Below are 140053 nucleotides of genomic sequence, written 5' to 3'. Positions count from 1 at the left end.
TAGGATACAATGTTACTATCGGTAAATTGTGTTTAGGGCACAAACGAGATGAAAACAATTACAAATTTGTTGGCACGAGTGTGCATTTTTTCTAATTTAAAATAAACACACGAATACTTGTGATCACAAAATAAAAGTGCAAAAGTGAAATTCACTAATTGAATGGAGGTCAAACCCCCTCCCCCCCCCTAAACGAATGAATTTCGCTTTTTGAACTTCTGCGACAATCTGAGACGGTTCCACATTTGTAGAAAATATTTCATTATTATCATATGCCAGAATTCAACAATCCCTGATAACTGTTAAGCCTGGTCTTCCATATGTTGCTCTCTGGCCTGATCTTGTGTACAATGTTTCGCTGTCAGGCGTGTCATATCACCCACTGAACTCTTCTTCAACTACATCAAAGTCAGAGCTATTTCTGTCCCTGCCGGAATGCGTTGACAATGACACAGCAGTAGCAGGGCTGTCCTAACGTTCATAATTATTTTGACATTATTTTTATTCAGTTTGTACATCTTTGTTCTTGCTCTCCTCCCTATGTACAGCATGTTGTCCAGAATGCAGCTCGCCAACACAGCCTGTGTAAACGTACCGTGCATTTGTATTATTGACAAATGACTTTCAGTCTGGACTCTAATTCAATTATCACCAATAATTATGTATGGGGAGACATCAAGAAACTGTATTGATACATTGCATAGAAACTTTGAAAAAATTATCAACAGTTGCAAGCCTACCTGTTTTTCTCGAAAATTAGAAAGCATTCATACATCTTTTAGATTTTTAGAGATAAAAGTCACTAAATGCTACAAATGGTTCTAGATTTTAATTATTACAAATATTAGAACCATTGGATTGATACAATTCATTTTTCATTGAATTACCTACCAAACCTTGGAATAAGAAAATGTAAAAAACAAGAGAGAACAAAAATATTTTCAGCCCCTTATAGACAGAGAAAAACTTTCAACCCCCTCTACTACCCCTAGCATTTTCAAATCCCCCCTGAATTCCTCCGCCCCCCCCCCCCGGCCCACCAGTGTTTGTGAATGCAGCTTCAGAGCTCCCTATATACATATGTGAAGATTGAGATTTGTACAGAGTATATAGTGTAGACCACAGACCATGGAGCGAGATCTAGGGTCTATATGTAATTTATTTTGAGGGACATTTTTGCACAGTTTAGGGACAACATGGGTCAGTTGTCAATCAATCTTTGTATTATTTTATTATAAATTGGTTTCACAAAACAAAAGTCAAGCTGCCGGGACCGCGTCGCTATGCTTTAAGGGGGCGCTGTGCCCAACATAGCGTATTTTGCTCAAAATCACTTTTTGCAAATATTATTCAATAATTTTAATTGATTTGTTAACCCAAGATTAAAACATTGGTTGGGTTCACCTTTAAGCTTGTTGCGTGAGTTGCGCGATAAGTGTTTATTTTTATACAAATCTATCCAAATCACCCGATTTCCTGGCTTCTCCTTTCTCCCAATTTCAAGATTTCCACAAGAATTTAACTCTACTTGGCTGGGTCAAATTTTCTGAAATATTCACATTATGTTCTTTAAATGTTATACAACAAATTAGACTGTAAAATGATAGGGTATGGCGTAGTTCTGTACCACGCATCTCAAAAGGCGAGACGGGAACACCACCGACATGTTTCCTGTCCTGTCTACTCACTGCATTATAAAACATACGTAATTATACAGAAAATAATATTTTACTTTTGCGTAGTCACCCACCAAGACTGAAAGATCCGTCGCTTTGGGGCGCTATTAAAGGGGAGGGGAGCATAGAGAGCGTCCTCGAGCAACGGCTCTTTCACTCTATCACCCCACCTTCATTTGATATTTGGAAGAAGCGTGTAGGAAAATGTGTGATGAAGGTGATGTCGGTGCAATATTTCGTTTCAATGCCATAAGTAATCAGATGTTTTCAACTTTTTATTGTCTTCAAAAGATATAACCGAAAACATCTTAAGTCTGTAACTGAAAGGGCCATCGAAAATTACCTTCACTTTTCTTTTCTGTTCCCCAAACAGGGCGAAGGAAACTGCGTGTCTCAGTATAAAGCAAGATATTCTTTTTGTTTGCAGTTTGCTGTCGAAACTTTCTGACTCTTATAATAAGAGTACTTGAACGTGGGCGTAGACGGAAACAAGTTTTGGTAGCTTTTTTGTCGTGGTTGTACGCCTGGTCAGCCCAGTACGAAGCAGATAAGAGGAGAGAAGTATTGGTATTTGCATCATATTACCGTTCGCCATCTACATTTAGCGTGTATCTTTGATAAACCGATTTTTTCTTATGACCATAAAGTGGTAGTCCTAAATCCCCTTTACTCGTATTAGTTCTTGTTAACGTCGTATTAAACGATGATAGGGGCATGCCTTTATTTTCCTTTGAAAGTTTTATCATGTTGATAATTTAAGCTGATACGAAACAAGGCAACCAGTGACCAGACCAAAACCCGAGACACAAAACGTTATGCCAGCCTGTTAAACGAACAAGATTTTGAGATAAACGAACAAGATTTTGAGGTTCATTTTGCAAGACACATAAAAAATTTAAGATACAATTAATTTACTCTCGGTTTAACTTGATTTTGAATACAATACACAGCCTATTGTTCCTTAGGAAGCATTCAGTTATTTTGGTCGGACGGGCTGGCAAAATCAAAGATCGAAATTTGCAGGACTGTCATAATTTTTTCAAAATAGTTTACTTGAATTTGAAAATGATCTTCTGTAAATACGCCCTCTTTAGTGTGCAAAGTGAAAACAGGTGATTCACAATTTTGTTTTCATTTTCTGAAGTCAGTAAACAATGGTATGTATACAAGTAATATATTTCTCTCAGCAACATCATTCTTTTCTTGAGAGTTGAAATAACAGGTTCCAGAATGCTTTGGCAGAAGTTAGACAAACCTTAAGTGCAAGAAAAGTTCTAAACAAAGACGTGACCTTTGATCATAAACTCATTTTATGAACCAACAGATTTGTTTAGCGTAATATTAAAGCTCGGCTCTTATAACGGGACATTAGCTGTAACTGTTGACTAATTTTTCACTACTCTGTTTCAATGTATCAACTACAGAATTTTACTATAATCCGATCATCATGACCAATGCCTGGCGTCTTGCTTGCCAAAACAACCTGTATATGTGAAATGACCATTGTTATTGTTGATAAATGTATTCTAGTCCGGACATGAATACGAAATTTAAACAATAACAATGCAGATTATACTCACATAGGGTATATTTATGAGCTAAATGTTAAGGGTTTCTCCATGGTTCAGGCAAACCAGAAACTGCAGATGATACACAGAAACAAACAAAATAAAAAATGACCAAAGTTACAGCTAATGGATCTTTAAAAAATACCGTCAAGGATACTATGTGCTCACATTCGGTTTGAATTGGTCCATTCGAGAAATATTTGAACCAGAAAAACAACAATGAAAAAAGCAAATAAGGTCTCAAACTTAGGTACTGGAAGTCATCTTTAGGAACATGCATATCAACTTCTATAGCAATGGGACAGGCAGATCCTAAATACAGAAGCAAATATCAACAACAAATAATAGCCAGAGAAGGCTTGATAAAAAAAAGGTTGGAGTGGGGGGGAAATATACGAGGGATCTGGTAAAAAAGTAATGCTACCTCACCAATCTTCTAGACCCTACCCCCTCCTGAATAGCAAATGTTCCACCCTTTGGTATTACATAAGGCCAGATGGCAGGAAATGTATTTACAATCTTGGGAATTTCTTAGTAATTAATGCTATATGAGTGCTATCATTATAATGTAAACAGCACTTTTATAAGTTAGTTACAGATAGTGAAATGTATGGAAAGCCATAGCTGTCTTATAATGTATGATATCATTATGTGATGCGGACATGCCATTATGAGATGATGTTATGCCATTATGTGATGAAGACACGTCATTATGTGATGAGGTTATAGCATTATGTGATGAGGATATACCATTATGTGATGAGGTTATAGTATTATGTGATGAGATTATGCCATTATGTGATGAGGACAAGCCATTATGAGATGATGTAATGCCATTATGTGATGAGTGTATGCCCTTATGTGATGAGGACATGTCATATTATGTGATGAGGACATGTCATTATGTGATGAGGTTAAAGCATTATGTGAGAAGGGTATAGCATTATATTACACTAAATGTGCTAATTTGTTATATATGCAAATTAGCTTTTAATTAAGATGGAACTGCTAAATATCTTACAATATGAGCTTTTCTGTATGATCAAATTCTGTGCCACATTTTATCATCTCTGGTACAATAATGTAAGTTCTATATCACTTTAGAACAGTTCATTAAATATGCAAATTAACTATTTGTCAATTAAAAATGTGAAGTCTGTTGATAGTTTAATATGTGGACAACAATATATCCAGTACGTTCAATGAAGTTTAGAGCAGGGCTTCTTGATTTACAGTGCTATATTGCTTAAAGGAACAAAGTCGCTCTTTTTCTACCATTTCTTTCATTAATTTTGTACGATACAAGACACTATTTATGTTGTTGTTATTTCATTATGTATGCCAGACAAGCCATTACGCTTTGGTGTTGCATCTTTATGATGCTGACACCAGCCATTACGTCATGGTGACTCTTCGTTATGATGTGATGTTACTTCTTTATGATATGAGGAGGGCGCTATTTTCTTGTAGTTGAGGGCGCTCAATTTCTATTGAAGTACAAAGTAAAATGGAGGACATACTGAGAAGAGCGAATCTGTCAAGTTTGCTCCCCAGATTTCAGGAGCAAAAAATCGAAAGTACAACTATATTGTCCCTGACCGATGGAGAGCTGACTCGATTAGGAGTCACCACCATAGGCGATCGTGTGAGACTTAGAGAATTATGTAGCCCGGAAGCATCAAGTGAGTATTCTCCCAATGACACAACTGGCTCTGGTACCAGTACTACTACTAGTGGTAGTGCCAGTCTTACTGCAAGTACAAGCCGCATCCGCAGGGAGCGATCATTTTTGTTTTCGCCTCATCAGAATCCAGCCGAACACAGGCGAAATCGAGGAAATCGTGCAAAGAAATGTAAAAGGACATGGACTGGACAGTTTGTCTGTCTTGCTGACCGTAACGCCAGTAGCGTCCCATCTTCTGAGATCAAACAGATACTAACTCGAGCTGGGTTGGACTGAAACGACTAACTTTTGACAGCGAGTGTAAAAGTAGAGACTTGATGGACACCTTGATGTCCGATGCCGGATTTCCACAACTACGTGATTGTGGGGGTGTAGAATTGCTTCACTGTGCATATGCTAAGCAATTAAAAGTGATCACATGCAATTGGTCAGTTCCTGATTTGAAAACTAATTTAGGCTCTCAGAGTAAGATATATATTAGACCCATCCAGAAAAACCTGTCTACGAAACCTATCAGTTCAGAGACTGACGAGACTTTGATTACTCAGACATGTATGGGCTGCAACAAAGAATTTAATATTCGTGAATTACGTGATCATCTGTGGACCTGTACAGCACGCTCTGATGAAGATGAAGATGATGTATCCTATGACAGGAATGAAGAACAGGAAGATCTGAACATTATTGATACAGTGGATAACACAAGGTAAGTAAAATGCTATAAAAGATTTGCAATGTACACTTATCAACTTTGTGTTGTTTATATCCTTTATGCAACAAGTATCTAATTGTATAATATTTGTGATTTTGTAGACAAATTCCACTCTCACAAGCTCAATGGGTTGCCCTTTGTGAACTATATAAATTATGTAAATTGTTGCGTTGTAAACATTTTGAACGATGAAATAATTTCCATTTTTATGAAAACTTCTATCTGTATATGTACATATATTTGCGTAACACACTATAGCTTAATGGCAAATAACAATAGTGTCCAGCAATTTCACCAATTTATACAAACTAATCAGCAATGAGTGAATAATGGCCTCATTACCTGATGATGACAGTTTTTGTGAGCAATGAGTATGGTTTACCCGCCAAATATTCAGACAACAATCTTACATGTCCATACCATTTATGTTTTGCAGCAGTGTCAATGAATCACATGTACATTGACTTGACATGAGATTTGCACATTGTATGACAGTTTGCAGTTGAGCTGCAAAGAAAGATGCAAAGATATTTCAAGGTTATGTAAACAAATGAGATTAACTGTCTTGAACAAAAACATCCCATTGTTTTTTTCATTTTCATTCAATGTTTTTATGCCTTAACCAATCTTGAATGAGCTTTTTATACTTTTGGCTTATAATCTTAATAACATTGTTGGCCTGTCCATTTAATAATCTCATATGATATAAACAATTCTAACAGATCAAGTAGTGATGTAAATGAGATTTTATTTTGTGTACATACCAATGATTGTATTGTCTGTGGACAGGTCAACATTTAGGTATCAGTTACCATACTTTATTATGCTAATGAAAGTATTTTAGGAAGATGATCTAGCTGACGTGAGTCTGTATTCATGTATCAGTATGTCATTCTGTCTGTCCATTCAGTTTTCTCAGAAATTACAATTAGTCAATGTATAATTCAGTGTGCTGATTTATCATGGTTGTAGGGTGGAATTTCTTGGAATTCTTTAGTTCTATGTTTTTCTTTCTCCAGTGATACTGCCAATGGTACCACAAATATGATATCAAACATGGATGTCCAACAGTCTGCTGCTGCTTCAAATCCTGATAACACTGTAAGTAATTATTGGTGTACACAGCAAGACAACCAAGGCAGATTACAGTACATGCCTGTAACAGCATCTAATGCAGAATGAGGCAAAGTTGCATTTATTTATGCAAAGTATGTTAATGAGCATTGTTTATTTATTTACATTTAATGATAATGACTCATTATGAATGGTGAATATTCATTTCCCTCAAGCCTGCACTGTACATTATGTGCAACGGCTGACTAGTACCTGTATCAGGTCCTGAAAAATAACCTCTGTTACAGAATCTGTATAAATTCAGATTTGAGGGCTGTATGCACAGTCCTGAATTAGGCCTGGTGGTGAAGGACTGTACACAGTGCTGTAATTTCTGACTGTATCCATGCAGACCTGTACACCGGCGTATGTACCATTGAATTTACAAACTAGGGCCTGATGCAGGGTCTGAAGATTTGCAGGATTTCACGTGTGAAAATATCAGACCCTGTCACAGGTCTGTGTTCACAGTACATATACGGTCCTGTAATACAGGTGCTGTACATATACGGTCCTGTAATACAGGTGCTGTAAGAGGCAGAGATTTCATACCTTGTCACAGCACTGTGTGCACAGCATTGTATACAGCCATACATACAGCTCACAGCTAGTACTGGATACAGACATGTTCTGTAGCCCCTGGTAAAACCCTGTGGTGTCTTTGCTAACACAGACCTATACCGCGGGCTATATCATGGCCTGTGTAGGGCCTGTCATAGGGGAGAATTTTTTTTTTGCTGTGAAAATGTTTCACTGTGTGTGAAATCCTGATTTTATAAACATATTCCTTGTTTCACTTTCTTCACTTTAGATCTCATACTTTTGCAAGGAAGCAGTTACATTTTGAGTAATAAACAAGATTGGATCTGTATTATAAAAAGAAGATAATAAAGGACATTAAGGAACAAGTCACTCTTTTTGACATTATTTCTATTGCTTCGGTTTCTTTTTGAATATATAAATTTTAGTAATTATGTTTTTTCACAGAAATGGGCTCAGTCTATGTTAGACACAGCTCATCTCACACCCTGTTCATGGACACAAAATGCATGATTCCTGACGTAGATGAATTTTTGGTGTGAACCAAAATGGTATTTTATTATAATTCATGTGTTGTGGCCATGTACTGGATAAGAGTTGAGTTGTAACAACTTGTCATTGAGAATATTTCTGTTAGTGGGACAAAATGAATAATATTTCATAGGAAATTCAAATTACTGAAATAAGGGAAAACAATGAGTGAGTTTGTCCCTTCATAAAAGATGTGTAAAGTTCCTGTAGCAGGTTGAAGCAATCTATCCTGTAAATTAGATTTTTGAAAGTAAATAGTTTGGAAATAAGTTGTTAAACTTAACCATTAAACACACAAGGTATTACAGACAAAAGTAGGCTTTATATACCACCACTGTAAGGGAGTTTGTCAATGCATGGCTGTCATGTGCAATATAAGACTTCAAATTTATTTTGCCAACCTCTTTTGATGCAGAAACAGTAAGGCAGGTTGATTGATAGATTGATTGATTAAGATGTGTGTGGGAGAACATTTTTCGGTGTCACAGTGTACACATTCCAATAGTTTTTTCTAAGTCTGCATCTGTTAAAGGCCCACCAGCTGCAACTCTGCAAGATTTGTCTAACCTCAAGATATACTGTTCATTGGTATCTATAAATTGAATGATTTAGTCATTAACTGAGACTCAACAACTTGCACTTGTGGCAGATTAGGTAAGAAGTTTAACAGACTGATTTTTTTTTAGTCCCCACGGACATTGACTTTTAGGTTTGGTCATGTCTGTGCGTCCGTGCGTGCATCCGTGTGTCGGTCGTCCGTTCCCACAGATATCTCAGAGATGCCCGGAGCAATTTCATTCAAACTTGGTACAAGGAGTATTTCTTATGTCATACATACGAACATTGATTTTTTTTGTGATCTGATTAAATATGGCCATGTGACAGACATTTATTAATAAAGCGGGGACTATGTCATTGAAATGGCTTCTTGAAAAAGACCTCTATTTCTAAAGCAACCACTAAATATGATGAAACTCCGTAAAGATATTTGTCACACACAGCTCTGATTGAACACAGTCAGTATTGCACCAATTAATGACTAATTTGCATATTTGATGAATTTTTGTATTAGGGTGATAAGTCTAGAAATACAGCAGTAAATTTGATGAAACTTGGTTCAGATCTTTAGCACACAGTCTCATATTAGTGTACAAAGACACTAAGCATTGTTATGGGGATTAATTGCCAATTTGCTTATTTAATGTACTTTGCTAATTAGTGGGCTATCTCCAGAACCACTGCATCAAATTTGATGAAGCATGGTACAGATGTTGATTTCTCTGTACCGTAATACTGAATGTCAATTAATTGCTTATTTGCATATTTGATGAACTTTCATAATCAGTGTGCTATGTCTAGAAATGCTGCATCAAATTTGATGAAATTTGGCACAGCTGCTGTTGATTTTTTGGGGTGTAATGGTGAGCATAGATATGTAGTAGTATCATGTTAATTAATTGCCAATTTGCATATTTAATGAATACTCATAATTAGGCTGATACGTCAAGAAATACTTCATCAAATGTCATGAAACTTGGTACAGATGTTGAGCTTACATTGCTTTAACATTTGAATGAAGACATTTATTAGTGTCATTCAAATTAATTGCTAATTTACATATTTAATGAACTTTCCTAATTAGGGGCTATGTCCAGAAATACTGCATCAAATTTGATGAAACTTGGTAGAGATGTTGATCTTCCAGTATCGTAATGGCATGCAAAGATAAGTTGTATTATCATGTCAGTTAACTGCTGATTTGCATATTTAATAAATTTTCGTAATTTGGCTGATATGGCGAGAAATGATTCATCTGGCAGCCCACCTTGGTTTTACGATGTCACCACCATGCAACTCATCTTTAATCACAGACCCAATTAATGAACCGGACTCCATCCTCTCCAAGGACTTGTAATCAAAGTACCGCTTAACAAGTGGGGACTGTGTCATTGATGGTGACTTGTTCATTTTAAATTCCCGCTATTTTCAAAATCTTGCCATACAATTATTTGTGAAAGTGGAATGAATCTCTTTCCTTCCTTACAGTGGGTTGTGTACACGCACCCTTTACACAGTTGATCATGCTGTGAAGAGGCTGTCATATTTAGGTGTGACACCCATTTATCATTTGTCTCACTGAAATCTCCCAATGCTGTCGTACTTTGTGGATAATCAATCACACTTGAGTAAACATCTGCGAGTAAGAATATGTATATGAACTTATTTTTATCTGAATATAAAATCATAAAATGATGTCAAAAGTTGCAGCTCATGGGCTTTTAACCTGATGTACATGTATGAAATAAAAAAAGTGTATATCCTGTAAGTAACTAATGCACAACCATATTTATATTTAAAAAATGTCAAGCAGTACAGGAGACTAAAAAGCTCAATAAACACACTTGGTGTCAAACACATAATGTATATACCGGTATACTGACATATAATACATACATATGTTCAATTTGTTAACGTAATGAATGTTATGTTTCCTTTTGTCTAGCCAAATGATGACAGTTTACCAAATGAGGAGACAGTGGATGATGTAGTGACTGCAACTTATGAATACTGTAACACAAACAGTGTATCAGATCCAGTTGAAATTTTGAAAATTTTTCAAAGTAAAATGGTTACTGGCCGGAAATTAGACATAGAAGATTCAGCTGTTCTTGTTGAAGGTGAAACAAATTTCATTATGGTTAACAGATCTAAGATCTTAAGTACAGCATTAGATGAGATTTGTTTGATTGACAACCCAAGACTGACTTTGGAGGTGGAATTCTATGGAGAGGTATGTAATTAGCTTGCATGCTTTCTATGTGAGAGTTGTCAAGAACATTATGTCATTTTTTCATTGATTTTTGCCCTGTTTGTGAACAATACATCTCTGCAACAAAAGAAAAATTCATTCTGTTCATTAGTAAATTATTACTAAATATTGTTATGCATTGAAATTTACGCGGACACCACTAGGTAATGAGACTAATACACATCTACAAAAAATTTCTACCAGTCTGTTCATTTATGGCCACCATGGCGGGAAGTATCAAAGGTGTCCTTTGTTGCCGCAATGTGTGTGCGTGTGTGTGGCTTTCTGTCTGTCTGTCCATCTGTCTCTCCATGGACGGATTTATTCCACTCATAATTTTAGAACCATTGAGTCTAATGTCATCTAATTTTGTATGTAGCATTGTTATGAAAAGCTCTAGATCTGATTAGATTTTGGTGGGTGTGGTTTACTAATTAAATGCTCATTTGCATATTTAATTATATTCCGTAATTAGTCCATATCACAAGAAGTACTCAACGAAATTTAGTTGAACTTTGCACATACTGTAATCATCTAATGGCATCACTATATCACTATAGTATGATAAAAGTTAACATGGCTTGTTAGTCAATTAGTCATTTGCATATATATATATATATATATATAAATATATATATATATATATAATATATATATATATATATATATATATATATATATATATATATATGTTCGACTGTGGTTTTTCAGGTTGTCCCCAGTGTTGTCGGTGGCGTGGTTATGATATATTCGTTTGTAGGATATTACACACGTACCAATCTGCTGGTTCAAATAGTTTATTATATCTGCACAACGCAAAACGTTGTGCAGATATAATAAACTATTTGAACCAGCAGATTGGTACGTATGTAATATCCTACAAACTAATATATATATATATATATATATATATATATATATATATATATATATATATATATATATATATATATATATATATATATATATATATATATATATATATAATATATATATATATATATATACTGGTATATGAGTTTAGCGTGGTCCCTCCGGGCCATGTCTCAATAATTACTCAACAAAATTTATTTGGACTTTGTACATACTTTTGTCGCTTCTAGAATTAATATTAACACTTTTAACACTTTTAACTTTGTGTGAGTGTGAGTGAGTGAGTGAGTGAGTGTTTGAGTGAGTGTTTGAGTGAGTGAGTGATTTTGTGTGTGTGTTTGTGTTTTGGTGCTTTTATGTAAGTTATTTGTTCTTGTTTTATTGTGTTTTCTTTTCATTTTTATCTGTTGGTGTAAATTTTCTCTTAATTGTTGTGGTTTTTGATTTGTACATCTTGCATGACAGGAGATATTGGAAGAACAGTGTTGGACACTTAATATCGGCCTGTATATGAATGACAAATAAATAAATAAATAAATAAATAAATATTATAATAGTTAAGTGGCCATCGCTTATTAATTAGTTGTTCATTTGTAATTTAGTGAATTTGAGTAAGTAGGCCATATTTCAAACATTACTGAATCAAATTCTTTTGGATTTTGCACAAACTTTGATCATCTGAGTGCAATAATATGATAACAATTCAGAGGGTAGTGGTTGTTAATTAATTGTCATTTGCATATGTAATGAAATGTAGTATATAGGCCATATCAAGAGAAATACTCCACATTAGCCTTCACAGCATGTAAAGAACTTGTATTTGGTGATGTGTGACACCGTAAGGGACTATTCATTTTATACCTTCCTTGCAATATAAGACATCATTTATTATCTTCATATCTAATTTTAGGCATTACTACTTGATAACTTGGACCCTGCCAATGCCATGTTGAACTTTAATTTTCTATTGTTTCATCATATATATCTTCAAAGTTTACATGGTGACCCCATAGTTTATTCCATATAAAGTCCAACATATGATAAATAACAAGAATTCATTTCTTTGCCTTTGTACTGTCTTCCTAAGTCATGCCCATTAACCACAGTGTCCACTTAAGTCTCACTGATTGAGTCCTAATTTACATAATTTTGATGCACATGTTGCCCAAAGTGTCATATGATCATTTTCCTTGATATAATGCACATTGCATTACAGAAGTATACCTGTCATAAATTGTTCATGAATAAACATGTCTTTTTTTTTACACTCAGCTTTTTATATGAAGTTACTTACCAATAATTCTGCTACCAATTACAGGAAGCCAGGGACTTAGGTGGCCCAAGGAAAGAATTTTTTACTGTTGTTCTACGGGAAATACATGCCAAGTATTTTGAAAATGGCTTAAAACAACATCTTAAGAAGACTATAAAACTGTTGGCATCATTATGGTAAGTTGTACAATATTTAAGTATTTAATAGGCATGCCTTGTCTTGTTTCTCAAAAGTCCATACACGTACTTGTGCTATACTACTTACTAAGACATATGATTAATCAATGCAAGTAAGTGGGAGTAACCCGTACATCTTGTCTCAGCCTCTCCATTTGAAAATCACAGCTAATCAGGTATGAAATTTAAACATGCAAAATGTGTAATATATGTTGACTTAATAATGTGTACAAACCTACCATGTCTAAATGTCTCATTTTTTAAAGTCAGATACAAGCCGTACCCTAACATGTCAAATTAATAAAATTTACTATTCAAAAGTGACTTCAACTGAAATATCTAATATGTAAACATAAATTCATTTGATTATACATGTTAGACCAACATGTTTGATTTCAACATTTATGGAAAATTCCTCTGATTTGACAATTATTATTAGTTTCATAATAACAAATAATGCCTTTTCACCAACTCCTGGCAATCACTTCAATTTACAGGAAAAAGGGTCCAGTTGCAGTTCTGACTCAAATTAATGGTGAATACTCACAGATACAAGGAGTGTGCTTATGTTTTATTGTGTGTTGGACTTGTCCTAAAAAGTACTAACTAACATTCCTTTTCCATAGAAAACAATTTTCTGCTGGATACAAAGTGTGAAATAGCCTTTTTAGCTACTATGGACTATACAGTCTATAGAAGCTATTGGGATGGGTATCCGTCCAGCAGCCATCATCAGTCTGTATGTATGTACGTTTGTGAGGATGTCTGTCTACTCAATATCTTGATAACTGCAGTACTTACAGACTTGATATTTGTTGTGACCGGTAGAAGCAAAATATGACTATGACAAACTAGTATTTTTTCGTTGTTTGATATTGTTGAAAATATGCAAATTAGGTCAAAACCGTTTTTGGCAAAAAATCATCTTCTTCATAACTGCTGGTCAGACAGCTTTGATATTTGGTATACAGGATGACCTTAGTGAAACAATTTCATATAGTTAGGAAATGCTTAATTTTGTGTTTGGAGGGCGATTTTGCCATTTATATGTGTATGTAGGGTATATAGAGGGTCTGTAAGTATGAATCATACTGAAACAATTCTTCTGCCATAAGAATATTGCCAAAGGACCTCTGCACTTGCTATATCTGGTATTATAGTATGTACATCCTCTCTGCCGTCCATGTCTAGAGTAGCTTCAGGGACATTGGCCCTATGTTTAAAAATGTGATTCTTTGGTTCAAACTTTTCTTTGCAAGACTTTAAATGAGTTTTTGTTACTCAATGTATAGGATTAAGTACACTACAAAATGGAAGAATTCCACAGTTCATGGGTGAAGAAGTTCGTCAAGAGCTATTCCAAAGCCCCTTTCCGTCACCATGTATTGAGCAACTTAGACAAGGATTTGACAAACTTGGCATTTGCAAGGTGTGTCATATACCCCGGTATTTAGCAACCAGGCTTCCGTATTTATAACTGATACACAACAGAACTTGTCTGGTATTTCTCTACTCGCATTGAATATTTCAATATTGCTATTAGCCATCATGGATAACTTCCTTGTTGGTTCTTGTTTTGTGAAATTGTTAAAAAGATGCATGAACAGGCATGATTTTAACCTATGTCTTCAAAGGGGCAGTTATAAAATACTTGAATGTCATTTTGGCCAACCACTAGTTACACGACTTTGCAAAAATCTGGAATTTTTAGTCCCCACGGACACCGTCCGGGGGGACTTATAGGTTTGGTCATGTCCGTGCGTGTGTGCGTGCGTGTGTCCGTGCGTGCGTGCGTGCGTGCGTCTGTGCGTCCGTCCGTTCACGCAGATATCTCTGAGATGCCTGGAGCGATTTCATTCAAACTTGATACAAGGATTACTTCATATGTCATACAGATGCACGTCAATTTGTTTTTTGATACGATCCAATATGGCCGCCAGGCGGCCATTTTATTACGATTTTTAGCTCCCATAGCCATATGTATATATGGCAATGGAAGCCATTCTTATAGGCTAGGAAAATGTCTGTATGTATGTATGTCTGTATGTCTGTATGTCTGTATGTCTGTATGTCTGTATGTCTGTCCGTCAACATCAAAAACTCCAAAACCGCTGCACATTTCATCTTGATATTTGGTGTGTACATGGATGATGGGCTTTAGATGAGATTTTGTTCAAATGAAGTTGTCATTGCCAAAAATATGCAAATTAGTGCCAAAAAAGGCGTTTTTGGTAAAAAATCTCCTTCTTCATAACCGCTGGTCAGACAGCTTTGATATTTGGTATACAGGTCCCTAGGGATAGCCCAACTTGGATTTGTTCAAATTGTGATGAAATAAGCAAATCTGTATTTTTAAGGAATTTTTTTGTCATTTTTGGTCAAAAATTTATTTCATCAAAACCGCTCGTCTGACAGCTTTGATATTTGGTATACAGATCCCTAGGGATAGCCCAACTTGGATTTGTTCAAATTGTAATGAAATAAGCCAATCTGTATTTTTAAGGAATTTTTTGTCATTTTTGGTCAAAAATTTATTTCATCAAAACCGCTCGTCTGACAGCTTTGATATTTGGTATACAGGTCCCTAGGGATAGCCCAACTTGGATTTGTTCAAATTGTGATGAAATAAGCAAATCTGTATTTTTAAGGAATTTTTTTGTCATTTTTGGTCAAAAATTTATTTCATCAAAACCGCTCGTCTGACAGCTTTGATATTTGGTATACAGGTTCCTACAGATAAACTAAATATGATATACAGAATATATGATGAAATCTGCAATTTTGTATTTTTGGTGCAATTTTTGCCATTTTTGGTCAAAAAATGTGTTTCCAAAAACTACTTGTCTGATGCCTTTGATATTTGGTATACAGGTTCCTGGGGGTTCTCTTAGTGTGATATAGTGAAATTTGATGAAATCTTCAATTTTTGTATTTTTGGGTCAGTTTTTGCCGTTTTTGGTCAAAATATTTGTTTCTCAAAAGTTACTCATGTGATAGCTTTGATATTTGGTATACATTTTATACATAATTATGATGAAATCATCAATTTTGTATTTTTGCAGCTAATTTTGCCATTTTAGGTCAGGCCATCCTGAAATGAGCTATCAAAGATCTCAACCTTCTTCATCAATACATATGTCACAAAACGTTGCTCTCTTCATAACACAGCAGAGCTCTGTCGACCATTGGGTCGTTTGTTAGCTCCCATAGCCATATGTATATATGTTTACAAGTTTACATTTTATTGAAAATCTCAATAGCCACTTAGCAGATTAGATGAAAAATTAGCATGTAAGTACTTTGGGCTGACCTGAAATGATTGTGCACATCTTGGGTCAGTATCTTGGACTTGCTATTTTTCATGAATTTTTTTGTAATTTTCTCCCATTTTTGGTCAAAAAATCTTCTTCTCTGAAACCACAAGTCTGATTGATTTGAAACTTGGTATGGAAGTGCATAGGAGTGACCTTTCTCAAATCTGGGCAAATCGTGGTGAAATTTGCATATTTGCATTTTTTGGCTATTTTTTTCATTTTTGATCAAAAATTTTTTTTAACTCTGAAACCACACGTCCGATTGAGTTGAAACTTAGTGTAGAGGTTTTTACGGGTGACGTCAGTAAGATTTGATCAAATTCTGGTGAAATTTGTATAATTTTATTTTATTGGGGGAATTGTTTCTATTTGTGATAAAAAAATCTTTTAGCTTGATTTTAGCTTGTTTTGATAACTATATGGGAGCGACCAGTGACATTGTCACTATTTTTTCATGTACAGAGCCATAACTCAGGCATGTTCCAACCGATTTTATTTAAAGTTGGTACAAGGACATTGACCAATGTCATAGATATGCACGTCAATTTGTTTTGTGATACGATCCAATATGGCTGCCAGGCGGCCATTTTATTACGATTTTTTCACGTACAGAGCCATTACTCAGGCATGTTTCGACCGATTTTATTCAGAGTTGGTACAAGGACATTGACCAATGTCATAGATATGCACGTCAATTTGTTTTGTGATACGATCCAAAATGGCTGCCAGGCGGCCATTTTATTACGATTTTTTCATGTACAGAGCCATTACTCAGGCACGTTTCAACCGATTTTATTCAAAGTTGGTACAAGCTTATTGACAAATGTCATAGCTGTGCACGGCAATTTGTTTTGTGATACGATCCAAAATGGCCGCTGTGCGGCATTTTATTAGGATTTTTTTCATGTACAGAGCCATTACTCAGGCACGTTTCAACCGATTTTATTCAAAGTTGGTACAAGGACATTGACCTATGTCATACATATGCAAGTCAATCTGTTTTGTGATATGATCCATATGGCCGCCAGGCGGCCATTTTATTACGATTTTTTCATGTACAGAGCCATTTCTCAGGCATATTTGCATGTTTCGACCAATTTTATTCAAAGTTGGTACACGGACATCGACCAATGTCATAGCTATGCACATCAATTTGTTTTGTGATGCGATCCTTTATGGCCACTGTGCGACCATTTTGTTACGATTTTTTCATGTCCTGAACCATAACTCAGACATGTATCAAGTGAATTTATTCAAAAGTATTTTTATCACAGACCTAATGAAGAGGACTCTATCCTCTCTGAGGACCTGTAATCAAAATACCCATTAACAAGTGGGGACTGTGTCATCAACGATGACTTGTTCCATAGTGCTTCATATTTTGCATGGGAGAAAAACTCCGAACAAAATGGAGCTTTAATGTACCATGTGATCAAGAGCAAACCATTGTTGTTATGGATACATCCAGTAGATATGCCAACAATATGAAGATATACAGTTGGCCGTTTACGTGTCATTGGGTCAACAGGGCTAGACATATCCATAACAACAATGGTTTGCACTTGATCACGTGATACAAAGCTCCATTTCATTCTGAGTTTTTCCTCTTGACTATCAGTTAACAATACACAGTACTATAAATATCCCGTGATTCGTTCTCATTTGTACCATCAGAGATTAGCCAGTAAAGCCAGTCACATGTGGAGGGAGAATTGTAGACCACTAATAAAAAATTTTACAATGTACTTTTGAGACTGTCATTGTCAATTACCATTTCAAATGATTTTTATCTCATATTTGGTATGTATATAAATACAAATAAGAACTTATATGGTGAGTCAGTGGCGTCTGAATGTATGTATGTATGTATGTATGTATCATTGTATGTATGTATGTGCGGATGTATGTCTGTCACATGCAAAAGCTCCCAAACCGCCATACAATAATATTACCATCACAGTATTTGGTCTACAGGTAGACCCAGGGGTTGAGATGTTACGTTGTTCAAATGAACATGTCAGTGTCATAATATGCAAATGAGGTAAGAAAAAGGGGAAATCCTGCAAATGTGCGGGAGTGGTGGCAATAACTGAAACAGCCCACACATCTGAGTTGGAAATTCTGTAATCTCTAACCTATTTGTATGCAGTGTACCTATTATGTGCAGGAGTGGTGGCAGTGACTGAAACAGGCTACTCCACTGACCTTGAGTCATTTCCTGTCATTGTTCATGAACTGATATGCTGAAACCATGAAGGACTGCGCTGAAACATTCCTCTGCTAAGCCTGTTCCTAAAGTTGACCTCCAGTACCTAAAGTTTCAGACATTATTTACTTTTGTCATTCTTGTTTTTCTGGTTTAAATATTTCTTGATGGACCAATTCAAACCAATATGAGCACACTGTCCTTGATGGTATTTTTAAAATCATGCATTATTGAGAGAGGAGATACAAATGTTATTAAATATTCAAGCAATTGCATAACCACTGTACAGAAAAGTTTAAAGTAAAACAGAGATACTTGAAGCACTAACAAAAGATGCAGATTTTTCTACTGACAAGACAAAGAATATTTACATGTTAACTTTCACAGAGATTGGCCACAGAGTTAGTCATCTGCTTGTTTCCTCCAAAGTGTGACATTTGCAGTACATGCATACTGCGCTTTCTTTAAATTTTCTTTAAATTTTGATTTTGAAACTTAATTCATGGTAAAATTTCCCTACATACTTTTCCTATATAAAAATTAAATAATTTTATCCTTAGGCTTGTCAGTATTTAAAACAGAAAAAGGTATTAAAATGGTAACCTTCGATGGTACAAATCATGGAGAATTGTGGGTAAAATATTGTACTGTGCAATAGACATGCTGGCAATACTACCTTACCAAAAGTTATTTGCATTTTCCAATAGTTTTCGCTTAACTTAAGTACTGGGGTATGTGTCCTTGTGTGTTCTAACAATGCACGTGAAACAATTTTAGTGTTAAATCATATTGCTATGAGAGTTGTCTTACAGGTTACATAATTTGTCTCTTTTTACAGCTTGCAAAGAAATTACCGCTTTTGCTGCATTTATTTGTTCCAAATGCCAACAGTGCTCTAACATTTAGAAAGCTGAAAACTCTTCTGAAGCCAAAGTTTAGTCCTGAAGGATCCAATAATAGAAAACTTGAAAATGATGTGTATGCCATCTTTATCGCTTATATGAGAGAAGCTGCAGGCAAGTGCTTTTACTGAAATAAATAGATTCTATCACAAACAAGTTTCTTGATGTAACATAATATAAATTAAATGAATATTTCGTATTAATCATGGGCTAAGCTTAATGGTCATAATAGAATGTATTAAATAGTCTCAGAAAAGGAAAGAACTGGTCTTGTCATCAAGTGTTTTGTTTACTTGATGGACAAACCAAGCCACTTTAGTGTAGCATTATTATGCTCTATACTGTATTGATGTTAAAAAAGTCATCAAGACATGTAACAAACAATGCTGTCTTCTTGGTTTCTTGTATCATTGTCATGTCTGAGATGGACAACATACAATCCTATTTGAAGAAAGGCAACTGAACTATGGTCAAACTGTTCACATTATGCTAATCATCAAGCTATACTACAGTACTGACTGAACTTTTATGTCTGCCTCATTATCCAAATCATTTTTTGACGACAAAGTTAATTAATTGAGGAGGCTATCTGGTAGGGCATGCATATAAGTGACGTCATTTCCATAAAGACACTTCCGTAACATTTTTTTTCACACTGTTATGTAACAAAAACAGAATTGCAGAGTAGTACTACCACAACTATTGGCTGGGAATTGTGAATGCTTGCTGAAATGGATTTCATGCGAGGAACTGTAGAAATATCTGTAGAAAGAAAAGGAGAGAGTGTGTTGTGAACATGAAATGATAACACAATTTCAATATACTGTAAATGCCCTTTGTGGGAATTGACTTTTACCGTGCATTAAAATGTTCGGTGTGGTAGACCCTCCATATAGTTAGATGAAGTAGTTTGGTCCCAAGTACATGGTGTTATTTCTTTGTATAGCATTAAATAGAGTGACGCAAACAATTTTGATGATATATAGTCTTGTCAGTGTAAATTCCGTGCATGGTGGACTTGTGAAAAATACTCATTTTGCATTTGTGGAGGGAGATACCGTGCAGTTCGACAAGTACCGGTAATAATGCCTAAAATTGATCTCTGAACATGATGACTCTATATATTCCATTTAATGGAAAGTCCACAAGCTTTCTGTTTTTTCTTGTACATTGAATTAATTCACCTCTTTGCCACTTTGTTCTTTTCTCAAGTCATACCCATTAGCCCCCGTGTCCACTTAAGTCTCACTTTGCCTGTGTTTATAAAACATATTCTGTCTTCATTTTAGGTGGTAGGAGATGTGAAGGTGATATAACATTGAACCATATTCTCAAGTTTGTTACTTGTGACTATGATGAGCCTATTCTGGGATACACAGAAGAAGGTCCAGCTATTGATTTTTATGAAGTACCAAACAACGCATCTTTTTTGCCAACAGCAAATACATGTATCAACATGCTGAAGCTGCCAAGAGCTACCCATGATCATCCTCTGCCAGACAAAGACACTCTATTTAAGCTGTATGATTATGCATTTTCTTGTCACTACTTTGGTGCAATATAAATGTATAATCACTTCTTGTTGCCTGAAAAGACTCAATCATTGGTTGTTATAATTTGCCAGTATTTCTTCAACAGACATACCAAATATCAAACACACACCTTTCCAATTGTCCAATTAATAGAGCTTTGCAGAAAAGGGATTTATCATTTTGTACAAAAGTGCATCAGTGCTTTAAGGTATAACACATTGTGCTTTCATGGTGATAGTTTTGTGGTTTGAAGAACACTTAATTTTTACTTTGTAATTCATAAACTATATGTGACTTAATTCATATAATTGTCTTTCCTATATCATGACAATGTAACTTACTTCAATGACATTGGTGTTGATGGTCTTTTCGAAAAGTCCACCAAGAATAACAGTAATTGTTCTGTTTCCTAATTAGTTAGAAAGTTCATTATATACCTTTTAAATCAAAGAGTTTGTTAGTCCCTGCACATGAAGTCAGCCGGAGTTATAGATTAGGTCCTCTTCGTTTATCTGTCTGCAGCCATTTCTGAGATAGCCCTGAACTGATTTCGTTCAAACTTGGGATAAAGATAAACTACTATGGCATACAATACACATGTCAGTTAATGCTTTGATGTGATACAATATGGCTGCGTGATAGCAAATTTGTTGCGATTCTTTTTTCATGTCTTTGAAGTGTAACATTAACTTAAAGTGACAAAGCTGGTCATTTTTCATAAATTTTGTTTGACTTGTTGAAAGATATTGAATGAATGGGTGACCATGCTTATATTCGACCCTGATTTTAGACATGATAAATGAAACCATGGCGAAAATGAATTATTGGTCATGACCATCAATTCATTTTCATGATGGTTTCATTTGTCTAAAATCTTGGTCGAAAATATGCATGGTCACCCATTCATTCAATATATGTCACACAATATAAGTAGTATCTCGTATCAAACAAAATTCATGAAAAATGGCTGACTTTGTCCCTTTAAACATTCCTGAATCAATTTTGTTTTACACTTGGCACAACAAAAACTTATCATGGTGTTCATATGCGAGTCAATTTATTTTGTTATCATCCAATGTGGGCATATGGTACGTTGCACTCAATTTTTTGAAAAAAACAGTTTGTCACATTACTGGCTGGTATCATTTATTGTGCTGTTTGGGTATTTAATTCAAAATTAGGTAGAAAATGTACCATATTTAGGAGGAGGCACAACTAAAATGTTAGGAGTTTGCTTGTAAATGTAAATTTTCAATGGTCAGAGAGCATCACAAGTTTGTTTAGGCCGCAATTGCCAAAAGATGTCAAGTATTACTATTGCCATTGAAAAAACCAATAGCCATAACTTTACTCTCCCAAATGCAAAAACATGGCTGCCACATTACCATTTTGATGTGATTTTTTACATTAAAAATTCACCCCTTGCCCCTGTATTGAGGCTGCAATACATATAATTCAGACACCATAATTCAAAGACCTTAACCAAGCGGGGACTGTGTCATCAGCGATGACTTGTTGAATATAAATTTTATCATTTGTGAGAAGAAAGAAAAAATATGTTTTGACTTGTACAAGGAAAGTACATATTAGGCCGTAGATATGTTTAAAATATCCGTATGTGTTTCTTATGTCACAGCGCATTTGTATGTTGTATAACTTGCTTGAGGTAGGGAGTGGGGTGGGGCTTGGGAGTAGGCACTTGTGAGATTTCTTAAGGCAACACCAGTTTCATGCTAATAAGGTCAATGATATTCTTGGTTTTAAATTGAAAGCAAATTAAGGACAGACAGAATCAAGCTGAAATATAGAACAACAACTGTTTTTAGTGCCTTGTGATGATGTTTTGAATCATTTTGACCACTTGGAAAATCGAGTTGACAATGTGAATTTGAATCCCATCCAAATGTAGAACAGTATTGATTGGGAAGATCTGGTATGAATATTACTTGTATATAGCTGTTATCAGTGCATGTGTTTAAATTGTCATCATCAGTACGGTTAGTGATTTGTAGATATGGCTGGGACAATGGCAAGGAAAAATGTCCAAATTTTTGTACTTGATAGAGGTACTCAAATTTGGAACACAGCTTGCAAGGTCTTTCCATTGATTTTCTCAGATATGCAAAAATGTTGTATAAAAGAGTCAAATACTCAAAGCCCCAATTTCGATTCAGGCAAACGTGTTATTTGCTGTCATTTCAGATTTTTGAGACGAGCTTTTAAAATGAAATTAGTGTATTTTGAAATACATTGAAATTGTTCAGTCTATAAAGGCAAAAATGTTTACTTTTACAGTGTTATGTAAATCAATAGCCAGGTACCTAACCACTCAGTTAAAAGCAATCAGCGTTGTTTTACTTTTTCTTTGATGACTTTTGTTGATGACCTTTGATGAAGGTTGGTTTTGTTTCGGGAATATCATCAGTGAAATACCATTAAGAGTAATGAGAGTAATTGCATTGACAACAGGTGATTAATTCAGAAACTTTCACACTTCAAATTTATTTCCACCATACATAGCTAACTTTTGTTCTAAAATTCCAGACTAAAGTCTACGTCTACTTTGCATGTTTGAAATGAAAGCAATGTTAGTCTGTCTATAGGCTGTTATAGTGGTGAATTCTCTAAGAAAGTGTTTTTGTGGGTCATTTATCAAGAATAGCTCGGTTACATAACCAGCTGGCAAATGTGCTCTCTCTGTAAGTTGCTATGTTCAGTGGAATTCCACCTTTTTACCAAGTTTAATAAACATGTTATACTAACATACTGGTTTTCACTGTGATATGTTTATCATTGGCATTATATAAAGTAAATGTTGTTTGTATTGATGTCTGTGAGTTGAATGCTGCGGTAGTAAGACCACTTATGAACACGGATGTAACTTATAAAATAAAGTCCAGCCAGGTGACATATTATGGCCATACATGTCTACACAAACTTTTAAAAATATGTTGCACAAGACCAAATGATTGCCATACATGCAGTAAACTGTTAAAGTTTCAATGAATGACCTTACTTGGCAACAGTGCTAGTAAGCAGGCAACATAGGACATTAAATCCCACTGGGTGGAAATGTAAATTTAGGCCACTTTACTGTCTTGCTTCTGATCACAAATATCTTTTTGAATTTGTGTACGTTGAATAAAGTATAAATCTTTTCTATAGAAACTTAAAATATATGCCTTTGAATGAATACTGTCACAATTTGTACTGAGATTGTTATTACAAAATTAAGTGGAGATGTTATCTTATGATTTTTACATGATAAAGGATATGTTACTTGATCATCAACAGAACCTTTACAGTTTCAATAATCATGATAATTCAGTACTCTAAGTAACACAAATTTGTGCTTGAATTTCAAGCATTACAAATGTACAAACACTGATTTGGTGCTAAATTTCTATTTGATGGATTCACGGCAAAGGGAAATATCAACATGTAGGAGATAGTATACAAAACCGTCACATAGTCTTAAAGCAGAGGTTCACAAAGGTTGAGTTTTAGCTCACATGGTTACGCCACCTGAGCTGTTGTTGTGGCACTTTCTGTCTGTATGTCTGTCTGTTAACATGATATGTCAAGAAAGGCTGAACAGATTTCAACCAAATTTGGTACAGAGGTTCAAATATTAAACGGCAACATTTGATTATAGTTTGATGGGCGTGGCTTGCATATTTATGAAGTTATCACATAATTTTAGTTTTTCTGTTACATGGTTGTCTGTGTAAAGCATGATGACCATAGGGTCATAAACTAAGATTTACTGCAACAAATTTCATGAAACTTACATATAAGCTATTTTCTCAATAATGAGATAGTGTGATGAGCACCATATCAATTGAATGCTAATTTGCATTTAATGAACTTTTGTAATCAGTAAGCATCACACTTGAAGTAACATTGTACAGATATTGATCTGAAAGATACCTGACTGAAGAGTGATATATTTAGCAGTACCATGTTAATTAACAGCTTATATAACAAATATATATGTAACTTGCATGGGTTTTTAAACAGAAAATGGCCAAAAATAGTGGTTGATGTTCCATTCTAAGGTTTCATCAACTTCATTGGTTTGATCACAGTGTGTCAGGACTGTGGTTTGATTCATGGGAAAAGCCGAGCTTGGCGCTTTCAACACATGATACAGCAGGGACCATTTCCCAATGGGTATTGTATTGTTCGTTGCTCATTGACGTTCATGTCGGATGATGCGTGTATGTGCATGAGTGAACAAACACTGTGATACCCATTGGATATGGTCATATGATAAAAGCACAAGCTTGGCACTTTTTCATACGAATCAAAATCCAAAAGTTGAGGAGAGCCCTAACATGGAACTTCCGCAATTATTTTGGTCAGTTTTGTGAAAAATAGGGTGCATTAAAAATGGCAAAAATTGAGTTTCTTGAATAAGCGATCCCATAGCTAGCACATCTGTAAAAATCAGCCTTGGTAAACTTCTCCTTTCAGAAATGTATAAATGCAGTAATTGTGTTTTAAAAGCTGACTTGCACTAATGTTACTTTAATGGTTTTCCAAAGAGTTTTGAATAATTGATAATGCATTCCTATAAAGGTCAATACCATAATTCTCTGATGACCACGTTGGTGATATTGCCTGTGAAAGGAGTTCCAAGCATTCATCACTTAGTTGCAAGGAAGGACCACTCAACATTGGTCTGGATTGTTCTACAAAGTCATCGACATATCCTTCAACACCATAGTTGGGAATTTCAGTCTCAGATAGGTCTACCCCAATAGGATTTTGCAACTGACCTGCAACCCATAGACGAAGTGGGGACGAACCCACTGTCCTTATTCTGTGACAAATCCAGGCATTTCGCCAGAGTTCCAGTTTGTTATTGATCCTGTCCAGAAACACATAATGAAGGGCTGTAATGTGAACAGGATTTAATGGATCCAGCAGGGAATTGTCCTCCATAAAGTGAAATAACTGGTAGTATAAGGCAAGCACTCCTTCATATATATCACGCCATAATCTTTCAATTCTCTGGTTGTGAACGCTGCTACCTGTTATCATACTGCCACGATTGAGTCCTCGCGCCTGTAGCATGAAATCTGCAATTTCAACATTTTCCATGCCTTGGTCTGAGCGAACCCTGCTTGGAACACCATAGGATCTAACAGCTGACTTAAAGCATGCTAACAGGGTATCTGCTCGATTATTATCACTGCACTTTAGCATTACAGGAAGTCGACTGAACCCATCTATACCACCAATGATGATCATTCTCCATCGTATCAGTTTGTGATTAGTATCAATATGCCAGAGGTGATTTGGACCTTTAACATTGTATATTCGACGCTGTAACCTACCACGTTTCCTTGCTTCAACCCCATCTCCATCTATGCGGCATACACTGTCCCTAAGTCTGACCCGTTGCACTTTTATTCCACTCTTTTCCATGAGCAAGTGCTTCAACATGTTTTGCCCACAATAGGGGAATTCTTTTGTTAGTTCCTCAACATGATCATCAAGTTCTGCATCTGAAATGTCACTAAACATCATTTTACTGAGACCATACTGTCCCATTCGACGGTAAATTGTTCTTTCTGACACCATGAGCATTGAGGCTATTTCTGAGATCTTGAAACCTTGGTCCAAATGAGTTTCCAGTATGTCCCTTGGTATAAGAAATTCAGGAGCACCACATGCACCATGCACTCGGGGAGGATTATGGCAACCAAATGTTAAAACAGGCTGTACGCAAAGCCATTTGATCAGTAGGATTTTTCAAACCTAGCAAATCCATTTCATAGCTTGATAATTTACATACAATATCAGGCGTTATTTTCTCCACTTCGAATGTCCTTGATAGCTGTCCAAGGTTCAGTTGATGCAGCACATCAGAAATACTTGTCAGTGACTCCATATTTGAAGACTGCAAATTCCCATTCAATATGGCAGACTGAACATGAAGCTATGCACTATGGGATACGTATAGGGCCTAATGTCAGTGAGGACCGTTTGTCATCACATTACGACACTTCACAATCTGCTCATCACACTATGACATTTTCTAATCACATAATGCCATAACCTCATCACATAATGGCAAAACCTCGTCACATAATCATGTGAACTCAATAATAGAATGTTATACCCTTCTCACATAATGCTTTACCCACATCAAATAATGACATGTCCTCATCACATAATGGCAAAACATCATCACATAATCATCAGCCCTAATAACATAATGCTATACCCTTTTAACATAATGCTGTAACGTCACCACATAATGATATGTTCTTATCACATAATGCTGTAACCTTATCACATAATGTCATAACCTCATCACAAAATGCTATAACCTCATCACATAATGACATGTCCTCATCACATAATGGTATAACCTAATCGTATGATGGCATGTCCTCCTCACGTAATGCTATAATCTCATCACATAATGACATTTCCTCATCACATAATGTCATAACCTCATCACATAATGCTATTATCTCATCACATAATGACATATCCTCATCACATAATGTCATAACCTCATCATATAATGCTATAACCTCATCACATAATGGTATAACATCATCACATAATGACGTGTCTTCCTCATATAATGGCGTAATCTCATCACATAATGCTATACTCTCATCACATAATGACATATCCTCATCACATAATGCTATAATATCATCACATAATGACATGTCATCATCACATAATGGCATAACCTCATCTCATAATGACATATCTGTATCATGTAATGTTTAATTGGGGTGACATATAGTTATCATACATTATAAGGCAGCTATGGCTTTCCATAGGAGTGAACGCTATACAGCGGAGTTTCACCCGGAATCACAGACTTGGCTTTCTTGCACGATCTGCGTTGCTATAAATTATTCATGAGATGACGTTTTCTTTACTTATATATTATTCATAAGATGACATCACTAAATTTTACACATTGGGAGGAGTTACCAATTGACCCAAACGAGACGTGCATAAAACTCACATGGCGTTGCTGACAAAATGTCGGGTGCGATCACTCCCACAGAAGTCAGCACGACCTCTGTTGTATCACCGAAACCGCGTGAAAATATCTGTGTTGTTTGTGAGGCCCACGTTGCAAAATGCGAAAATCGTCGCCGGTTATTCAAGGATGGAAAAAGACACCGTCCTTACAGTTGTAGCTAGCTGCAATAATTGTAGCCCTTGGTTGGTGGGGATTGGGCTTCTGTCGTGCGGCTCGCGCCTTGCCCCAACCAGGGCTACAATTTCTCCCAATACCTGCTCGTGTAAAAGCTGCAGTGCGGATCTACACTGCATGGTCCAGGCACACACGGGGCCGCATTATCAGAGAATCTCCCCTTACCGTGTGCAAATTTCACCATAATCCTGCTCCCAGATAATGTTAGAGCCCTTGTAACTCCTGTCGATGGTCAACTTTACTCCTTGTGGCTGAAAAATGACAGTTTAATGACTCAGGCGCGAAGTCAATTCGAACCTGACCGCCGTCGTTGAACTCTGTACCCAGCCGACTTGTACCATTACATTTTAGGGGTGGCCGACAGGTGTGAGGGACTAATGAAAACGGTGGCATGAGCAGTAGCGCGCTAGTGGCAGTAGTTGTTATTTTAACGTTATCTTTTCGAAGGATTGTAAAAAGGTCATAGGACCGTTTGCTCCTTTTCAATTACTGCAAGAATACAACTATCGCTGAAAGCAAAGAGAGACCAGTGACCATTGAAGAACTTGCCATCTTTATTTCTGAAGAAGTGAAAGAGATATTCACGCCATGCAAAGTCTGTCGTCTGGTCTTTGTCATTTTATACAGATGCTCTGACAACAAGAGGACACCGCAATATAATTATAAGATATCCAATCGATATTTACGGCTACTATACTATACGATATAGATCTCTAAGGCTATAAAATCTTCGATATATATCGGATATTTACCCGCCTAATTAACAAACTCTAGTATCATCTAGTAGCGAAGTTCGAGCCAGACTAGCGCTTGGCCAGAGCTGTAAAGTGGTGAAATGTCTGACATATATTCGCAACTCTTTTTAATCTTGAAGCTTATAGTGGTACAATTTCCGACTGTTTCAAATGTGCTGAAATAGTTCCGATTCATAAGGGAGGCTCTAAGAGTGATGTCAACAACTATAGGCCTATCTCCCTCCTACCAGTTCTTCTACCTAAAATACTAGAAAAACATGTTTATATTAGTTTTTTACAGTTTTATGCATTTAATCTTTTGTCACAACTCACAATCATCAGACAACGTTAACATCACTCTTGTCACATTGCTTTAGTCAAGTTAACTGACCAGGGTCTATACTTTTACAGAATATGGATGAAGATTTACGTGAAGATTTTTTCATCGTTGATCATAACATTTTGCTGAGCGAACTTTCTGTGTACAGGTTTTCTGATTTGTCACTGAAGTGGTTTCGATCATACCTTACAGGAAGAAGTCAATGTTAGTTTTAGGTGTACACGCTCATGTTTTGTCGATTGGTGTGGTGTATCTCAGGAGTCCATTTTTGGTCCACTTCTGTTTTTGATCATGTTATGTATGTCATTTTCCCTCCACACTCATCATGACATGACTTTATTATGATAATTAGTCTGGAACATTCTCAACTTTGTGTAAAAATGGGAAGCTTAGATACTACCACTACTGTGACTACTACTACTACTACTACTACTAAAACTACTACTACTACTACTACTACTACTACTACTACTAATAATAATAATAATATAATAATAAAGGGACAAGTCTTCGTTGCGGTGCTTCAAATCTTATTAGATTTATTCAAAAACTGTTGAGCTCAATATCAAAGCAGGTATGTAAAACATGCTGATTACAAGGATTTTGTTACAAAGAGAAAGATGTATCCATGAAAAAGCACAGACGTGAAAATGATGTAAAGAAATCCTCATACAACCCGGCCTACTTCATCATTAAGATGTATGTTGACAGACAAGAAAATGCCGAAATTTTAAACTGATAAACACTGCATTATTGAAGTAGTCATGAACAAACGGATGGAGGAATTCCATCTGATTAAAATCAAAGGTAGAGTACGGCGACGTCTTCTTATGCGTACGCGGTATTCTCTCGCTGTCGCCTCTCACTACGCGACAGCGAGAGAATACCGCGTACGCATAAGAAGACGTCGCTGTACTCTACATCTGATTTTAATCAGATTGGAGGAAGTCGTTCCTATATTGACCCTATTTCCATACTGAATTCATCATGCACACTGTAAAGTTCACTATGGTTCGAAGCGAGACTACATAAACGTCCTGTGAGAAAATTAACCTGGAATGTAATCCGCGTTTGTGTAATGAGTTTATTAAGATAAAAAATGTTACGACCGTACAAAAACAGTAAAATACCTACGTGTAGTATACAAATTGCAAAGTATTTGGCAAAGTATAAGTATAGTTAAACTATAAATAAATATCGGCAATTTCACAGACCCGGCGTGCCGTGGCACAAGGCTAGTCATTGTAGTATCATCTAGAGTCCGGAAATCGCCGATAAATATTCAGTATAGTATAGGCGATTTCACAGACGCAGCGTGCTGAGGCACAAGGCAAGTCATTCTCGTCCAGTGTCGATCGGCGATTTCACAGTAATCCCGAAATCGTCGATATGTCAAACTTTGATACTAGATGGTAAATATCCGATTAAAAAAAATTGTGCAAAGTCACGCCGTCATGGACAAGAATGCCGTTTTGGCACCCCACTTCACACATTGTGACCTTTTCAGTCGAACAGATTTTGCTTGGAACCACTCTTTCCACATTGAACAACAGCGGCATCTTGTTCATGTAGTTGTACCATGAAGGTGGATGGTTGAACTTAGTTGTGAAAGTTGAACTAGTTATGGAGTTTAACTTAGGCACGCGCCTCTGAACAATGTGCATGGGCACTAAGCTCTCACTGCTTTAAATGACCCGTTCCCGTGTAGGATTTATTGAACTAGTACGTAACTTTAATATTTGAGAAAGTTGGGAAGATACAGCAGAGGATTTATTGAACTAATTAAAATGCGTAGTTGAACTTCGGCAAAAGTATCTCTCTTTATTCACCAAGAGTTACATATTGTCATGAAATTACCCATCCTTTCACTCCCATAAGCTAGTCCTACGAGTATGGCAGAGTGTCCGGCTTTGGCTCCGGAGGCAGTGTAGGGCTCGTAGGGCTACCCGTAAGCATGCTCATTCAGCTCCCTCACACCTGTCGGCCACCCCTAAAATGTAATGGTACAAGTCGGCTGGGTACAGAGTTCAACGACGGCGGTCAGGTTCGAATTGACTTCGCGCCTGAGTCATTAAACTGTCATTTTTCAGCCGCAAGGAGTAAAGTTGACCATCGATAGGAGTAACAAGGGCTCTAACATTATCTGGGAGCAGGATTATGGTGAAATTTGCACACGGTAAGGGGAGATTCTCTGATAATGCGGCCCCGTGTGTGCCTGGACCATGCAGTGTAGATCCGCACTGCAGCTTTTACCACAGGGTACACGGGCTTGTTGTTTATTTGTGTCTGTTTGTTTGTGTGTATGTTTGTGTTTGTTTATTTGTATTTTTAATAAAATAACAGCGAAAAGCTGTTTTGTTAATATTTGTCAATAAAGAGCAGTTTATTTGTTTATTTGTTTGTTTATTTATTTATTTGTTTGTTTGTTTGTTGATACGTATTTCCGATGGTTAGGGTTAGGGTTAGGGTTAGGGTTAGGCTTAAGTTAGGATTAGGGTTAGGGTTAGGCTTATTCACTCCCTCTATATATTGAGACAAGGGGAGCAACTGGGATTCCAACATCTGTATTTTCATGTCAAGAAAAACACACCAAATAAATGCCAGACAATTGAAATATTGGGTTTGTGGCAGCATCATGTCCTGTACTTATCACACCTATCCTTTAATTCGATGGACAGAGCAAAAATCGGTGATATTTAGCATCTTTCTCCTTTGATTCGTACAGTTTGTACGGCAAAACGTAAGTGTCACACTTTGGCGGGTTAGTACGTCAGTGAAATTCAAATCGGACCAATCAGATAGCTTGTTAGCCCTGCCTTGGCCCGAACCGGAGACGTTACCGTTGTGGGGCTCGAACCAGGATGATTTTACTGTGGCGCATTTTGCCATGTTCATTTTCCCTTTACGAATCGTCGACAACTTTGTATGCCGCACATTCACTTTGGTCTTATGAGAAAAAGGTTCCACTAGAGTACTTAAACTATACATCTGTGCGAAACGCACTCATTTCCAATCAGTTCGTGAGATATACGAGCCTATTAAATGGAAAAAAAAAACATGAGCGTAACCCGGAAGTAAACAAATACAGAGAGACCGTCGCCACGCCACGGTTGAATTTCCGTGGCTGGAAAAGTTGTTCTTGGTATTGGTTCAATTCTAATAGTTTTCTAGCTATCGAAAGTAAACTACGGGCAGTAACCTTCCAACTACGAACAATACTGTACTCGTCCGAGTATACTATAAGCCCCCGATTCGGCAACACTGAACGGTGGTAAAAACTGTGGAGGGGCTCGAGCATCCCATTTTTTTCTGCCACGGTCGCTTAACTTGTGCTAATTTTATGCACGATTTTTTTCAACTCCTCTGGATGTGTCTATCGCTTTCCAAATCAACTTTATCCAAAGGTATTAATTACACAATCTCTGAATACAGAAGCGACATTTTGGTAAAATTTCAGCGTCGAAAAAACCCCAAACTTGAAACAAAGACGTCATGTACATGTTAGCCCTGCGTACGATGCTGTGTGTTCCGCTACAGCTAATAGCCCCGCTCACCACAGCGGGGCTATTAGCTGTAGCGGAACACACAGCATCGTACGCAGGGCTATGTACATGTATGCTGCTGATCTGAGTGTATGTGAACTGGCACGGCATGCATATTGCCTACACGGAAAGGCAACTCAATATTCCTGTATCAAACCGTATACATCTTGTGAAAACAACAACATAGCAGTGATTGTAATAGTCACCAGGAAAAAAAAGCTTCACAAATGAAAGGATAATTGCTTCAAACAAAAGCAACTGCATGTTCACATGAAAACAGACATCGTGGCCGTCAATGAAAATAAACCATGGCAGACGTGTGTGAGACTATTCTATTTAGGCGACGGGGTGAGCAGGGTCAAAGAATCAAGAAAGTACTGGAAAAACGTGTCATTTTCCTTACGTTGCTGTCAAGGGAACTCGAGTTTCCCATTGTTTTTACATCTTTTAATGGTTACTTTATTATTTTAAAGTATGATCCGTTGTCATGAACAGTGAATCAACGACTTTTTTGTTGCATTCTCGATATCTGCGAACACGTATTAGTCACAGGCACGACTGCATCTTGCTGTGGTATAGTCGCTTGAGAACTGGCGTTCGCGTATACTGCTGTGAGTCTAACAAGCTGCCTGATTGGTCCGGTTTGAATTTGTCTGACGTACTAACCCGCCAAAGTGTGACACTTACGTTTTGCCGTACAAACTGTACGAATCAAAGGAGGAAGATGCTAAATATCGCCGATTTTTGCCCTTTCCATCGAATTAAAGGATGGGTGTGGTAAGTACAGGACATGATGCTGCCACAAACCCAATATTTCAATTGTCCGGCATTCATTTGGTGTGTTTTTCTTGACTTGAAAATACAGATGTTGGAATCCCAGTTGCTCCCCTTGTCTCAATATATAGAGGGAGTGAATAAGCCTAACCCTAACCCTAACCCTAACTTAAGCCTAACCCTAACCCGAACTTAAGCCTAACCCTAACCCTAACCCTAACTTAAGCCTAACCCTAACCCTAACCATCGGAAATACGTATCAACAAACAAACAAACAAACAAACAAATAAATAAACAAACAGATAAGTAAACTGCTCTTTATTGACAAATATTAACAAAACAGCTTTTCGCTGTTATTTTATTAAAAATAACAAATAATCAAACACAAACACATACACATAAACAAACAGACACAAATAAACAACAAGCACGAGTCCCCTGTGCTTTTACACGAGCAGGTATTGGGAGAAATTGTAGCCCTGGTTGGGGCAAGGCGCGAGCCGCACGACAGAAGCCCAATCCCCACCAACCAAGGGCTACAATTATTGCAGCTAAGTTGTAGCCTGTTCTATTACGTGCCCAAAGCGACGGAAATCAAAAACAATGTGGGGAGACTTCGTATGTCAGTGATTTTCCGCTGCCGGTTGGTGCGGAGACGAACACATCTTTTCCCTCAATGTAACTCTCAACAAGTTTTCTTTGGTAAGCTCGCATGATTAGCGATGGTCGACCGATCAGTTGTAAAACGCGGTTGATGTACGAACTGGATGCCATTATTCGCCCAGATATAAAACGTACTCGATGTCTAGCTTTGCACGGAGATGACAACAAACTTTTTAATGCATGCAGAGGTTTATTAGCATGCGTTCTTCTTATTGGCCAGAATAAAGGCGGGGGCTGTCAATCACTTTGTATTTGCTCTACGTCACTGTGTACACAGTCCGTCTCACCGCCTGTACTTTTAGTCCAGTCATTTTAGGCCAAAAAAGGGGGTAACCCACCACAAATTGCAACAGAATTTATCTTTTCACCATTCATCTCAGAAAAACCCATAGAAAAACATATCAAAAGTCTTCCAAAATCCGAGGAGTGGAAAACCGCCTAATTTGCATAAATCCAAAATGGCCGCCCCAGTATTATAGTTTCAACGCTTTTGGCCACTTACTGCCCAATATTGGTCCGATTTTAATAATTTTTTTTTAATTTCCATATACCTTGTACATTCCCTTCATATTTTAGACATTTTTACAATAATTCCATTGTTATTATTTACAAAACAGGGACATGAGTCCGAATTTTACTGTAAAACAATAGTATTCTCACACACTATGTCTTGTAATCAGTACTTGATTTATTTTATACGATACAAATGTCTGTAATGTGAAATAAATAAATAAATAAATAGATAAATAGATAGATAGATAAATAGATAGATACATAAATAAATAAATAAGAAAGAAAGAAAGAAAGACAAGAAAGACAAAATTATTCATCAGTTGTTGTTCGTCTTTGCTTGTAAAGGGAAAGCAACTCCACTTCATATTTGGGTTGTTTGAGTTTTGTGTGTGATATTGTGTTTAATATAAGTGTATATCATGTTTGGCTGTTTTGTGTAAAATGTTGCCCAGCCATGGCGAGACGTACCGGTAATCTATGTGTCTTGTGTTTTATCCGCACTGGAGCGGAGAGATTGCTGTGACACTACGATACTTTGGCGCTACGTTTCGAAAACAGAGTTTTCTTGGGTACACACTTGGAGATAGGTTCGGAAGAGAGAGAGAGACAGAATGGCCGGAGAGAGCTTTGTATTGTGTCTTAGTATGACCAAGTTCAAAGATAAACAAGTCATCGTTGATGACACAGTCCCCGCTTGTCCATTTTGTTATAATCTTTGGTGTCTAGGTAGCTGTGGAATGACATTGATGCAACGGGTGCATCAGGCCTGTGACTTGCATAATAAAGTTATCTGAGGAACGTTCAATAAAAGACTCATCTCTGCCGGTGTTGACCACTAAAGGAACTTTTGATTACATCACACATAACGATGCCCTCACTGCCTCTAGTGTCATGACAGCACATACTATACACATGGTTTGGTGGAATTTTCGAAATGGTATGGGATCGGTATGTTGTTGTAATCAGCCATTTTGGATCATATATGAAACAAATTAATGTGCACAAGAATGCAGCCATATCACGTTTAAACAAAATCAGTCCATTGAAGGACAGTGACCTATGTTTATAAAATTGAAATCAAATGGCTGCCTATTGACCATATGGATCGTAGCACAAAATTAGTAGACATGCATAAGTATGCCATAGTACTTTATCTTTGTACCAAGTGTCAACAACATTGGATAAGGAATATTTGCATATGATTAAGCCTAAAAGACATGAAAAATCCAAAATGACAATCTGGCAGCCATATTGGAACATGTCACGAAGTAATTGACATGTATACTGTATGTGTGCCATAGTGCTTGATCTTTGTGCCAAGTTTGGACAAAATGGGTTTAATGACCTTTGAATTATGCTTCAAAGACATGCAAAATTCCAACAAAATGGCTGTTCTGCAGCCATATTGGATCCTATCGCAAGGTTAATTGATACATGCATATGTATGCCAGTGCTTTGCCTTTGTGCCTTAGTTTGAACAAAATCAGTTCAAGGATGTTTGAGTTATGGTTCAGAGACATGAGAAAATCGCAAAAAAATGGACGCCGTCGGCCATATTGGATCATATCATGAAATAAAGTGGCGTTCATATGAAGGGCATAATGTTTTGCTTTTGTGCCAAATTTGAACAGAATCGGTTCAAGGATGTCTGAGTTATGGTCCAAAGACATGAAAAATCGCAACAAAATGGCTGCCTCACGCCCATATTGGATCGTATCGCAAAATAATTTTACATGCACATGAAGGCCATAGTGTTATGCCTTTGTGCCAAGTTTTAACAGAATCTGTTCAAGGATGTCTGAGTTATGATCCAAAAACATGAAAGATCCCAACAAAATGGCCGCCTCACCCCCATATTGGATCGTATCGCAATATAATTTGACAAACATATGTAGGCCATTGTGTTATGCCTTTGTGCAAAGTTTGAACAGAATCGGTTCAAGGATATTTGAGTTATGGTTCAAAGACATGAAAAAATCGCAAACAAAATGGCCGCCTCGCGGCCATGTTGGATCGTATCGCAAAATAATTTGACATGCACATGTAGGCCATAGTGTTATGCCTTTGTGCCAAGGTTGAACAGAATATGTTCAAGGATGTCTGAGTTATGGTCCAAAGACATAAAAAATCGCAACAAAATGACCGCCTCGCGCCCATATTGGATCGTATCGTGATATAATTTAACATGGATATAAAAGCCATAGTGTTATGCCTTTGTGCCAAGTTTGAACAGAATCTGTTCAAGGATGTTTAAGTTATGGTCCAAAGACATGAAAAATCGCAACAAAATGGCCGCCTCGCGGCCATATTGGATCGTATCACAAAATAAATCAACATGCATCTGTAGGTGATAGTGCTATGCCTTTGTGCCGAGTTTGAACAAAATTGGTTCAGCAGTGTCTGAGAAACTGTTGATGACGGACGGACGGACGGACGGACGCACACACGGACGGACGCACAGACGGGACCCAATCTATAAGTCCCCGCCGGACTTCGTCCGCGGGGACTAAAAAGGAAACACATAAACAAGAATCATAGAATGACAAAAATAACGAAAAGTCACAATTGAACAAAACTGAGCACTGCACCAAACAACTCAGATTCATTAAGAACCTTTCAACACACAAACTCACCAATATTGAAATCAACGTACTTAGCAAAGGCTTAAAATTCATTCCCACAACAAATCGTCCTAACAGAATCCACCTGTTAGGGGACATAAAATATACATTCCGAAAATGAGACTTCGATATATCATGAGACACAGACCGTACAACACCCAGTCAAAACGAACTCGAAATGGATCCCACATACAACCGAGAACACAAAACTAGAAAATTATTTGGAAGCAACAAAATTGGGTATTGTTAACACACCTATTCGAAACACAAAAAAAACCCAACATGACACGTGCAGAACAAATAGTGTTCAAAACGGTATCAAAAAACAAGAAGATAACCATCAAACCGTTTGATAAAGGACGGGGGACAGCAATTTTAAACACTGATGATTACATAAGGGAATGTCAACTTAACGATCAACAATACTACACAAAATTGGCAACAGATGACACAAAAAATACAATAGAAGACATATCGGTACACAATCTCATAACAGAAATGTACAATGAAAAACACATTGACCATCACACATATGAATATTTGAATCCAGTCGATAGAAAAATAAGAACGCCACTTTGGTACCTTCTACCGAAAATACACAAAGTGCCACCACCAGGAGCTATGTTCGTAGTACGGCCAAGCATAAGTGGATGCTCCAGTCCAACATTTCACATATCAGAATTCATGGACCATTTTCTCAAACAAATCGTCAGAAAGAACCAACATACATCAAAGACAACATACTTTATACGGAAAATTGAGACAATCAAAGTTCCGGCCAAAGCGACTCTAGTAACACTGGATGTAATTTCCATGTACACGAATACACCACATGATGAGGTAATTGAATCAATCGGCAGAGCATTAAATATGGAAAGATCACCAAACAGTTACATAATCAAGCAACCACCAACGACACACATGATAGCTCTGCTAGAAGTAATCTTAAAAAAAACCAACACATTCAAATTCAACGATGAATTCTACTGGTAAATATGGGGATGCTCGATGGGGTCCCCGTCTTCTCCAGAAATAGCAGATATTACATTTCATGAGACAGAAACGAGAATAATACAGAAACACAAACAACAAATATCGACCTGGCTGAGATTCAGGGACGATGTTTTTTCTGATTTTCATTGGAACACAACAGGAACTCAATGAATTCATATCAAACATCAACAAAATGCATCCTACATTCAATATTTCGTTTGAAAGCTTCTCTCAAGAAATCACATATTTAGACCTATCTACAAAGGTCGTCGATACAACAAAGAGAATATTCTCGACATCAACACACACACAAAGCCAACAGATACATTTCAATTCTTTAAAAGAAACTTATGCCATCCGGCAGCAACATTCAAAGGTCTGATCAAAGGTGAATCATTACGATACATCAGAACATGTAAGAACGAAATCGATTTTACACGAAAAGTCACACAATTTAGTGAAAAATTACAAGACCGACAATACAAATAAATGAAATAGAAAGCATTATCAGAGAGACAGATCATAAAAGCAGAAAAAGACTGCTTGAACAACAAAAGGAAAGAAATAACGCCACCAACAATACCAACATATAGCCCGTACATAGAAACGAAAAAAATCAAGCAAGCCCTGACAGAAAACTGGAGTGAACTTGAAAAAGACGAAACACTAAAAAAGCTGTTCCAAAACCAACCTATAATCGCATATATTTATTAAAAGGAACAGAAATATAGGTGACACACTTATAAGCGCCAGACTTCACAAAAACTACAATAGCTCAAACTCAGGGTCACACGAACCTACACAAACACAACGAGATCAAACTGTAGACATTCTAGCTTCCCTACTTGTGAACAACAAACGTAGGTGGAACAACAATTTAGCAAATTAAAAATCTAACAATCAATCAATTGTGCTCACCAATCAAAAATGAATTTTAAGTGGCTGATGAAGAAAACTCTGTTTTCGACACGTAGCGCCAAAGGATCGTAGTGTCACAGCAATCTCTCCGCGCCAGTGCGGATTAACGCAAGACACGTAGATTACGGGTACGTCTCGCCATGGCTAAGCAACATTTTACATAAAACAGCCAAACATGATATACACTTATATTATACACAATATCATTCTCAAAACGCAAACAACCTAAATATGAACGATGTGTGGAGTTGCTTTCCCTTTACTACCAATACTATTTAATTCCCATGTGATCTGTACACCTTCCAGGAGACTTTAAAGCCCCTCTCCCTTTGCTCGGCTCTCCCGCGCTGGCACACTATGTCAATTCAGGCGCGGCTGTTTATCTACAATTTGGGTAAAATAAACAGCATTTGGGAAACTGGTAATTTTACAATTACCAGCTAGTATTGAACCTCATGTTGAGTTTCACAACTATGGTGACAACCAGTGTACCCTGGTAACACAATATCAACAAACTAGATATAACTAGACTTCAAACCAGGTTGACTGTGTTTGATATGAATAAACCGCCAACTTTTTATAGGACGAATGTTCTAAAAATGTGTAAGTTCAGCCGGTGGCTTTTAATGTGAAATACGGAATAGGTTATTGGCAAATTAACAGCCAAAAACAAAATGGATACATATTCTGTATTAGTTATACTGAGATTGCTTTCAATATATTTCACACCATACATGTATATGTTAGCATCTTGCAAAATTAGACCAGTATTGATTGGAAGGTGAAGTGTGTTTGTGTACCATTGTTTTACCCTGAAATTCAGACTTGTGTGCCTATTTTATTAATAACTACAATTGGAAATGCCCTAAAAATGTTGGAAATTAGAAGAGAATGTACAATTTATAAGAAAATAAAAAAAATATTGTCCAAATCGGACTGATATCGCGTAATATGTGGTCATAAGTGTTGATTCCATAATACCGGGGGCGGCCATTTAGGATTTATGCAAATTAGGCATTGTTCCACTCCGTGTGTATTTATCTATTTACTTATTTAGTTATTTATTTATTTATTTATTTAACATTACAGACATCTGCACCTTATAAAATCATGAAACAAGTATTGATTAGAAGACATTGTGTGTGAGAATACCATTGTTTTACAATTATGTTCCTGGTTTGTAAATAAAAACAATTGAATTTTTGTAAACATGTCTAAAATATGATGAAAATGTACAAGGTAAATGGAAATAAAAAAAAAATTACCAAAATCGGACCAATATTGGGCAGTAAGTGGCCAAAAGCATTGAACCTATAATACCGGGGCGGCCATTTTTGATTTATGCAAATTAGGCACTTTTCCACTCCTTGGATTTTGGAAGACTTTAGATATGTTTTTCTATGGGTTTTTCTGAGGTGAGTAGTGAAAAAATAAATTCTGTTGCAATTTGTGGTGGGTCATTTCATATTTTGACTGGACTATTTGCAAGAAGTCCAAGTCGGTGAATCCGGCAGAAACTAACTCACTACTGCGCAGACTCAAACGTGACGCATTCAATCGCTAGGAAAACCTGGCGTGAGCTGCCAAATTCCGGATAGGTTTATACGAAATAGGAGAGACACAAGAGAAACTATTATAAATGATTTAATTTTTTTAAAATTCACCGACTTGAACCAAGTCTAACACAGTACGTGTGGTTCGCCGCGCGCGTGGTATGCGTCTATGCATACTACGCGGTGGCCGCTATGTATCAACCGCACGTAACTGGGCTAGTCACCTATGCGAATTCTAGTGGAATCAGCAAAAATTGTTTTTCGTTTTTTCACCTAGTCAGTAAAACTCAGCTTTCTCCCACGGGCCATGACCGATCACCGACGCAAGTGGTACTGTGGCGTACAGCAGCGTCAGTGCAGACACGTACTCCATAGCTTAGTCAGTCCGGGTCAGCTCCAAAATTGGAGATCCATTATGATAATGTATTCCGGCATTCAGCCAATCATCGATTAGATTACATCATTAATAAAGTACGGTCACACTGTGTCACAAATTACCCACCAAGTGTGATTGGCAGTTTTGGGCCGCTTATTAAGCCCCTGTCTTGTGAATTTCGACGAATTTCGACAGTCAACATAATCCACGTGTTCTGCAGAAGGTCATGTCCAACAAGGAGTCCGATTAGTGAACAAATATTCGAAATATTGACGATTCATTTCTACCCCAAGTTTATCGATTTCGCTCAAGTACCGAGAATCATTTTGTGGATGTTCGTCATCTCTATTAGAAATACTGTTATAAAGGTTATTTGTGTAGGTACGCGTATAACATTTTGCAAGAAAGAAGAACAATTTCAGAGCTTTAGAACGATACCTGTTTTATAGTTGTCAAACGCAGACTAAAAATGGTACGCGATTTTGAAAATGTGTTGACAGAGTGGCCACACAACTGTTCCCCATACGGTAGAATTTGTATCGCTGCCATCTCGGACACAAATGGTGTATTCTGAACGATTTGTGTAGGTACACGATTTATATTTCGCAGGACTTCAAGCCAGAGTCTAGGAATCACAGCGATATATGGGGTTTGGTTGTCTTAGCCAGAATAAAACTGGTACGCGATTTTGAAATTGTGTTTTGACAGAGTGGCCACACAACTGTTCAACATTATGACAGAATACGGCGCGGGAGTTCGACACAGTATGGCGTACGTAACGAAGGACGCATGTGGAGGTTGCCAGGAAATACAATTTTTACTGATGGCGCGCTGGCCGCTGATTGGCTAATGAGAGGGGGAAAATATTATGGTATAGCGCTCCAATTTTGGAGCTGACCCCGACTGTTAGTTGACAATGGCCCCAGTGCCGAACGTTCGATGTTCGGCAGCTGAATTTAGGTGGGCCACCGGAATTCAAACTTTTACTTTTTTGAAGACATGTTTTTATCGATATCTCGCGATCTCCGCCCAGTCGCTATGTCAAATATCGATCGTTGGCACTAAAAAAATGTGTTTTAAAAATGTTACCAAGTGGGAGTGCCACTTTAAATTAAAATAAACAATAGCAGGGAGAAACCTGTGCTGAGACCAAGACCCCTCCACCCGGCTCCTGGGGACAGACATTTAAAGGTAGGGACTCGATCCAAGGGATCGAGTTTGTTCTAGTCTGTAAGAGGATCGTGAAGGTGCCATAGCCTTTTGTTTTCCATTGAAAATGTAATCTAGTGAGTAAATTTCCTGGCAAGACAATCTGGCGCCTGAACCATGCGCCTTTGACAGTTTGAGCAGACCCTATGGAATGGCGAATTGTACTCCGCGAAATAGCGAAATTGCGAAATGACGAAATGGCGAAATCACGATTTTCGATTTTTCCAAATAGCAAAATAAACAAATATAGAAACTACACACAGAGAAATTACCTGCCACCTAGAGTATGCTTTATAATATAGTACAACATTGCATGTAAAACGCCATGTCTATTTTTTACATCCATGGTTGAACATCGCTGAAATTGGCCTGGGAATCAAATTCAGTTTCGAGTTACTGAACAAACAGCTGGCATATGTGTTTTTCCAAACTGACCAAAGTCATTTTCTGTCACATGAAAAGTTTTTCGACCATAACAAGTTTGTTACTGCCATGTGTTTTGCAGTATAAAGAAAAGGCACTGATTAGCGATGATACCAATGTCGGTTTAGTTTATTTGTTTGGCCACTCTTTTATCGCATACTCCTGCCAAACTACCTGTACGCGTGCACGCTTACACGAAACATTTTTATCTTGGTACAAGAGATCTAAGGGGACAAACCTTTAGATAGTTGGAGGGGGTGGTCAGAAACGGAAAAAAAATTCAGAACAGAAAGTTTGGGGGAAAATATCTTCACACTACATTGCAAAATAAACAAAAATTTAGAACACAATTGGGTAAAATAAATCTGCAAGACTCAGAAAAATAATTTGCACATTTATGCTCATTGGAAAAAAAAAGAAAATTTGAAATTATCAGTTGTACAATTTTTTTTTTTCACAATCCGATCGTGACCACCCCTTCCCAAAATCTAATGGTCTGTCCCCAAGCCTGGAGGTATACGTGGTTTTGTGCGCTGTCAACTTCCGGGTTCGCGATCGATCGATCGTTCGATTTCGCCAAATTCATCCTACTTTCGGTGTTAAACTTCGATGTTGAGAATTAAAACATGTGCAGATTCACTGAATTTGACTTTGTTCAGGTGAAACTCAGCAGATTTTCTTATCAATTTCCAACCTGCACGGCATACACATGGGTTTTGGAATCCACCATGCAGATTGCAGTGTGCACCCGGGTATTTCGGCTTAACATCGATTATACAGCATACTCTAGGTGGCAGGTAATTTCTCTATGTGTAGTATCTTTATTTCTTCATTGTGCAATTTGAAAAAAATCGTCATTTCGTCATTTCGCCATTTTGCTATTTCGCTGCAATTAGCCCTATGGAATCATGTTGTATCACGTATTCCCAATGATAACAAACGCATAAATATCTACTGTTTATTATTCATTATCTTGTCTCATTATATTGAAAATTTGATCTTGTTGCAATAAACTTCCATTCGTACATAATGCGGTGTAAATCTTTCTTACGAGCAAGTTTAGCAATTAAATATTGACATTGACATTGAATATTTCATAATTTTAGGGCCTAAACGGAGAGCGAATGGGGTTATTTTTCCCTCAAAGATTGTTTGCATCTCGCTTGCGTGTGCGACAAAAAGTTGGCCTGATCAGAGAGGTGTTACCAGGGGCTATGGCTGTTCAAACAGAGTATCAAAATGTGACGCTCACACAGAATCTCTCCACCTGTCACTCACATAACTTCGTTTCACGGTCTACAGGTAAAATGAGGTCAACGGTACGCTGTACCATGGATGTAAAAAATAGATTTTTTACATCCATGGCTGTACATACGGGGAACAGCCTGAACAGCCACGTTCCGAACTCTTTACTCGATCACAAAAAGATCAGACTTTCTTTTTTGTTACTGGAGAAGTTTTCCCTTTGGATGAAATAACTGTACATTTGCAAAACGCAAAATAACTTCTTAAATTGGAGTAGTACTTTTAAGTATGAAATTATCGCCAGCGCGCGTAGACAAAAGTTTAGAGAGAGGATGTACCCAGGAGTACTTGCGTCGACAATGTTTGTCTGCCGTAAAGGGAAGTTCACTTCTCGCATGATATTTCCGCATTGGAGTCTTCAACTTCTCATACTTATAGTTTGTTTTGAAGGATACGGTGTCATCAGTAATTCTCAGTAACACTGTGACACTGAGTGTTTTTCTCCTGATTGAAAATACAGTTGTCGGTGGCGACAGTAAAACTTTAGAGTGTTGCACGTACACCCTGTTCAAAGTCCAGCATCTCGACGCTCACTATGCAGTTCTACAGAATTTACACATACACTAACAGGTATGTTAATAAGCTGACGTTTGATTGTAAATACTCAACTAAACTTGCTAGCTATAAGAGAGGCAACTCATCGTTATATTGCACTGTCCCATCACCAGCCGAATTGTAGGTCTACAGGCTATAGCGCAAGAAAACCTTGCGTCTGTCAACCGTCTTATATGAAAGCATTAGGCTTTTCTTGAAGGTAGCACACATCACAGGTCCGTGGACGGCGGAGTTGCCGTGTAGTATACTAGAGAGAAGGGCCTTCTCTCTATGTATACTACACGGCAACTCGACGGACCTGTGGCACACAGATTCACTTTTTGAACATAAAATTTAGTTTAACGAAAACCAGGGCTAGATGATATCGAACAATGAGCATGTAAACATAAATCACTTTGAGGCCAAAAACTTTTTATGAGATTGTAAAGTAGGGATACTAGTTCCGAGAACAAAGTGTTGGTAGATGTGCACAGCATTGAAGCACACAATAATTAATGTGAAAGATTTTTACTAAGGGTATAGATTTCCTATAGTGTTCTGTTAGGAATATTGTCAACGTTCATCGAATTCGCGAAGCAAATTACATCAGTGCAGTATGCATGAGTCAGAGAATTTTCAGAAAAGATTTGCATTAACCCTTTTCCACCAAATCGGTGAAAATCCGCTCGGAATTCGGTGTAGCCAGAATCTAAGCACTGGTGACCGTTTTTCTACCAACTCGGTGGAAATCAGGCCCTTTTTTGGTACTCCCTTTCCTGCCAAGTCAACGGCACTACGTTTTGCTATCCCCTGTGCGTTTAGGGGTCATCTGAGGACAGGTTTTCTGATGAGGAACGCCTTTTCCCCTCGAAAGGTTCGCAGGGAGTTGATAGACAGGGAAAGGTGCAGAAACCTGTCAGTCAGTCCCCCACACCCGAGGGGGGGGCTGGTTTTTTTTACTGCTTTTTAGCGGACTTGGCAGGATAGCATGGTGACGTTTTCTGGTGGAGTTGGACTTTCTTGGCTGCTTGGCACTATAGAGATTGCTGCCGAACTTGACCAACTCGCCAATGCTAATCTAGAAAACTACCTCTTGCCACGGTCCCTCCACAAAATTGTGGAGGGACCGTGCTCTTGCAAATGACTTGGCAGATGGTGCCGATGGTGCGTTGTTGTGCGTGACTGAAAATGAGAACGTATTTTTGACGGGACGGCTCAACTTGTTCCTCCCATGGAGGTAGGTTCCTACCTCCATGTTCCTCCGACGGAACGGATATGAACGACTCTGAAATACTATTACAAGCTGGTGTCTGACGTATTACGCTGGGCTTCAGCTCTCCAAGTTCAAGCCAGGCAATGTGTTTCACCGCCTTGGCCGTGCCATTCAATGGACGTGGCTTTGGATTTTTTATTTATTCTATCGTCCGAAGTATTGGCTCTGGTTTGCCGGCAAACGTATCCTCTTGCCGACGACTGTGGTTGCTACGTACGCTACTTGCGTACCGAGAATTCAGGGGACATAAGGTCAATGCTACGGGGATACCCCTGTACTGAGCAGGGACTGCTTTTGTTATGCAAACCAGCTATCCACAATGGCTGCAAGGCTTGTGGAGACATCGATGTCTAGACCAATGGAAGCATATTGCGTTGTACCCTTGCATCGCAAAAGTGAGACTGTAGTGACTGGTTATCACTGGTTAGCTGCAGCCCAAGCCATGACGGTACGAACCCGTACCTGACTGAGGACCGCTCGATTAAGTCGGTAATGAACCGTAACACTCGTAAGCCAACTCCCAAACGAGCTGGTGAAACTACGTGGAAGCTGTGCCTCAATGGCTCAGCCATGTCGTTTGTACCACAGGCTCTAGAGTCAATGCAGGCGAACCGCTAGCCGCCACTGATACAATAAAAATCAAACTCTGAAAGGTTTGACAAACACTCGATACTGCTGAAAACTATCGACACGATCAGTTATTGATACCATAAAATCTTAAAAGACGTAATTTTTTGCGACATTTAGGCCTACAGTCAAGGATGACGGTGAATTTTGCCTGCCTGTTGTAAAACGGTATACATCGAAACAATTTGAAGCCCTATACTCACGGCCTCTGTGAGTATACACGACGGATCGTGCAACTCGACAAAACTGTAAATGATTAAAGGCCGCTCTGTTTTACACTCATTATCATGTCGATATATCGTGGTAACTGCAGTCGGCCTTGTGAACTTTTTTAAAGACCAACGAGCAAGCAACAGAAGCAAGATGTTCTACAACAAAGGCAGCGAAACGTGAACTTGACTGTCGACTGCAGGTAGCACAATTGGGATGTCGTGTAACATCTAGTCCTCATATCAGTTATATCGGGCATAGTTCAAAATCATAGAGGTGAAAAAATACCTCCCTGTTTAAAACCAAATATGTTTAGTCAACAGCACCGTACTCGTAGTATGTTTTTGTCTTAAACTCTTCTATGAACCGTTTAAGTTTTGAACGCTTCAATGGAAAATCAAAGCAAAGAAAACAGAGTCAGTTTGATAAAATGAACGGCTGTATTATGTACTTGATGTGTACATGTAAATTCAAAACAGTTAAAGTGTGGAACTAGTGAAGTGATACTGGATGTTGTTATCATATGACACAGATATGCTAAAATTACCAGGGTTACACTCACTAGACGAGTATTATTATAACATTGTGTCACATTGTTGCACCAAAATCAATCCATTCCATTGCTAGAATCTGCATGCACGGACATAATTCATACTGATCTGAATGTAACTAGCTGCACCGTGCTATGCACGTCGATCGGAGGGATTAGACTCTTCGTAAATGTAAAACGTCGAAAGACAAAAAATTACTATGCTCAGAGTTAATTCTAGGACGCGCCATTGCGCAATAGCCTTGTTCACAGTTACAGGTTTGTTACTAAATATAGCTGTACGCGCGCGACATCGGACACGCAGCTTGAAATGCTGACAAATTTTATCAATGTTGCATGCGTGGCTGTTTTTGCAGCTTGTACTCTGAGTCGTTTTTTAGTATTCACTGTTACACTAGCAGTCGCCCTCTGAGATGTATTTTCGTCGTTCTTGCATGCGTAATTTTCAAAAGCGTAATCTAAAAATGCGGACAAATATTTATTTATGCATATTAATGAGAGAACGGTGACGTAAACTGTGAACGGCCCTATTAGCGCAATAAAATCTCGAATGGCCCTCATTTCTTTGTTTGATGCGCCACTAAGGGCGCAACATTATATGAATAGGTCGATCACGCAGAGTTCACGTAGTTCATAGTACATTCGTATAGCTCCCCGAAGTTCATTACCTCAGTCATAGTGTGACATGTAAAACGATTCAGTTATCCATGCATCAACCTTTGCAATTAAATACCCACTACAGCATATATGGTGGTACATAGGAAGCTGGGTAGAAAGGACTGATGTAGGGGCAACAGTGTATTGGAGCCGTAAGCATGTGGCATGGCCGATGATATGAATGAATAACAACGGCACTGGCTGCTGCGTAATGGTGGAAAGCTAGTCGCCACTCAGATTTTTGACGCTGGTATAGTTGATGAACCCAGGATGATCGGGCAGCTTTTGAGAAAAACGCTTGAAACATTTGGCTTGAAACGTTTGATTGAAGCGTTTGCAACGTCTACCGTCTATACTTGTAAACGAAACGTTGAACACTGCAAGGAAAACATCCATGATCGTTTTGAAGAGCAACACATTTTAGGTTGGACACATCTCGTTTTCCAGAGTAGCCAGGTCTTTGCATAGAACAACACCGCTGTGTAAAACCCTTTGGCCAGAACCAATGATCGTAAATTTGCTAATACATCGAGCTATGTTTAAAAGTTGATGTATCGATCACTTTATATAGGTCGTACGGGTTACACTCTCGTGCTATATCAGTGTATTAGTTATTGTCGATGTGTGCAAGTCGAGGGCCACTATTGGAGAAATCCTACCGGTGCGCTAAGCTTTGATCATGATCGTTTCCACAGTCAAAATCACAGTCTTTAGCAATTTGTACAGTTGTTCAAGTCCGACATATCAATAATGCATCACATAAGTTACGTAAACAATTGAATCAAACCAAACGGTTTGCTGTTGCCATTGTTGGGCCTGTTGCGTACGTACAAGGGACAACTTTGCAGTAGGCTTGGTTAGTTACGGGGCACCCGATCTCCAGTATTCTCCTTTTCTTCACTTGAAAGACTATACTATTTTCTGCAGAAAATTCAAGGTTTTTACATGTGTGATGATGATGGCCCCCGATTTTCTAAAATGGCCCCGTTGGGACAGGAGTTTGGGCCCACAGTGGCCCCTTGTTTTTAGTACTTTGTGCCCTGTGGGCACAAGGTACTAATGTGATGGCGCGGCCCAATACGGCCAACATAGTGGGCCGTATGCTGTGGACGCAGGTATCTCAGAAACGCTTCAGTAACTTTTTCTGAAATTTGGTCTGGTGGTCACTTGGGCATGTATCTCAAACGGTCTTTTTTCTTTTTTTGATTGAATCATTTTAAAGTCACTTTTTTAGCTTTTTTCTGAAAACCACTTTTTTCACTTTTTCCTCAAAACCACTGATTTGATTATTGTGATGTTTGGCATGGGTGTTCGTATAGTTGAAATACCGTCAGAAATGTTCAAAATTTGGTGATACATGCCTTACATTATTTTTAAACATATTTTTATCCATTTTATTTTATATTTACTTGATTTTGCCTCACTTTCGCTAAAGCTACCGTCTGCGCATGCGCACAACTGTAGGACAAAATCTGAGTTGAAAAATCGAAACGGACGCCATCTTGTTTCTCGTATGGGCACATTTTTTACATTGTGAACGTTTCATGGGTATTTCAATATGTTCTATAGTTATGAAGTTGACAGTGATGCACTTTTGCAGCTGTCGTGTATTTTTTGGTACGAAAGGCGCCTTTGATCGACTGAAGAATGATGGCCTCCGTAGGCGATAAACACCGGTACTGGCAGGCATATCAGTTCTACTGAGGAAGTAATCCACTGGCCCGTATAGGTCACTGGGCTCACTTAGGGGAGAACCACTTGATTTCTGGGGGGGGGTATGGAGGATTTCGAGGAAAAAAATTGTCACCAGGTAAAATAAAAGACAAAAATTAAGCCTGTAATGGCTTGAGAAAAAAATATTCTCATAACAGACAGAAATAAAAAAGGAATTGTCACAATGCTGTTGAAATGAGCAAAATTTTGGAAACTTCATTCTCATGTATTCTTTGCTGGCATGCTGCCAAAGGCATGCAAATGTTTTTACCACAAGTAATTCTTATGTGTTGTTTTTCCAGCACTTATGATATAAGCATTCACTACTGTACACCTCGGTGCACTTGATGTTTTCCTTCCCTTTTCTGACCCAAGAAATCATGTTTCAGGATTTCTGTTGCAATATCTCAATGGTATAGGCAATATCTAGATGGGACTATTTGACTTCTCTAAATCGTGAAAATTTAAAACACAAGATAGGAGTCAATAAACTAGTGTTAAAACCAATACATTATTCTCTCAATATAAATATGTTAGAAAGATTACAAGTTGACAATGAAAATTGAGGAACAACAAATATAATTAAATACAATGTGTGAGCCTTGTTTCTCTGACCACAAAAGATAACATCTCCCCTGAGAACTTAAAAGGAATTGACTGTTTTAAAGAAAAGCAGGTATAGTACTGATCACAGTTGATTTGCCAAAAAAGTGTTCTATAATTTAAAGTTGTATATATAATAGACTTTCCATTTTGTTTGTCATTTGTTGGAATGTAAAATGAATAAATAAAAACATCCTGTGATATGTGAAACACTGGCTTAAATTTGAAAAATTGCACTGCTACTCCATTTGAAAAAAAAATTGATGCAGGTCTGACTGTAGAAATAAAAAAATGCTGTCTCTCTAACAAAAAAAAGTTCCCATACCCACTTCCTGCATACCCCCCCCCCCCCCGAAATCAAATGGGTCTCCCCTTAATATGGGCATGCGCACATAACAAGTTATGTTTCTCGGTCAGTTGCGAATTTTGACGTTTTAGGTTGGTTTTAGCGTATATTCGATTGCTGTCATGTATTTTTTGGCACGAACCGCTCCTTCGATAGACTGAAGAATGATGGCCTCCGTACTCCCCAGTACCGGCGAATCCATTGCTTTTAATAGCGAGGCAATCCCACCGGCGGTCCGTACTAATAGCATGTCATAACAAACTAGCGTCTTTTTATGTTGATATACTGTCCTTTCGACACAGCGATAACTTTTAGTTTTCTGTTCCTTATTTTGGGTAATTTTGACAGTTGTGCATTGATTTTGACATCATCTTTTACTTAATAACCGTCGATGTCGGCAACTCTCTCGCTAGCCCTGCGTACGATGCTGTGTGTTAGGAACGCACACAGGGAATGCACTGCGTACACTGCGTACGTACGCAGGGCTAGCGAGAGAGTTGCCGACATCGACGGTTATTTACGAAAAGTGAATAAAAGACTGGCATTTTTGGAAGCGATCGAGTAGCTGAGGCGGGCAGGGATACGACTTGGGCCCAAGAACGCTGAATTTCGGCAGTAATTTGGCTTTTTACGTCAAGTCCCAAAATGGATTTGAAGTCACCGACCCTACGTACGGGTCTTTGCAGGGCTGTGGTGAGCGGGGCGAATAGCTGTAGCGGAACACACAGCATCGTACGCAGGGCTAAATCCGACATGGTAGTTTGGCATGATCATCAGATCATACATGATCCGAGATTGCAGTTTAGCAAGGTCACGATAACTAATGTTGTTTGTTTCACTGTTGTTATGTAGGTCATTCCCCCCACACTCATCATGACTTGAGTTCAATTAGTCTAGAACATTCTCAAGGTCACTGCCCTTGATGACCTCACAACCTTGAATTCAATTAGTCATGTTTGGAATGTTCTGGAAAGTTGATTAGTTGTGTAAGGGAGATAATTTTAGAACAGTAATTAGCATGTCAATAAAAGTTCTAGATTGTTCTTATATGCCTTTATAAAAGGGACGTGCTCAGCTTCCAGTCAGACTTTTGGGATCGTGTCTCTTGTGTGTTACATAAACTCCAGCAGTAGTCATTCTCAAGACTTTTCAAGACCTTCACTGTCAACGCTGGATTTATACTGTGGACTTTGTGAGCTTCAAGCCTGCAAACCAAAGGACTGTTCATTCATCCGACTGACTGTTACAACTCTGAGACTGGAGCTTTGCCGTCCCAGCTGAGATAAGTACTGTACACTTTAAAGCTTGTATTCTATCCCTAACTTAGCAATTAGTTTTATTTTCGTAATAAATTTTGTTTAAACGTTAACTGCTGAGTTCACCCTTTTGTTCGTTTTCTCTGCACGTAACAAAATTGGGGGCTCGTCCGGGAAACGAATATTTTGAGCCGTTTGACAACATTTTGACAGCTTTTCAAACTACTATATACTGTGAACTCAGCGAAATTTAATCATGGCGGAATTTAAACCAGAGGAAATGGATGACCTTGATCAGGACACATTTGATTCCCTCAGAAAAGACGATCTCATAACACTGGCCAATTTCCTTAAGGTAGAAGTTAAACGATCTATGCGCAAGCGAGAAATACAGTTCAAGATTGCAAAACATTTAGTTAAATCAGGCCATTTTGAGGAGTCTGCCTTAAAAGATTATGAGCCCGAGTCTACCTCTGAACTCAGAAAATTAGAATTAGAAATGCAGACAATTTGGAGATCAAGAAACTAGAATTACAAATGAGAGAGAAAGAATTACAAATGGAAGAAAGACAGAGAGAGAAAGATAGGCAGGAAAGATTAGAAATGGAAGAAAGACAGAAAGAGAGGGAATTGGAATGAAAGAAAAGAATTGCAAATGGAAGAAAGACAAAGGGAGAAAGAAAGAGAGAAAAAGAAAAGGAAAGAGAATTAGCAGAACACCGACTGCAGTTAGAAATGAGACGTTTAGAGCTTAGAAAGTCAGGAAATTCTTCCCTTCAGACAATTTTGACATCACTAAGCATTTCAGGTTAGTTCCCCCTTTCCAAGAAAAGGATGTTGATAAATATTTCCTTCATTTTGAGAAAATTGCTCAGAGTCTGGATTGGCCTAAGGAGTCCTGGTCTATGCTTTTGCAGAGTGCTTTGGTGGGTAAAGCCAGAGAAATTTACATTCAGTTGTCAGTAGACAGGCTTCAAATTATGATTCTGTGAAGGAATTAATTCTCAAGGGCTATGAGTTGGTGCCTGAAGCTTACCGTCAGAAATTTAGGGATTGTGAGAAAGCAAAGGATCAAACTTATTTTGAATTTGCTCGAACAAAAGAACAACTGTTTGATCGTTGGTGTTCTTCTGAAAAGGTCAGTCAGAATTATGACAAATTACGACAGCTTGTTTTGATTGAGGAATTTAAAAGGTGCATCCGGAGTGACATCAAGACATTTATCAATGAACAAAAGGCAGATACATTGGAGGTTGCTGCACGTTTGGCCGATGATTATTCATTGACCCACAAATCTTCATTTCTCAGCAAACCATCCCAGTCCTTTTCATACAGAACAATGCAGGTAAATTTAACTCCTCCTTTTCATCCAAGAATTTTTCAAAGGAGAGTAGGAAATCAAATGACAACAGTTCACAGAGTTCAAGTAACACTCCCACATCATCAGATCCCAAGTCTCAATCTCCTTCTGACAAACAGTTGGTACACTTTCTTGTAATTATTGTAAGAAAGACGGCCATTTAATGTCAGAGTGTTTCAAATTGAAAAGAAAACGTGAAGGTCAAAGTGGTCAAAGTGGATCTAAGCCAACCGGCTTTATTTCTTCATCAACTCAATTAGAGTCTAATAATGTGTGCAACCACATTTTCTGAGGTTAAACCCCTCTTATCCCCAATTAATGAGGTCAAGGTCAATTCTTCTCAAGATAGCATTATGGGTATTTTCGAGCCATTTATTCATAATGGTTTTATATCACTTTCTAGTGATTTCTCTTCCGCTACCCCTGTCAAAATTTTAAGAGATACCGGGGCTTCCCAGTCTCTTTTGTTGGCAGATACCCTGCCGTTTTCTGAAAAGTCATTTTCAGGTTCTAAAGTTCTTATTAAGGGGGTAGATTGCAATGACTTTATTCCTGTTCCTCTCCATAATGTCTATTTGTCTTCGGACTTTGTTTCTGGACCTGTGACTTTAGGTATTAGGCCTTTTTTGCCTTTTGAAGGGATTCACCTTCTTCTTGGAAACGACCTTGCTGGGGACAAGGTCATTACTAATCCACTTGTGACTGATAATCCTAGTTTAGATCAGAATCCAGAGCCAATAGAGGAAGAAATTCCCGGCCTTTTCCCATTCATGTGCCATTACTCGAGCCATGTCAAAGAAAACTTCGAGAATCAAAATACTCTCAAAAATAATGTCACAGATGTTGACTTAAATGACACCTTTCTCAGTCAGGTGTTTGACACGGATCATTCCGTTATCCCTCGTGGATTTGAAACTTCCAGTAAAACTTCTGCTGACCAAAGTCAGACATTTTCTAGATCAAATCTCATTGCAGAACAACACAAAGACCCAGATATTTTTGTCTTTGTTTGACAGGGTAGATGATGAAGGTAAAACTTCAGATAGCTCTGTTTCCTATTATACAAAATCTGGTATTCTCATGCGTAAATGGAGACCTCCAGATGTTTTGGTTGATGACGATTGGGCTATAAAACATCAAATTGTGGTTCCAAAGCCCTACCATGCTGAAATATTGCGCCTGGCCCATGAACCCCCCTGGGCTGGTCACTTAGGAGTCAGGAAAACTTATCATAAAATTCTCAGTCACTTTTATTGGCCTAATCTCAGGCAGGATGTAGCACATTTCTGTAAAACTTGTCACACATGTCAAGTGGTAGGAAAGCCGAATCAGACTATTCCAAAGGCCCCTTTACAGCCAATTCCTGCATTTCAAGAACCATTTAGTAGGATACTAATAGACTGTGTTGGGCCCCTACCAAAAACAAGATCAGGAAATGAGTACATGCTGACAATTATGTGTACATCAACTCGGTTCCCAGAAGCCATACCACTGAGAAATATAAGACAAAGACTATAGTGAGAGCTTTAGTCAAATTTTTCACTTTATTTGGCCTCCCTAAATGTGTCCAGTCCGATCAAGGCTCCAACTTTATGTCTGGTATTTTTCAACAAGTAATGGATCAGCTAGGCATTAAACAGTATAGGTCATCCGCCTATCATCCAGAAAGTCAGGGTGCTCTTGAGCGATTTCATCAAACTTTGAAAAACATGATTAGGACCTACTGTTTTGACACAGAGAAGCAGTGGGATGAAGGAATTCATTTTCTGCTCTTTGCTGTTAGAGAGTCAATTCAAGAGTCTCTTGGTTTTAGCCCATTTGAGCTTGTATTTGGACATACAGTCCGTGGCCCACTTAAGCTCGTTAAAGAGAAATTCCTATCAGACGATGATGATTGTCTGAATATTTTGCAATATGTGTCAGATTTTCGTACAAAACTCTCTAAAGCATGTGAATTAGCCAGAGAAAATCTTGAGTCATCTCAGCAGTCAATGAAAACCAAATATGATAAAAGCACCTCAAAACGGAAGTTTGAACCAGGTCAAAAGGTTCTTGTTCTACTTCCAATTCCTGGCAAACCACTCCATGCTCGTTACTTTGGGCCATACCTAATTGATAAGAAATTGAGTGATTTAAATTACATCATAATAACACCTGACAGGCGAAAACAAAAACAGCTATGTCACATAAATATGCTTAAGCCATATTTGGATAGGGATAATCCTACTATAACTCAGCCTGTCAGTACAGTCAGTTCTAACCATTATGAAGATAGTGATACTGAAACTGACTTGAGTGAAAATACTCTAAACTCAAAGCTGGGCTCGGTCAAGCTTCAGAACTCAGAAATCCTGGAGAAGCTGGAGTCTACAAAGTTGGCACACCTCCAGCCAGAACAACAACAACAGGTGAAAGAACTGCTCCATGAATATAAACACCTGTTTCAAGATGTTCCAACGAGGACAACGTCATCTATCACGACGTTGATGTTGGGGACAGTAAGCCTGTAAAACAACATCCATACAGACTGAATCCAACAAAAGCGAAATATCTCCAGGAAGAAGTCAAATACCTGCTGGACAATGACTTTATTGAACCCAGTAAAAGTAACTGGAGTTCGCCATGCATACTTGTTCCCAAATCAGATCACAGTTATCGTATGTGCACGGACTTTAGGAAGGTCAACACTTTAACAAAGACAGACACTTTCCCAATCCCGAGGATTGATGACTGCATCGACCGAGTGGGAAAAGCCAAGTATGTGACAAAATTTGACCTACTGAAGGGATTTTGGCAAGTCCCTCTGACGGATCGTGCTCGTGAAATATCCGCCTTTGTTACACCAGACGGATTGTTCCAGTACAAGGTGATGCCATTCGGAATGAAGAACTCTCCGGCAACGTTCCAACGGATGATCAACGACGTCATATCCGGGCTAGACGGGTGTGCAGCCTACGTTGACGACGTCGTCCTGTATAGTGACACCTGGGAGGAACACATCAAGCTCATGCGGAAGTTCTTTGAGAGACTGAGCAAAGCAATGTTGACTGTCAACCTTGCCAAATCTGAGTTTGGTTGGGCTAGGGTAACTTACCTCGGACATACTGTAGGACAGGGTGAGGTAAAACCTGTTGATGCCAAAATCAGTGCCATTTCAAGTTTTCCCATACCAAACTGCAAACGACAACTGATGCGCTTTCTCGGTATGGCTGGTTACTACAGAAAATTCTGTCCAAATTTCTCCACAATTACTGAGCCTTTGACTAACTTACTTAAAAAGAAAGTAAAGTTTGTTTGGTCAGAGCAATGCCAACAGGCATTTGATACACTTAAAGCCATACTGCAAAGTGCCCCAGTGTTGTCTGCACCAGATTTCACTTTGCCATTCAAATTAGCTGTAGATGCTAGTGATACGGCTGCTGGTGCTGTTTTATTGCAAGAGGATAGTCATGGTGTAGATCATCCTGTTTGCTATTTTTCACGCAAATTTAACAAATCCCAGAGAAACTACTCTACAATTGAAAAAGAGTGTTTATCTTTGATATTAGCTTTACAGCATTTTGAAGTTTATGTTACTTCTTCAAATCAGCCAATAGTGGTTTATATTGATCACAACCCTCTTGTTTTTCTGCAGAAATTTAAAGGCAAAAATCAGAGATTGCTAAGATGGAGTTTAATGTTACAGGAGTTTAATCTTGACATTAGACATATCAAAGGCAGAGACAATTTAATTGCAGACTGTCTCTCTCGTATTTAGAGTTTATTGTTGTTCACTTTCAAGAAATTTTATTGTTGTTCACTTTCAAGAAACTTTACTTTAGAGTAAAACAAAATTTGAGTACTTAAATCCTTTTTCAAGATTACATTTGTAAAAGAAAGATTTTTCTTTGAAAAATTTTCTTTTTTTGAAGAGGGGGTGTGTTATGTAGGTCATTTCCCCCACACTCATCATGACCTGAGTTCAATTAGTCTAGAACATTCTCAAGGTCACTGCCCTTGATGACCTCACAACCTTGAATTCAATTAGTCATGTTTGGAATGTTCTGGAAAGTTGATTAGTTGTGTAAGGGAGATAATTTTAGAACAGTAATTAGCATGTCAATAAAAGTTCTAGATTGTTCTTATATGCCTTTATAAAAGGGACGTGCTCAGCTTCCAGTCAGACTTTTGGGATCGTGTCTCTTGTGTGTTACTAAACTCCAGCAGTAGTCATTCTCAAGACTTTTCAAGACCTTCACTGTCAACGCTGGATTTATACTGTGGACTTTGTGTAGCTTCAAGCCTGCAAGCCAAAGGACTGTTCATTCATCCGACTGACTGTTACAACTCTGAGACTGGAGCTTTGCCGTCCCAGCTGAGATAAGTAGTCTGTACACTTTAAAGCTTGTACTCTATCCCTGACTTAGCAATTAGTTTTATTTTCGTAATAAATTTTGTTTAAACGTTAACTGCTGAGTTCACCCTTTTGTTCGTTTTCTCTGCCGTAACAATGATGCAAAAAACAAAACTCACCCAAATGTTTTCAGTTGTTCACCAGTATATGGATCCCATAGGATGACTCTAGTATCCCATGAACATGTTGCAAGCAAGGCTCCGTCCGGTGAAAATTTACAGGAAACAACATCATTGTAATGACCTTCCAGCCTTTTCCATAAATGTATGTCTTTTGGTAAGCTAACAACTTTCCATAAAATTATCTGAAAATTAAACAGCAATCTTCATTATTGCAGAGACAGTGTCACTCCTGCATTTCAACATTTTAAAGCTAGATAGCAGAATAACAACCGAATTGTTGAAAGGCAAAATTTTGCAAAGGTTTTTTCTTTCACTAATGTTGGCCTTTGGTATTGTTGACAGCAGAGCTAAAGAAAGAGAAGTTTGATTTGAATCATTTCTATCATAAACATTTCACATATTCTGGTTACAGTAACAATGCTACTGTTACACTCTTGTAAGAATTCACTAAGGACTGGCTGCTGTCTAAAAAATATGGAAATATTCAAGACTAACTTGGGAAGATCTGTGATGACTTGAACCATTACTTTTTGATCGATAACTACAGAGAAGTTTTGGTATAGCTTACATGTTACCCTTTTCCTGCCAAGTCGGTGAAAATCCGCTTGAAATTCGGTGTAGCCAGAATCTAGCAGCCACGGCCGTTATTCTCCAAGGCCGGTGGAAATCGGGCTCCTTTTTGGTACCCCCTTTCCTGCCTAGTCGACGGAACTACGTGTAGCAAACCCTTGCTCACGCTAGGGGTCGTTCGAGGACAGGTTTTGGCGAGGAACGCGTTTGCTCTCGAAATGGGTTCACAGGGAGTCCAAGGACAGGGAAAGGTGCAGAAACCTGTCCGCCAGTCCCCACACCCGAGGGGGGCTGGTTTTTTTTTACCGCTTTTTAGCGGACTTGGCAGGATAGCATGGTGACGTTTTCTGGCGGAGTTGGACGTACTTGGCTGCCTGGCACTATACAGATTGCTGCCGAACTTGACCAACTCGGCAATGCTAATCTAGAAGGCTACCTCTTGCAAACGACTTGGCAGATATGCCGATGGTGCGAGACGAAAGTCACTTATTCAGTTGTGCGATGACTGAAAATGAGAACGTATTTTTGACGGGACGGCTCGACTTGTTCCTCCCATGGAACGGATATGAACGACTCGGAAATACCATTACAAACTGGTGTCCGACGTACTAAGCTGGGCTTCAGCTCTGCAAGTTCAAGCCAGGCAACGTCCTTCACCGCCTTGGCCGTGCCATTCAATGGACGTAGCTTTGGATTTTTTATTTATTCCATCGTCCGAAGTACTGGCTCTGGTTTGCAGGCAAACGTATCCTCTTGCCGACGCATTGGTAACTACGTACGCTGTTTGCGTACAGAGAATTCAAAAGGGCACATAAGGTCAATATGCTACATGTACGGGGATACGTCTGCATTTAGCAGGGACTGCTTTTGTTATGCAAACCAGCTAGCAGTACAATATGGCTGCCAGCATGTGGACACGTCGATGGCTAGAACAATGGAAGCATATTGCGTTGCACCCGTGCATCGCAAAAGTGAACTGAAGACTTGGGGGTAGTGACTGGTTATCACTGGTTAGCTGCAGCCCAAGCCATGTCGGTACAAACCCGTACCTGACTGAGGACCACTCGATTAAGTCAGTAATGAACGGTAACACTCGTAAACCAACTCCAACTGAGCTGGCTAAACTACGTGAAGCTGTGCTTCAATGCTCAGCCATGTCGTTAATACAACGGCAAAAACGTAGTTTTTGTGCTACACTGCCAAGTCGTTGGAGGTACGTATTCAATTGACCCTACCCTGGGGAAACAGGACAGGTTTGCGGTGCTGCTGCACCCCTAGCACGACCTCAGGGTCTCTGACTAACAGACGAGTGAGGTGATGTTTGTGCCTAGCGGACGTGCGTAATACTGAAGGAGTTTATTTCCGAAAAAATAAACATGAAACGGCAATAAAATGACGCACTCCCAGGGCAAACAAAGCCGGTGACCTCAATTTTTTTCTGCAGCAACCCTTGAGCTCCTTCCCCTGTCTACGGGCATGTAGAAATTATCGGAAGTCTAACACGTATAAGTACGGCTAAAACAACCCTGAAAATGGGCGATTTCTGCCAAAATGCCTGGCAGGATAACATGCAGGAGAGCCAATCTTTTGCAGGCACATATTATGGGGCGGTTTCTACTGACTTGGGAGAATAACGGACAAGGGCGCTCGGCAGGAAAAGGGTTAATGTACAGTAGACTCTCATACTATGAATATATCGACTGTCACTGCATGTGTGCAAATCACTCATCCATACATATCAAAAATGTAGTATTGCGACGTTTGAGCTGCCAGAAGCCAGAATTTACAGTTTACGAGAAAGTTATCTTACATGTAAAACTCAGTTCTACTGTGAACAAAATGCAAGCTATGTTGTATAACTATCGTGAATAGCATAATATTTTGTACCTGTCACCGTGTCAGAAAATCAGAAGGAAACAACCAGTCAGACAAACTGGTGGTCAGGATGATACTGTCCAATTTTAATATTTGTCTCTCGGCACACACCAGATACTCATGACTGTAAAACAAACATTTCCATATAATTGTATATTCAGTTTTTATATTTAGTTTGCTTTTCACCATATTGTATGTCCTTCCCTGCACTACATAATTCAAAATTAAATATTGTTTTTGCCTATACTACTTGAGGGGTAAGCTTATTTAGTCTCATACATTAAGATGCACTGTTGTACCTACAGAGTCCAAACTTTTTATCATTGTATTGTAGATAGGTGTACACTCCAAATACTAAGTACAAGTGTGGTGAGTGTAACAAGCAAATGTTTTTTAGTCAATGGTTCATAGCAAGGTTGTTGATACTTAGAATCCGCACTTGAACTTATGCTGGAGCGGTAACCAACCAGTTCAAATAACTTTCATTTATGTCAAAACAATTTGACTTTTTGCCAAATTTCACATTTATGGCAATTAATAAACAGTAAGGAGGTACAAAGGACGTCGGTGCCCCCGGGCCCCATGTTAAATCCTAGAATGAACACTGTATGCTGGGACATTGTCAACCCCCCCCCCGGGGTCTGGCGTACCATAGATCGAATTCCCCACTACCAGGACACGAAGTGCGATCAATATCCCCTGTTGCCCCGCACTCCCACGGTGGAAAACATTGATAGGTGCATGACATTTAAGTCTGAATCATATGATTCAGAGTCAATCATCATCTGCATCTGTTACAGGTCTTGACGGAGAAATTTTCATCATTTTCATCATTTGAACCCCCCCCCCCCAACTTCTGAGTTCAGCATTGGGGGGGGGGGGGGGCACCCCCCCCCCCCCCCCCCCCCCCCCCCGGTTCCTACGCCTATGGACGAGTGAGGTGATGTTTGTGTCTAGCGGACGTGTGCAATACTGAAGGAGCTTATTTCCGTAAAAGTAAGCATGAAACAGCAATAAAATCACGCTCCCCCTGGGGCAAACAAAGCGGGTGACCTCAATTTTTTCTGCAGTAACCCTTAAACACCTTCCCCTGTTTACGGACATGTAGAAATTATTGAAGTCTAACACGTGTAAGTACGGCTAAAACTACCCTGAAAATGGGCAATTTCTGCCAAAATGCCTGGCAGGATAACGTGCAGGAGAGCCAATCATTTGCAGGCACATATTATGGGTCCGTTTTCTACGGACTTGGCAGGATAAAGGACAAGGGCGCTCGGCAGGAAAAGGGTTAATCATATGGGGTGAGAACACTGCCAAAATTATCTTGAAATCTTTATTTAAACTTGTCTCATCATTATTATTCCATTATTTGGTGATTCGGTTATAATTATGTCAGTATTTGGCCATTATTATGCAATTATTTGATCAATATTTGGAAATTATTTTGACATCATTATGAACTTATTTGGTAATTCTGTCGTTTTGACATTTTTCAGCATTGATGTCTTGATTTGGAACTTATTTCATCATTATTATGCCATTTTTGGTCATTTGGTCATTTTTATGTCATTTGGTCTTTACTAGCAATTATTTGGTCATGATTACGACATTATCTCGACATCTTGATATTATTATGAAATTATTTGGTTAATTTAGTGGTTGTGCTATTATTTAGTATTAATGTCTTGATTTGGAACTTATCTCATCATTATTATTCCATTATTTGGTGATTTGGTCATTTTTGCGTCATTATTTGGTCATGATTACGACATTTTCTCAACATCTCACCATTATTTGACCTCATTTATTATTCTTTTATAACACACTTGTTTTTATGAGTATTTGTTATATTGCAGCATTAAGCTATACCGCACCTAACACTTGAGAAATTCGAAAAATATTAATCCAATTATCCCAAATTAGTTCCAATCGTGATTTAAGCCAATGCTGGACAGTATTATCATAGGGCTGACAGGTAGTATAATGTTCTGCAGAATAGGAAAGTATTTCACCTCAGAACTGGGTGAAAGAAAGCGTTTTCACCTCAGAATAAGGGCGAAGGATGGTATTTTCACCTCGCAATATGGTGAAGGAGCTACTGACTGAAAAGCTGGTACTGATCAGTATAAAGGAAATACTTGTTCAATGAAGATGTCTCATCATAGGTATTATTTCTCAAACATGGTTATTCTTATTGTAAACTCATAGGGGCACGGTCGCTAACCTAACGACTTTTTATTGCTTTGTTTGTTATGAAACGTTATGACTTTTCCGCGGTAAAGAAGTATGTTGATTCGTTGTGAAGGACTCCAACCTTTAAAACTGCATTGTCTCCCCATGATTTTGTTTCTTTCTTTTGTTTTTCCTTCAATTGCTCAATGTTGTTTTTCTTCAGCAGAGCGCAATATTAATAGCGAAAACAATTGTTTTTATTAACCCTTTTCCTGCCAAGTCCATATTTCACCATCAGGTCAAGATGATTAAAATTAATGAAACACAACATATTCCATATAGTGTATTTTAACATAATACTGTACATTTGAAGGCTGTTGAAAACATAAATACTGTAAACTTGATTTTTTTGGACTAAAGATGCTATAACATACCAAGCCAAGCGGGTGAAAATACGTCATGTTTTGGATTAATACCGCTTTTTACTGACTTGGCTGATGGGGAAGTAATAGTCTTAGTACTGTCTGGCAGGAAAAGGGTTAAATCCACATGGCCGAACATGCAGTCGCTGCTTCCTCAATTTGCAAGTTTTACATATTTTTTGGTGTGTTGATTGGGAAAATAAACCATACTGCTTACACTGAAGCATCCCCATACACACAGGTGTTGTGCCGTGTCTTGTACAGTATCACACTGGCAATTATTAAAACAAACAAATATTTACTGCAAGAAGTATTTTTGAAATTAAAATGTCGAGAAGTATGCAAGGACTTGAAACACTCACTTTTTTCACCACAGGCATATGGGAAGAAATTTAATATTACCTGTAACCGTAACTTCAAAGATGCATCTGCTATGGCAAATTCTTGGAAATGTACGGATATATTTTAATTGCATTTGGGAAGTTTGCATTTGGGAAATATTCACGGGAATTTAAATTTCCTCCCTGCTTATTTATTGTTTACATTTTTGCAACGGACTCTGTCCATATGAATTGTTTGTCAAATTTTGTATGATTCCTGTTTGTTAAATTTATTGAATTTTACATATAATATCGTGTAGATTTTGAACTTCATAAGCTTATATCTCAAAATCTTGGCTATAGAGATGTATTAAAAGATCACCAGCCAACTCAAATCATATCGAAAAACCGCAATAATTTCTACATTTGGTGAAGCCAGTCACGGGAAATGGATTTCTTTCAAAACGTTCAGAACAATACCAAGAAAATTAAATGTAAGCTCTGATAATCGGGTACAGTGGAAATCGGAAATAAGTTCCGACCTGTTTACATCCTGCCATTGATTTTTGTGATTAATTAAGTGTAATCATCAATAAATAATTTTGGTTTTAATGTCATTTAGCATAATATATTTCACATTGATAAATCATGTTTTATATTTCAATTACTAAGGTTCAACGTTTTCTACAGAAAAGGAATCGTTCAAAACCACATTGAAGTTTTCTGAACAATGTTTAGGGCACAATTTTAAAACGACTGCTCTATAAAACTTGAGTACTGCTGCTTCGCTGCGTATAGCCATGGGTTCCATAGGCAGGTAGGAGGGGAAGTGGAGGCCCCCACAATAATTTGCTGTGCCCCTTAATACGTCGTAATACCCCCGTTCATGAGTATTTAAACTGTATCGGGCTGATTTATATAATGGATTTCAGGTATTAATAATACCTTTAGCTCTACGTGGCAGGGCTGTCGACAGCCCCACTGGCTTCCGATTTGGAGCCCCCAGTTTCTCCACCGAAAACAATCAATTTTTAATCCAAAATAGTGATCAATCTCAGTTTTCGAAGAACACCCAACTTTTCTACATACGTGATGTGCTAAGCTGCACTTTTAAACTTACACAAAGCCTGCTTTTCTCTCTCTATGCGAGGGGACTGACCGTATCACTATCAGCTGCCATTGTTGATCTCCATGTGTAAAGATTTCTGGGTAGGGTTCAAATGCAGGTCAAATAATAAGTTCAGATAATAAAGGAGGTCAAATAATGTCGAGATAATGTTGAGATAATGTCGTAATCATGACCAAATAAATGCATGATAAAGACTAAATAATGACATAAAAATAACCAAGTGACAAAATAATGGCATAATAATGATGAAATAAGTTCTTAATCAAGACATCAATGCCGAATAATGGCAAAAGAACCGAATTAACATAATAATTCATAATAATGTCAAGATAATGTCGTAAACATGACCAAATAATCGCATAATAAAGGCCAAATAATGACATAAAAATGACCAAATCACAAAATAATGGCATAATGATGAAATGAGTTCCAAATCAAGACATCAATGCCGAATAATGGCAAAACAACAGAATTACCTAATATGTTCATAATGATGTCAAAATAATATCCAAATAATGATCAAATAATATCATAATAATGGCCAAATACTGACATAATTATCACCGAATCACCAAATAATGGAGTAATAATGACGAGATAAGTTTAAATAAAGATTTCAAGATAATTTTGGCGGTGTTCTCACCCCATATATCGGAAAGTCCTTGCCCTTTTGTTTCAACCTATGTTATTACCTCACTTTTATTTTAAATGTATTAAGTTTAGACCGCCATCAAAGCCACAAATTTCGAAGATGACTGTATCACTGTGAGTGTAGATGTGTGCTAGTCTGTCGACTTTACGTTAAATGTTAATCAACATCAAACAATTTCTGCAGTTTCATATTCTACTAATATGCTATATTTACATTATTTGATCATTCAGATTGAGGATTTCTGATGTTTTGATGAGCCAGCTCCTCAGAGACTTTCTTCCTGCGATATATTTAATGGATGTGATGTGATGTGTATGTCCATTAGATAGCATTGGTATTGTGGAGCCCTGCCAAGATAAGGTTCATACTTCAGTGACATTGTAAATAGAATCAGTGAACCCTGGTATTCCCTGATCATGGCAGAGGCTCCAGGGGCAAGTACCATCAGCCCGCTCAACATCTTGTTTGAAGATTTACAAAAGGAAATGGATGGAAATGATGTGTCGAAAATGAAGAGGCTACTCAGAGGAAAACAGTTGTCTAAGGAAGAGATGGAAAAGCTTGAAAGTGCGTCTGATGTCTTCCATCACTTACAAGAACGTGGTATTATAGATGACAATAATTTAAATTTGCTTGTAGAGTTGTTTGCAAACTTGGGCAAAGAGCCCCTTAAAAATAAAGTTGTGGAATTCCAGAGAGAACATGCTTCAACTACTGGTAAGTAGTGGGAGTTAGTGAAAGTGTAATCTCTGCACTTCTTTTAAATTTGGTAAAACAATTCTTTATTGAACTTGAAAATAGTTAATTTTCTACAGAATTATTACTAGAACAAATTTCTACCGAGTGATAATGAGTGAAATTGATTCTTTCATATGATGAAATTTACAATGATGAGTTATTTAGGGTCTGGTTTTGATACTATTACTTGTATTATTATTATTATTATTATTAGTAGTAGTAGTAGTAGATGTAGTAGTAAACAAACACAAACATTGCACATCTGTGAATAAGCACAAAATTCAAAAGGGGATAAATGAAAAATCATTCAATGTTAACAATTGTACCGGGTATGACTAATTGAGAAGCTATCGTAAAAATAAGATGTACAAACACTTGAATGTTTGGACGCTCAAGGAAAGTGTGTTGAGCAAATCAAGAGCAGTTGGCATCTGAATGGAAACTATCATGGAACAAAAATGAATCAGTTTGATAGGCTCCATGCATAACTCGCCATTTTGAATCCCATTCTTTCTTTATGATTCGATCACAATAACATGCAGCAAAGTTTTGCTTAGTTTGAGTAATTTAAATCAAGCTCATGTAAGTTAAAATTACATGCATATCTTTTCTTGCAAATGACTGTTTGTATTGCACTGTTACAGAGTCAAAAGGTTTTCAATTGCCAAAAAGAGAACGATTAAGTGAAGGTGGTCAGCATTCAAGTGAGCTACATGAGCAAACAAAGTGTAACCTTACAAGTAAGTAAAGGAGAAACCACTTTTTCCATATTTACAGTACTGTTTATCAGATGTTATTCATTTTATCATACCAGTATATTGATGATACAAATACCCGGTACAGCGATCTGATTGGTCAAGATGCGAAAAGAACCGTGGTTTATTGGCGATATACCATGGCTGGCATACGCATGAGCTCTCAATGAGTAAAAATCCGTTTATATATACAATATACTGTTATGATATATTAGCAATAAATCACACCCAGCGACAGTATACCACTCGATTTTGACCAGTTCACTTCATATATGCACTTGCGATCACTCGTGCATATATGTCGTGAACTGGTCAAAATTGTGGCATACCATGGCTGGATGTACTTTATTGCTTAACACTTTCACTGCGTAATTAATTTTTATACGTGCATTCCTGTGCGTAGTTTTCTATGGAAATAAGGCCTTATAAATATTTATTTACATGCATGTGCTATATCTTTGTAATTATTACAGTATTTGGGACAATTTTTTCAGTGAGTATTGCAATATTACAGGGCATCATAAAAATGCACAAAAGGTCATGTGACACACCTTGAAGATCACGTGATCATGGCGGCCATATTGGATTTTACAAAAAAAAATCAAAAAATGTTGCATTTTTTGTTATTTCAAGATATAAATGTATTTTTCTCAGCGTAACACTTTAAAAATTACTACTTACGTTTTATCAACTCAAATTCAGTAGGGGGAATACATAGTCTAAAACATATTCCACATAAATGAGATTAATATGCATATTTATTACAAGTTCAAATTCGAGCAACAGGTATCATCTGACATTCAAAAGAGAGCTTTATTATATATAAGCTTATATACTGGTAGCCAATCCGATGCGTAATTGTCATTGATGTCGTAAAACATCCACAGGATACTCTATCAACGTTTGTGATGTCAGTCACTGGCCCTTTTTCGCACTTTTCTCTAAGCATGCTCAGCTTGCCTACCTTCCTGTCCTGCTTGCGATCTATGTCTTTGCTCAACTGGTTTGGGAACATATTCAAGTTCGGTATTAGAGTTGTAATTCGAAATTTGACTTCCGCTATCTCCGTCGAGTTCAGTTTCACGATCAGTGACGATTCTACTATTAGCGTCTAGAAAAACATACTCAAGGGCTTAGTGCGTGTTAAACTGTGCCCGCACCGCCATTTTTAAATACCCTCTGAAAGAAAAACAACAACTGATCACACGATCCTTTACAAACCACGGCCGAGAAATGATCGAATATGGCATGTATGGCGGCATTTGTTTACAAATTTGGCGCGCATGCTCATTTAGGTTTGACCTCTACCTCGTACACTACGCTAGGCTTGAGGAAATAGTCAACAAACATGATGTAGATCAAACAAAGCCTACGTATATCGAACGCATATAAACGCTTACGTTCTTGGCGCGTTTACGCGCCTCCCGCAGTCTGGCCATTGGCGCACAATGCGCCCTCCCGCGGTGAAAGTGTTAAATATACATTGTATACATTATATATGTATTCTGTAAATTGATAAAAAATTGTCTGCCTCTTTTCCATCACGTGTTGCAGAAATTAGTTATGTTGTTTATAGTGTTAGGTTCATATAATAACCTTTCACAGAATATCAATACTGTGCATTCACTAAAATGGTCAGTGTATGGGGTGACCAATTTGTAAAATTGGACGTTTTCAGGTGTACACTGTCCTTTGACCCTGTGTAGGAAGTGTCAATATACCCACTGGATGATTGCTAGGATTTTTTAAGCCCTGTTTAATAATAAGTGCTACAGGATTTTAGGTTTGTGTCTGCGATGTGCAATGTTAATGTGCTAACACAAGTTGTTTCTGAACACTGAGAGCATTTTTACATAAGGCTGCACAAATTTGGAATTATGTTTGACGTCACCTTAGGTCACCAAAACCTAGGAGGGGGGCGGTTTACAAAACAAACTAATTATATATTCCAAAATATGCAAATCAGGTAAAAAACAAATTTGAAAACAAATATCCATACTCAAGAAGCCCTAATCCTCGAAGTCCAAGCATAAATTTCACACAAATGGTTAATTGCACTGATATTCTTGTTCAGATTTACATTGCCTATCACTTTAGGATGTCCTTGGCATTGCCATTGGCATCAATCATGATACAGATGAACCTTGGGTCTTGATTGTATGTTTAGTTTAAAGTGTCATGCACATGCACAATCTATTTGTGGAATGGACAATTCCATTGAAATAAAACACTTACACATGAAGATATTAGAGTTGAACAGTTTTTTACTTGAACAATGTAAATAAACTTACAATGAGAAGTACTGGCTTATATTAAGTTAAACACCTTGACAGAGAAGACTTTCACTTGATGTTCATATTTGTACTGAGGTACAACACCTGTAGTCTTTCAAATGTTATAACACTAACAGTGAAAAACATCCACTGGATGGACTGTCTGGTATGTAGTTCTCATTTCTTTAGTCACAGGGGGAACCTCACCATCACCACAGCTGTAACATATATCTGGGAGAGGGAGTTTTGAGGAGTAGTAATGTGTTGAAATTTCACTGCAACAACTTTGATTCTGCCTCATTACACATATTCCATATACTACCGGTATAGAGGATGACCTGGTTGCACTTGTAAATACACCACCACAGGTATGCAGACACTCATCTAGGAAGGCATGAAGTTGTCTTTGTTCAGGAAGTAGTCTCTTTGCTGAATAAATGCACCTATCAAAGAGAATGGGAAAACAGAGAAAACACTCGGGTATTTTTTATACATGACTTACACAACATTGAACAATACATAGAAAGTACACAAAAAAGAATGTAAACATTTTCAATGTACTTGGTTCAGTTACTTTACTGCACACTTTTGGTACTGTATAATTTTGACTGTTTGGAGTGATATATTACACAACTGCAAATGGGAACAAGAAATAAGTGCTGAACAATACTTTACCAGGGCTTCTTGCCATCTACGCAGGGTACCACACCTCTGCATTGTAACCATTTCACCGCTCAGTGATAAGTTGAGTTCTGCGTCAAGCACTCGTGCCCTTGTGATAGGGCAATGGATTTTAGAAATATTTGTTTCAGTCACAGATAAATCATAAGGGATACTAACCTTAGCTGACTCCTCAAGGCACTTGTACTTGTAATGATGTGGTCATATTTATCAGCGCATTTACTGACTGACATCGCTGTATTGCCAAAATGCACATACACATATTTTACTAACCTTTAATAGCATGGACTTTCTTCAAATCACCCGTCTTTCTGAATGGTCTACCGATACTGCACTCTTGATTCGCCACCCCTCAAGTTCTTGATCATAAAGAAGTATGTGCGACGAACACTGTTCGATGCCTTTAGCTTACGATATTTATCTAAGATTTTATTTCGGGTGTCTGTGGGTAAGATCAATTCATCCACCTTGGCTAATGCTGATTGTAGTAGTTCATCCACTGTGACTTCAGGAGTGCTGACATACGTCTTGAAGGGCACACATTTCGAGGAAAGTCTACCGAAGCGATCAACGATGTCTTATGTGACTCTTTCTAAACTCTTTTACGCTCAAAAAACCGAATCCATTTTTGGCAAGTACGTTGATGCCATCATATACACGATCCCTCTCTGGAGACACTGTCAACGGCAATTTTATCTGAATACTTCATTGCATTTACTTCAAGTTGCTGCTCCATGTGCTGAGCAAGGCATTTTGCGATTACAGTTCTGTGTGTGTTTTTATTGTCACGATATCGTCGGGTTTCAAATGTACATCGAATAGAATGTAATACTTCTGGAATCGATCACATGTTTTTGCAATAGCCAGCCCTGGACTCACCTCTATTCTGTTGCTGTCACCACTTTCATCGGACTGTAGCAAGTAGCACGACGTTTTGGCATCTTTAGCAATTTTTGTTTTGAATTGGACATGTTCGTGTTGACTGGCGCGGACCAGCCCTTCATAGAGAGCACCAAAGCTGCAAGACAGACCGACGTCAAAGGCGTACCTAAGTCCATTGCAACCTTCTCATTTTGAATCACTCGGCAAGTTACTATCTCCCGTTGTTGTTGACTAACCTCTTCTGCCATCTTCTAAAGAACTTACCCACAGACACCCGAAAAAATCTAGCGACAAAACGTTCTGGTCATGAGTCGAGGCCCCGCACAGTTGAATATGCCTCGCGAGCGAGGTGAGGTACTGAGCAGCAGACGAAGGGACGAACAGATATGTGATGTCATATGACACAGTTTGACCTCATTTGCATATTTGTTTGTTTTCGAGGATTTACAGCTAAACCTAGGCGCGCGCTGACCAGTGTGCGAAATTAAGAGAAACTAGAAAGCATTTGCAAGCAAAAGCGAAGTTCCAGAGACCAGAGCAGCGGAAGAAACAAGAGAATGTGTGACAAAGATAGGTGCAGAATGAAAGAGTGCTTTGAAATTTAATATTCAAGCACATACCTATACCACAGGGTCCGGCGAGCATATTCGTCTAGAAATTATGAATATGATCAATAAATGTCTTGTATTAAACTTTTTTTCATTATACAAGCCTTACCTGTGTCTAGTGTGACAGTGTGCCTATTACTTTACCCTAGCTATCTGTGGATAGTATTTCAACGAAAACAGTCTATATCTGTTAATTGCCCTCCCTAATCCCCTTCATTAATTTGTTCTGCCGATCGCCAACGCGGGGGCTTATCGCCCTGACCAAATACCTCGTTAGCAGCTCATAAGGTCTACTACCTATCCTACTATCCACAGATAGCTAGGGTAAAGTAATAGGCACACACTAGACACAGGTAAGGCTTGTATAATGAAAAAAAAGTTTAATACAAGACATTTATTGATCATATTCATAATTTCTAGACGAATATTGCTCGCCGGACCCTGTGCCTATACTAGGGCTGATAGCAGTAAACACCATAAAGCAAGGCAGTCCGGGGAATTACAGTACACAGATTACAAATGCCTACATGTACGGTAAAAACGCAACAGATACATACGGGGGCGACAACTCACGGAAATGTATATCAGACGACATTCTCACAAGCCAGAGCAATAATTTTCGCTCCGCTGACCTACGCAAAAATCAATCGCTTGACTGTCGGGTAGCACTGAGTTATTGCCGTAAAGAGGCGCGTGGTTTACGACGATGATCAGACGAGAGGAAACATCTGACCTAGGCCGTTGAATTGAAAACTGAGGCCACATGCATTTTCATATGATTAAAAGCACAGACTAAAACAATTTCCATTGCTATGTTGCTGTTTTCACAAGATACTGACGGTTTGATCTTGGAAAGTTGAGATGGGGATAACAGGCCTAGGAGAATTTGAAATTTTTTTCTAGCCATGTCAAATCCCCCACTCTCGGACTATACAATTATGTCAAACACCCGGAGGCCGGCGAGTACAGACTCATGCACTGGCTACATGATGAAAGCGAGAAAGCTTGTCTCTCATGACTTTCTATTGGGATGGTGTTCTCTAAATTGCTGTGTATAATTGTACACTACACCTGGGCATGTGATATTGTGATTTGAAAATGGTTGGAGAGCTGAAAATCACATCTGAAAATAGCCAACGCGAGTGGTAGAATAGTGAGTGAATAGCTTAGTACCCTGAAAACAGTCATGAGTAAGGGGAGTGTATGAATAATTTTTTATGCAAACATTGTTCTTTTTTATCGTTATGTAAAACATAAGGGAGAAAATACCTGGTATGTATTTTGATATGACGTATAAATTACTTTCAAAATTTTTCAAAAAATAAATATGCTTAAATATGGCCTCTGTTGCATTCATAAAGAAACAGATGAAGTTATATTTTTATCGTAACCTTTTCTCGATTATAGAAATTACAGACAACATGAATGGCACACGTCGCCACTCGCGGAAATGAATGCATATTTTCTGATCGAAAAGTTTTGCCTGAGCGATTGTTGGGTCTAATTGCCCTTTGAAAGCGTAAATTTATTAAAATGACTCTGAAAAGTTTGACAGACACTCGATTCTGCTGAAAACCACGATCAGTTAATGCTAACATTACCAGGGTTACACTCATTGGACAAGTATTATTATAATATTGCATCGCATTGTTGCACGAAAATCACATTCATTCCATTGCTAGAATCTGCATTCATGGACGTTATTGACACTGATCTGAATGTAATCAACTGCAGTGTGTTATGAGGGATTAGACTCTTCGTAAATGTAAAAAGTCGCGAGACAAAAATTACTATGTTGCGACATTGTCAACCCCCCCCCCCCCCTGGTCTGGCGTACCATAGAGATTGAATTCCCCACTACCAGGACACGAAGTGAGATCAGTATCCCCTGTTGCCACGCACTCCCACTGTGGAAAACATTGATAGGTGCATGACATTCAAATCTGAATCACATAATTCAGAGTCAGTCATCATCTGCATCTGTTACAGGTCTCGACGGAGAAATTTTCATTATTTATTCCAAATTTCAGTCGGTCATAAGGACCGACATGTTGCTAAAAACTTTCGGCCCGACGAGAAATCTGTCGGTCTCGGACCGTCGGACCGACATTAATTTCGCACACTGGCGCTGACGTCAAACAAAGTTTCAAATTTGCGCAGCCTAAGTGTCTAATTGCTGACTATACAGAGATCAAATTTGCTCAGTCAATGAATTGGCGAGAAAGAAACTGCAAAATCTCCTCAGAAGACCAACATAATCTTTGATCCGTCTTTTCTTTCATTGTGCAGTATTATGAAAATTGTGTCAAAAAATTAATAGTGGGATTCTGCTCTGTCAAGTGAAAATGTGTTGTAGAAATATAGTGTGTTCACAGAACGCTTACTTTGCATATCACATTACAGGAACCTAAGTTTAAAAAGTTACTGAAATTAAAAACTAAAGATGAATAAAGTGCAAAAGTCTTACTCTTACAATATTTTATCGTATTAAAACCTGAACAAGTTTTTAATCCTCATGAGTACCATTACAAGAGTTTTGTCGGCTACCTGTGTGATCATTCTCCCAGTATATTTAGAAGTTGGCAGCAGCTGTGATTGCACAATTCACATGTTTGACTGTCTAGTTTAGAAATTCAGTTGTTAACATTGTCCGCTTTATTCAAATCACTTTAATTTGTATGTGAAATCTGAAAAAAATTGATGCCTTTAGACCGTGAGTCTATTAATTTCTTTAGATAGCTTCAGTTTGAACTGAAATTTTTGCAAAACATCATGTCTGCAGTGCCATGTGTTCCTACATTGACTTTCAGTGGTAGCACTGGATACCTGGATTTTACTTTACAACAGAAAAACGAGATCTCAAACAGTAAGCCGTATGTAAAGCACACGACAAATTGAATAGTAAGCAACAAAATAGAGTGTTAGCCGAAATCACGCATCCAGTGAAATACAGCAATACATGTAAAGGAGAAACTGCTGTTTCCATTTTTAGGTACTATAGACTATAGTCTATAGAAGCTATTGGGATGGGGATCCGTCCGGCGTCAGTCTTTATGTATGTATGTATGTATGTATGTATGTCCGTTAGTGAGGCGTCCGTCCACTCAAATATCTTGAGAACCGCAGTACTTACTGATTTGATATTTGTTGTGTAGATGAAAAATAGGATTTTGAGAAACTATTTTTTTTAATTTTTTGATATTGTTGAAAATAGGCAAATTAATGCCAAAAAAGGTGTTTTTGGTAAAAAATCTTCTTCTTCATAACCGCTGGTCAGACAGCTTTGTTATTTGGTATACAGGTCCCTAGGGATAACCCAACTTAGATTTGTTCAAATTGTGATGAAATATGCAAATCTGTATTTTAAAGAAATTTTTTTGTCATTTTTGGTCAAAACTTTATTTCATCAAAACCGCTCATCTGACAGCTTTGATATGTTGTATGCAGGAAGATGAACTAAATGTGATATATTGAATATATGACGAAATCTGCAATTTTGTATTTTTGGTGCAATTTTTGCCATTTTTGGTCAAAAAATGTGTTTCTCGAAAACTACTTGTCTGATGCCTTTGATATTTGGTATACGTGTTCCTATATTGAAATTTGATGAAATCTTCAATTTTTGTATTTTTGGGTCAATTTTTGCCATTTTTGGTCAAAATATTTTTTTCTCAAACGTTACTCATCTGATAGCTTTGATATTTGGTATACAGGTTCCTAGGCTTTATCTTAATGTAATATATTGAAATTTATGATGAAATCATCAATTTTGTATTTTTACAGCTAATTTTGCTATTTTTGGTCAGGCTATCCTGAAATGAGCTATAAAAGATATCCACCTTCTTCATCAATACATGTGTCACAAAAAGTTATTCTCTACATAACACAGCAGAGCTCTGTCAATTTTTGGGTCGCTTTAATAGTCGCGCCAGCGGCTTACTGACTACGCATGCGCATATTCATAATATACTATGCGAGTAACCGGAAGTATACCCTACTTTCATGCCCGCCGCCATGTTTTTTTGAGTGCTCGTAAATAAACAAATACGAAACGTGCAAATTATTATTTTATGACATGCCATTTATGAAATATATCTCTCTTATTAGCCAGTAAGTATTATTATCCACCTTGTCGCTGATACAAAATATCGTTAATATCACGCATAAAAAGTAGAAAAAGGGAGAAAACTTGTGCATATGAACGGAGCATACACAAAGAATGCTGGGATTGAATTTTAGAAAAGCGCCCACTGTGTCAATAACTAGATTCAAAAATTGCCAGTTTTTAGACAGAACGCTATAGTTTTCAGCTTGCAAGTGGAAGGTGAGCAGTGCCGTTACCATTGCTATGATAATGATGGCATAATACGTCCCTTGTTTGACACAATAGGCTGTTATCATGGTAAAAATTGCCAATTTTTGTCCAACATTTTTACAAATTACAGAAAATCTATACCTGCATGATGCTGCAGGGTTTGACGTCGTGTAGTACGTGAACTGCTTTCATCAGAGGAAAACTGGGTATAGTTGTCATACAAACGTATATGGAGTAACAATTTATCTATTTTATCATGAATCAATACAAGTACATTGCCCCTGGCGCGACACCAAGGGCTGAGCCCTATATAATATTATTTGGTTTAAGGTCCCTAGGATGACCCTAGTGAGATAATTTCACACAGTCAGGAAATACTTAATTTTGTATCCATGTCTGTAGTAGCTTCAGGGACTTTGGCCCTATGTTTCCATATTTGAACAATAATGATTTTCATACAAAGAGATATCGTATTTCACACTGTCACTCTGGTAAGGTATGAAATTGACTTAGTAGCTTGCATATTTATGACGCATTTACATGAAAGTACATGTGGTTACATTGTCACAATGCTGGTATGATATGCACTAACTTATGATTAAAAGTTATCTGGAAGTCGTTGAATTCTTCTTGGTATATACATTGGTTAATGATGTGAGAAAAATGTAAAAAGCAAAATGAATGAGTAAATGTTATAAATGTGCATGATTATTTTCTTTTGTTCATCACTCTCTGCAAAGTAGCAAATGCTCCTTGAATTCGGAGGACAACAAGGAGGAGCAACTTGCTTGATACAATAGACATAGCAGAGGATACAAGATGTAGAGATGTACAAGTTTAGTGCATGCAATACTTATCACCAATCTCATAAATCACCCTTTTGATATTGATTTATTTAAATCACTCCATGATACATATAAAGACAGTGTATTTGTATTCCGTAGATCTGACAGCAAAAGTTGCCATGGAGATTGATGAAGAAGAAAGAGAGAGTCGAAACCTTGACCTTAAAGAAAGAAGAATAAAACTTGAAGAAAGGGAGGTGAATCTGGAACTGAAAAAACAACTCATAGAGTTTCTGAAGAACTGTATTAAAGAAAAAGACAATGCCATGTTTGACAAATGTGTGGAGCTATTCAAAGAATGCAGGGCTGACAAGAGTGAACCTAAAATTGGGTCTATATTCTTCATTTTGAGTTTTCTGACAGAGGAGGATTTAGATTATTTCTGGCAGAAATACAAAGAAGGCACAGTGGATAAGGCTTTAACTAGAATACTGATACCGCCAACTATAAAAGACAAAGCTGAGAAAGCCGGCATTACCATAAGAATCAAGCTGGAGATAGATGAAAAAGAGTATGAAGAGGTGAAACAGAGGATGCACGGTAAGTTGCTCTTTTAATTAGCATACAGCAATATTGAAGATGACGATACATATTCATTAAAAACAGACAGAATAGGTGTTGAGAGCTGTTTAATTCTCCAAAGGCAATTAATCATGCCTTATTTATTTCAAACTGTGGCACTGGGATGTATCAAAATAGAAAAGGACAACTTTCAACCCCACATTTTTTCTGTTGTCTATAAAAAGGAGCCTCTGGCATTGAGATAGATATTGCCTATAAGATGAACTCCATTGAAATTCGAATATTTTTTGTTCATATAAATTGTGAATTCAAAGGTACACGAAAACAAGTCGTGCACACTCACAATACATTTTTTTTGTTTTGTTTTGTGACAGAAATGTCAGCTGTTTCGTCATCAAGCAGAGCAACATGGCGTCAAGGTAAAGCGTGTAGTACCGGTCAATGGGAAGCTTTTGTCATGGATCAAGTACAGGATAAACAACAAGCAAAGAATTTACTTGAACAGTCAAAGTTTGATCCAGTAGTTGATGCTCTGAGACAAGAAGAGTTTTTCTTCCCGGCCATTGTATCCTTTTGGTTTGAGAATTCATATACTTTACCTACAACAGTAACAAAGGCAACTGAGTATGCTGTGATACACCATGCAGAGATGTATTGTAAAGAAAATAATGTGGAAATTGAAAATCTCAGAGAAATTTTGAAAGCAAGGTTTAATGATATTGGAATGTGTCTATATGATAACATCACTGCAGAAAATGTGGGTAAATTGTATCTTTCGTGGATTGATACATGTATTCCAAATTTGGAATCACACTTTTTTGGTTTGTTGACGAAGTCTAATGATTATTACACTTTCCAAAGCAAATATGTGTATACTTACATCAATGCAATGTATTTCAGTAACATTGTTGCATTGTCACCCAATAATATTCCTATGTTACTCAGGGAAGAGAAAACAAGGATTTTGCAAGCAAACTTGTCGTATTGTTTACCTTATGTCGCTGGGATTTTGGGTGAGAAAGCATTGTATTTCCTGGAGGAAGTTGTTAAATTTAGTGAAATGCAAACTTCTGTTGATATTAGCAACCTTGAGATGCTTGGTAACTGTTTGTTTGAATCAGAGAGGCCTTCTGTCTTTGCAAGAGAAATCGAGGAATTGATAGATGAGAACCATTATTTAGATCTGTCAACTTGTACAGGGATCTCCAATCAAAGTTTACATGCTCTCTCTGTAATTTTACTACACACGTCTTTAATCAAAGACATTAAATGGCATTCAGAGAGTGATGAAGCATTTCTCTCAAGTGAATTCAAAGAATGTCTGACAAATATTATTGGCGATCCGTTTACTGTTGACAGGTGTACAGTGAGTAATGTTCATGACTTCACTGTGACTGCCAAGTTGTTGAGAATTCTACCTCTGCTATGCAAACATGCACAATCCAGATCTAGCCGTGATACAACTCAGCAACCAGCAGTTACATCATTAACCATTTCAAGTAATGTGAGCATATTTGAAGAAATCAAGAAATGCACGATGGAAATGTTTATAAAGGCATTGTCATGTATGCCAGACCTAGACAACCTAAGCCTGACAGGATTTGGAGAAAAACTATGTGAGCAGTTTCTACTCTGTTTGTCTGAAGACACTGTCAGCTTAAATATCAATATGTTGTGTTTAGCTGAAAATGACTTGTCCTGGGAGCATTGCAAATTACTGTTAGAGGCAATGAATGCAATGCCATGTCTTACCAGTTTAGACCTAAGCAACAACATTATTGGTAGTTTAGGGTGTACAGTATTGCTGCCAATAAAAGACGAAATAGAAGTAAGGGTAGATTATAATATTGCACAAGGTTTACTTGAAATTCTACCTTTGTGTACCTCTACAGCACAGGTGCAAGATGTCGGTGATCTCACTCTTAAATCACTGGATGATGTTGCCAGTTTAATAGGAAATTTAGAAAATGTGAGACACATAGATTGCACAAAGTTAGTCAACAGTCAGTTGTCAGAATTATGTCAAAATTTATCACTACTCAGTAATATTGTAAGCATCGATGTGAGTGGTATTAAGTTAGACCAACAGATTGTTTTGTTGCTATGTGAGAGACTGAAACATTTAAAAGAACTTCAAAAAGTAGATCTAAGTCATTGTTGTGTTAGCACAGATAATATGCAAGTTTTATTGCAACACATATCTCCAGAAGTGACAGATTTAAACCTCAGTGGCATGAACATGTCAGGTTTTCTGCTCACTGAGTTGAAACGTTTTAGAAATTTAAAGCATCTTAATCTCAGTAACAGCAACCTTAAAGCTGATGATCATGTTTTCAAATTCATTCCCACATCAGTGACTCACTTAAATCTCAGTCAAAATGATCTACATGAAGTGAATTTTGAAAATCTTGAAAATTACACACAACTTGAAGGATTAGATGTAAGTTATAATAAGCTCAGCCTTGCTGATATACGAAAGATTTTAAAATTGATTTCAACATCACTCACTTTACTCAGTATTAGCCACAACAATTTGAAAAGAATTGACAATTCCTTTGAGCATTTAACAAACTTGAGGCAGTTGGACTTGAGCAATAATGGTCTTCTATCATGCAGTATTCTCTCCCTACCATCCTCAATAACACACTTAAATCTAAGCCATAACCAAATATCATTTATTGGCCAGAAAGTCAATCATCTATCACAGTTAACACACCTAGATATGAGTCATAACCAAATTGTAGACATTGGCCAGAGTTTCAATCATCTATCACAGTTAACACACCTTGACGTGAGTCACAATAACCTACAGTTGTCATTGCATTCTCTCCTTTTACATGTTTCAGAAAAACTTAAATTTTTAAATATCAGTTTCAATAAAATTCAGAATGTTCATCAGGCGGGTAACATGATTTCCAACTTCAGACAACTATGTTCCATAAACATGAATTCAAATCAACTGGGTGCTGTTGGAGTGCAGACACTGTTGTCTGAAATAGAAAACTATAATATTAATTGTGACATTGATGTAAGTCACAATTTGTTTGGGCTTCAAAAAATAATTCCCTATATTGTGAACCAACTTCCTGCATCAGCTATTTTACCTGATTTTGAAAGAGAAAACCTGACATTAAAGGATGAACACTTGCAGGTCTTTTTCAAAAGCATATCAAAGATTACCACTGTAGAAATTCCAAAGAGTGTAGAATGGTCTGTTATTGAATACACAAGTGTGTTGAATGATTTATCAGTTTTTTCTAATATCGAAAGTTTATCACTTGCATGGTTAAACCCAGTCACTTGCCCCTTATTAGCTGAAACTTTAATAAACTTCAGTTGTTTAAGACGCTTAGACATTAGTGGAAGTAAAATTGATAACAAAGGTGTAAAAGTTGTGGGAAATGCTCTAATTTCACTGGATAAACTAGTGTATATTAATTTTAGTAACACCAACATTGGTATTTCGGACATAGAATTTTTACTTGAAATATATAGGCAGCATATTAACCAACCATTCATCAGTGTTGCCAATAATGTTCATTACCTACCAGCCATTTTTCCTTATATAGAAGATCAGTCAAAGGAGTCATCAATTGCGAGTATAGACTTTGATTCTGATGAGTTACATGTCAAATCTTTTGCTAATGTTGTACAAATGACTAAACTGACAAAGCTAAAAGTTAAAGAGAAACAATGGGTCAACAAGGACTTTAACTCCTTTGTACAAGGGTTAAATTACCTAAACCTTGACTACCTGGATTTAAGTCATAATAACATAGGAGACAGTGGTGCAAAGAGTTTGAGTGATGTGATGAGGTCAATGGATGGACTTACTGGTCTTGATCTTAGTCATAATAACATAGGAGACAGTGGTGCAAAGAGTTTGAGTGAAGTGATGAGGTCAATGCATGGACTTACTCATCTTGATCTTAGTCATAATAACATAGGAGACAGTGGTGCAAAGAGTTTGAGTGAGGTGATGAGGTCAATGCATGGACTTAGTCATCTTGATCTTAGTCATAATAACATAGGATATTATAGTGATAAAAAGAGCCTGAGAGTGGTGATGAGGTCAATGGATGGACTTACTCATCTTGATCTTAGTCATAATAACATAGAAGACAGTGGTGCAAAGAGTTTGAGTGATGTGATGAGGTCAATGCATGGTTATAATCATCTTGATCTTAGTCATAATAATATAGGAGACAGTGGTGCAAAGAGTTTGAGTGAAGGGATGAGGTCAATGGATGGACTTACTCATCTTGATCTTAGTCATAATAACATAGGAGACAGTGGTGCCATGAGTTTGAGTGAAGTGATGAGGTCAATGCATGGACTTACTCGTCTTGATCTTAGTCATAATAACATAGGAGACAGTGGTGCAAAGAGTTTGAGTGAAGGGATGAGGTCAATGCATGGACTTACTCATCTTGATCTTAGTCATAATAACATAGGAGACAGTGGTGCAGAGAGTTTGAGTGAAGGGATGAGGTCAATGCATGGACTTACTCATCTTGATCTTAGTCATAATAACATAGGAGACAGTGGTGCAAAGAGTTTGAGTGAAGGGATGAGGTCAATGCGTAGACTTACTCATCTTGATCTTAGTCATAATAAGATTGGAGACAGTGGTGCAAAGAGCTTGAGTGCGGTGATGAGGTCAATATATGAATTTAATATTGATCTCAGTCATAATAACATAGGAGATAGTGATAAAAAGAGCCTGAGAGTGGTGATGAGGTCTATGCATGGTTATAATCATCTGGATCTTAGTAAAAATAAGATAGGAGACAGTGGTGCAAAGAGTTTGAGTCATGTGATGAGGTCAATGCATGGACTTACTGGTCTTGATCTTAGTCATAATAACATAGGAAACAGTGGTGCAAAGAGTTTGAGTGAAGTGATGAGGTCAATGCATGGACTTACTCATCTTGATCTTAGTCATAATAACATAGGAGACAGTGGTGCAAAGAGTTTGAGTGAAGGGATGAGGTCAATGCGTGGACTTACTCATCTTGATCTTAGTCATAATAACATAGGAGACAGTGGTGCAAAGAGTTTGAGTGAAGGGATGAGGTCAATGCGTGGACTTACTCATCTTGATCTTAGTCATAATAACATAGGAGACAGTGGTGCAAAGAGTTTGAGTGAAGTGATGAGGTCAATGCGTGGACTTACTCATCTTGATCTTAGTCATAATAACATAGGAGACAGTGGTGCAAAGAGTTTGAGTGAGGTGATGAGGTCAATGTATGAATTTAATCTTGATCTCAGTCATAATAACATAGGAGATAGTGATAAAAGAAGCCTGAGAGTGGTGATGAGGTCTATGCATGGTTATAATCATCTGGATCTTAGTCAAAATGACATAGGAGACAGTGGTGCAAAGAGTTTGAGTCATGTGATGAGGTCAATGGATGAACTTACTCATCTTGATCTTAGTCATAATAACATAGGAGATAGTGGTGCAAAGAGTTTGAGTGAAGTGATGAGGTCAATGGATGGACTTACTCATCTTGATCTTAGTCATAATAACATAGGAGACAGTGGTGCAAAGAGTTTGAGTGAAGTGATGAGGTCAATGCGTAGACTTACTCATCTTGATCTCAGTCATAATAAGATAGGAGACAGTGGTGCAAAGAGTTTGAGTAAAGTGATGAGGTCAATGCGATGGACTTACTCATCTTGATCTTAGTCATAATAACATTGGAGACAGTGGTGCAAAGAGTTTGAGTGAAGTGATGAGGTCAATGGATGGACTTACTCATCTTGATCTTAGTCATAATAACATAGGAGACAGTGGTGCAAAGAGTTTGAGTGAAGTGATGAGGTCTATGCGTAGACTTACTCATCTTGATCTCAGTCATAATAACATAGGAGACAGTGGTGCAAAGAGTTTGAGTGAAGTGATGAGGTCAATGCATGGACTTACTCATCTTGATCTTAGTCATAATAAGATAGGAGACAGTGGTGCAAAGAGTTTGAGTGAAGTGATGAGGTCAATGTATCGACTTACTCATCTTGATCTTAGTCATAATAACATAGGAGACAGTGGTGCAAAGAGTTTGAGTGAAGTGATGTGGTCAATGTGTCAACTTACTCATCTTGATCTTAGTCATAATAACATAGGAGACAGTGGTGCAAAGAGTTTGAGTGATGTGATGAGGTCAATGTATGAACTTAATCTTGATCTTAGTCATAACATAGGAGACAGTGGTGCAAAGAGTTTGAGTGAAGTGATGAGGTCAATGTATGAACTTAATTTTGATCTTAGTCATAATAACACACAGTATAGTGGTACAAAGTCCCACAGTGGAGGTACTTCCTCAAAGACAAGCTTGGAAAAAAGTCTTGTTGCTCTAGTGAAAGAAACATATAAGATCAATGCCCAATCAAGAATATTCTTTTCCCAGGAAAAGTATCATTCAAAAGAAATGTCATACCAAAAAGGGGTGCATAAAAAAACGCCTTTGCAACCATCATCACCACAGCCTAGCAGTTCTGGCTATCGCCCTCCTACAGAAAAGGATCCAGCAATATCATGAAATTTCATAAAATGTAAAATTGGGACGTCCCAACAATCATACATGTAGGGTCAGGATGTAGCACCGAGAATATGCATCTTTGGCACAATTTTAATTAATACCTGTCATATTTTTCCCAACACTGCATGAACTGACAACAACAAAATAAATTAAAGCTGCAAGCAGCGTTGGCGGTGCCCATGCCTAATATTACATGGCGGACAAGTCACGTGACCGATCCAAATGTCTTTCACAAACTTGAAAGACATAACTCTAAAAGGATGACATGAGTGAAATTTCAGCTCAGTCGGTGTGTTGGTTCTGGAGAAGAAGATTTTTAATGATTAAATCGCGAGTTTCGTAAAATCCAAGATGGCGGCCAAATCACGTGACCGATCCAAATGTCGTTTGCAAACTTGAAAGAGATCACTCTAAGAAAGACATGTGTAAAATTTCAGCCTAATCAGTGTTTTGATGCTGGAGAAGAAGATTTTTGAAGATGAAACTGCAATTTTCGCAAAATCCAATATGGCGGCCAAATCACGTGACAGATCGAAATGTTTTTCGCAAACTTGAAAGAGATCACTCTAAGGATGACATGAGTAAAATTTCAGCTCAAACGGTGTTTTGGTTCTGGAGAAGAAGATTTTTAAAGATTAAAAGGGTATTTTTAGAAAATCCAATATGGCGGCCAAAGTCACGTGACCGCATGCGATTTTATTTACAAAATCTCAAGACCTTAGGTCATGCTTGCTATGTAAAAAAATTCAAATTGACCAGACCCCTAGATCATCAGGAGAAGCCGTTTTTAGGTTTTTGGAAAATCCAATATGGCCACCAGGTCACGTGACCAATAAAAAATTCAAGGGTCAGGTGCACCACTTCTCATTGGCCCCCCCCCCCCCCCCCCCCATCATTGTACCAAGTTTGAAATGTTTAGCATAGGCGTTAAGGCTAGCAAAAATTGACACAAGAAGAAAGAAAAATTCCAACGAAACCAATAGGTGCCCAAGCTTGGGCTTGGGCACCTAAAAATTACCTTTTTAAAAAGTATGTTAACTTTTATGTGGTTGTCTTTACCATGCCCAACATGTTGCATTGAAAAAATATTCGTTATGGTAAAACTGATTAAATGGATTGTTCATTTGTCTTGTTATTATGCTTATAATATTGCTGTAACATCACAGTCCACCACACGCCATTATTTTATCGGACTCTGAGAGAGTATTGCTTTACACTACCTATAAGGTTATTTGCTAATTAATGAGATGCTGGTAGTTTGACAGTCTGATGACACCTCTCTGAGGTCGAATGTGAACTATCATTTCAATAGTATCTCTCTGTAATTGTAAAACATTAGCCCTGTGTTGATAAACCTGCCATCTCGTTATAGAGAGAGAAGTTTATTATGTGTACCGATCTAAGTGTGCTACAGGATAGGGGAGATTATTTCGATTGGATGCTAGTTCTTCAATAACTGCACAGGAAGATGTCAATACAAAAATGTGTCGTTAATCACCAAATAAGTGCATGTACTTTATTGAAAGATGAGTAGCGTATTTAGTGTTTTATTTGATAATTAAGCGCTTTAAGAAGTGAACTATTAGGTATGCAATTGGGGCAGTAAGAGAACCTGGACAAATCAAATAATTATGTAAATAAGTGTCACCTGTCCTTCATGTATTTAAGTTTTAAAGATTGGAGAAGAAAATTCTTTTTATGTTTATGCTTTTTCATTTAAAGCTGGATTTACTCATTTGTATATATTCATGCAGTTTTGTTTTAAATAAGAGATGCGCTACTTGTAAGTAAAGATTATGTGATCCCTTGTTGATATGTTCTGAGTGCACATCGAATATATATTTCTTCATTTTTTGTAGCTTGTTCAGTTTGTCAGTGTGAATACTTACATCCATATGATATTTCAAATTGTGTGAAAGGTTTGTGTATATGTGTCAAATTAGGTACATCAAAAGACAACTGTTTCAAACCTTTTCAGTGCTGAAGAACGGATGAAATGTATGTAAATACTTTTTAAATATGGAAACGTTGCCCTTTTATGTCAATTCACAGTTTTGTAATCGGTGTAGTGATCAAGTGATCGAATTGCACTCAGAGATTCATGCTGGAATTTTAGAATTTTCTGAAAGTTGTACAAAACGTAATAAATACTTCTAACAATTCCACCACACTGGCTAAAAACACATTTGTGAAGGTGCTCATTAGTATCCTCCAACAGCAAGTAAAATAAACACCATGTGTCTGGTACTATTTTTCTGACTTTTATGATAATTTCTTTCATCGTTGAGAGTTTCACTTTGGTGTAAAAGACGAATTTATTTTACAATATAATATATACCTTGCTGTTAATTTTAAAATTGAATATGCATATTACTCTGGTCAATCTCTTCTCAATGCAGCATTCTAATTTGTAAGAACAAAATGCACAAGTGAATTTATAATTATAATCATGGCATGCAATACATGAGTGCATTATGTGATCTGTCTACAAGAAAAAATGTCGAACATTTTTCCCTGTTATGTGTACTTTACAGCGAAGAGAACTGTTTTTAGAAATATCTTCCATTGCTTATTTTTTCCTATTGGAGAAACATGAATAGCAGTTAATGGTATATTGTCTTTGATATGAAAAGTTTTTTGAACATGTCCTCATGTCCTGCTTTTGTTCTAGGGATGAATTTTAATATTTGATAGTGTACTCACCACTCATTAAGGAGATGGATGAGTCAGAAGTTCCCTGTCAAAGCAAAATATACCAAAAGAGTGGCCAACAAGACCTGCTCACAGGTAACATTGATTGAGTGTAGAAATAGTTGCAAAACTTGTATTTGAAATTTTGTATACATTACAGGTTGTGTAGATTTTCATCTTTCAATTTAATTTCATTTTAGTAATAAAATGAAGGAGATACAACATGTCATATTCTGGTTGATTTATAAATCCTGGTTGTACATATATAACCACCAACACTTGCTGGCGCCAAGTGTCTGTCAAAAAGAATGAATCTTCACTTCTGCCACAGTGTACCTATTCTTCTATTTGATCTTGTCAGTAAATACGAAAATTATCCATCTCTGTTATCTACTTTTTACGCTCCCATATATGCATATGTATATATGCAAATGGGAGGTATTCGTATAAGGTGGAAAAATGGCGTCTGTGTGTATGTATGTAAGTATGTATGTATGTCTGTTAGTCCGTCCGAATCAAAAACTCCTAAACCGTAGCACCTTCTGTCCTAGTATTTGGTGTACAGGTGCACCTAGGGGTGGAGATGTGAATTTGTTCAAATGAACATGTCAGTGCCAAAAATATGCAAATGAGGGGGAAAAAAGGAAAAATCCTACAAATGCTAAAACTCAGTAAGCATTGGTCAGATTTGGTTGAAACTTAGTATGCAGATTTCTTTAGGTATTCTAAATTATTGTGCGAAAATTGGGATGAAATTTGCAAGTTTGTATTTTTTAGGGTATTTTTTCCGTTTTTAGTCAAAAAATCTTGTTTTCTTAAATCGCTCGTCTGAATGCTATGAAACTTAATATTCATGTTCCTCAGAATGACTTCAGTCATGCTTGTACAAATTGTATTGATATTGTCATATTTGTAATTTTGGGCAATTTTCCCAATTTATGATAAAAATTCTTTTAATCCAAAAACTGCTGATTTGATAGCTTTGATACATGTATTTGGTATACAGGTATCTAAGATTAATCTCAATATAATGTATTGAAGGTATGTTGAAACTGGCAATTTTTTTTATTTTTGGGGCAATTTTTGCCTTTTTTGGTCAAAAAATTTTTCTCCAAAAACTTCTGATCTGGTAGCTTTGATATCTAGTGTACCAGGTTCCTAGGGTTTATGTTGATTATATATATTTAAAATTAGGATGAAATCTGCAATTTTGTATTTTGGGGGCAATTTTTCTCATTTTTGGTCAAAAAATTTGTTTCTCAAAATTTACCAGTCTGATTGCTTTGATATTTAGCAAACCGGTCCTTAGGGTTTTTGTTAATAAGATATATTGAAATTAAGTTGAAATCCGGAATTTTGAATTTTTGGGGCAACTTTGCGAAACTTTCAGTTTTACTGGGATATCTTTCATTTTGTATTTTTAAGATTTTTTTTGGTAATTTTATACCTACTGGAACTAAGAGTATATAATGTGGTGATTTAGTAAGCATTTGATATGGTAAACTGTATTTGGTGTTGAAATGCGGCAAAAAAATCCTGGCAGATTTTGAAAAAATTCCTAACAAATGCCAATAACAAAATTCAGCCAGAGAAGGTTTGACAAAAAGAAAAGGTGAGAGAGTGGGGGAAAAAAGAATGTACAATGGATCGGATAAAAAAGATAATGTACAGGTCTCATCGATCTTCCAGACGCCATCCCTTATCAAATGGTCCACCCCAATGTATTTTTGTGCACAATTAACCATGCAGTGTATGTCAAGTTAGGTAAGGATTTGAAAGGAATAGTCAAGTTCATCACAGTTTAACTTTATCTCTTGTGTCATCATCCTTGTGTAATTGGTTAAGTTTGTAAGTTGTTCCAGATGTGGATGTACCAGCTGTTCTGGAAGAAAACAATGTTTACTTTTTCCTGTAGGGTTTCTGAGTTGATGATTGTATGTTGAAATTTCTCCATGTATCTGGTGTATAGGCAAAGTGTAAGCATTGGTTGCATGTCATGTATTTCAGTCTATGTCAAATATTGTAAATGAAAAATCAAGAACAGTTTACTGTGTGCTTGTAAAAGATAACATATTTGTCAATACATAAACTGCCTTGCAGATTGATTGTCTTAAATATTATCACAGAAGTAGAAAAGGAAAAGAAACTATTCAAATTGCTGTAACATATTCACCTTCAGTGCCTGTATAGGCCTATACTTAACTATTTTATCATTACATTCAGCTGTTTGTTATATCTTTATCACTCTCCATGGGCCAAGGCACACTTGGGGTCAATGTCATCACTCTGTGCCAGTCTGTGTATGTCAGTCTGTCTATATGTATGTCCATGTTTCATACAATTGTTGACTTGTTTTGATAACTATATGGGAGCGAACAGTGATGTTGTCACTATTTTTTAGTCCCCACGGACACCGTCCGGGGGGACTTATAGGTTTGGTCATGTCCGTGCGTCGTGTGCGTGCGTGCGTGCGTCCGTCCGTCCGTCCGTCCGTCCGTTCACGCAGATATCTCAGAGATGCCTGGAGCGATTTCATTCAAACTTGGTACAAGGATTACTTCATATGTCATACAGATGCACGTCAATTTGTTTTTTGATACGATCCAATATGGCTGCCAGGCGGCCATTTTATTATGATTTTTTCATGTACAGAGCCATAACTCAGACATGTTTGAACCGATTTTATTCAAAACTGGTACAAGGACATTGACCAATGTCATAGATATGCACATCAATTTGTTTTGTGATACGATCCAATATGGCCGCCAGGCGGCCATTTTGTTACGATTTTTTCATGTACAGAGCCATAATTCAGGCATATCTCAACCGATTTTATTCAAACTTTGTACAAGGACATTGACCTATGTCATACATATTCACGTTGATTCATTTTGTGATACGATTCAATATGGCCGCCAGGCGGCCATTTTATTACGATTTTTTCATGTACAAAGCCATTACTCAGGCATGTTTTAACTGATTTTATTCAGAGTTGGTACAAGGACATTGACCAATGTCATATATATGCACGTCAATTTTTCATGTGATACGATCTAATATGGCCGCCGTGCGCGGCCATTTTGTAACGATTTTTTTCATGTACAGAGCCATAACTCAGGCATATCTCAACGGATTTTATTCAAACTTAGTACAAGGACATTGACCAATGTCATACATATTCACGTTGATTTGTTTTGTGATACAATTCAATACGGCCGCCAGGCGGCCATTTTATGACGATTTTTTCATGTACAGAGCCATTACTCAGGCATGTTTCAACTGATTTTATTCAAAGTTGGTACAAGGACATTGACCAATGTCATAGATATGCACGTCAATTTTTCATGTGATACGATCCAATATGGCTGCCGTACGGCCATTTTGTTACGATTTTTTCATGTACAGAGCCATAACTCAGGCATATCTCAACGGATTTTATTCAAACTTGGTACAAGGACATTGACCTATGTCATACATATGCACATCGATTTGTTTTGTGATACGATCCAATATGGCCGACATGTGGCCATTTTATTACGATTTTTTCATGTCCTGAACTACAACTCAGACATGTATCAAGCGAATTTATTCAAAAGTATTTTTATCACAGACCTAATGAAGAGGACTCTATCCTCTCTGAGGACATGTAATCAAAGTACCCATTAACAAGTGGGGACTGTGTCATCAACGATGACTTGTTTAGCTCATATTTTCTACTTTTCCACTTAACATTTCCATACAGTTTTGTTTAATGTCTCAATACACACCTTCATCACTCAAATGACCTCTAGTATTGTACTATAGCATGTTTATTTTCTCTCTGAGAATTTCCAGAATTGTGTGTGAGTTAACTAACATGGAAACTTGCCTTTCAATTGTAAATTCACTAAAGGATGTCTAAACCTCACTTCTCGTCTGTGTGATGTACAATTATGGTAATCGTTACAAAGCTGTGATTAATTTCCCATACACAACTGCAGTAACATTGAGCTAAATAACCCGTATTGACTGATATTCGATCAAAGCCACGTTGAACACTGACCTCATTTTCCTGAAAGTAAGTTTTAGAGTTTTGGTGAGTGATTGAAATAGGCTAGCGCCCTTAGTGGTGTTGTGCCAGAATTTCATGTATGGTCGAGGTTAAGCTGATGTCTCCACATCTTACTGCAGAAGTTGAGGGCTATGATGTCACATCAACCTGTGTTTTGATTCAAGTAGTCTAACACTTGCTTACAAAAATGTTTCACGTCCAAGCTGAAGTTTTGCAACTGAGACAAATTTCCTGGTGGGATATAGAATAGATCAATTAAAGGATCAATTTTGGAATAGATCAACAAACGAGAACATCACAACTTTGGTAACGGTATGTTGTAGTCTTTATTTCTCGATAATGCCTGTCAAATAACACGTCTGTACAGCAATGTCTCAAACCAAATAATGTATTTGACAGTTCAAATATTATAGTAAAAACCAATCTGATTAAAATCTGATGTACAGTACGGCGACATCTGTACTTGGGCGGACTGCTCTCTTGCTGTCGCCTCTCACTAGTGAGAGGCAAATAGACAGCAAGAGAATAGACAGCAAGAGAATACCGCCAAAGTACAGACGTCGCCTTACTCTACATCAGATTTTAATCAGATTGAGTAAAAACCAAATATCCCATATCAAGAGGTAAAATTATTGATAGAACTAGTGTTTTTGAGAACAAAGAGATGATGCAGCAATCTTCAAACTTCTCACAGTTACCCACTATGAACCCAATGGTACAATGTTACATCTGAAATAAGTAAATTTGCATTCAGTTATGTACAGAAATCAAAATTCTGTTTATCATTTCGAAGTTTGTTGAAGGTCATTCTCTGCCAGTCAGGTCTGAAAATACAGTATACTATGAGAATTAAAGTTCAAACGACAGGACAACAATATACATGGTTTTGACATTTCAACACTGAAGACAGATATATTCATGCTTTCAGGGGCATTAGACGACCAGTACCATATAAATAGAACCTTTGAGAGAGCTAATGGATAGGAAGTGTTTTTACCTTCTCGTGTCTATTTATAGACAGAGAAGGTATTAGAGTTGAAAACCAGTATGCTGCTGTCAAGTACTTCCGTCTGTCAAGACTTCCGTCTGTCAAGATCCGTTGACGTCATGCCATTGTGATGGGTCATATCATAAACTGGTGGGGGTGTTCATGGCTCAGGTTGAGGTGTGGGAGAACGATTTTGAGCTATGACAAAAATGAAAAGGGACTTAGCGGCATAGCCACAGTGTTAAGCCTTTCTCCAAGGTTTCTTAGTTGACTACAATCTATTACAGACTACTGAGCTGACGTAAGGGGTACTCACTTTGTGTTTGCTCACTCTGTGAGCGCTAGTGTTTGGTACTGAGTTGCGTGGATATCCCATCATGGCCTCACGTGATCTTGGCCTGTTGCTAATCTGCAGAGATGATCATATGCCTCCGAGTCTGAAAACTGTCATTGTGTAAACCTGTCGGCATTTTCCTTGCATTTTTTCTCATTTAATTTTGCAAAATATCGGCGAGTACCTCAATATTTCAAGATAACCCTTTCTTCCCAATCGTTTCCTGGAGTTTCAGAGTCATATGAACGAAAATGAGTGAAAGTTTTAGACAGGAAAATCGGACGTCGGCCATGTTCAATGTTTACAGTACAATCAGAAGTTTAGGTGGAAGAATTAACCAACAAACACTATTCATGATGCCCGCCCTCTAGAGGCAGACCCTCCTATATGAAGTACCACATTTAATGCTTGTGGAAAGCTTGACCACACAATGGAGCATTTAAACTTTTAGAAAATGACAAACTGAATAAGAAGGTATTCAGAAAATGTCAAATACTGCGGGAAAAATGCGCAATTATTCAATATAAACAGGTTAACTGACTGGTCAGCTATAAAAAACAATGAAAATGTTTATGATCAAAAGTTTTTGAGATGCGCACATTTTAACAAATACAGAAATTATTAACATTATAAATATAAGACCAAACTATTTTTTCAGAGATGGGACAGGTTGGAAATGAGGGGTGAGAGACAAAGGCACTCCTATTGCTGCATGTGGATGCAGCCACACCATTTCATTTACAGCATACTTATTCACTGTGTTGTGTTCAAGTTCCATATTGTACTGACTGTCATACAAGGATAACATAAGCAAATCAAATGAAATTAGAAAAGGATCAATGCTGTTGTGTGGATTTTGCTGAACATGGCTGATTTTAATATTTCGCCCTATATATTTGGTATCCAGCAAAGGCATCTTTTGATGTAAATAATTAAGTCAAAATTAACACTACATTGCTGACAATATATTTTACCGTTTCTGCATGAACTTTTCTTTTTTAAATTATAGTATATTAGTACTTCAAACAGATTAACAGTTATCGTGATGTCAACCCATAATTTTACATCACAAAGACTGTAATTCTGCCAATTTTTTTGTTTTTCAGTCATTTTATAAATTTTGCACTGCACAAGATGATTGAACAAATTGCAATGTTTGAATTTGTAAACTCAACGAATAAAAATCCTTTGGTCACAGATTAAATTATTTTTTAAAAAGAAATTTACTCTTAAACACTTTTAGCATATATTCTTTACACGGTCATGTATTTCAAGGAAAATATGCCTATTAAAAAAAGTAATTTCTTCACTTTCAATTTTTTTTCAATACTATGACAATATCAGCCATGAGGTTATACAAACACAAGACAGATAAGCGTTTTTTCATCATTTTCACATGACTCTTTGGAAAATCCATTAAAAACAGTTAAAAGTGACTTAAAATGATCACTTGGTATACATTTAATTTACAGATGCCAGGTTGTGTATTTCACATGCACTCAGGTCAGTAAGGAAGTGCGTCATTACTATTTTGGACTGTGAATTCTTATTTCTGAATTATTTAACTTTTTCCCACATTGAACTATCTTCAGGCAGTTTATACTGTAGCTTAGAATTTTTTTGATTGATGTATTTAATCATCTTTTGGGTTCTTTGGGTCCATATCCCACCTCATGCCCCTACATCATCAACTATTTACCAACAACTCCATGCCAACAACCAATTACCTGACCTGGCCACACATTAGAGAAGGTACAGCGTCATCGACGGTATTTTTTAACATTTATATTCAACCTGCTAATGGTTCTACTCTGTAAGGAAAAGAACTCCATGTGTTCTACAGACTCCGTACACAAAAGAGATCACATGAACCCGTGTGTATCAGCACACATGCAAATACAATTGTATTTCTATGCATGTTTGCACATATGGGGTTGCTTGTACCCTGCTCCATTTGAATACTGGATTAACCATCTATTGTCAACTTTAATCCTCTGATTACCTTTAAATGGCGGGATGTGACTTCCCCATCGTAATATGTCAAAATTTTGATAGGAGGTCTTTGGTCCTCAAAAGTTCAACTTTCTATGGACATTTAGAACTCACAAGATGTAATGGAACTTACCCAAATAGACCCCTCCCTGACCATGGCTGTGGTGTTATTCCAAGGTGAATGAGCTCTTTGTTCCTGATGACCGTTACACTGACAGGTATCTGATGGACAAATGAATGAAGAAATAAAGAAATAATTTAACATCTACATATGTACATACATTGGAACCACACATTCTGAGTTCAGGCATAAACATATACGATGAAACTTCAGAGAAGTGTATTGAAAGGATTTTTATGTGTGTGCATGTGAACAGTGTAACATTTAAAAAGTTTTTGTAAAGATTGGTGCATGATTCTACTTTGGAAAAAATACAGAATTAGAAATATCGAATACTGTGATACAACCACTTTGAGTTAATAACTCAACAAGTCATTGACAATGACATAGTCCCCACTTGTAATAGGAGTATTAGTCTTGATGGGGCAGGGAAATGTGGTCATTAAGAAGTATCACCGGAGTGTATATGTTGAGCTCTATGGGCACATAGGTCGTTGTTCCCAATTTGAAACACATGAAGCATTTCTAAGTTATGGTTCTAAATCAGGAAAAAAGATCAGACCTCTAGCAGTATTGGCCAGCCAAGAAATACATATGCGCATGATAAATGAGGTACAAGATGTGACATCTTAAGGTCTAATATCCTGTCAAAATCGGAGGGTATAGAACTTGTGGTTACTGAGTTATGCATATATATGTATAACCAAGGTCAAAGGTCATCGAGGTCACATGACATTTTGAAAATCAATTATATTGCTAATATAATCCCTATATGCCAAAAAATCAGACCTCTAGCTCTATCCGCTAGCACAGAATTAGATGTGTGCATATTTAATGAGGTACAGTATGTGGTGTCATAAGGTCTCCCATCCTACTAAATACAAAGGACATAGCACTTGTGGTTACTTATTTATTGACATAAACATATATTTTAGGTAAAAGGTCATCAAGGTCACATGACATTTGGTCAAAAAATTTCTCTCCTATAGTTATCCTTATATACCAAAAATCAGACATCCAGCTCTATTGGCTTGCTCGGAATGAGATATGTGCATAATTAATGAGGTACAGTATGTGGTGTCATAAGGTGTCCAATCATACCAAATATGAAGGGTGTAGCACTTGTGGTTACTGAGTTATGGACAAATATGTATATTTGAGGTCAGAGGTCACCGAGTCATGTGACATTTTGTCAAAAAAATTGTATTGCTAAGTTATCCCTATATACCAAAAATCAGACCTCTAGCTCTATTGGCTCGCTCAAAATTAGACATGCGCATAATTAATGAGGTACAATATGTGGCATCATAAGGTGTCCCATCATACCATACATGAAGGGTGTAGCACTTGTGGTTACTGAGTTATGGACAAATATATATATTTGAGGTTAAAGGTCATCGAGGTCACGTGACATTTTGTCAAAAAAATTGTATTGCTAAGTTATCCCTATATACCAAAAATCAGACCTCTAGCTCTATTGGCTCGCTCAAAATTAGATATGCACATAATTAATGAGGTTTAATATGTGGCTTTATAAGGTGTTTCATCATACCATACATGAAGGGTGTAGCACTTTTGGTTACTGAATTATTGACAAATATGTATATTTGAGGTCTAAGGTCACCGTGGTCACGTGTCATTTTGTCAAAAAAATTGTATTGCTGAGTTATCCCTATATACCAAAAATCAGACCTCTAGCTCTATTGGCTCGCTCAAAATTAGATATGTGCATAATTAATGAGGTTTAATATGTGGCTTCATAAGGTGTCCCATCATACCATACATGAAGGGTGTAGCACTTGTGGTTACTGAGGTATGGACAAATATGTATATTTGAGGTCTAAGGTCACCGTGGTCACGTGACATTTTGTCAAAAAAATTGTATTGCTGAGTTATCCCTGTATACCAAAAATCAGACCTCTAGCTCTATTGGCTCACTCAAAATTAGATATGCACATAATTAATGAGGTTTAATATGTGGCGTCATAAGGTGTCCCATCATACCATATATGAAGGGCGGTAGCACTTGTGGTTACTGAGTTATGGACAAATATGTATATTTGAGGTCAAAGGTCATCGAGGTCACATGACATTTTGTCAAAATATCAGAGATATCTCTGTGAACGGATGGACTCACGGATGGACGAACAGATGAACATGACCCAATCTATAAGCCCACTGGACTTCATCCGTGGGGACTAAAAATTGTGTCACTACGTCCTTTTTGCAATATGAATACGGTGAGAAACTAAATTTTTATTTTTCGTGGCCTTATACATGGGAGTCTATGGAGATCTGCCTTATACATGGGAGTTTATGGACGTGTAAACTAAAAATATGCAAATTTCACCACGATTTGCCCAAGGTCACTCCTATGCACTTCCATACCAAGTTTCAAATCAATCGGACTTGTGGTTTCAGAGAAGAAGATTTTTTGAAAAAATGGGAGAAAATTACAAAAAATTCATGAAAAATAGCAAGTCCAAGATACTGACCCAAGATGTGCACAATCATTTCAGGTCAGCCGAAAGTACTTACTTGCTAAATTTTCATGTAATCTGTTCAGTGGTTGTTGAGTTTTTTTCAATTTTGATGGTTTTTACATCTTTTCACTTAATTTGCATACTTTTGGCAATGACTTCATTTAACAAAATCTCATCTACAGCCCATCATCCATGTACACACCAAATATCAAGATGAAATGTGCAGCGATTTTGGAGTTTTTGATGTTGATGGACAGACATACAGACACACAGACATACAAACATACAGACATACATACATACAGACAGTTCCCTAGCCTATAAGAATATTTTCCATTGCCATATATACATATGGCTATGGGAGCTATCAGTTCCCTAGCCTATAAGAATAGCTTCCATTGCCATATATACATATGGCTATGGGAGCTAAAAACTGAGCACAGTGACCTACCAAAAATTTGTTTCAAAAGTATAAGACATACATGAATTAGATGCTACTCATAATTGACAATACTGGAAAGTTACAATATTCCATCAAATAAGTGTTTTAATCTTGGAAATGTTGGGTGTAACAATGACAAATTTGGTTAAAAAATAAATAATTCCATTTAGTCACATATTCTTTCATTTAGTCCTTACTGTTCAACATTTTACTTTTGTATTATTTTATGACGAGAATTTGACGACGTCTTCCGTGTTCCAAAACTGCCGGAGAAAACATCAGGTTAACGCTAAATCAATGATACTTTTGGTTGGCTGGGCATGATATAAACTGAACCTATTGGCCTAGTGTTAAAATGGGCGAAATTTGGCCCATTTTTTCCTCGGAAAGGGCAGTGCTCGGGCAGTCCTCAGGCAGCTACGGGCAGTCACGGGCAGTAATTAGTAGGACCGCCAGGGAACACAGCGTCGCACGCAGGGCTGGCTACGTCAAGTGGAAGTCAGTATACAAATTAAAATCAACAGTCAGCATGGTCAGTGGTAATACGTGCCACACTTTAGATGGGTTCAAACTTCAACTGGGTTTGGGATGGTACATGTAAGGAGTCACATGGGCAAGTAACCCGGCCCTGTGATTAGTCAATTTGGTGATGCATCTTGAAGGTCTGCAGTTTGGATATTTCTACGAGAGATACCTTGCAAGAGATATCTTGATAGTCACCGGGGATAGTCAGCATTGTTATTCCAGTAATTCTGTATTGCTTTTCATGACTGAGGATCTGAATTAAAAAAAACGCTACTAAGTCATGTTGCAGTATCTTTATTATATCTCACAACACCATGAACATGTATAACAATATAAGTATTAAAATTTTCAAAAAAATCCTCTTGCAGTAGGCCTAAATGTTTCTGTCTTGTTTTGCAGTACTTTATAGAGCTGCATGGACAGTCATGTTGAGTAACTATGAGTGATATGCTGCTGACATGTGTCTTTGATATTAACCTAAGAACAAATTCTTTCATTGCACTGTGCACAAAATATAATAATGATGCTAAAACAAGAACAAAACCAAAACAAAACCCTCGTACAAACTAGGTTTTTCGAGGAAATAGTTTGCCAAAAAACAAGAGCAATATCAAAACAACCTGAAAATCAGCCTATAAGCTTGACTACATAAACTTTATGATGCACATGAAGCAAATTTTATTTAGGCAAATTTTATCCTCCTGGTGTCGTACGTCTGGCAAAATTTCCTCTTAATTTGGTTTCCTTCCATTAGTCCGGATGCTCCCAACCTCTTAATGGCAATTAAGACTCCTTTGGCGTCCTTGGTGTGTAGCAAAAGACTGAGAGGAAGGGAAATGATATATGGTTTAAGAAACCTACGTGAGTTGCGGAAGCCATAAGAGCCCCGAGGGTCATTGTGGAAGCTTAGGTTTTTGACGGTGACGGCAATTTGGGAACACCTTGGACGTACCGCTGCAGTCTTCCATGCAAGCATCAACAGGCAACGTATGTTCACCGTGGCGATGGCGGAAGAAGTTTCTACGTCCATGCATCATCATAAGCCATATACAGCCCTATGGCAATATATTCGAAATGATCAACATCGGACAAATATTCCACGGTACAAAAGTATATGCAACTGCCGTGTATGCAAACATGAAATACAAGTCCGGGCAGTGGGCTCTGTGTTACTGGTAAGCCTAGTTCATGTGCCGTGTGCAACGCTCCGCGTGCCGCGAACCAGAAGTAGCTGCATTGTCACTCAAATATAATTCATTGATTCATTTTCATGAATAAATCAACATTCGGGCTTCAACGCCGCCTTCTAAATGCATGAACTGGGGACCAGCGAATGATTAGCAAATTCTGTGCATACGCAGAAAGGGACTCGAGAGAAATTATAGGGAGCGAGGGCCAGTATTTTTCAAAATCACACTGCACGTAAATTTGTATAAAAATTGATCAATCTAAATTCTGTACACTGATTTTGTACATATGTTAAGGTTGCTACATTGCAAATATCTAGGTCCTATGGTGTCTATCGAACTGTGACTGCCCGGCGTAAACCTATTGACAGGTATCAATCAAAACGTTGCAAACAGGTTTATTTTGTGGGCAAGTCCACAGGTGCCAGGGTTGCCGGTGTACATGCATAGAGATATGCATGTACACCGGCAACCTGGCACCTGTGGGCAAGTCCACCATCCTGCCAACTTGTTTCAATCAAAATGTTACCAAAACGCTGTATTTTGCGCGTGCAAGTAAACCCACAGGGTACAGGGGAAAGTCCCCTGGGGTGGGGAGGAAGGTGTTTTTTGTGCAACGGTTTACCTTATTTGATTTTATTAATTTTGACTGTGATGTTTCAAATAAAGAGTTCAACTCTACACCGTCTGACTGCTTTATTATGACTGACAAGTCCTTATCTCCTCTCCAACTTGTGTATACACCACTGTAATTGCTCCGAAAAACATTGCCAACTTGCTAATCCGCTGTCCGTATCAGCGGATCAAGTAATTGAGTCAACACCACAGCCGTCCCACACGCATTAAAATAAGGAAAGGGTTGAAGATCTCCGACATAGTGTCACAAAAAAACGCAAATCTGAGCAGATGTAGAAGTCAATCGAAATTTAACGACTATCAAAAGCATCGCTATACCGATGAACTGCTACATGCCGAAGTACACTGTCTAAAATGGTCACCTTGAGCCAGAAAACCAACCTAAATTTTTGAGTCAGTCATGGTCCGATGTCATCCGTAAGAGCTGAAGTCGGGAGTAGAACCTTTTGACCTCAAACCTGTTTATTTCCAGTCCAGAAGTAAACATATTTCCCATGATGCGTTTGATGTTATATAATAATTGCAATCATACCAATCCATAGTCCAATAACACTAGGTCGGAATTCATAAATGTAAAAGTAAAATGTAAAAGTTCGTATATCATGCAATGAGCACGCTAAACCCCAAGGCCGGTTGAGCTCGTGGCCGTAAAGTGTTAAATGTTTCCCGACATTTCAAGCTTTGAGTCCCGGTAAAAAACGAACACCAAACATGAATTGATTTTTTGGGGGACAGAAACCAGTATCACAAAATGATATTCAAGTTACAAAATTAAGAGAGTGATAAAGAACAATACTAAATGACTGAAAGAAACATCCAAAACTCAACAAAACTTTCAAAGCTGATCACAACGAAACCTTTGTGACATTTAGCCCATTGCAGTGAAGGGGTTCATTGTTAAAATGAACAGTAATTGTGAACGGTTGAAATGGCAGAAAGGATGGCTAACAGTTTTCAAACTTCCCTTTTCTTGAATCTTTTTCCATTCAAGGCCATGAAACCCACTCATCCCTTTTGGCAGTGCTGTAGTCCAACTTCAAAATTGAAAACAGCTGGATTGGGCTAGCCCATTGCAGTGAAGGGGTAAAACAGAAAGACTTTATTCATCAATGATGATAAGAACAGAGTCATAAGAACAGAGACAATACTAAGATGAAGGATTCTATGGGCAACTGGACTTTCTTAGCTCTTTTTGTAATTTTTCATAATAGAACCATCTTATTTCCTCATGCAGTCTTAATGCACTCAAAAATGAGTGGCTTACATGTTGCGTAAAATTGTTCCGATAAAACTTTCAACCGTTATCTTACCAAATAGAGAATAATAAAATGGGTCACTGTTCAAATTTTGGTACTAGAGAAACACATAATCTAACATACACTGATATTTGCAATTCAAAATGGGCAAAATCTCTGTTAAACTCAATGGGAAAAATACAATTTTCGATTTTTTCCAAATACTAAGACACTGAAACTTTTCATATTCCAAGAGCTTTACAATGAACCTTTACAAGTAGTAGATCAGGAAAATATTGAACAAATCTCTCCCCAGTGCACATTAACAGTAAAAATATTCTACCTTCAACATATTTTTTCATGTATGACTTTATATCTGAAAGTCCTTTGAACTCCCCATTTCATTTGAAGAGGAACAGATGGAGGGTCTGGAATGTCTTTGTATCAATCAAGATTTGCTGGATCACTGAACAGGAGATAAGATTTTAAATTTGCCGGTATGTCATACTGAATCACTTGCTGATAGTAGTTGTGATTCAGATGCTGTGTGAGAAATGAACGGCATTGATGTTGCAACGATCTTGGTGTAAACTGGAGATTCAACAGCTTCTTGTAAAAGTCTGGATACTGCTTGAGTTTATCTTCTGGGATTGGACAGCCTCTGAGGTCAAGGTTAAAGGTCCTGAAAGAGTTCACAGCGGCACCGATGGGTTCAATTGACAGCTTTGGATTTTGAAGCAAGTCTTGTAAGTGACTGCTCCAGAAGATACTCGTCCGTGCACCATAGATGAGTAGCTTACTGATATACGGTATGGGATCTATAAAAGATTCCTGCCCGTCCGGCATGTAGTACAGGCCCCTGTGTACATAACTTGAAGAGTTAATCAATGCCATGTCTAAAATGGAACTGCCATCATCATCGTCCAAATAGAATAAATCATCAAGTTTTGGAATGACATCATTCACACAGTCAACGTAGCCAGTAAATGCAGAGTGCAAGGCTTGTTTGATGCAATGCAAATTAACACTGGCATTATGCTCCAGGAGTATCTCAGCACCTTCAGGGTTACCTTTCTGTATAGCAACAGCAAGGGGTGTGTTACCCTCGTCGTCTTGAAGATCAACATTACAGCCATGTTCAAGGAGTAGCTTTGCGATAGCCGTATTATCATACCGTGGACGAGCCAATGAATGTAATGCACCACCAAATCCTTCAATACACTCATTGAGGTCAGCACCATGATCAACACATAACTGCACACACTTTAAGCATCCATACTCGGCAAAACTGATCAAGGGCATCTTGCTAGTTTCCAACCTTGCCCCTTTCTGGACCAATAGTTCTACAATCTCACAACTGTGACCGATGCGACAGGCTGCACACACGGGTGACACAAACTGAGTAGATGGCTTGCTTGGGTCGACACCATATGACAGTAAAAACTTTAAACAGTTAATACCGCGTTTAGTTATAGCTACTTCAAGAGCTGTGAAGACACCTGCATAAACATTTGGCTCATCTGGCTCATACACATTGTCCATTTGGTCAATTTCATCATAATCACGACTCTCAATGAAACGTTCCCTGAGCACGTCCACTTTGAATTCAGTGGTTGGACTGAACCCAGCATTCAACAAGCACTGCAGTTTCTCAACATCATCACGCTCAATGATTTTAAAGCAGTATTCTTTGACTTTACATTGTAGTTGACCCGGTATTTTATCCCATGTTTTGCACAGAGATACCATCTTCTCCATCTCCTTATCCACACTGCTATTGTCTACCTCTTTACTGGTATGCATGCCGTCAGCTTCTGTCAACATTGAACATTTGTTTGTGCGATATTTCCTCTGGTTTTCTGTAAACAAAAAGAAAAAGAAAAAGGTATTTGTTACTTATGATGGAAAAAAGACAGGTGACATGAAAAAAGACAGGTAAAATAATCGCAATCATACCAATCCATAATCCAATGACAGTAGGTCGGAATTCGCAAGACAATAGCCGTAAACATAGACACAAAACAGCACAGAACAGACAGCAAATAGACGGTACACAAACAACATAGCATTGTCTATTGCAACTACTCTGCTGTCTTTTTCCTTTCCTTCCACTTTCTCCCTTCCTTTTTCTGGCTCCTCCTCTTCTCTCATTATTTCACCTGCAGTCCAGGTTATGTTCTAATGGAGCATAGTACGATTGACCAATCGGCGAAACTTAGTCGCCAAGAACATCATGAATAATTAAATGTGTGAAACTAGGTTTATAGATAATTGCAACAAGTTCGAAGTTTTTGGCCGGATTTCACTCTTTCTTTTAGCACTCAGTAGTTTTATAACGTTATGCACATGGTTCAGTATGGCCGTGATTGTGACCGACACAAGTGTTTTGTACATACAAAATTACTTCTTTGGGTGGGTGGTTTTCCTGGCCAGGTATACTGCTCCAAGAAATCAGGATTTGACCATAGTCAATTTACAGTAAGTTATTTGTCGCCAACTATCACTTGCCATGTGTAGCATTGAGAATTTTTCAAGCTTTGCAACGATGGGTGAACTCTTCTTGTTGGTCATCGGAGCACGATGGAGCATGATTTTTTTCGATCACCATGCATTTCCTGGTACCATTGACCCTTCGCTCAAAAATGTGCACTGGATCAAATCGCCAAAAAGTTAACCAAAAACAGGAAAAGAGAATGAAAAACGTCCAATAACTCTTTGTTGAACATGGGGAAGGGGAAGGAAACTCAGAAAACTATTCCTTAAGAAATCCTTAAAATTTTGATATGGGAGCACATCGCAAATCGAATCAGGCTGAGACACTTCCCGGTAGCCAACAGTCACACTCGATTGGTGGATCTGTCAGGTCAGATCATGATTTCAGCATAACATTTCAAAGCGAGCCCATGGAACATTTAACCCTAATTACATATACAGTACGTGATTGGTTCTTGCCTTGACCCTCATTAGATATAACGGTATGGCTCTTTCCTACTATCCTCTTCTGAGACGTAACCCAGACTGGTCAATAACTTTGCACTTTCTTGCAAACCCCTTCCTCTTTTTGCCTATCAGGAGTAGTCTGTCTGACTTTACTTAGCACTACCTGCGGAAAAACTGATCTGCAATCATCTCTTTGTTGTGTTGAATCAAGTATGTACTGTAGTATGGCCATAGCAGGGAGACACCCAAGTCTCCAGGAATTCTACACCACTAAAAGTACAGTATAATGAAATTGTGCTAAAAAATTATATTCCCAATTTATGTAACTCTTATTTTAATGTGAAATGCACCTCAATGACACATATTCAGAATGTCAAACTTCTACAGTACTTTTTTGCTCTTCAACCATTCAGGCTAAATATAGTTTTCAACAACTTACTTTTGTGAAAATCAAACATTTGAATTTTTCCCCAGTCAAGTGGTTTGCTTTGATTGGATTCAGTGACATGCTTGATAGACAATATATAAGTCAGGGCTCGAAAGTAGCTGGTAGTTCACTTGGGCTACCATTTTCTGAAGTTCCGAACTTCAGAAAATGGTGTTCTCCCTAGGCCCTTCAAGCATCACGTCTCCGTGACGCTTGCCTTGGTCACCGTGACGCTTGCTACAATGCCGTGACGCTTCAGATTCTTCCCGACACCCTTGATTGACAGCCCCACTTGACAGCTCAGTGTATTCATTGGCATGGGACATCTGCCAAAACTAGCCTTATCAACATCGTTTTTAGTCCTGAATAGACTTTTTCAGGTCGACTGACGAGTTTACATTAATCAATTGACACGTACATAGGTGTTGAAAAACACCGGCCGAGCGGCACATCGGCGCGGCCGCGACTTTGATCATGTGGTTCGAGCACCGTGTCAATGGCCGTTTATCAAGTTACGTGGGGGATTACAGTGACGTCGATGCCGTGAAAATGCTGGTGGTCAAAGCTATCGGTCAAAATTGCGACCCTCAATAAAGGTTTGTAAGGCGTCTATACATGATGACAGTTAGTCTACATGAAATCTCCATGGCAGTATTACGAATGCGCATTTGTATTTTAATTATTTTTCTGTTCTTGTTGTTGAGACAAACGGTGAAAGTATCAGAGCAGAACGGTAGAGTTCGTGGGCTGCACACATTACGTTTGCGTCATATTACGCTACGCTGACTTGACCTAGTTTCTCGATGTTGGGGTCACTGTCATTTTACAAGTTTTTTGGCTAATCGTGCAATCGTTCTTTTGCATTCTTGTCGTCTTTTTTTTATTTCGCGCAAAGTTTCTAAAAATATGAGTTTGGATTTACTGTTTGGTCGCGAAATGATGTCTACAGTGCCATGTGACGTAAACAGGTCAGGCGATTTCCAAGATGGCGGTCGAAGTGTGGGCTTTGAGCGTTTCGCGCTGTTTTCAAGTTCAGGTCTCGTTCAGGTTCGCTGAGGAGGCAAGTTACTGAAACGCCAGGGGTTTCATAAATTTTGGTGACGATCATTCGTGTAAATACGTCTGAATTTTCTGTTATGGTAAACCGTAACAGTCCCTCTATTCATTGGGACCGTGACCGTAATGTGCTCAAAAACTCGCTGGGACGCTGGGGTACACAGCCCTGATTGTGTGGCTTCGTTGCTCTGTATAATTTCGTAAACAAGTGACGCAATGTTTCATCGCAAATGTTTCTCCATGCAATGAGTGTACGAGTTGAATTTTTACAACTGAAGTTGGACTGCTGAAGAAAGCAAGATGTGGCCGTTCAGTTTTCATGTATGAAATTATTGCACTTTATGGTGCCACCTGTAAACTTAATTGTTTATTCCCCTGATATGTATGTATGTGCAGCAATGTGTAAGTAAATAAAAGGCATATTAAATGACTACAATTTGCAGTTACTGTATTTGTGTGTATGTATTTAAATATATGTTAATGCATGCAAATTAATTATGTAAATTTTATGCAAATTTCCAACATGCTTGCCCTTGATCCTAGCATGGAGGTAGTCTCTACTACCTCCATGATCCTAGGGAGAACACTGCGTAGTCCAGTGACAATGGCTGGTAGTCCATGCATATTTTAGTTTAGGGATATTGTTTTTCATTAACCAGACAAGAAAAAGCAATTTTTCAAGATTCTGCCCATGAAGTGAATTTTCTAGTCATTTGATGTGAATACTTACACACCTAGTACCAAAAGGAAACAGGTATAAGCCCCCCCCCCCCAAAAAAAAATGTTTCGGGTCCTTGACATTCAGCAAAGTGATGCAGTGACGCTGTTTTCTTTTTTCCCTTCTTTTTCTTAACAATGCTGGTTTGGCACTATTGATGCAACAGTTATTGTCTTTTATAACTGGCTGCATAAATCTTTGTTAATTTAAACAGCTCTATTTCTATGGTCATGATCGTCGACAGTAGAAGCAAGATGGTTCCTTACATTAAAAAGGTTATTAGTCCCCACGGACACCGTCCGGGGGGACTTATAGGTTTGGTCATGTCCGTGCGTGTGTGCTTGCGTCCGTGCGTGCGTGCGTCCGTCCGTTCACGCAGATATCTCAGAGATGCCTGAAGCAATTTCATTCAAACTTGGTACAAGGATTACTTCATATGTCATACAGATGCACGTCGATTTGTTTTGTGATACGATCCAATATGGCTGCCAGGCAGCCATTTTATTATGATTTTTTCATGTACAGAGCCATAATTCAGGCATGTTTTAACTGATTTTATTCAAAGTTGGTACAAGGACATTGACCAATGTCATAGATATGCACATCAATTTTCTTTGTGATACGATCCAATATGGCCGCTGTGCGGCCATTTTGTTACGATTTTTTCATGTACAGAGCCATAACTCAGGCATATTTCAACCGATTTTATTCAAAATTGGTACAAGGACATTGACATATGTCGTACATATGCACGTCAATTTGTTTTGTGATACGATCCAATATGGCCGCAAGGCGGCCATTTTATTATGATTTTTTCATGTACAAAGCCATTACTCAGGCATGTTTCTACAGATTTTATTCAAAGTTGGTACAAGGACATTGACCAATGTCATAGCTATGCACATCAATCTGTTTTGTGATATGATCAAATATGGCCGCTGTGCGGCCATTTTGTTACGATTTTTTCATGTACAGAGCCATAACTCAGGCATATCTCAACCAATTTTATTCAAACTTGGTACAAGGACATTGACCAATGTCATACATATGCACATTGACTTGTTTTGTGATACGATCCAATATGGCCGCCGTGTGGCTAGTTTATTACGTTTTTTCATGTCCAGAACCATAACTCAGACATGTATCTAGCAAATTTATTCAAAGTTGGTACAAGCAGATTGACCAATGTCATACATATGCATGTTAATTTGTTTTGTGATACGATCCAATATGGCTGCTGTGCGGCCATTTTGTTATGATTTTTTCATGTACAAAGCCATAACTCAGGCATATTTCAACCGATTTCAATCAAAGTTGGTACAAGGACATTGACCTGTGTCATACATATGCACATTGATTTGTTTTGTGATTCGATCCAATATGGCCACCATGTGGCCATTTTATTACGATTTTTTCATGTCCTGAACTACAACTCAGACATGTATCAAGCGAATTTATTCAAAAGTATTTTTATCACAGACCTAATGAAGAGGACTCTATCCTCTCTGAGGACCTGTAATCAAAGCACCCATTAACAAGTGGGGACTGTGTCATCAACGATGACTTGTTTACAGTGTTTTTCTATTCCATTCAAGACTGGAATAGGTCATGTTTTTCTTCAACCCGAGTCATTTGACATGCGAGGACTACAACTGATACCTCACTAAGCTGTGGTAGCAGCACTATGTGTCAGCCCACAAGCCCACGGAACGTTTCATAGATCGTCGTCGGATGGGAAGTGACTGACACTGTGAGGCCGAAGGCCGAACCTCGGTACTGTTATACAGTACCGAGGTTCGGCCTTCGGCCTCACAGTGTCAGTCACTTCCCATCCGACGCTGTGAGGCCTTCGGCCGAACCTCGGTACTGTATAACAGTACCGAGGTTCGGTCTTCGGCCTCACAGTCAGTCACTTCCCATCCGACGACGATCTACGAAACGTTCCGTGGGCCTGTGTGTCAGCCCTGTTAGCCCTGCGTACGATGTTGTGTGTTCCCGGCGTTTTTAACCCTTTTCCTGCCAGACAGTATCACTTCCCCATCAGCAAAGTCTGTAAAAAGCGGTATTGAGCCAAAACATGACGTATTTTCACTCACTTGGCTTGGTATGTTATAGCATCTACAGTCCTTCAAATACAGTATTAAGTTAAGATACCCCATATGGAATATGTTGTGTTTCGTTAATTTTAACCATCTTGACCTGATGGTTAAATATGGACTTGGCAGGAAAAGGGTTAATACTTTACTTTACTTTACTTTATTGCTCAACAACACACTCAAGGAGTGCGGTAAGGCAAAAATTACAAAACTCAGCAAACACTGGATGAAGCTGCTGCTGGGGGAGGAACTAACGTACAAGAAATAAATTTGGCAAGAGGTAGTTTGTTTTCGTGAGTAAAGATATACATGAACTTTTCTCTATCATTCAAATCAAGAAAGCCAGGATTATACAAAATAAACTTCGCACATACAGAGAGTTGAAAAAAGATTTCTCTCTCGAAAGCTACCTTCATATTATAAAAAACCCAGATCACAGGTCAGCCCTGTGCAAGTTACGCATTAGTGCACACATACTACACATAGAAACAGGTAGATATAGAAACCTTGATGTCATAGACAGAGCATGCCCAATTTGCCAAAACAAACAAGTAGAAGATGAGATACATTTTCTTTTTCATTGCAAAGGATACACAGACATTAGGCATGATTTTTTCAGTAAACTAAACATTTGTAAAAACGCATTCAGAGGCACACAAGACCTTGTAAGCATCTTTTCAAGGACAGATAATCACTATGTGAATTGGGAAAATACATACATATTTTAAACTCAGACAAGACAAAATGAAAAAGACAAAGTAAACTATTTATGAACCTTTAATATGTTGACCTCATGTATAGATATTTATATTTATATATATATTATATGTACTCTTTCATTGTTGTTTTTGCAAAACCTTTATTGTACTTTATGATCAAGATCCCAACTGGGATACGATTTCAATAAAGGCTTACTTTACTTTACTTTACTTTACTTTACAAACTAGTGGATGAAAATAGACTATCTCGATAAGCTCTGTATTTTGGACATTCTATTACAAAGTGAAATTCATCCTCAACTAAAGACTTACAATGCTTGCAGAATCTTTCATTTGCAGGAACTTTTGGAATTGACCTTCTACCCAGTTCTATTTGTAGGTTGTGATCCGAAATTCTTAGTTTTGTCAGCCACCTCCTATCCTATAGGTAAAAGATCTTATATCTAGCAAGTAACTTTCAAATTCAAATTTTGTCTTAAATAGTCTGTAAGTTCGGAGCTTATTCCTCTGCATTCCACACTTCCTTGTATCATTATGAATAGTACTCGTGACGAGTTTAAAACTCGTGACGAGTTTTCCAGTGATGCAAGGTCAATGGCCCAGTAGCCGGCCACTAGATACGTTCATGGGAGACATGGCCGGCCACTAGGCCCTTGACTGTGCTTCGCTGGAAAACTAACGGTTTGGGGCGTCACGAGAGCGAACTTTTATGCAGTCTGTGAGCGATTGAATTATTCGGGTAGGCATAGAGCGGAATGGAAATGAATTTGGCCGAAAATAGTCAGAAAAGTAGTTCTCCGTGTGCGGTCCCAATTGGGACCGCATGTCGCGATGTCGCCGATATGGACCTTCGCAGGGCTGTGGTTGGAGGCCGGGAACGCCTATCGAAGGTACTATAGATACATCTTCCTTGCTTCTAACATTTAGACTGTTCTCTTTTTTTACCTCCATGCTTCAACCATGGAGCCCTAATCACCACACAGTCCCTCCAAAAAAGAGCAACATGCGTCAAGTACACAACCATATCACGACAAGGCATAGTCCCTCCTGAGACCACGGTCTCACATCAAAATGTGGAGGGACAGCGCTGAGCCTACAAGCTACCGTAATCACATCACAGTCACTCCCTTCCAACATTGGCACACGATAAGCTAAAGGGGATCTATGAACTTACATTTCTGCCGATGTGTCTTTGTCCGTGGCCTCTGTATATCCATTTCAGTTTGTCAACAACTGGTGCGAGCTCGACGGAAAACAACATGCACGTTACGGATGCAAAACAGCTGCTTACACAATGGTGTTGAGGTCGCATTGCCAGGAATTACCAATGCGCATGCGTCCTAGAGTGCTTTGTGGCAAAAACTGTGACTTTTTACCGTACATTTGTAGAAAATATTTCATTATTATCATATGCCAGAATTCAACAATCCCTGATAACTGTTAAGCCTGGTCTTCCATATCTTGCTCTTAGCCCTGCGTACGATGCTGTGTGTTCCGCTACAGCTGTAGCGGAACACACAGCATCGTACGCAGGGCTAATCTTGCTCTCTGGCCTGATCTTGTGTACTATGTTTCGCTGTCAGGCGTGTCATATCACCCACTGAACTTAAAGCGCAGTGGTCGTCGCGCCGCGCTTGCGTGTTTTTTTTGTTGATAAACATAAATTTTTGTAAACATAAGTCTTCTCAACTTCAATAGGAGTGAGATGGGAACAGTCCCCACTTTGTTAAGGCCTTTGTAAGACTCAACATCATGCAATAGTAAAATATTAAGATCGGAAACGAACTTCAGTGGTATAAACTCGTGTAGAGCTACGAACATTGGGACACTACACTCAGCACATTATGTCGCTAAGTTCACTGTACGCAGACACAGTGAACAAAAAGCTTTGATCGCTCGCGATCACGCTGGTTATACACAATGCTATGTACAGTACAGTGAAAATACATAACTAAAATGATCAACATTGCCTATATATGTAGACCAGCAACAAGCACAATGCCTAACACAAAAATTACACTCAAGACCATGATCGGCTAGCCTGAGCAGGACACGGGAGATGTTGTTGGGAGACGGTCACCGCGTTGACGTACACGGATATAGAGAATCCGGTCCCACAACGTACCGGCCGGCCCGCGACGACTTGGCCCACAACCAACTGTTGATCACCATGTCTTACTTCTCCTAGTATTACGTGGTAAGAAATAGTAAATGTCAGGAAACAATAGACAAAACGAGCGGGTTTTCGCGGCATTTGGCAGGAAAATTGCACGGCTACACCGTGCATAGACGTATCGAGAGATCCTGTGCCCCAGGCCTGTGCACGGTCATGGCAGTGGCAGTGATCCAACCGCTAGCTGGTGTAGGCCTACCGGTGCTGGGCAAACTTCGTTGTTGTACCTCCTGATTGCCGGGTAGGTCTGAATCCTCTTTAAAGTGAGATAACCCCCACATAACAAGAAGACCTATGAAAGGTCCTTCGCTTGACTTGATACCTGTACTCAGAATTCTCGTTTGCACCCCAAAACGGGGTAAACTTTGTTGTAGTTGAGTTGGATTCTCCACAGCCGAGTGTAGCGCGCCATATACCCGGTTTGACACGGACGTTCATACAGACCACGGAACGGAACAGATGCAGAGATGCTTTTTGCTGCAGCGGGCATTGCTCTGCGAGCTGTAGATTTCTGTAGTTTGAGTTGTTGTCTTTGTACAACTTGTTGTACTCCTGTCGGGCCTCTTGAAATGAAAGCTCTCGTCCTTGCTAGCGATGTCGAAACTAGAGCCCGGTCGTTGATAGTCTGTTGGCGTATACATGCGTACATGCGTACGTCTAGCTCTATGGCTCGAGCGATAACAGTAGCCGAGCCCCATTCAACTGATTCAAGAAAATCATGAGCAAATATGATCTCAAACCAGCGTGCAATTATTGTTCAATATTCAGCAGATATTTAACTTAGATTAATTGACCTTTTATTGCGTGTTACATTTGGTTAGTTGGTATGCTTGTGACAGATCAGCCGCCATTTTAACAAGCGGCAATATCGCAAACATTACAATCAACCCGTAACATGTGCGGCGTTCTTGGATTTGTTTACAACAGAGGGGGACCCCCTCAGGAGGATGCGCAGCGCGACGACCACTGCGCTTTAAGCTTATAGCCACTACATAGCCCTGCGTACCGTGCTGTGTGTTTCGGGCGTTACACGGCCCCACGGGGCCGTGTAACGCTGTGTGTTTCGGGCGTTACACGGCCCCACGGGGCCGTGTAACGCCCGAAACACACAGCACGGTACGCAGGGCTAAGCCACTACACATCAAAGTCAGAGCTATTTCTGTCCTAGCTGTGGGTCCATAGCTGTGGTGTTTTCGGACGGGATTCCTGCCTTTTGCGGGGTTAAAATCGTAAAAAGTCAAAACCAGCCCGTAAAAGGCAGGAATCCCGTCCGAAAACACCACAGCTATGGACCCACAGCTATTTCTGTCCCTGTCACAGCAGTAGCACTGGCAGGGCTGTCCTAACCACAGTCACCCGTGGACTATAATTCAGCTCTGTGACTATTCGCCCCATAGACGAGTGTACAGAAGCGAGAAACAACCCTTCTGTACACTCGTCTATGGGGCGAATAGTCCCAGAGCTGAATAGTCCACGGGCGACTGTGTCCTAACGTTCATAATTAGTTTTGACATTATTTTTATTCAGTTTGTACATCTTTGTTCTTGCTCTCCTCCCTATGTACAGCATGTTGTCCAGAATTCAGCTTGCCAACACAGCCTGTGTACATGTACCGTGCATTTGTATTATTGACAAATGACTTTCAGTCTGGACTCTAATTCAATTATCACCATATATATGGGGAGACATCAAGAAACTGTATTGATACATTGCATAGAAACATTGAAAAAATTATCAACAGTTGCAAGCCTACCTGTTTTTCTCGAAAATTAGAAAGCATTCATACATTTTTTAGATTTTTAGAGATAAAAGTCACTAAATGCGACAAATGGTTCTAGATTTTAATTATTACAAATATTAGAACCGTTGGATTGATACAATTCATTTTTCATTGAATTACCTACCAAACCTTGGAATAAGAAAATGTAAAAACCAAGAGAGAACAAAAATATTTTCAGCCCCCCCCCTTATAGACAGAGAAAAACTTTCAACCCCTCTACTACCCCCAGCATTTTCAAATCCCCCCTGAATTCCTCCGCCCCCCCCACCAGTGTTTGTGAATGCAGCATCAGAGCTCCCTACATATGTGAAGATTGAGATTTGTACAGAGTAGTGTAGACCACAGACCATGGAGCGAGATCAAAGGTCTATATATAATTTATTTTGAGGGACATTTTTGCACCGTTTAGGGACAACATGCGTCAGTTGTCAATCAGTCTTTGTATTATTTTATTATAAATTGGTTTCACAAAACAAAAGTCAAGCTGCCGGGACCGCGTCGCCATGCTTTAAGGGGGTGCTGTGCCCAACATAGCGTATTTTGCTCAAAATCACTTTTTGCAAATATTATTCAATGATTTTAATATAATTGATTTGTTAACCCAAGATTAAAACATTGGTTGGGTTCACCTTTAAGCTTGTTGCGTGAGTTGCGCGATAAGTGTTTATTTATACAAATGTATCCAAATCACCCGATTTCCTGGCTTCTCCTTTCTCCCAATTTCAAGATTTCCACAAGAATTTAACTCCACTGTGGCTGGGTCAAATTTTCTGAAATGTATTCACATTATGTTCTTTAAATGTTATATAACAAATTAGACTGTAAAATAAATGTATGGCGTAGTTCTGTACCACGCATCTCAAAAGGCGAGACGGGAACACCACCGACATGTTTCCTGTCCTGTCTACTCACTGCATTGTAAAACATATGCAATTATACAGAAAATAATATTTTACTTTTGCGTAGTCACCAACCAAGACTGAAAGATTCGTCGCTCGAGGGCGCTATTAAAGGGGAGGGGAGCGTAGAAAGCATCCTCGAGCAACGGGTCTTTCAATCTTTCACCCACCTTCATTTGATATTCGAAAGAAGCGTGTAGGAAAATGTGTGATGAAGGTGATGTCCGTGCAATATTTCGTGTCAATGCCAAAAGAAATCAGGCGTTTTCAACTATTTATTGTCTTCAAACGATATAACCGAAAACATGTTAAGTCTGTAACTGAAAGGGCCATAGAAAATTACCTTCACTTTGTTTTACCTTCACTTTGTTATCTGTTCCCCAAACAGGGCGAAGGAAACTGCGTGTCTGAGTATAAGGCAAGATATTCTTTTTGTTTTCAGTTTCCTGTCGAAACTTTCCGACTCTTGTAATAAAAGTAGTTGAACGTTGGTGTAAACGGAAACAAGTTTTGGTAGCCTTTTTGTCGTGCTTGTACGCCTTGTCAGCCTAGTACGAAGCAGATATAAAGAGGAGAGAAATATAGGTATTTGTATCATATTACCGTTCGCCATTTACATTTAGTGTGTATCTTTGATAACCCGATTTTTTTTCTTGTGACCATAAAGCGGCAGTCCAGTAAAACCCCTTTTCTCGTATTAGTTCTTGTTAAGGTCGTATTAACTACATGATGATAGTGACATTCCTTTATTTTACTTTCAAAGTTTTATCAAGTTGATACGAAACAAGGCAACCAGTGGCCAGACAGAAAACCGAGCCACAAAACGTATATGCTGTTAAACGAACAAGATTTTGAGATTCATTTTTGCATAACACATATATGCAATTTATTCTCGGTTTAACTTGATTTTGAATAAAATACACAGCCTTGCTCCTTGTGAAGCGTTCAGTTATTTTGGTCGAATTGGCTAGCGAAATCAAAGAGCATCGAAATTTGCAGGACTGTCACAATTTTTCAAAAACAGTTTACTTGATTTTAAAAACGCCTTCTTTAGTGTACAAAGTGGAAACGGGATTCTCAATTTTGTTTTCATTTTCTGAAGTCAGTAAATAAAGGTACACATGTATAAATCATTTTTCAACATCTCTATATTCGCTCAATTGTGCATCATTTAAACAAAAGGATTCTTGTGTGTTTTGGTAGACAGAAGTATGATTCTGGGGTATGCTGAGGGGAACTTGGCAAGAGATGAGAATCTGAACAAATGCTTCATTAAAGGGGAAGTTCATCAAGGACGATTTTTACATATGTACTACCTTTGTGGTCACTTACCCCGAAAAGCTATTTTCACCATTTATAACTCGCGCGATTTTTTACAAAAACCGATAGAAATAGTACCAGGAAGTTGCCCATGTAATTTGAATCATGGGAAAAAAGCTCCAGGCTTGGAGCTCGCATCATGTGACATGGAAGGGACCATCTTGCCATGGGTATGGCATTGTCCACTCACCCACGCTCAAATCAGGCTATGTGTATTTACATAACTTTTGTTTATACAAAGTATCCTTGAATAAACAATGAATCACTTATAATAAACTGTCCACTGTCAGATTTTGTGTTGCTGTTTACTACTGTGTTACTGTCGGACAAATGACACAAAAATGTTCAAACGTGAAAATAAAATACTTTTAATGCAAGAATCACTGCAAGATCAAGACAGCAGCAGAAAGTAAGACATGACATTAATATAGTTTACTAACATGCATGACAATAAAAAATCATTAACATTCCAAAAACGGTTTGACAAAAATGTTTTCATGATTTGGCTGGATCCACTACAGTGGGATTGAGATCAAGCAGACGAAAGAATTTCATATGATATAATGAAAAGCCATCTTTCATGTCTGGATTTCATTCAATTTTCATATAGGTAAATGTATCAGTAATACAAAACAAATACAAATTGAAATTTTTTTTGAGGGGGGGGGTTGGGGGGGGGGGGGGGGGGGGGTTTGGACAGAATTGGGAATGCAATTCTTTCTTCACCATTTCCATGGATCGCAGCACCAGTATCACAAAATGATATTCAAGTTACAAAATTAAGAGAACAATAAAGAACAATTCTACTGAATGACTGACAGGAAAAGATCCAAAACTCAACAATACCAACAAAGGTCCATGGGGACTAACAAATTTGAGAGTCCTAGTATCTGTCCCCACGGCACATAATAATATTCTACCTTAAACATATTTTTTTCATGTATGACTTTATATAGGAAGGTCCTTTGAACTCCCCGTTTCATTTGAAGAGGAACAGACGGAGGGATGGGAATGTCTCTGTATCAATCAAAATTTGCTGGATCACTGAATAGGAGATAAGATTTTAAATTTACCGGTATGTCATACTGAATCACTTGCTGATAGTAGTTGTGATTCAGATGCTGTGTGAGAAATGAACGGCATTGATGTTGCAATGACCTTGGTGTAAACTGGAGATTCAACAGCTTCTTGTAAAAGTCTGGATGCTGCTTCAGTTTATCTTCTGGGATTGGACAGCCTCTGAGGTCAAGGTTAAAGGTCCTGAATGAGTTCACAGCTGCACCGATGGGTTCAATTGACAGCTTTGGATCTTGAAGCAAGTCTTGTAAGTGACAGCTCCAGAAGATATTCCTCTGTGCACCATAGATGAGTAGCTTACGGATGTAAGGTATGGGATCTATAAAAGATTCCTGCCCTTTCAGTGTGTAGTTACAGCGGCTGTGTACATAACTTGAAGAGTTAATCAATGCTATGTCTAGAATGGAACTGCCATCCTCATCGTCCAAATAGAATAAATCATCAAGTTTTGGAATGACAGCAGTTACACAGTCAACGTAGCCACTGTGTGCAAAGGCAGAGCGCAAGACTTGTTTAATGCAACGCAAATTTACACTAGCATTATGCTCCAGGAGTAGCTCAGCACATTTAAGGTTGCCTGTCTGTATAGCAACAGCAAGGGGTGTGTTACCCTCGTCGTCTTGAAGATCAACATTACAGCCATGTTCAAGGAGTAGCTTTGCAATAGCCGTATTATAATACCATGGACGAGCCAATGTATGTAATGCACCACCAATTCCTCTCATACACTCATTGAGGTCAGCACCATGATCAACACATAACTGCACACACTTTAAGCATCCATACAGAGCAAACTTGATCAATGGGAACTGGTTAGTTGCTAAACTTGCCCCTTTCTGGACCAATAGTTCTACAATCTCACAACTGTGACCGATGCGAAAGGCTGCACACACAGGTGACACAAACTGAGTTGATCGCTTGCTTGGGTCGACACCATATGCCAGCAAACACTTTACACAGTCAATAGCGTGTTTAGTAACGGCTACTTCTAGAGCAGTGAAGACACCTGCATAAACATTTGGCTCATCTGGCTCATACGCATTGTCCATTTCGTCAATTTCATCATAATCACTACTTTCAATGAAACGTTCCTTGTACACATCCACTTTGAATTCAGTGGTTGGACTGAACCCAGCATTCAACAAGCATTGCAGTTTCTCAACATCATCACGCTCGATGATTTTAAAACAGTATTCTTTGACTTTACATTGTAGTTGACCAGGTATTTTATCCCATGTTTTGCACAGAGATACCATCTTCTCCATCTCCTTATCCACACTGCTATTGTCTACCTCTTTACTGGTATGCATGCGGTCAGCTTCTGTCACATCCAATATTTGTTTATGCGATATTTCCTTTAGTTTTTCTGTAAACAAAAAGAAAAAGGAATTGTTATTAATTGTTGAATAAAGAGGTGACATGGCATTGCCTTCTGCAACTACTCTACTGTCTTTTTCCTTTCCTCCCAATTTCTCCCCTCCTTTCTCTGCTAATCCTCCTCTCTCATTATGAACCTTTCACCTATAACCCTTGCACTCTCTCACAAAGCCCTTTCCCTCTTTGCCTACCAGCAGGCCTTGGGTCTGTCTGACTTTCCTTTCCACTAGCATGTCGGCACATGAGAATTTTACCTACGGAAACATATCTGCAATCATCTCTTTGCCGTGCTGATTCACACATGACATGGCCATAGTTGGGAGACACTCAATTCTACATGAATTCTAAACAACATTATATTGTTCATTTATATTTTCTCATTTCAGTGTAGAATGCACCTGAATCACAGATATTCAGACTGTCAAACTTCTACAATACCTTTTTGCTCTACAGCTGTTTAGGCTCATTTTAGAGCTTGTGGACTTAGTAAAGTCTTCATCAACTTATTTTTGTGAAGGATTTCCCCGAGTTTAGAGGGTGGGTGGCTTTGATTGGATTCAGCAACATGCTTGATACACATTATGTTCAAGGACCCTTCAAAATGATTTTCAAAAACTTTCAACAGTTAGCTTAAGGACATTAAATCTAAAATATTACCCTGGAAAGAGAAACTTTGATTTTGTTGAGTTTTATTGTCTGTATTTGCATTGATTCGATTAAAATTCAAAGTCCTATTTCTACTCTGTTTTCCACTGCCACTCTCAAATTTCGTAAAAACTAAATTTTTAGTGAATTTACTTATTTTTTCTAATGCCAGTTTGTAAAATTACAAACGGAAATTGTATGGATTGCATAGCAAGTCTATAGCACTTCAAACAAGATGAGACCTTAAAATATTTTTGTTTTGATTTTATTGTGCAAAAGTTTTGTGCAGCTAAAGTAAGTTGTGTGAAGCTAACAAAATGTATGACCAATTAGCCGCATGAGGAATAATGGCAACTGCTGCTTTGCCTCAGCTAGAGATGGTGCACATTTGTAGTTTTGTCTGAAACTTGTTAGAGCTCCGGGCAACATTCTTTAACTTTTGAAGTCCCTGTGACCTTGAATTGCACTTAAAGCGCAGTGGTCGTCGCGCTGCGCATCCTCCTGAGGGGGTCCTCCTCTGTTGTAAACAAATCAAAGAACGCCGCACATGTTATGGGTTGATTGTAATGTTTGCGATATTGCCGCTTGTAAAAATGGCGGCTGATCTGTCACAAGCATACCAACTAACCAAATGTAACACGCAATAAAAGGTCAATTAATCTAAGTTAAATATCTGCTGAATATTGAACAATAATTGCATGCTGGATTGAGATCACATTTGCTCATGATTTTCTTGAATCAGTTGAATGGGGCTCGGCTACTGTTATCGCTCGAGCCATAGAGCTAGACGTACGCATGTATACGCCAACAGATTATCAACGACCTGGCTCTAGTTTTCGACATCGCTAGCAAGGACGAGAGCTTTCATTTTAAGAGGCCCGACAGGAGTACAAAGACAACAACCCAAACTACAGAAATCTACAGCTCGCAGAGCAATGCCAGCTGCAGCAAGAAGCATCTCTGCATCTGTTCCGTTCCGTGCTCCAGTGTTCTCCTCAGAGCTATTATAGAGTGGTGGCCGCCACTCTATAATTTTTGGTAAACAATAGAAACTCATTACCATAACAATTATATTTATTGTTATGCAAATTAGCCGCCACTCTATCAGAAAATCCTGGGGAGATCACTGTGCTCTGCATGAACGTCCGTGTCAAACCGGGTATATGGCGCACTACACTCTGCTGTGGAGAATCCAACTCAACTACAAAGTTTACTCCGTTTGGGGGTGCAAACGAGAATTCCGAGTACAGGTATCAAGTCAAGCGAAGGACCTTTCATAGGTCTTCTTGTTATGTGGGGGTTATCTCACTTGAAAGAGGATTCAGACCTACCCGGTAATCAGGAGGTACAACAACGAAGTTTGCCCAGCACCGGTAGGCCTACACCAGCTAGCGGTTGGATCACTGCCATATGACCGTGCACAGGACCGGGGCACAGGATCTCTCGATACGTCTATGCACGGTGTATAGCCGTGCAATTTTCCTGCCAAATGCCGTGAAAACCCGCTCGTTTTGTCTATTGTTTCCTGTCATTTTATTATTTCTTACCACATAATACCACAGGCGACCCAATAGGTTCTGAGTTTTTCACACTGTTTTCTCTATCATTTTCTCTTCTTTCTTCATGCTCTGAATGATCGGAATAAATAAAATAAATGGTTTATATAACCTAACCTAGCCTCTGTGACTCTTTATTTATTTTACACTCCATTACAAGGACTTATATCTCTCATACACACATGCTGTAATTGATTAGTCAACACAACTAATTATGTTAATCCGTGGACTTATCAGGGATTTTACGGGTTGGTCAACATCGGAAAGATAGTGATGTTAATGAAAAAGGGGAAGGTATGAAGATCTTGGGAAACGTGTCCCGAGGACGTCCGTAAACCTAGTGGACGCTTATATATTCATGATATGCGCAAACAAACACTGCTCATTATTCAAAAATAAACGGGAAGTTAGATCGAAAGGAACGCTGGAAACGCGCATGCTTTTCGTTGCCAAGTGCCAAATTCTAACATAAGTAGACATGGTCCTGATCCATGTAACAAATGCCACCCAGAAAGTATCGACCGACCAAGCAGAAAAAGATCGCCGGAGTTGCCGTTTCATGAGTTTTTCAACAAAATTATATAGATGTATGTTTCACGTCGTCGTTTTCTGGGAGTGTAATTTTGGCCAGCACTGTGAATTTTTTTAAACCCGTCACCTTCATTTCTCTGCACTCGCTATTAACTCCATGTCTACCGGTAACATATCGTTATTTTCTGTCTCAAAGTACGTACCAGCAACAGGCCTTTGACGTCAAAGTCGGTTGTTTTTATACGGTAGCAACCAAGCTCATGACTAGAATGTCTGTACGGCGTCAAAGAGTTAAGCTCGCCGGTTACTTTTTTCGCATAATAAAAGAGAGTTGTCGCTACATGGAGCTAGTTTCTAGCTCCATGGTCGCTACTAGTCTAAGGAATTCATCGATTTTCAATCGTGCCTTATGCTGTTAGCAAAATTCCCGAAAGAAGCGGCGCACGGGCTATAAAACTTCGTTTGTACTGTTAGGCTAGCTTTGGGTCTATAGCTGTGGTGTTTTCGGACGGGATTTCTGCCTTTTACGGCTGGTTTTCACTTTAACGTCACCACCACAGCCATGGGAACGTCCATGTTCTGCCCGACAGCACGCTTGTCGCAACTTTGTTTGTCGATATTTCGAAAATTTTCCAATCAAATTGCCAACACTCATCGACAACATGGTTATTAGGGGCCTACCACTACCAGAAATCCGCTCAAAAATCACCAAACTATCGCAGTTTTTCCAGCTTTTTTCGACATGACTACTCGCAGACCGTTCTTTTTCTGGCGTACAAGCGATTGACGAGGCTCAGAGCAGCCCGTCACTAAAGTCACCTGAGCGGTGACCTCGCAACATCGAAACACAAACTGACATCACCGATGATGTCGGCCACTACGTTAAGAAGCCTGTGAGAATTTGTACCAGCACTGTGAATTTTTTAAACCAGTCACCGTCATTTCTATTCACTCGCTATTATCTCCATGTCTGCCGGTAACATATCGTTATGGAGAAGTTCAGTTACACGTAATAACGTTCCATCATCAGCTGATCAGTGGTACCCATACGTCGCGTACGTGTAGAACATATACGTTCGGAACGGCAAACAACACCTCTACACATACAAAATGTAGTCATAATTACGTGTAGTATTTTTTAGATTATCCTTGATGATTTCCGCGAATTTAGACAAGAAACCTTGTAAATTATCATGGAAAACATCTTTGATATCATAATATTTTGTAGAGTTTGCACCAGCGCAAGAAGTACTTGCTATATGATTTCCTTACATGAACGAAATGTTGTTGTCTCATTCCACTTGTTATCTGACGCCGCCCCAAAGAGTTCTCCAAACCATATAAAAAACTGTATCAAAGAAAATCGGCTGGTTTAATTCGAGGATACGAGCTAGAATATTCCTCATATAAAAATTAATGTTTCTTTAAACTTAAACGAATTTCCAATGTTTGTGAGAAAAAATACAGCAAAATTATTGAGAACGCACAGCTAAACTGAAGGCAGACCACCGTCCGTACACCCACGGACGGCGGGCAGATAAATTCTTAGCAACACCACCCGATTGAGAGAACCACGCTTAACCACACGAACTTTGACCCTAGTCAAAATCAGACTTGTCCCTGGGAAATATGTTTACAAGTTTGCCCACATATAAACAACGTAAAGGTCAAAGGTTTCAACTTCCGACTTCCTGCTTTACGGACGTCCTCATGCCATGAACTGCAGGCAAGGCACTGGCAGGGTTTGCACTGTTCGCGACCATTTAAACATTTGAAATAAGAGTAGCTGGCTCTCCTCGGCCATCGAAATACATTGGCTGCAGTAGATTTTGGATAAATGGTCATGACTGGCCGCAATTTGGTAATTTCTGGACACATTTCAGGAGAGCTTCTTACCTTCCCGTTTTAGTAACCATTCCTATCTTTCGCGATGTTGACCAACCCGTAAAATCCCTGATAAGTCCACGGATTAACATAATTAGTTGTGTTGACTAATTAATTACAGCATGTGTGTATGAGAGATATACGTCCTTGTAATGGAGTGTAAAATAAATAAAGAGTCACAGAGGCTAGGTTAGGTTATATAAACCATTTATTTTATTTATTCCGATCATTCAGAGCATGAAGAAAGAAGAGAAAATGATAGAGAAAACAGTGTGAAAAACTCAGAACCTATTGGGTCGCCTGTGATAATACTAGGAGAAGTACGATATGGTGATCAACAGTTGGTTGTGGGCCAAGTCGTCACGGGCCGGTACGTGTGGGACCGGATTTTCTATATCCATGTACGTCAACGAGGTGACCGTCTCCAAACAACATCTCCCGTGTCCTGCTCTGGCTTGCCGATCATGGTCTTGAGTGTAATTTGCTCACGTGTTTACACACGTGGGCATATGTCGCAGAGATGTCTGTCTGTCTGTCCGTCTGTGTGTCTGTCTGTCTGTCTGTCTGTCTGTCTGTCTGTTGGTCCATTTTCTCAAAAACGGCTGAACGTATTTCAGTCAAATTTGGTAGACATCTTTAGAATTCAAATGGCTAGAACTGAAAAGGTTTTGGTGGGCGTGGCTTGCATATTAATGAAGTTATCACAGTTTTAATTTTTCTGATACATGGTAGTCTATGGGAAGCCGGTATCTGTGGTTTGAGGGCGCTATCCCCACGTTACACTCTGGCTAGACGATGCTGAAATTAGACTCGGTTTCGGATTCGGTTTCGGATTCGGTTTCGGATTCTAGAGACTGAAAGAAATTTTATATTTTCAGCCAATTGTTACACTGTGGAATACTGGATTTTCCTTACTTTCCCTGGACCCTTTTTTCAGCTAAAATAATATCTAATCACACTAAACAAAGTGAAAATAAGTATATAGGGATAACTTAGCAATACAAATTTTTTGACAAAATGTCATGTGATCTCTTAAATATGAGTATATGTCCATAACTCAGTAACCACAAGTGCTACACCCTTCATATTTGGTATGATGCACAGGACGCTAGCTTTCCCACAATCCCATTCGATTTGTACCAACGCATGTACGGATTTTGGTCGCTAGAGGGCGCTGTGAAGAATCTGGGAAATCTCGGGGTGCGTTTGGGCGCACTGTTCTCGACACAAGAACGGTGCTCGGATGTGCCGAGCGCGCTCGATTCTCTTCGCTACATTTCCGGAAATAGCCGATCTTTGTTCCGAGAACGAAGAACACAACCCTGGTCTGATCCGGGAGCAGACGAGAACAAGATGGCGGAAACGAGCCGCGCGAAATGAAAATGTCAGTGCTATGTTGCTATTGTATGAAAAACGTCTCAGGATACAAGTCGAGATAGGTGTATTATTATTACAAGTTTGATCTTTCCAAACATTTGATGTTTTTCGTTTTTGGAGAGTTGTCGAAAATTTTTGAGAGTAAACTGTTGTACAAATGTACAACAAACGTCTTCAACGTAATATTTGGGTAAAGCTTATGTATGAACGATGATTAAAATATAGCGGAACAGGATTTCCTTCGTGAAAGTTGTCTGTTGCCGTGACTATAATCACATTTGTACCAAGTTCTGCCAAAGCGAGGCTGTGTGTCGTTTGGTCGTCAAGAACAAGAACAGCTATCGGAAGCTCGCCCCCGTCGGATGTTCTCCTGACGAGAACGGTACGCCCAAACGCACCCTCAGACTGCCGCGTTTACAACAGCTGTAAGGGCATGACCCAGACAATCCTCGATCAAGGAACAATTTTCATAAAGTGCAATTTCTGCCGATTTTCATGGTTTTTTCCGATTTCTTTTCAGTGAAGCCATTGTATAGCAATTAATCAGAACATTTTTGACCAAAAAGCTGTAAATTTTGCTGTTTTAAGCCTACTTCTTTGACATTTCCACTCCTACCCCGACGAAAGGAGTACAAGGCTATTTCTTGGAAGTCGACGGTAAAAGGTACGTTGAGATTATCGTGATTTTGTCCATTTTTTCTGTCAAAAATATGAATTTTAGAAAAAAGCAACGATTTCCTTAATTTTTGGCGCCTTTTTTCTTATCAACTGTGATGGTCATGAATTTGGAGAACGTACTTTTGTTAAGCAACTCGAGAGCTTTGCAATGGTATGCCGATCGCCCATATTCACCCGATGAATGTAGGAGGAGTAGGAATTTGACTATGAGCATGTAAAAACTACTTTAATTTTCTAAGTTTTACGTCAGTAATTAGCCTGTACAAAGGCAGGCTAGGCAGGTAGGCTACTGACATAGTAGGTTTTGACAACGGAATATTCCTGCAGTATCTACCTCCGGCAGTGAAGTGTACTATACTGCAGCTGTGACTGACCATGGCATGGCCACTGTACTTTTCTGTGTCTGTCAGTTGTCAGCATTTTACTTTCATGTTAAAAGGTTTAGGAAAAACACAAAGAACGAGACATATGTTTTTAAAAGATGCAGTGCAGTGTATCAGAATGCAAGATGCATACTGCGTCTGGCCATCTAAATATATGCCGTTATGCTTTGCAGTATAACCTTTCTGAACAAATGTAAATAAACATGTTTTTATTGTTGTTTGTTTGTTTGTTTGTTTGTTTGTTTGTTTGTTTGTTTATTTGTTTGTTTGTTTGTTTATCTATTAATCATTCTATTGTTTATTTATGACTTTACACAATGCCATCAATAGAAAATTTCACATAGTATTGTTTATTGATTTTTATTTTTATTTATTTTTTTTTTGTTTATTTATTTTTTTAATGTACAAGAATGTTCATATTCTATGCATATGCAGTCATTATAAGTTCAAAATTTCACAGGAGAAGCAGCCAAAATTTCAGGATCAGTTCTGTACAACCATGATCCCATCTGATTAAAATAGTCTTTGCCCAGTGCCCCCCGCCCAGGTGACGCCTGATATCCATTTTCATTCGTTGATGGGACATTTCTATTCCTGAGCTGCTGTGTATATTAATTCCCTTATCTCTTTTCAGGAGTTGGTGTCCATGTGCAGCTACAGTATGCATATAATAGGTGAGTGATATGTGAGGTAACTCACAAATTATCCTTTTGACCCAGTTGACAGCATTGGAATGAAATGTTGAAATTAAAGAATCAAAATCTATGATATTTGTATTGTATTGATTGTTGATTAGTTTGAAAGTGCTTGCATCAAATTGTGTAATTGCCATTATGCTATTTAAAAGTCTATATTCCCTTATCAAAGATATGATTGTGCTTGCATATTTTGAATCGGTTAGAATTTTATTGCATCCACTGAGGACATCATTGTCCATCATGCGTGTGCATGCACCACCTTCGTAACCGCCCCCATATTTTTTGACAATGCCTTTTATTCTTAAGAATGCTTTCAGTTGACAAACTCTACTGGTGGGATTTTCAGAGATATACATTGCATTCTCAATGGTAGAGAGGCTGTCTTGAATGGCTTTGTTTTGTTTGTTCTTTGATAGTCTGTTTTGTTCACTCTCCTTACTTCCACAGACCTTTCCTTCACTGTCTTTTTTAGGAGGGGAATATTTTAAAAGTGTATTCATGTGGTTTATCAAAACTGTGTATTTTTCTGTTGTATGGTTTTCAATCATTTTTGCCATTGTGTGTCTGTGATATGCAATTAAGTCACCTGCTTCACCTACTTTATTAATTTCTTCATCTATACTTTCATATTTTTTTGAAATCATCATCAGTCTGTCTCTATTTTGACTTTGACACTCAGATTTTCTGGTTCTTTGCCATTGAGGATGCTCTCAATAGATTTCACAATACTGAGCTTTTCCTGTTCTAATTGTGCTTCACTGTTCCTCTGTTTTTGTTCCAGGTCTTTTTTATGGAGTTTCCCATGGACATTTTGCAGATGCCTGTTGATACTTGGCCTCGTCGCATATTGCATACTGCACATTGAACATTTGTGAGTTGTTTTATTATTTACAATTAAAGATTCAATATTTGACTCAATACTGTCTGAAATATTAATGTCCATGTCTGTAGTCTCATTTATTTTGAAATCAAAACTGTCAACGGCTGCTTCAAGTTTCCTGTTGACTTTTGTCATGTCATCCATTTGTGTTGCTGTAAGCAGTTTTGTTTCATGATTTACACCATGGACTTCCACCTTCAGGTCAAATTGTTCAGACAGTTTACTTTCATATTGTTTTATCTCACTCTGTACAGATCCTGGTAGCTTGGCAAATTTTTGTACAAACTCTAGCTGCTTATCAATTTTTTCTGCCTCAACAAAGAGCTCATCTATAAGTTTTCCAATATTTCGCAATTTGGCATGAAGGTGGTCCATGGTGTAATCATTGATTGGATTGTATGCAATTAGAGGCTGACTGGTCTGACCAAAACTGTTAGTCTCTGCCCACTCAGTCATCTTTTCAAGCGTTACTGTCATTTCCCATTCATGATGTGGATTATGACATTGCTCCACAGATGTCAAACACAAATTACAAAAAAATTTAGTACTTTTTCGTTGCAAAACCAAATTCTTGTACTTTTCGTCACCCTCTAATTTTCGTCGATATACCACCCCTCTAATTGTATTTTTGGCCCAGCCCTCAGTCAGATTCAAAATAGGAAGTATGTCCTGTTGTATCAGTGTGTCACTTTCAGGTGCGTTGATGATGGCAAAGGGGATACGGCTGGCATCAGACTGGGGATTTGGGTCTCGCCACACCTCTGCACCATTTATACTTAATTACCCGAATTGCCCCACTTATTGCAAAAACTTTAAAATTTTGAGAAATCCCTTTGAAATCCTGAAAAGTATCGCCTCCCTCCCCAACAATCACTTCAAGTTTTTTACGTTCACACTCGTCTTCAATGTTGAAATCTAATTTATTTTCTCTTAATATACAAATTAAATGTTGCCAAATTAACCCCTCAAGATCCTTTATGTACCAACCCTTTTTATTCTTGCTCTCAGTTTCTTCTACCATCTCATGAAAACGTCTTAAATTGCTCCGCAAGGCACCAAGTCTTGGAATTCTGGAGACATTATTAGGTGTCCTGATAGACTTTTCAAGCCCATCATAGTCGGCTTCTGACAACCCCCCACCTAAATGAATAAAGATGTGTTCAGCCTCCTTGTCATTCCATAATGCTATGTTGTCAATATCCTCATTACCGTGCTGCTCATCATTATCTTGTGGTAGCGGGTATTAGTTAAAGCAGTTTGAATAGGTTGAGGGAGAATATCTAGAGAAAGGGCTTCTTTAAAAAAATCAAGTGTTAAAATAGATTTTGCAAACGTTTTGTCCCTTTTCATTCGTAATTGCCACAGGGTGGACTCATCATTTCCCGATATTTTTTCCCCAATAATCTGATGTTGCCGCAAAATTTTATTCATATAGGCCCTCCCACCCATGGATTTTTTAGAAATGGCTGATCGATCTGAACTAAATAGAACCGAGACAGCGGCATCAACATACTCCGTGTCTGCACCTGACTGACGTTTCACGTTTTCCACAAGTTTTCTTATGACCTGGCGAACCTTACCAAACCCCTTTTCAACTACAAACGCAGAACATCGATTAAGTTCGTTTGCAAGTGCGGATTGGGCTTTCATTAATTGAACTTGTGGAACACTCGACTCTGTTGAAAATTGTCCGGCTCATTGCCGCTGCCCAAACCGTGATCTCGAACCATTCCCCTTACAAACAAGTCACTTGTCCCGATAGCGTAAAATTGGCTGCAAACCATACGTAAGTTACAGAAGTTTTTCACTTTCATAAACTGAACATGATCATCATCACCTTTATTAAAAAAACAACAATACTGAAAAATTTCGGTTAAAACCTCCGATGGGAAGTCAACAATTGAACAAGGTCGCACAGGCTGTGCCACAGTGCCGATTTGCAGCGGCCGGGGACCAACCTCGTGTTCGCCTGATGATTGCTCTCGGGCCTTTTCAACACTCGATCTCTGCGCCTTTTGCGCCTGTTTCGCCCGCTTTGATGGCCTAGGCATATTTGACTAATTTATCTTTAGAAAATATCACAGAATGAGCGTTAAAAAACACGACGATGTCTGAAAGTACGTTTTCACAGAGCCGATCGGTGAAGCCACTCCGCGTACATTGAGTGTCTAAGCGTAACTGAGCGGTGGAGATCAACCTGCGCAGTTGGTGAGAAAAGAATTGAGTTCTGCGCATTTCGATCTGCGTTGGTACAAATCGCATTGGATTGTGGGAAATTTTTCGTACCGTGTGATGGGAGACCTTATGACATCACATCCTGTACCTTGTTAATTATGTGCATATCTAATTCTGAGCCAGCAAATAGAGCTAGAGGTCTGATTTTTGGTATATAGGTATAACTTAGCAATACAATTTTTTTGACAAAATGTCACGTGACCTCGGTGACCTTTGACCTCAAATATACATATATGGCCATAACTAAGTAACCCCAAGTGCTACACCCTTCATATTTGGTATGATGGGACGCCTTATGACACAACATCCTGTACCTCATTAATTATGCGCATATCTAATTCTGAGCCAGCCAATAGAGCTAGAGGTCTGATTTTTGGTATATAGGGATAACTTAGCAATACAATTTTTTTTGACAAAATGTCACGTGACCTCGGTGACCTTTGACCTCAAATATACATATTTTTCCATAACTCAGTAACCACAAGTGCTACAGCCTTCATGTATGGTATGATGGGACAGCTTATGACGCCACATATTGCACCTCATTAATTATGCACATATCTAATTTTGAGCGCGCCAATAGAGCTAGAGGTCTGATTTTTGGTATATAGGGATAACTTAGCAATACAATTTTTTTGACAAAATGTCACGTGACCTCGGTGACCTTTGACCTCAAATATACATATTTGTCCATAACTCAGTAACCACAAGTGCTACAGCCTTCATGTATGGTATGATGGGACAGCTTATGACGCCACATATTGCACCTCATTAATTATGCACATATCTAATTTTGAGCGCGCCAATAGAGCTAGAGGTCTGATTTTTGGTATATAGGGATAACTTAGCAATACAATTTTTTTTTGACAAAATGTCACGTGACCTCGGTGACCTTCGACCTCAAATATACATATTTGTCCATAACTCAGTAACCACAAGTGCTACAGCCTTCATGTATGGTATGATGAAACACCTTATGACGCCACATATTGTACCTCATTAATTATGCGCATATCTAATTTTGAGCGAGCCAATAGAGCTAGAGGTCTGATTTTTGGTATATAGGGATAACTTAGCAATACAATTTTTTTGACAAAATGTCACGTGACCTCGGTGACCTTTGACCTCAAATATACATATTTGTCCATAACTCAGTAACCACAAGTGCTACAGCCTTCATGTATGGTATGATGGGACAGCTTATGACATCACATCCTGTACCTTATTAATTATGCGCATATCTCATTCTGAGCGAGCCAATAGAGCTAGAGGTCTGATTTTTGGTATGTAGGGATAACTTAGCAATACAATTTTTTTGACAAAATGTCACGTGACCTCGGTGACCTTTGACCTCAAATATACATATTTGTCCATAACTCAGTAACCACAAGTGCTACAGCCTTCATGTATGGTATGATGAAACACCTTATGACGCCACATATTGTACCTCATTAATTATGCGCATATCAAATTTTGAGCGAGCCAATAGAGCTAGAGGTCTAATTTTTGGTATATAGGGATAACTTAGCAATACAATTTTTTTGACAAAATGTCACGTGACCTCGGTGACCTTCGACCTCCAATATACATATTTTCCATAACTCAGTAACCACAAGTGCTACAGCCTTCATGTATGGTATGATGAAACACCTTATGACGCCACATATTGTACCTCATTAATTATGCGCATATCAAATTTTGAGCGAGCCAATAGAGCTAGAGGTCTAATTTTTGGTATATAGGGATAACTTAGCAATACAATTTTTTTGACAAAATGTCACGTGACCTCGGTGACCTTCGACCTCCAATATACATATTTTTCCATAACTCAGTAACCACAAGTGCTACACCCTTCATGTTTGGTATGATGGGACACGTTATGACGCCACATACTGTACCTCAATAATTATGCGCATATCTCATTCTGAGCGAGCCAATAGAGCTGGATGTCTGATTTTTGGTATATAGGGATAACTATAGGAGAGAAATTTTTTGACCAAATGTCATGTGACCTCGATGACCTTTTACCTAAAATATATGTTTATGTCAATAAATAAGTAACCACAAGTGCTATGTCCTTTGTATTTAGTAGGATGGGAGACCTTATGACAACACACGCTTTAGCTCATTAATTATGTACACATCTAATTCTGGGCAAGCGAATAGAGCTAGAGATCTGATTTTTTGGCATATAGGGATTAATTAGGAATATAATTTTTTTTTGAAAATGTCATGTGACCTTGATGACCTTTGACCTTGATTATACATATATATGCATATTTCAGTAACCACAAGTTCTATACCCTCCAATTTTGATAGGATATCAGACCTTAAGATGTCACATCTTGTACCTCGTTTATAATGCGCATATGTATTTCTTGGCTGTCCAATACTGCTACAGGTCTGATCTTTTTTCCCGATTTAGAACCGTAACTTAGACATGCCTCATGTGTTTCAAATTGGGAACAACGACATAGAACTATGTGCCCATAGATCTCAACATATACACTCCAATGATACTTCTTAATGACCACATTTTCCTGCCCCATCAAGACTAGTACTCCTATTACAAGTGGGGACTATGTCATTGTAAATGACTTGTTGAGTTAATGGTTGTATCACAGTATTCAATATATCTAATTCTATATTTTTTCCATTTTATATTCTGAATAATTACATTAAACATATTTCACTGTCTCCAGTACATTTCATTTAAAGCCGCACTTTTCAATCCCTGGTTCTCGCATTAGTGGAGTTCTCCTCCCAGTCAAACACATGGCCAGTACGATGTTTGATTTCTATTACATTAATTACACAAACTGATTTCAATCTTTTGTCACCTTTTGCTAATCCTGCAAGTAGAGCTTATATAACCGTTTGATTGACGGTCGGTTCAAATTGCCAACGGTCATTTATTCCCCAGCACCACACTCGAATTTCCTTAAAAAACGTCTTCCAGCCACGTTAGAATTGGAATATAACCACAGAGTTCGATTGGCAGCCGCTTCGTGCTGACCGCTTGGCAGTCTGTCAGCGTTTTTGCGGTTGGAAAAAAATAAAAAGTGGCATTTTCTGGAGCTTGTGCCCTCAGGTTGCCTGTTTGGTGTCCACTTACACAGTGAACGCCGCCATAGGCTGGCGCCCTTTTAAAGGGAGGCTCCGCCTTTAAGTATTTTCACTTCATGCACTCTATCCCTTTCACACATGTTCAGATATCTGACCAGAGAACAAACACTAAATAGTCCAGGATGGGAGCTACAGTGTCATTGACGCTATTTTTACTTCAGCCAATTCCTAATTTGCATATTAAATGAATTTTCATACTTAGGAATATTCATCTGAATTGACTTGATCAAAATTGATGTAACTTGCTATGTACATTTCAGACACTGTAATACAATATTATTGAAAGTCATTAATCATTTTCTCTTCAGCAAATTCCTAATTTGCATGTTTAATGAACTTTCCTAATTAGAGATATATATCTGAATTGACTTGATCAAAGTTGACAAAACTTGCTACATATATTGCAGATACCATGATACAACATTATTGACAATCATTAAGCATTTTTACTCAAGTCAATTCCTAATTTACATATTTAATGAACTTTGCTCATTAGAGATATATACTGGGATTTACTTGATCAAAGTTGGCAAAACGTGACAACATTGATGATTATACCTGGTTAAAACAATATCGAAAGTCATTTCACATTTTCATGTCAGCTAATTTACAATTTGCATATCTAATGAGCTTTCACAGCTCGGCATATATGGCTTGAAGGACTTGGCCAACAGTAATTACACTTGCTATATAAATGACAGCAGTCAAAGAACTTTAATATTTTTATTTCAGCTAATTACATATTTGTATACTTCATGACCTTTGAGAATTAATCAGGAGTGATTATTGTTCATTATGTTGATCATAATACTTTCAATGAAGTTGCAAACATGTGGCAAAGGTTCAAATTTACACATAACTGTATGAAACACGTGAGCATTTTCAGTTCATATCTGGTTTTTGTGTTGGGCATTGTGCTTGTTGCTGGTCTACATATATAGGCAATGTTGATCATTTTAGTTATGCATTTTGCACTGTACTGTACATAGCATTGTGTACAACCAACGTGATCGCGCGTGATCAAACCTTTTTGTTCACTGTGTCTGCGTGCAGTAAACTCAGCGACATAATGTGGTGAGTGTAGTGTCGCAATGTTCGTAGCTCTACATGAGTTTATAGATAGAAATACACCACTGAAGTTCGTTTCCGATCTTAATATTTTACTATTGCATGATGTTGAGTCTTACAAAGGCCTTAACAAAGTGGGGGACTGCTCCCATCTCACTCCTATTGAAGTTGAGAAGACTTATTATGTTTACAAAAATTTATGTTTATCAACAAAAAAATCACGCACGCGCAGCGCGACGACCACTGCGCTTTAAGTTCTGTTGGAACCCAAGATTTGATCAGAGGATGACAATAAAATTGTTGCGTTTGTATCATTATTCAGTGTAGTCCATACAAAATAGATGTAATTGCTTTTTGCTTGTTCAGTGTCACAGTTTGCAAATTCCAAGTTTACTAAAAAATTTTGAAATTTACTGAAACTTTTAAGACTCAATTCGTAAATTCACTAAGAATTTTCAGAAGCCAAAGGAAACCCAGTTCTACCATCTACAATTAAAGGGACAAAGTCGGCCATTTACTGCAATTTTTTCATTTATTTTGTTGGGTACGAGACACTATTTATTTTGTTTGATATGAAGAAAGATACTGAATGAATGAGTAACAATTAATATCTTCCTCCATTCCATAGACACGATGAACAAAAGATTGGTAGAAGAATTAACGGTCTATACCCTTTCAGGCCTAAACCCCTATATATAGGGGTAGCTCTGGTAAGTTACCAGAAAGTCAGGCCTGAAAGGGTTAATTCAACTTCTCACTGCTGCAAGCATCCATGTGTGATAAAAAAACATAACAAAGTGAAAGGTCATGCATATGGCTTAGATCAAGAACACAGTGTTGCAGTTTTGGGATTCCTTACTGCAATGTTGTTTGCTCCAGTTACATTTTCAAGGTCAGCTTTGCATGCAGACCTATTTTTTGCTCACATGTTCACACATGTGAGCTAATGTCATAGCGATGTCTGTCTGTCCGTCTGCCTGTGTGCTCGATATCTCAAAAACGGCTGATCAGATCAGAATCAAATCTGGTACATAGATTCAGTTAGCAAACGGCAAGAACTGATTAGTTTTTGGTGGGTGTGGCTTGCTTACTTTTTGCTCATTTGCATAATAATGATTTTAGAAAAAACAGATATACATTGAAAACGACTGCACACAATTTGATGAGATTTGCTACAAGTGTTGATCACATCAAGATATATCACCTGTGAAAGTTATTGGGGTATCATGAAAAATAATTGCTAATTTGTATATTTAATGAAATTTTCTAATTAGGGATATATATCTGAATTTACTTAATCAAAATATACGAAACTTGGTATGTATATTGAAGATATTACGATTTAACATTATTTGCATATTTAATGAACTTTCATAATCAGGGATATTTATCTGTATTGACTAGACCAAAGTAGACGAAACTTGCTACGTACATTAAAAGATACTATGATACCCAGTTATTGAAAGTCATTTATAAGCTATAACATTTCTACCTCAGCCAATTCCTTATTTGTACATTTAATGAACTTTCCTAATTAGGGATATATAACTTGGATTTACTTAATCAAAGTTGGCAAAACATATGCTACGTACATTGATGATAATATACCAGGTTAATTGAAAGTCATTTCGCATTGTCATGTCAGCTAATTTATAATTTGCATATCTAATGAGTTTTGACCAAAGGCAATTACACTTCCCTTACCGAAAATTATTTCTACTGCAAATTTGCCGTAAGTTTGCTGCAAATATGCAGCAAGCATATAGCTTGCAGGAAGGAGTTGCAGAAGTTTGCAGGTAGATGTGACCCTCCTGCAAACCCTTAAGTCAGTTTGCAGCAAATTTGCGGTAAACGACTAAGTTGCTGCAAATTTGCGGCAAACCAGACTATTGCTGCAAATATGCAGCAACACATGATTGACATATTTCCCACTATTTCATTACCAGGGAGTACACACTGAGTACTGTGGGAGTGTTGCACTTCGTGACCAGTCATGTGTAAGCAACATAAAATTGATCTTTCATTTATATTTTATGTTCCTTTATTTCATAACAGACAATCCACTTTTTAAATTATAACTGGTAATGCTAGATAATGAACAGCTTCAGTTATGCTGGTGAAAGCATTGCATGGATATAGAGTGCATCTATAGTATATACTGTAGTGACATGATGTAATAAAAGTGCCCTTTGACAATCTGGTTGGGTAAATTATGGTTGGATCGAAAACTGAATTTTTAGGGAAACAAATTTTTGAAACAGGGACTTGTCTGTCTTGCAAGTTACACCCTGTATTTTCTGCGAATGATACCAAAATGCAAACAGTTTCGAACGAAATGTGCGTTTGATGATGGTCTGTAAGGACACGTCGTAGACTTTTGTTACTGCAAATCTGTACAGTAATGTTTCCGCTGCTACCTCCAAGCAGAGTAGTGGCTGTGCTCCAAGCTATTCATCCCATCAATATAGTACATGTATACGGTACGTACAATGCACTGCAGCTTACAGTCTGTCCCATCCACAGTTACGAGTGGAGTGATACGTACCGGCCGCCGCGTACTATGCATATAAGAAGGGGTACGCGGCGGCCGGTACGTATCACTCCACTCGTAACTGTGGTCCCATCGATGCCGCTGACAAAATCTCGCCTTCTGATAACATGGGTCGAGGTAAAAGGCTTTTGTCCATGTTTTCAGCGTTAGAGTTGTATTGCCGAGCACAAATTTGAGATTTAGGATTACACTCCATCCCGAGTCGCTGTACGAAAATTCAAAGCGCCGCTTCACCAACGTCCAACACGTCCTGTGTGTCAGCTGCGAGCAGCCGACATGTTTACACTCTCCGGTCACGGTTCATCAAGGTCAGTTCGCGCATTGATATTGATTCTTCGTGCTGAAAGAATTTTTACTCTCTTTTTAGTCTTTCTATGATAAAAATAACCATTTTCATTAAACTAACAAATTAAATGCTATATTAAGTATGAAATATAACGGATTGGTGCAGATGTAGAGTCAATTTTAGCATTTAAAAACGAGACTACATTATCAATCGCGTAATGATTTATAGATCGCACTTCCGTTATCGTCATGAGGCTTGATCGGCGCGAAGTTAGATTTTAGTACCATCGGCCAGTGTCGGCTGCGTACTTGTGAGCAGGGAGTTTTCTAGTGGACAATTTCGTGATCTTTCTATGGAATCGCCAGCCAAATGATATCACATAGTTACAAAAACGTGTATACAGTACCAGGGACAGGCGGAGTTCTAAATTTGTGAACGCGAGCGGCAGTAAAGATGCCGACTATATTTTCTGAGTACGGTATTTACACACAGCACGGTGAGACCTGCAACCAGACCGGGAATCGTCCAGCGTCTGCGAGCCGTTCAGAAATGTAAGTCAATGTACCGTTCGTCTGTACATCGATCGCTATAATTATGTTCTGTAATCGTTGTATTGCAATCTTTACCTAAAGATAAATTTTCGTTGAGTACTGATTCATACTGAATTCACTTTCGTTTCACAACAGTTACTTACAGTAAGTGCTTAGATTTTTGCAGATTGTCGCCGTCGTGTATGTAAACAACATACGGCGAGTTGTCCGCTGTCGGACATTTTAATCATTATCAATTTAATTTCGATCATGAATATTTATGCATTTTCTGCTTCAATTTTTCAACTTGATTTTGTCTCATTTTCAAATAATTATCGATTTCTTTCATGAAATTTACAATGTTTGGTCAAACGGTAAAGACTTACACTCTTCCCTGAACGATTTATATTTTTCAGAATCCATTGCTGGTACACTAAGTAAAGCCAAAGGGACAAGAAATTCAGAGAACAGAAAGCCAAATCGCAGCCTTTGACAGTAATGTAAATGTTACATGAAACTTCTCAAGTCAAAAGAAAATCTTGACATGATCATGACACTTATGTGGCATGAAATGAACATGGCATATAAAATAAATTGTACCACAATTGAATTTAACCTTTTTTTCTCTGTCATCTTTTTGTTTATAATAACTTTATTTGCGCTGACCATTGTTTCTCGTGAAACTGGTATTTCAGAGTTAAGTTGGATAAATAATATTTATATATTGGCCGACTGTGGACAGCACAAGATGTGTTTTATCCAACTAAACTCTGAAATACCAGTTTCACGAGAAACAATGGTCAGCGCAAATAAAATAATTTGCTGTATGGAGTTTGCCGCAAATTTTCAGTAACATTCAAATTAATTTGCCGCAAGTTTGCTGCAAGGATTGTGCCGCAAATTTGCTGCAAAGAGTTTGCAGCAACGTTGCGGCAGGGAGTTTGCTGCATATTTGCAGCAAGTTCACAAGAAACCTAATTTGCATCTGAAAAATGAACCACCCGCATATTTGCGGCAAATAGTTTGCTGCAAATTTACTGCAAAGCTTGCGGCAAATTTGCAGTAACAGTTTGCAGGAGGCCTAAAATTTCGGTAAGGGTTGCTATATAATGTGGTGAGACAATGACAGCACTCAAAGAAATTAATTATTTTTATTTCAGCTAATTACATATTTGTATACTTAATGACCTTTAGAGTTAATCTGTGGTGAATATTGTTCATTATGTTGATCATAACACTTTGAATGAAGTTGCAAACACGCGGCAAAGGTTCAAAAGGTTCAAAATCTCTGGTTGAGGCCATGCCCACACTGACCGTATAACGTCGCCCCTAAATGTGCCATGGTACACTGGCTTTTCCTGTCTTTGCCCTTGCGTGGACTACAGATACGAGGAGCAAAGCAAGAACGAGGTGACTATTCAAGATCCGCGCATTTTCACTATTATTTTGTTTGTGTCGCCCTAACTGAGCTGAGATTGTGAACGTGTGTTATGCTTCAACCATGGCGCCCAACACCCCCCAAACATGCAAAAATCCATGCAAGCAGTCCCTCCAAAAATGAGCAACATGCGTCAAAGTTCACAACTATATCACAAGGCATACTCCTGATCCTGAGACTGAACACGGTAGGGTAACCGTTTCTGCGGTTCTGTAGCCCTGCTATTCCCCGGCTGGTTGTGTGGGAAGTAGTGGGGCTCCCCACACAACCAGCCAGCGAGTGGCAGTGCTACGGAACCGCAGCAAGGGACTGGAGGACCGGACAAGCCTACCGTATAGCCGCGCCGACAGAATCACATCACAGTCACTCCCTTTCAACATCGACATACTGCACGCTAAAAAAGGGAAATCTTTGAACTTACATTTCTGCCGACGTGTCTTTGTTGCGGGTCTCTGTCCACCCATTTCAATTTATCAACAATTGAGCTCGACAATGTCTTGAGCTCGACGGAGAACAACACGCATCAAGTTTGTCGGGTATCCGGATGTCCAGCTGATGTCCAGCAGCTGTTTACACAATGTTGAGGGCGCATTGCCACAGCGTGGCATTACCAAGGCGCATGCATAATTCAACAGCTAATTATTTGGGTTTTTTGTCTTCAGACAAGACGCATTGTAATTTTAATGCATTCACAGTTATGTAGATTTGTTTTATTTGTCACTATGTGGAAACATGGAGGTAGTAGAGACTACCTCCATGGTGGAAATAAATTTGTCTTTTTCAAAAAAAAAAAGGCGCAGGCGCCCAAGAGGTGCACATGCATGTGAGATCTAATCCCCCCCACATCCCCACCCCAGTCCAAAGTACAGTGGTATGCATATATGCTCATTAAAAGATGGTCTTTCGTTACACTCAGTGTGACAGTTTTCGGACGACCTCAGTTTTCGGACATTTAATGACATGCTGTTCGTTGTACTCACTTACTCACTTTTACAAGTCATATGACAGCATATTAAGGCTGCGTTCACTAAGAACGATTAGGGGGGCTGGAGGAATCGCGATTGAAATCTTATATTTTTTCAGACCCCCCCCCAATACCCTAAAAAATTTTCAAATGCCCCCCTTCATGCTTCAATATGATCAAAATTTTTCAAGTCCCCCGCCCCCAACTATCACAAGCCCACGTATTTGTAAAGGATGTGTACGCAGAAAAAAATTAACACGTATGCGCCGTTCCGCTCACAGATGTTCAACACTACCTATTATTTGTAAAGTCATATTCCTAAGGCAAGTTCTAAAACTGATTCATTTTTAAACGCATCAGTGTTTTTTTTGGATTTATCAATCTTAGCCAACTTGAGTTAATCCAACTCTGGTCAGATCAGTTGCTCCTGCCGAAGAGCACACAATGATGATCATGAGAGAGTAGGCAAATTGTGAATTCTGGCTAATTGCCATATTGTAAAAAACTGAGCACAGTGACCTACCAAAAATTTGTTTCAAAAGTATAAGACATATATGAATTAGATGCTACTCATAATTTACAATACTGGAAAGTTACAATATTCCATCAAATAAATGTTTTAAGCTTAGAAATGTTGGGTGTAATAATGGCAAATTTGGTTAAAAAATAAATAATTCCATTTAGTCACATATTCTTTCATTTAGTCTTTACTGTTCCACATTTTACTTTTGTATTATATTTTATGACGAGAATTTGAAAATTTAGAAAACAAGCATGGTGACCCTACCTTTTTTCTTTAATATTTGATTATTCTCATATGCCAGAATTCAAAAATCCCTAATAACTTTTCAAGTCTCCTGGTCTTTCATTGTTGCTCTCTGGCCTGATCTTGGGTACAAGTATATGTTTCACTGTCATGAGCGTCATTTGACCCAAACTCTTCTCCAACTACCATGTATAATTTTGACAATATTTTTGTTCAGTTTATACAACTGCGTTCTAGTTCTACTCCCTACAGCATGTTGAACTGTCGAGTATTCAGCTTCTATCACAGCCTGTGTATGTGTACCATGCATTTGTATCACTGACAACTGACTGTCAGTCTGGACTATATATAGGCTCTGTCGACAAACTGAATATTGTGTGTTTGAGCATGCTGTAGATTGTGTTTTTGAGCATGCTGTACGGAGACAGCAAGAAACTGCATATATTGCATAGAAATATTGCAAAAAATCATCAACAGTTGCAGCTTCTGCCCACAGTTACTAGGCTCAAATTTGGTTTTTTTGACAAATCACAGACACATGTTTAGATATTTTTGAGATAAAAGTCATGAAATGTGACAAAATGGTTCTAGATTTTGTTAAATTATTACTAACATTACAACAATTGGATGACATAAAAATGGTATTCACATTTCATTGAATTACCTACCTACAAAAACTTGGAATTGGAAAATGTAAAACACAAAAGGGAACCGAAAATTTTTCAAGTTCCCCCTACAGGCAGATCAAAATTTTCAAGTCCCCCCTCTACTACCCCAAAAATTTTCGAATCCCCCCTGAATTCCTCCAGGCCCCCCCCCCCCTTAAACGTTTTTTGTGAACGCAGCCTAAGTCAAGTGACGCTGCTGTCCCGTTTTGGATAGTTTTTTTTTCGGTAGAAGCTATTTCGGGCGCTACAAACATGGCGAAGTTAGCCACACCGTACGATACACGGTGTCGAACGCAACACACAGAGACAGCCCGTGTCCGATATCTAAGCGTCGAAATATAGTTGCGTCGTCCATGGATTATAAAACGTAACTAATTTATCACGACATTTTTACATACAGTTTTCTCAACACATCGAAATTGGAAATCGGGGGTTTGAAGTTTAAAAATATCAATATTTAGCCCCTATAATCACATTCCAAATACGACGTCCGATTACTACGCACTCAACATGGGGTCAACAATTTGGCAACTTTGACACCCTTAATACCACTTCAGTCATGTTAACAGTTTGAGGATAAACACAATAAAGTTTCTAAAGGTATGATAATGAGATTTCGTACTGGTCGTCATTTATGAAACGGCTCTGGGCGAAATTCACTACCCTGTCCGAAAACTGTCACACTGACTGTACTGTACTACCACAGGGAACCCCGAAATCTGGTTGCTGTTGTTGACCAATAAAATTCAGCAAACATATCTACTGTGTTTTTGCTGTTTCAACATAATGGAAGCTTAGATGTAATAAGAAACACGTACATGTATATGAAGAGAGAGTCGCATCGGGCCAAATAATGATAGCGTCCTTACATTACGTTTGAAACAACAACAACACAATAGTTACATGTATGTTCTTTGAATTTTATTCAACAAAAACAACAACAATAACAACAACACGACTAATAAACATAAACAACAATCTAAGCAACAACAACCAGACTTCTGGGTCCCCTGTGGTACTACTATAGGCACTTGCAATTGCCTTCGGACAAGAACATGTTATGCTCCCAGCGGACAATGCTTGGGTGTATAGCAGAGGAGACAACCATAGTGCAGTATCAGCCCAATCTCATTGGTTTGCTTGGAAAACGGAATATTCTTTAAACTGTCATAAAGACTTGGAATGAGAACAATACATTTAAAACGCTGTGTTACATTGCTAGTTTCTATAAAAAAGAACCTGCGAAAAATGGTAACTAAGATTTTTTTCCGTATTGATTTTGATTGTGTACCTTCATCGTTTTGCTTCACACAATCCAAAATTCACTTGTCACGGAATGTTTTAAAACTCTAAGCTGCAATGGTTCTTCATCCTTATATCAGCTCCCTACATATGTGAGGACTGAGGTTTGTTACAAAGTAGTGTAGACCATTGACTAGCTGTGGGTCCATAGCTGTGGTGTTTTCAGACGGGATTCCTGCCTTTTACAGGTTGGTTTTGACT

General features: G+C 38.2%; 3 protein-coding genes and 2 long non-coding RNA genes across 6 annotated transcripts; 2 read left to right on the top strand and 3 right to left on the bottom strand.

Annotated features, from left to right (window-relative positions):
• Positions 1-65085: 65085 nt before the first annotated feature.
• Positions 65086-84093, top strand: LOC139151546 (protein NLRC5-like). Its single transcript, XM_070724436.1, has 4 exons — positions 65086-65572; positions 66238-66333; positions 76052-76492; positions 76849-84093. The coding sequence occupies exons 1-4, from the start codon at positions 65272-65274 to the stop codon at positions 82161-82163; spliced, it is 6153 nt and encodes a 2050-aa protein (XP_070580537.1). The 5' UTR covers positions 65086-65271; the 3' UTR covers positions 82164-84093.
• A 5998-nt stretch (positions 84094-90091) lies between these two features.
• On the bottom strand, positions 90092-93397 carry LOC139151545 (uncharacterized). Its single transcript, XR_011556452.1, has 3 exons — positions 93209-93397; positions 91066-91158; positions 90092-90490 (listed from the first exon to the last, which is right to left on the bottom strand). It is a non-coding gene; the product is annotated as an uncharacterized lncRNA (long non-coding RNA).
• A 3527-nt stretch (positions 93398-96924) lies between these two features.
• LOC139151543 (ankyrin repeat and SOCS box protein 10-like) lies at positions 96925-109227 on the bottom strand. Its single transcript, XM_070724435.1, has 2 exons — positions 108835-109227; positions 96925-101563 (listed from the first exon to the last, which is right to left on the bottom strand). The coding sequence occupies exon 2, from the start codon at positions 101526-101528 to the stop codon at positions 100149-100151; it is 1380 nt and encodes a 459-aa protein (XP_070580536.1). The 5' UTR covers positions 101529-101563; positions 108835-109227; the 3' UTR covers positions 96925-100148.
• A 4957-nt stretch (positions 109228-114184) lies between these two features.
• Positions 114185-136724, bottom strand: LOC139151542 (kinase D-interacting substrate of 220 kDa B-like). 2 transcript variants are annotated; one of them, XM_070724434.1, is made up of 3 exons: positions 136574-136710; positions 118479-118559; positions 114185-116275 (listed from the first exon to the last, which is right to left on the bottom strand). In XM_070724434.1, exon 3 carries the CDS (start codon positions 116217-116219, stop codon positions 114855-114857), a length of 1365 nt encoding a protein of 454 aa, XP_070580535.1. In that variant the 5' UTR covers positions 116220-116275; positions 118479-118559; positions 136574-136710; the 3' UTR covers positions 114185-114854. The 2 variants fall into 2 exon arrangements, with proteins under 2 accessions (XP_070580535.1, XP_070580534.1); XM_070724433.1 differs by lacking the exon at positions 118479-118559 and having other exon boundaries at positions 136574-136724.
• Positions 122920-125303, top strand: LOC139151541 (uncharacterized). The gene is made up of 3 exons (XR_011556451.1): positions 122920-122943; positions 123975-124014; positions 124820-125303. It is a non-coding gene; the product is annotated as an uncharacterized lncRNA (long non-coding RNA).
• Positions 136725-140053: the final 3329 nt, after the last annotated feature.

The sequence above is a fragment of the Ptychodera flava genome, chromosome 15, assembly GCF_041260155.1.
Source record: "Ptychodera flava strain L36383 chromosome 15, AS_Pfla_20210202, whole genome shotgun sequence".
Classification (NCBI taxonomy): Eukaryota; Metazoa; Hemichordata; class Enteropneusta; family Ptychoderidae; genus Ptychodera; species Ptychodera flava.
This window is presented reverse-complemented; position numbering and strand designations above follow the sequence as displayed.

Coding starts and splice junctions, on each gene's coding strand:
- LOC139151546 (XM_070724436.1), top strand. CDS start 65,272: ATGGCAGAGGCTCCAGGGGCAAGTACCATCAGCCCGCTCAACATCTTG. Junction 66,334..76,051: donor AACAAAGTGTAACCTTACAA/GTAAGTAAAGGA, acceptor TGTATTCCGTAG/ATCTGACAGCAAAAGTTGCC. Junction 76,493..76,848: donor GGTGAAACAGAGGATGCACG/GTAAGTTGCTCT, acceptor GTTTTGTGACAG/AAATGTCAGCTGTTTCGTCA.
- LOC139151543 (XM_070724435.1), bottom strand. CDS start 101,528: ATGTTGACAGAAGCTGACGGCATGCATACCAGTAAAGAGGTAGACAAT.
- LOC139151542 (XM_070724433.1), bottom strand. CDS start 116,219: ATGCATACCAGTAAAGAGGTAGACAATAGCAGTGTGGATAAGGAGATG.